This window comes from Dermacentor albipictus, chromosome 4 (assembly GCF_038994185.2).
Source record: "Dermacentor albipictus isolate Rhodes 1998 colony chromosome 4, USDA_Dalb.pri_finalv2, whole genome shotgun sequence".
Lineage (NCBI taxonomy): Eukaryota > Metazoa > Arthropoda > Arachnida > Ixodida > Ixodidae > Dermacentor > Dermacentor albipictus.
In genome coordinates, this window is record NC_091824.1 from 167,836,911 (window position 1) to 167,981,089 (window position 144,179).

Here is a 144,179-nt window from a genome sequence, read left to right on the forward strand (position 1 = left end):
CTCATAAGGTGCGTTTACAGCGCTGCGTAATTTCGAGCATTACTCGTCAATCGCATTTAGTGCTTCTAAAAAATATTTATAATAGTTGTCGCGCACCCTTGACCGATAGAAAATGCCGTTGTGCTCCCTAATGAGTACCTTCCGCCTACAGCATTATTTGTATTGTAACAGCGCCGGAGTATTTGCCTTCCTCGCACTTCCTCCTTTCTCACGGCGGCGGGGCGCCCACTGTGACACGCTCTTCCGGACCGATTTGTAAACGTCGGAAAAACCGTGTCGGAACACTACACGAGCCCCGTCCGCTTTCGCGGCTACGACCACGTGACCTTCCGCAGTGGCGGCAATCTGCGGTGGCACAGGGGAGGCGCAGAACGCAGCAGTTGTCACGCAGCTACTCGAGCTGGAAACGACAGAAACGGTGGAAAATCCAGAAGGAAACAAAAACCCTAACGAAGCGAAATTAATAAGAAAGATATCTCAACGAGCCTAGTGAGCGAACGTTAAGGACACTTCAGGGACATCTACGCAAGTTTATTTAAAAGTGTCGTGTAGACCTCCGGGTAAAACGACTTATAATTGAATACTGGTAAGCACAGTTTCAAAGGCCGGACAAGAGAAGGACACCGACGCACAGGACAAGCGCTAACGTGCACCTCAATTTGATTCTGAAGATTTCGCTCACTTATACACACAGCTTATATATATATATATATATATATATATATATATATATATATATATATATATATATATATATAGCTCGTCCTCTCACCTCCTTGGCCGCTGAGCACATGGTCGCAGATTCAATTACCGGACACGGTAATAGACCCATTTTGATGGGGGCAGAATGCTCGTGCCCTTAGCATTGAGTGCATCACTTTGAACAGCCACAGGTGCTCGGCATTGATAATCCGGAGCCCTCCCTTACGGCGTCTGTCACTGCTGGATAAATGACACATAATAAACAAATGAATAAATCGCCGTTTGGCAGGACCATACCACATATCTTTTGTATGGGCGGGAGTAATTGTGTAAATTATATTTCTCGCAATGTAAATGTCTTTGCTTTCTGTATACCCCACGTAACGGAAGTATTTCCCTCCTGCTAGGACGAAATGGCCTACGGTAGTTTTCGAAATAAATAAACAGAATTAACTAGAACTAGACTAACACACGCCCTTGCGTTCCCTGCGACAAATGATTGAATGAGCGGTTTGCTAAGAAATGTAAAACGCTTGAGCGATGTTGAAAGGCGCGCGCGTGTAAATTGCGATAGCTGAGGACGAGGTCGCGAAGTCGCGGCAGCCGCAGTCACACGAATTTCAGGCGGGGGCGGTACGCTCATAGGCTCGTGTACCGTGCTTCCTTAAAGCACAGTGAAGAGCGCTCAAAACTATTTCGCACATAGCTTTCGCTGCGCTTTCTCTCTGCGGCGAGCTTTGTGATGTTAAACCCTGTCAATCAATGAATAAAACAGTCCACTCACGCGCCGCGTCATAACGCAGTGCAATGCCCCGCGCATGCTCCAACTACGCACGTACCGCTATCGCCGACGCGGAAGCTCGCGGACATCCCGCCGGGGAATTTCGTATTATGCGCTCTCTGCCGACCGGCAGTTGGCGTCCGCACCCATTCATTTCCACCGAGTCGAGCACTGGCGGGTATCTCTTTATCACCGTAAGCGCTGCGGAATATGTGTGTGTGTGTGTGCGTGTGCGTGTGCGTGTGTGTGTGTGTGTGTGTGTGTGTGTGTGTGTGTGTGTGTGTGTGTGTGTGTGTGTGTGTGTGTGTGTGTGTGTGTGTGTGTGTGTGTGTGTGTGTGTGTGTGTGCTGATAAGGTTTACTAGTGCTTTAAACTTGCGGTGACCATTCGATAAGGGAATTCTGCTCATAGTTGTTAGTGGTACGGCATTGCGGTACTAATCGTTTGACTTTGTGTGAGCTTATTCCTACATAGGCGAATCACAGACGCCTTTTATGACAGTCAAATTCTATGGACACGACATCCAGTGCATTTGCTGTTTTGTATGTAACAGATGACTCACCGTCATTGGCATTCACTCTGTGATTCGTTCTTGAAGAAAAGAAAAGGAAAGAAAGGCTGAAAATTGAACACATGGAACACTTTGAATAAAACGGTGCTACCAAGCAAATGGCTTCATGCTCGTCGTAAGGGCTTAACATACTCGTGCGAGTGGCGAAGCACGGCAGTATCTTCGTTTGTCAATTAATGGCTTGATCAATGCTGTCAGAAATAAAAAAAAGATGCATTGAGTAAGTCTTAGCCAGAACTGGTGATTTAGAATTGTCATAAGATTGCGTCGCTTCGAATTTTATTTTAAATTATTCCACCACACACACACAAAAAAAAAAGCTTATAAGCGCCAAGGGCCTCTGTGAAATAAAAAAAGAGGTAAGTATAACATATTTAAAAGAAAGAGGTGAAACGTGTTTAAAATAAATTTATGTTAAGCTTATAACTTCAAACTCGAAATCACTTTGTGGAAAGCTCCGCAGAAGAGGGCTTGAGTGTCACGCCACACTCGGAGCTGTTAGAAAATAAAAATAACTTAAATTTTATTTCTGCAACAAAGATGTACCGTATTATTCGTTTTGAGTTAAAGTGCGACACTCTTTTATGTACATACGAAGTCCTACTAGGGCCAGCATATTGGAACACTTACTTTTTCTAAAAGCTTCCCTCTCGGCTAACGCACGCTGCGTGACTCAAAGAACTGCTCTTCCAAGACATGCTGCCTAGCTTCACAAAAAATGATCCGGTCAAATTCTGGAACCACATTCTAGACACAAAGAAACCTGTTTCGTAGGTCACCGTCGGCAGCGTCAGGATAAAAAAATACGAGCGAAATTGCTGTACATTTTAATACCTGTTTTCATGGCGTGTTTTCAAGCCCCAGTGCCTGTGCGTCCATCGAAGAACCTTGCTACCCTTGCTACCAGAACCCTTGCTACCAGTAAATTTCAGCTCGTATGGTGGAGTGCTTTCCCTTCTACTAAACGTAGAGAGTAAAAAAAAATCTTGCAGCCACTACAATATCACAAACGTGTTCCTGCGGCGTTACGCTGAGTCAATTGCCAAATTCCTTGTAATAACTTTTCGTGTCTCGCTGTCGACTGGCAAACTTCTCGCTGGCTGGAAGACAGCCCGTGCAGTTCCTGTTTTCAAAAAAGGGCACTGTCTAATTCTTAGTAATTACCGCCCAGTTTTATTGTTATCATCATGTTGTAAAGTATTGGAGCACACAGTATCAAAGGAAATAATGAGTTCCTGGACGAGCATTCCTCCCTGACAAAATTACAGCACGAGTTCCGGAAAGGCCGCTCAGCTGTTATCTAGTTAATCACAATTGTCCACACACTAGCATCATCTCTTGATAACAATGTCCAGATGGATATGACCAGCTTAGATTTTAGCAAAGCATTCGACTTTGTGCCTCATGACCGCTTAATATTTAAATTATGAAATTGTGGCTTCTCAGAAACATTAATATCATGATTAGCTAGCTAGACTAACTAGACTACCTAGCTAGACTAGCTAGCTAACTAGAATAACATGACATGTCGAGACGTATTCCTTAACACCGTACTTCGCATGAGGCGATACGTTTAAGAACTCCTTTTTTTCCCAGAACTATAACCGAGAGGAACAGTATAAAATATGTACCAAATATTCACATTGAGTAACCTGCTTGAAATATTATGTATGTGTTCTTTGTGTGGTCTATCCTGCGGCATAGTTGTATTTTCTTTTTTCTTGCCGACCCTGCTTGGGCCCGTTCAAAGCCTGCAGCATGTAATAAATAAGAAAAAATTTAACGAAATAGAGTAGCTGATGGTTTACTTGCGTTCCGAGCAAACCTCACGTCACTTGGAAACCAGAAAGTTAACAGTGAATTAACAAAAAATAGTTAATAAGAGTTAACAAAAAAGCCTTGGGGAAGACAGCTTTTGCCGCAGAACTATTGAAGGTAAATCACATTAACAAGCAAAATATTTGAATAAAATCGTGTCCTCGCAAATCTAGAGAATTCTAGTGATTGTTCGGAAGAAATTCAGGAATGATACGGCATTGGAAGTCAACAACGCTGCTGTACCCATTGGTAATGCTTGGGTATTAAGCACGTGACGTACTTAGTAAATAATAATAATAATAATAATAAACTAATAAAATTGAGGCCTTAGTTGGGCAGAACTTTGTGCTGGCTAAGGAAATTGTAGTCTGATGGCTAAATGAGGGTGGAAACGCTGGACAAATATCTTTTCCCGTGAGAATATGGTAGTCAGGAGTTGAGCGTAGTGTGAGAAAGGCGCATGTATTTTAATCCTCACTCAGCGAGAACGGGTCGTTATGTGGCGCACGGAGTTGTCGCGGCCTCGGATGGCGTTATTGCGACGTGTGTGGCGACGCGAGAGTCCTGCCTCGTTTCGCAGCCTAAGCGCTTCTGCAGATGATCAATCGTGAAAAGAAATAAATGTAAAGTGATTTCCGGTCTGGGGCTAATAAGCGTCATTACGCGGGGAAAGAGCGTCGCGGTTTGAGTGTATTCGTTACTAGAAGGAAATTTTTGTATCGTAAATTGATTCATCTTTTCCGTGTAGCGTCGAGAAACGCCATTCTACATAGGCTTACGGCAGGCTGCTGGCGGCCGTCGTATTTCTCTGCCGCAAGCATTATGTCGCGCGTGCACTCGCGTGGCTGAGATACCAGCCAACGTGTTCGTCGGTGTATACTATGAGGTGCTGCTCAAATAAGATGTAAATTATTGCATCGAGGTTTTGTTAATGCACCGTGAAAGGAAATGATGATGAGTGATTAGAAAGATTTGCTATCCTAATCAGGAACACTACTAATGGTGCGAGGAGAAGAGATGTAGCACCTCATACGGTCTCATTAGGATTGAAGCCTGGGCTATTTAGTTTGGCGTTAGGAACGCTAAACCGACGCGAAATGCACGGACCGGAAGCGAGACGTCCGGTCCATAGATCTCGCTGTTGGGCTTGTTGGTGTTGCATCATAATTAGGCGCCCGTCTTTGCCTACATTGTTCTTTTGTGTCCATGTATTAACTTGCGCTAAATTATCATAATTATAATCTCGCTTTCTGTCCGTTCACTTGCCGTTGCATTACGAGTGCTAACATTCTGGTCGATTTGAGTGTTGATAGAAGCGTACTATGTTAAAAGCCAATGAACGGGCTAAGACGTAAACGGCCTCACAAGCACTCGCATATGCTTGAAAACGAGCTCTCCGAGAAAACGTGTCGGTGCCTTTCTAGAGAGGCCATGTTTGATACGGTCACTTCGAGTTCGCCGGGATAGCCGTGCAGCGTTGATTTTATCTCCATCAATGATTGTTTCCAGCATTCGTTTTCATTCTAAAATTTATATGCAAATATTACCAACAATCATTTAAAGGGCAGTCTTGAGCGACAACATAGCGATGACTGGCCTTAGCATGTGCCTTTTTGCTTTGACACTGGGCTACTCAAGAGAAAGCTCTTAGGCGCCGCCCTAAAAGAAAAAAAAAACACAATTTGACAATTATTTCCAAAAATTGACGTTTTACAGAAGGAAAGCAACGTTCGCTAAAGCCAGATACCGCCGTCACATAAACTGGATCAGCTAGAGCACTTGAAGGGGACAAATGTGATATATAAGTGTACATCGTACGTGAAATTGTTACAAAGCTTACGAGTCTTTTTCAAAAGTCCTGCTCATAAATTAGTGGTATACTTCAGAGCGCAGTTTCCTTGAGATGTCTCAATAGATAAAACTTACAGAAATGTGTTATCATTTTTAGTTGCCGAGTTACAGACTTGTAAAGTGATACTTGAATTTCCTAAGGAATCCTTCAAAAAAAAAAAAGAAGAAGAACAGCTCTGATCAAAAATTTCCCTTCTACAGTCGGTACATTAAAAAAAAATTATAGCAGCAAAGCTCATCCGATCCGGTGCAGTAGGTGCCGAGCAAAACGATTTCTCCGTTCTCACATATTTATTCTGTAGATAAGAGCTTCTCATGGCAAAGCTACCTCTTAATAAACCACAGCAAGACAAAAGCGAAGCGGAAGAGGTGCAGTGTACCCGTGGCTGCCGCGGAGAGAGAGAGAAAAAAGAATGAACTTTTATTTTCTGAAACGGTAATGCGAGTCAGGACCCGTTTCACCCTATAGGTGGGAGGATTCCAGGAACCCTCTGGCTTGGGCCGCCGCCTTGGCCCTGGCGACGAGGCTGCGGTGGTCGTCCAGGTCGTCAGGGGGAAGATTGGCCCGCCACGTTTCAGCGCTGATAAAAGCTTTATTCTTGCAAAAACCTGTAGGGAAGCGTCGGCTCGAGAAACCCCACCTACAGCACCTCGCGATACTATGGTACAAACCTGCGACGTTGTCGGCCCAGAACATCTCGACATATCCATTTAATCACTGTGTCATCACTGCAGTCTGCGGCATAACAGCGTTTCATGGTCTGTGATTATGTATAGCTCCTGAAAGTTGCGCAGATATTCCAGATTTCTAAAGAATCGGTTCGAAGTTCTAATGAGAAATTTGTGCGGCAAGGTTATTCATGTTACTGCACATCGGAAACGTAAACAACAGCGCGCGTGTTTGCTATAGAAGTTCTTGCGCTCGGATCGTTCGTGAGGAGCGAACTTAGACGCTGGACATATTCGCGAAGGCGGCTGGCCGATAGCAAGCATCACTTGCAAACGAACGTCTTTTGACTCTGGCCCGAGATGTTGGAGGAGTTTTTCCTTGCCACATTATTCAGGCAGACGGCCGTCAATGGCGTCTGTGTATTTACGAACATTGGCAAAGAAAAGCTGCCTTTCATGTCAAGGTTGTGGCACAGAGCAGTGATTATGCGCAAAGAGGAAATGCTTGTTTCAACGTGTGGCGTTTGCAGTCGTCACGAAAGCTTTCCACTCTCTACCTTAATGGCTTCCAACTTGGGAAATTCCAGCGCTTCCCTTTTCAGAGGAGGTGCCGATAAGTTGCGCACACCGTCCGCACGTGGACCAAATAGCGCAGCTGCATTATATGGCAGCCAGGCACTCTGCTATGAACACCACGCCTGGCGTGTCTATCTCGTGGCCTAGGTGTGCGTGGCCATTCACTGGTGTCTGTGGGACGGCGCGGCGTAGCTTGAATTGTGCACTGACGCTGCGGTTAGGAACCGCAGCTGTCGCTTTTGTTGTTTACTTTAGAGCGACAGCTGTTGCAGAGTGTGCTGACTCCCTTCCGCATTAAGGGCATGCTTCTTGCGATTCAAGAGAAAACGCAACCGTCAGTATTAGTCGAACACGGTAGCCGAACATCGCAGGAGGGCTAGGAGGCATTTTATTGGTGCCATAAACAGCCTTATCAATGCGAAAATAAGAACTGCTGTGCGCGGTTTTCTAAGTAGGCAAGTTTCTCTTTTCTGGAAAGCAGATGAGTACATACTACATTGCAGTCTAAAGGCAGCACCTCTTGTCACACCTTTGGTATGTGTCACTTCTGGTATCCATCCAGGAATTCTATCATTAAGACAGTTCTCCAAGATGGCCATTCTGCGTGCGCAATGTTTCTTTGAGCCGGATTTGCGACAGACACGCCGAAAAGATGCTTCACCGCAGTATGAGGGTATGGCAATTGACAAATGTGTGCATATGGTGCATAAACAGCACCTAGAGACAAGCGTGACCTAAATATGAAGGGAATAACACGGGACGGCATCAATGGCGTATAGGCATTGAGTCGGTGTACTTGTGATCCGAAGCCTACGCAAGGCGCAGAAAACTACCTACGTCACATGATTTTCCCTTTTCAGAGCAAAGGGCTTCTCAGACAGAAGCACGCGTCCAACTCGTGAAACCCGGGCGTCTTTTACTATGCCCTTTCCTGATAATGTACGAGATCCATACGTGCGTAAGCCTGTTGTGTGCATATCACACAGGGCACACTCCGAAATTCTTATCACCGCGTATTCTCTTTGGATCTCCGTGACGTATCTCCCTCAGCTCGCACTATCTTTGAGTCAATATTGTAGCGATATATCGCACTCAGGTTAACGGTGTACATATCGTACCACTCACCTATCTTGCCCGTTCTCGATTATTTTCTTTTTTTTTATATGGCCATATCAAAGCTCAATTCACTACAGGAGCACTCGTGTCACCACGACGCAGTTTCGCCCCCTGCAAAAAGCTTTCTGCAACGGAAAGTCCACGATTGCGAAGAGCCCGCGATAGTGGGTCTTGGACACATTCTCGCGTGCGCAGAAAAATGCACGACGGAGCTCGAACGGCGAGCCACATGTGCCCTCATCAGCATGTGTTTCCCCGCTAGCACGTTACCGCCTCGTCTGATGGTCGGCTACTGCAGCGTATAACGAAGCGATCGGCTCCTCCACGGACTTTCCATGGGGATTCCGAGAGCCGCGGAGGAAGCGCATTAGGTGTCCCAAAGCATTGCGCTTTCGTGGTTCGCGGTGTTGCCGACCTCTTAAATTGCACGTTTAACAGCTCCTCCTCGCGGACAAAATTGGGAGATGAGACTTAATCATGCATTTGCACTTGCAACTACAAAGGTAATTCTGAGATTTGCAGATCGCTACTGGAACCTAAGTGGAACCACGCGTATTTCATGTGTCCGGTGTTGCCGAAGTAAATAGTTATCAAGCATTCTCAGTGACGTCCATTTTGAAGACTCGCTGTATTGCTTCATTGCTACCTTTGGCTTTAAAGACAATACACCTTTCTAAGTGGAGATGGTGTGGTGCATATACAAGTATACTATATGCGATGGCGTTGTGCCTCCGTGCATATTTCTGCACGTTAAACCTGAAGAATTATACATTTTGTCAGCAGAAAAAAAGCTCAGCAATGATTCGAAAAATTATAGGTTTTGCCATGCATCTCTTCGTTTGATTCAGCGTGATACTAAGGTTTCTCCTGCAAAGCAAGCTCGGCCAAGAAAATCAGCAGACTTCAGCGATTCCTTTGGCGCTAAAATAGTTCGTATAATTGGTCTCAAACGGACATCAAACAAACAACAACGAAGGCAATATCAGTCTTCCTCTGGAAGACTAGCGCTTGTCCTGAACCAGACACTCTATGGATGCTGGTTATACCGTGCATGCTTGTGGTTGTTAATTGGGTAGGCTGCATGCGTCTGCACTATGTAAGCATCACTTACCCTTAGCATGCTAAGCGAATAGCCAAGTAACCATCTCTGTCACCCATTAAAGAATGTATTTCTTTCTTTCTCAAACCGAGTCTGAAAAGTTTGAAAGCAAATAATAAGGCGCACACTACTTCCGAATTTTTGCTTACTGGTTGTTACATGACGTTAAACTCCCCAAAACAACACTCCATGGGACAATGAGAGACGCCGTAATAACCACCAGGAGTTCTCTCACATGCACCTAAATCTAAACGAGCGTTTTTGCATTGCGCGCCTACTGGAATGCGGCCGTTCAGACTGGGAATGGAGATCGCGACCTCGCGCTCAGAAGCAGGACATCATAGCCATTGAGCATCGCGATAGGTGTTTCTGCGTTTGCGAAGACCTTTCTGTGGCTATGCACGTAATGCTATATGAGGGCTCAGCTTCTGCAGCCAACGCCAGGCAGCCCGGGAAATCGACTTCGCGGCCATTGATATCGTTTCGGATTGGTTGCTTCCATCACTATCGTTGCCGAAAAGCAAAGCATTTAGCTAAAGCGATGAGAAATTACTGCTACAAACAAACAAACAAACAAACAAACAAACAAACAAACAAACAAACAAACAAACAAACAAACAAACAAACAAACAAACAAACAAACAAACAAACAAACAAACAAACAAACAAATAAATAAACAAACAAATAAACAAACAAACAAACGAAAACATAAAATAGCCAGATTACATGCAACTTTCTTCTTCGGCCTAGTTTTGAGATTTAAGAGAATCTTAAACATTTGGACATGGCGCCCTCTCGTTCTGACGTCATGTATTCGTAATTGCGTATGCCACTAGGCTCAGGGATGATGAAAGTCACAACGCAGCTTTATAAACAACAGCGTCTTATCAGTCAAACTTTGCCATCCAGGTGATCTTGGAAACAAGCGAAAGCCCTTTGCACCATTCATTGGCTGTGAACGTGACGCCTAGCCACAAAGTGGCAGCCCTTTCACAATTGTGTGCGTTCTGATGATTATTATTATTACAACGCCCGTTTGGCTCTGTCCATATACAAAAACCTCATCACTAATCGAACGCTAATCTAGGTGTGTCTAAAATGTTGCCGTAAAGAGGACTGCATGGGTGCTGCCACGTGCCCTGAGGCTTGTTTATAAGCGTGCCTCGGATTTACGTCAGATGGTGACGCTACCACAAGCGTACGATTTTTGCACAAATACTAAACATGATGAGCTGAAACGAGATCAGGCAGTCACTCCGCGAAACGAGGTTATCATATTTGCCTCTAGGCGTGCTCAGCAGGGCTATTATACGCCCGCTTCGGTCTCAGAAAGTTCTCCGTGATTTGCAGGTGTGCTGCCTTCGCAACATGCCATTGCGGTTTTACCACCGGAGTACAGTCTCAGCCTGTAAACGAACGGGGCGCAGTAACGGATAATACGGCGCTCGAATGCAGCCTTCCTTGCACCGTGCCCCGTTCCGGTATGTCACCCAAGGCGCGCTCGACGTGTGTCAGAAGGCAGGGCACTTAAGCGAACGACGACACGAATCGCTAGCAGGGCGCATTACTTATGCATTCCGGAAGGGCGCCTCGTTGACGCGTTTGTACCGTACTGCCCGAGTAGAATGTGTGTCAAACACGTCGAAAACAGCCTCGGGTTTTCTCACGTGTCGGAAGAGCCGCCAGCCATCCGTTCTCCCCGTGAGCAATCGAGTAGGCGATGTCAAGCGTTTGTGAATGTTGATAGCTTCTCTCTGGGATGTCGCCTTCCCCCCTCCCCCTCCTCCCCTCCTTCCTCGTGCGCACTGCAGTTGACAAACAACGAAGGAACAATTTGTTGCCGATCATATTTTGTGCTCCAAGGTTATTCACGAGTTTAATTTGGCTGGCGCGCAGAAGTGGATGGGAAGCCGATGTTTTACACATCGCGTGGATAGATTCGATATATAGCATATGAGGGAATGAAACGATACAAAGTTGTGATTGTAAGTATGCAGATTTATACAGCGCAGGGAACCGTCATTTACTTTGTGCCACCCTGCGCGTTGCTTTTCGTCATTTTACATTCGTTTCTTCGGTCTCAAAAAGTGCCATATTTTGTCGATATTTTATAAATATATGACATACATCGTCTCATCGGGGAAATTATTAGGCTATGGTGTAGTATAGTTTACCTCTGGAGGCTGTGCTTATAGACTTACCCTTTCTGCAATTTGACGTGAATAGTATTGTCGGTTTTTTCTTTGCTTGAGCGTGTCGCCTGGGCAAGAAAAAAAAATGATAAACAGGGTTCGCCGTTTCCCCCGAGCATCTGGACGCTCTTCTGCTTTAGCCGAGCTGAGTGGTATAGTTGATAATGTGCTCTGCCGAACAACAAAAATGAGGTCAGCGTGGCGTTTCGAGGGCAGATACGTTATCAGTCTCCGCAAACACTGCTTACGCCACAGCCCACTTGACCGCAAACCTGCTTTCCCGAACGCGACTGCCGTATTGTGCACACTTGGCGGAGCTGATACTATATATCCTCTGTAGTATTATTCTCGGTAGCCTTGATTAGCCGAATACTTCTAGTTTCAGCTACCAGCGTCAGAAGCACCATTTAAACCCGCAAAACTTGACCGCCACTTTAACATACGCCAAGGATGGTGAAGGCGAAAACCTGCGCGCTCAAGACATTCATTAAATTACTTGACATTCTCATTAGAATGCGTTGTTACATCTTATTACTTGTTTTCTCCCACCAAATGTCATGGGTTCGAGTGCCTTAATTGACGGTACCTTAATCAACTTACCTTAATTAACTTTGCCCTAATTGACACAAACGGTCGTGCTTTCGACTCCCGCCGAAGGTCGTGAATTCGAGTGCCTAAATTAACTAAATCTTAATTAACTTTGGCTTTTTTTTTTGGCATGGCGAGAGGCATTGAAGCTAGTGGCACAACACGACCAACGCGCGAGCAGTGGCATGAGCGCGTGTCTGCGCGAGGCGTGCTCACATGACTCTCCGTACAGCACGCCGCGTCTTCCAGACCATCGGGGCTATGAGTCAGTTAAGGCTTTCGCCTTAATAAATCGCATGCTTGTGGCCGCACAATGTCAGCGTGAAGATGGAAGTGGCCGAGCGGACATATATGCATGCCGGGATTTCCCGCGATACTGGCGGCGTCGGCCGCAACCTGCCATCGACGGCGCTGGAATGAAATTTATTTTATTTTTTTATTTTTTTATTTCAAAATACTGCCGGCTTCCATTTGGAAGCCCAGGCAGGAGTGGTACAACATCACGTGATTTCAAACTTTTTTCCTCAAGGGGATAAAAAAAATAAAAAGAGTAAAAAAAAACACTCTAATAGGCAAACTAAACATATGCAAATACACAAAAGAAATACAATGATGCCGTCACATTGCTGCCAATAGCAAAGGCATAATAAATGAGTCATCAGAATTTGTAACAAGCAAAGGTACAGTGAATGCATGACATTACAAGCACGTCTGTACTGCAGATAAGAAGGAATCTGGAGTGGCTGAGTTGACCACGCTTTGCGGAAGAGCGTTCCATTCGCGAATTGTCTTGGGCAGGAAGGAATAAAGAAATGCGTTCGTTCTAGCGCGCGGCAATAATATTGTTTGATTGTGCTTACCTCTGGTCAGTCGCGATTTGTTAAATTGCATGTAGTTGTCAAATCTCATTTTAGTGTGGTTGTTAACTATGTTATACATTGCTTGTAGACGGTGCATTTTGCGACGAGTTTCTAGTGTCTGGAGCCCAGATCGCAACCTTAAAGAGGTGACTGAAATGCGCCAATTGTAAGCATTGTAGATAAATCTAAGAGCTTTTTTTGTACTCTTTCGATAATGTCTATACCAGCCTGTGTGTGAGGGTCCCAGACTATATCGGACTACACGGACAGGTCAGCATACCGGAGGTGCACATGCACGGACTGGCGAACGACGAATACTGGCGCCTGTGATAGCGTCTCCTATAAGATGAAGGACTGATGAGTCTGAAACTCGGGCCGTGTTGTCGTTGGGAGGGTCTTTAGTCCTTCACTCAAGGCCGCGGACACCATTGCTTGCTCACATAAGCTGGTGTTGCTGTTGAGTAAGACTCTGGAACGTCGCGGCCCTTTTTAATCGCATGCGGCAGTGCAGTTTGTAGTAGGCTGGAGGAACGTCCTCACGAAATCTCCGACTTCGCGTTGCTCCGTTGGAGCAATGGCGAATCTCGTGGATAAGACAGCGAACACACACAAATTGGCTTCCCGAAACTACTACGGTTTGAAGTACAAATAACTCTTTTGTTCAAAATTCAGTCTGTAGGGGTCTTTGCTCAGTAGCCGCATATAGTGGCCGTATTATGCCGTTTCTTTCAACGTATGTTGTAAATTGGTCAGACATCGGTATAAGAGATGAGCAGCTTCTGAGGGCGCTAGTATGCGCTCGGAGTTTGATATATTCAGCGTAACGTTCTACGTATAAATAGGTTATAACGATTTATAATGCTCACATTCCAATTTTATGCGATAAAAAGTTTAATTTTACGCATACGAACTATAGTGATACGCTGGTCTTCTTCGTGGTCAATTATCTCGTATATCTTAAGTCAATGGTTGATGTCTGCCTCTATTCTTGTGTTTACTCTATTCTGTGCCTTCCGTTACTGGTGCGCGGAACCTTACATACGCTCTTATTCTTCCTATAGTGTTCTCCAGTGCCTTCGTTTTGTTTTTGTTTTCTCCCTGAGACGAAGAGTATCCGGCGCCGGCCTACGCCACCAACGTATCCTTTAAATTGAAGTGGTTAAAAAGGAAATAGTCAATGAACTACACAACAGCTGAACAATTGCCCTTCAACTGCTAAAGAAAGAGAGAGGGGAAAGGCAACGGGGTTAAGCAGATGCGAGCTTTTGGTTTGCTGCTCTGCACTGGGGTGGCGCGAATATTAGTCTAAAGTAGGACCGAGATGGAGAACAAAGAAAATTGTAATAATTAAAAGGGTAACAGGAAGGGGGTTCCAATTGCAGGCGTTCCCACATCCCGGTATCTCGCACCAAGAAGCGCAGTTGCGCCTGCATGCCTGCATGGCCTTCCGATGCGATGTCAAGTCCCGTCGATGTTGTAGAAGAATTCTTTCTCCAGTGAGAAGCTTCACTAGTGAAGGTTATAGTGATTTTATATATATATATATATATATATCCTTCATTAGTGAAGCTTCTCACTAGTCATCCACCATGCATCCATGATTTATTTCTGCTTCATCAGATTATACTTTGCACTTGCACCACTTAAAAGCAGTCAGTCCATGTTTCCGGCAATTGTCAGACACATTTCAAACAGAACGTGTTCTATCCGTGAGATCCTACGCATAATTTACACAGCGCCGTGGCACAGCGGTCACGAATTTTTATTTTACTTGCGCACAAGGTATAAAGGCAGCTGCGTTCCAATGGGGATAGATTGATGTTATGAGACTTCACCTCACTGCGTTATGTCGCTGAATACGAGGTGGCGGGTTCGATTCCCGACCGCAGCGGCGGCTTTCAGGCGTAGGTACAGTGCAAGAACGCTCGCCTACTTGGATTACGTGCACCTTAACCAAAACCTGTCGTCAAAATTGATCCACGAGACCCCTACTGCGGCGTCTTTCAAACCAGCTTCGTCTTTTTGTTGATTTCTGATGTTAGGCTTTGTCAGTCAATTGATGAATAAATCAATAATTCAGTTTCTTGTCCCAACTCCAATCGCCTTTCCTTCCTTTTGTTTTATTTTCCCCGTTCGCCTTCATTAAGGCTTTAAATGTAGTTTTTCCTCCTCGTTCCCGAACTATGTCATCTTCGTTTACTCACTTTTATGTACTGCACTATAATCTCTCCTTGTCTGCTAGATAAAGCTCCCTCTTTCAGCGTTACTTTGCGTTATTATTGTCATTATGCGGATATTATATGATTTTGTTCTGATATTTTTGGATTACAAAGCATTATTTCAAAAAACGTAGCGCAGCTTTTCTGTTTTACATGTCCGACCTCACTCCCCACGATAGCTGCTGTCGACATTATAGATGTCTCGCGCAACAGGAATATCGTCCAGTCCAAATCAACATGGCACCTAATGACAATGTCTCATCTGTTTGAGATCCATTGTTGTTGTTTTTTCTGCCTGTTTCCATATATCCTTCCGTCGTCACGTGGAAACCAAGACAAAGCAAGGGCCGCACGACGCGCCTGTTCGTCGGCGGAGGAATGAGACGACCGAGTAGGCAACCGTGGGCGTCGTCTGCGCGGACGCGACGGCAGCGCATTCCGGACTTGGTGCGTGAAACACGCGGTTTTGGCGGCTCTGCAGTCTACACAGCTCCCGCTGCGGTCGCTGTGGGCTCGCCGCACGGACGTGTTAACCGCGTTACCGCTCGGGCCACCGGGTACGGCCCCGGTGAAGACGAGAATTTTTAGTTCGGGGTTCCCCTCAGGGCTGCACTGGTGGGAAAAGAATGTGGAGGTCCATCCTTATGAGCAAGCGCTGTGGAAATTACCTTTCGCTGTTGGCGACCGTCCCATGAGATACTTCCGTGCAGATATATCCGTGCTGTCGTGGCCATTGCTAATGGGATACGTAATATCCATTCGTGAAAGATGAGGTGTACTTTGTCTTGCAGATAAGATCGTGAAAAACGGAACCTGCGGTGGTTTCAAAAACGCCATCTTTCATCCTTGCCCGCTTTGAATTCGTCCGTGAATGAAATGATCGTCTTTCCTCATGAAGCCTAGCCAAGCGAACCAGTTGAGGTGCCAATGTGAGGTGCCCTACAACGTTGTGATTGATATGTTTGCGATTTAAGCAATAATTAAACGGTTCACTAATTAAAGGTAATTAATTAAGTAATGCTTCGTGATGAAAAAAATACTGGCCGTAGGTACATACGACTACGGCTACTATGCAGTCGGTACGATTTCTCTAGAGCTCTTGGCTATATATTTGTATGTATGTATATATATGTATGTATATGTATGTATGTATATGTATATGTATGTATATATGTATGTATATGTATATATATGTTGCATGTATGTATGTATGTATGTATGTATGTATGTATGTATGTATGTATGTATGTATGTATGTATGGATCCTGTGATTCTATGCTTCAATATATATATATATATATATATACATATATATATATATATATATATATATATATATATATATATATATATATATATATATATATATTGAAGTATAGAATCACAGGATCCGGCGCAGAAATAATCCCAGGGATAGAAGCAAGTAGGAGAAGTAACCAGGACTTTACTGAAATTTCGACCAGGGTCCGGTCTTTATCAAGAGTGCGGCTGCAAGCACACAGAGAGTTCAGTTTCTACATTTTATCAGTACCAAGAAAGAGAAGCGAGCGAGAGGAAACAAAAACGTGAATACAAATTTTACGAACTTGCGTTTGCATTCGTGGGTGTTTTCGTTGACTTCATTTTCACGGTTTTCGCTCACTGACATGAGCCAGTGCACGTGCTGGTATTATTGACACCACTACACTTTTCTTTATTTACATGCGCAAGTTCGTAAAGTTTGTATTCAAGTTAAACAAAATAAATTATAGGGTTTTACGTGCCAAAACAACGATCTGATTCTGAGGCCGCTGTAGTGGGGACTTCGAAAATTTGGACCACCTGAGGTTCTTTAACGTGCACCTAAATCCAAGTACTTACGGGTGTTTCCGCATTTCTCCCCCATCGAAATGCGGCCGCCGTGGCCGGGATGCGTTCTTACAATTACTAGTAGGCACAGCGGGGCATGGTGCGTTTGACGGCGCTCGACGTTTCTGCGCAGGCGCGAGTAAGAGCGGGTGCGAGAGAGAAAATCGGGGGGCCTTTGCTCCTTGAATATGTGACTCTGCCTAGGCACTACGGTGGAGAAGTTGCTTTGCGCGTGTTGAGTGCGTTTGTCCTTAGGCGTGCTGGCATGGCGGAGGGGGGTCGAGTTTGTTTGCGCTCCACCGCTGACTGCCTGCGCGGTGAGGCAGTGGGCACGGACGCCCCTTTTGGTGATCACTGTCTCTGAAGGGGCAAGGTTCTGACTGGTGTTGTATAAGTCGCGGGTCACTTTGTTAATCGCGACGATAGAATGCATTTTTTACAAGCACTGCTCCAGGAGGGCACATGTAAGCGGCAAACGGAGGCCTCAGGAGAGCACTTGAGGCAGGCGGCGCAGTATCTGAGGGGCACCCAAGTGGTAGCGGGGGATCAAGCTGGAAGCAGGGTGGCCCGTGGGTTGGGGCCGCGGAGGCCGAAGCGTACCAGGGGGTGTTCGCATAAAAAATTGGAGGACGCTTAAGCTTCGCCTTCAAGAGTGGAACGCGATAGCGTTATCGCACCCCGTTCGCACCGCCCACTCATTCGCTCGGCATGCTCTTGAGTCACACGAAAACGAAACGTGCGCCTGAGCAAGCGGAACGAACCAAAGAACTCGGTGTCTCGGAGGGAGAAACGATCTACGCGAGCCAAACGTTGTGGTCGGCACGGAAAGCCGGGCCTCGACGCGCCATGAAGGCGGACGCGATCATGGGGCGGACGCCTCAATGGTATCGTCCTCTATGTCGCTTGGGAGCACCACGCAGACGCATGATTCCTCGCCAGCAGCACGGCACACATCGCAGGAGACGCTTTCCCATCAGACGCGCTACGGCGCAGCGATCACGTTAGAGGCGTCCCGCATAGGACGCTGCACCTAGGAATTGCGCTGTGAGCGTAAAGAGGAGCCGCGTCGCCTAAACACGAGGGTTCGAGTGACGCACGCTGGAAGTTCGAAGGGGGGAGAGCGAGAAAACTTATTAAACGCAATGGTATTGGGGCATCCTCGCACCGGTCCCCGCACGGCCCCAATGCGCTCAAACGAGACGAAGGGGAGCCCTTATGAAAATGGTTATGTCCTTTATGTTTACTGTATGTTTCCCGCAGTTCACATGAGGAAATATCCTTTATGTTTCCTCCATGTTGAAATTTGGCCACTGCTTTTATGTTTCCTTCGTGTGTCCTCCCTTTATGTATCCCTTATGTTACCGTACTTTATGTTTCCTCCATGTTGAAATTTGGCCACTGCTTTTATGTTTCCTTCGTGTGTCCTACCTTTATGCATCCTTTATGTGGCCGCAGTGACTAAATCCTGTATTTTACGTAGACATGCATAGATGAAGAGTTCCGTGTACACATTTTATATTTATAAATTTTTCCTGAGTTAAAAAGTTTTGCATTGGTTTTCATTGTAAGGTTACTGTTCCCTACATGATGCAGCGCATGGATTGAAACTCTGCTATGGCATAGAAATTCATGACAATTTGTTCTAAAATTGCAAACTAATTAGCCTTCATAGATTATTTCAGTATAACACTTGGAGAACCACTGTACGTTCCTCACTGCAGTGCTGCTGTTCTAGTTATGTCTTTGTGACTAATATAATATGTAATGTTTGGATGGAAAGATCAGGTTGGATCAGTGCTTGCACTTTTAAAAGAAAGTTTTGACTATACTTTGCAAAAGTTTGTCTGAAACTACGAACAGTTTATTGGACTATCTGAATGTTACTTCAGTTTGCCACGTCTGCTCACAGCAGACCTCTGGAATGTGTTGCTTGGGTGAGAGCTCACAAGGCACCTGAAAAAAAAAACCAAAGCCAATCTTTTTCACTTATTCAAAAATATTCATTTAAGCAAGAACAGCCTGGCCTGTATGCACACAGCGAAGAAACGTGGAGAAGTCAAAAACAGATCATAAAAACATCAGGGCAACACAGAAGCTTTTAACTAATTGTATGAAAGAGACTGAGCTGCCAGTCCACTCAGGTATTAAATTGCTCACAAATTTTTTTAAACATTTCTGCAGCAGCTGCTAAGTAGTACATGACCTATAGGAGTAGGCAACTGGCCAACAAATCTTTGTGTGCCTGCTTGTACAGATGTCTCGTAATTATATCTCAAGTGGTTACACTGTTATATGGTAAAATTCAGGCGGGAATAAAACCAGCCGCAAACATCAGACTACATGGGAAATTATCACCAAAACTTAAAGATCTAGTAAATCAAATGAGCAATCGATTACGAAGGGTCTAAAACCTAGACCGCGATTTTGTAGCGATCCCTTTTCCGATGCTACTCCTTTGCTCATTGATCTGACCGACATTCCGCTATCGTTATTAACTATAACAGCCAGCCGTGAAAGGTGGGTTATAAGAGTGGCAAACATCGAGCGCAAAGCATCGCAAGAAAATCGCATCCCTTATTAGGCAGTGCTACAAACCACTTTCTTTAACAATCGCAGGAACTCACATCCCGTTCTTCGGATGAAAATATTAATGAAAACGAGCGTCTGATTGAGATGCCTCGATTAAAAAGAAATTTCGCTGTTGTAATGTCGGTCTACATTTGCCCTACAATATAGAAGACAAATACACGAGCACGTCGAAGAACACAAACAATGCAGACAAGTTCTCGCGAAGCTGCACTTCAATCTGAACACTATCAATAAAGTAATCTTCACACAAGCTAATACCTGTTCAAGTGTCAAACATCGCAGTCGCGTGCCAACTCGCGATGCCCGTGACACATCGACATGCATTACAAACGTAACTTGCGGAAATTCATATCTACGGAAGAATTTCTTGCCGGGAAACTACCGAGAAAACAGTAACTTTCAGCGTTTACGTAAATATTTGCCCAATAAGTCCCAACAATCGGCGGTGGTAGCACATCACTCCATAAAGCAAGTAAGCGGTAAGAAATGATACATTTCACGGAAACTCCCCTCGTGAAACGCTTTGCTAAATGTGCACAGCAACATGGTCAACGTACGCTCAGAAAGTGTTCTGTTGTCGTTCCACAAAGCTTACTACATGAACCAAAAGCTGCGAGAATGCGCGCAAGCGTCAGATCTGCTTACCTTTAATGTGGTCAGCAAACGGCTTCTTCGTCTCGCAGGCACCACGCGACGACACTCTTTCCAGCGCGAACACTGTTGAATCGCCGATGAACACCAGCGCACGAAAGCACAACTGTCAACAAATTCTTTCACGCACCATAATTCGAAGCCACAGTATCAGGTATTCCACGAGCGAACGCGGAGAGGCGAGAACAAAGGCCGCTCGGACGGGCGCTACACAAGACACTGGCGTATCACACGAAACATAAGGCGAACTAATGGCGTTACACGAGTCCAGAGGTTTCCTGATGGTTAATGCACACGGTACGGATCACAGTTTGTTTAGGCACTTCGAAAATATGATTAAATTACTGTGTAACGAACACTCTCACCGCTCACAGCAAAACAACGTGACCCAGCTCACCGTCAACCGTTACACTGCGGCAGCGCCGCACTGCGGTTAAAACGTGAATTTAGCCTCCGAGATCTACATTTTTCTTTAGGGCGTGCATTTTGGAAAAGCACGGCCTTCGAGATTTAAAAACGTCGTTGCTGGAAGGAAGGCTGGTATTTAAACACAAATTATTGATTTTAAAGTGTCTTGGTGCGCTGCCTTGTTTTTTTAAAGTATATGCAGAGATTTTAGACGAACTATGCGCGAACGCTTGTCCTGTGGTTTGTCGGCGGACACGAGCCAATCAGCGCGCATCATGTGCTGTTCCGTCGCTTGGGATGGCGCACGGTGTGCGGGCAGCCGCGAGAGCTGTGACGCCTACCGATCAGAAATTCGGAATTGCCACACATATACACGCTTCTTATGGTGCCCAGTGGCGTGTTTTTGAGAATGTCAGGCTTTATCTTGCATAGGTGGCACCATATTTGCTCGTAGCGTAAGGAATGAAGGCGACAAAATGTGGCGATAGCTGGCTTGCAGCGGCAGCGGAACTTCGGCCAAAGTGAAACAGGCGTACTGCTTGCATGCTCGCGTAATCAAATACGGCCATACTCCGCACACAACTTTCATACTTAGCCAACTCACAATTATAAATTGTTCAGTTGTACGCCCAAGCAAGCATTTACGGGATCCGCGCTGCCCTGCTTCTACGCGTGCTAATATCGACACAGCAGTTACTCGTACTTGTGGTCAGCGCGAAAGCGACACGGACAAAAGGAAGAAACACAACAAGACGGCGCTGTTTCTTCGGAGTGTTCCTTGTTTCCGCGTTGCTTTTGCGCTGTTGCTAAAAGTACGATGAATCGTAACCAACTCGCGCACTATATGCTCTATGTTACCTACGTGTGTACTGAAGTGCACACCTAGGTAACATCCTGCCGTAAACACAAAGGACACATCCTACAAGAATTATAATAAGGCTTGTTTTCTTGGACCAAATGAAAGCATAAGTCAAGATTTAGTACTTACAATGACTCTGCTGAGTGTATCAATGCCTGTCACACAGTACAGATAGATCTGCCTATATTATATGTAAAGACAGTTGTTATGTGCACTCTATGTTACCTACATGTGCACTCAAGTGTACACTCAGGTAACACATAGTGCACATCCAGTTAACATCCTGCCGTAAACATAAAGGACACATCCTAGAGGCATAATAAAGGTAACTTCCTCGAGGTATACGTTAGGATGAGTAAACACGTAGTACACACAAAGTTCACATCCTGGAGGTCACACAAAGGACAAGGAAACATAAAGGTCACATAGGACACAAGAAGGAAACATAAAGGAAACATAAAGGCAATGGCCATTTTCATAGGGGAGAAGCGGGCGAGTGGCGCACCACTTGTCGGGGCAGTGCCGTACATTGCGAGGAGGGGGTCTTCTGTGTTTGCCACAAGATGGCTCTGCGTCTGCGCCAAGTGCAGAAGAAGTGTTGCGGAAACGTACTTCGCTACTCGTTTAACTGCGACTTCTGTAATTTACATGCTCATCATTACTGATATACACCGCAGTCTAACTTTCTACGGCACATTTCTAAGGCAATAAAGCATTCACTAGAAGCGCTTTTGTCCCAGTTTGAACCATCGAACTCATGACTGAGTGGTAGCGTCTCCGTCTCACACTCTGGAGACCCTGGTTCGATTCCCACCCAGCCCATCCTGCAAGTGGTTTTTATTTATGAATTGCCTTCCGGAATTTTTTGCTCACGGCCGACGACAGCCGCTTTTCTGCGACACGAGCTCCTTAACTCTGTCGCGTGAAAAACTGGCTGTCCGCAATAGCGGACAGCCGATCTTATACTCCCCTGGCACGCGCAGGCCTCTGCGAGCCCCAACCCACGGACCCGTCCGGCTTCTAGCTTTGATGTCCCCGCTGCCGCTTTGGTGTCCTGGAGGCGCCGCCAACAATGCGAAATAGTGACACGTTGTTTTAAATAGCAAACAAGACGATTGAATAAATATAATTGCCTCGAGCCGTCAAATTGCGATGCTAGGCTCAGCACTACCGCGCCCCGCGACTTGTGCCGGCGCGCCTAGGGACAAGCGCATACAACACGCGCTAAGAAACTCCTCCGTAGTGCCTAGCCAGAGTCGTATATTCAAGGAGCAAAAGTCCCCACGTTTCCTCTCGCACCCGCTCTTACTCGCGCATGCACGCAAACGTCCGTCGTCTCCGCAAGTGCCACGCCCCGTTGTATCTACTAGCAACTGGAAATAGGAGGCCGGGATTCGATCCCGCGACATCGTGCTTGGTGGTGGTGGGGGTGGTGAATTGTAGCAACAGGCGGGTTTAGCCTGGCGAACAAGGCCGGCAATTGCTCCGCCCGAGCGTCTCGCACAATACCGCTGATGGGTTTCACCATATGTCCATCAACCCAGTCTCTCTTAAGAATTCGATCAGGAGACGTGAAGTTTCTTTTCGGGCCATCACTGATCCCGCGGGAAATATAAGGTGTTGCAGGCGCGCATGCGGAAGGTCCTTGTTTTGCAGATTCGTGCTTAGCAGCCCAACACCATAGCAAGTATGCAACCACGGCGGTATTCGAGTTAATTGTTATATATATATACGAGAACACCATGAATTCAAAGCGCGCCGCCGTATTGGTGAGCGCCGGTCGCGCCATCTATTCCAAGCACTGCGAATAGCAGGCCTAGGCTGCCAGACCGGGAGATGCGACCCGGCGCAAAAGCGAAACTTGGGCTTTTTAGTTGGGCGGAAGGCGTGTTTCGCGTTTTTTCTAACCTGTCATTTTCGCTGTCTCGATTCAATCAAACTCCAAGACCTCATGCAAGTCCTCAATGGCCACACTGAGCGCCGTGCAGACTGCAGAAGCGAATACATTGGGTAAGTACGCTATTACGTTTGTACAAACCGCGTGCTATATGCTAGAATACGTGTAAGCTGTAATATCTCCATATTTTTGGCACGTAACCTGTGAAGGAATATACAGCACTGTGTTGGTGCTATATATTATTAAAGGTTGCGCGATAAAGCTTTATAAAAGTGATACTTTTCAACATGCATCACGCGGCAAAATTTTGCCCCGGCGTATGCTTTGCGACGAGTTTCGCGGAAAGCGGTGTTTCTCCCATAAGTGCTCAGAAGCATGCGGTAAATTCCTCGTTGGCGTCACCTATTCTCCTTGCATAGGCGCGGTACATCAAACACATTTTCTCGCGCCTGCGGCGCTCGTGCTGTATCAGTCATACCGGATTATACCATTCTCGCGCCTTCCGGTGCTCTAGCTTCAAGATATATCCTCACTGATTTCCCCGGGGGACCAGTAGGGGCCGTTGTAGAGACAGGGCCTGCTCTCCTGGAACAATATCTTCGCTCGTGCCGATCTTTTAGTTTTGCGCTCTCCATGACTTTTCAAAGGCATTTTTTTAATGGTCCCCTTTGAGTTAAACTGTTTTGAAAGCATGCAATTGCCGAGCATCACCTGCGATACTCACTCGTGCATGTTTACTGGGTTGCTAGTTCTTCCTATTCACTGCAGGTATCCACCGGTGGCGCAGCGCATGGCGTTCTTCGTTGCGGATGGAAATCGGTGCAAGCTGAAAACACCACACCGGCACGATTCCTTACGTGTGTTGTGCTCTTTGCAAACAGCGCCAAGTAACCTGCTCCTTTCGCGCTGGTTGTTTTGGCAACAAAACACGACGCAATGCCGCCCAGATGCCTTCTTCTACTTCGGACCCGCGTGAACGGGCACATTTCCGCACTTTGGAGTCCTAGAGCTGGCGCTTGCCACGTCTATTGTCGCCGACGAACACACTTTGGCAGCCCAGTACAATATGGCGCTGGCCGACCGGGCAACCCGGGTGCGAGAGTATGCGTTCGGCTAGTCTGGGTGCGAGGCTATCGTGTTCTGGTCTATATTCATCAGTTTTTTAAAATCCTGCCGGTGGTTTACCACTCAACGGAAAAGAATTTTTTGAGGTTCCGCTTCGTAATGTCGAGTTCATTTTGTGTAGCAGTGCTGTACTTTCACTCGGGAAAAGGCTGGATTAAAGCCGCAGAAACATTTGAAGAGACATCTGTGATTATTTCTGCGAAACAGAACGATTAAATTGTTAACGTAATCGCCGGGTAGGACGCCACTACAGGTTCCAAATATATATAATATGCAGAAGCGCTATGCATGTTGCTATTGATAGGCTTTCTTTCCCGTTCTAAAAAGAAATTTCCATATGTAGGCGCATTTGGAAAGAAACAGAAATAAAGGGAAAGAGAAAGATAAATGAGACACTAAGTTAGTATATATAAATGGCAAAATTCGTATTAAATGAATGTTTTTTTTTTTCTCCAAAGCAATGAAGCTTACCAACTCTGGCGTATTAACCGAAGAGCGGGCTGAATGGAATTACTGGAATAAGAGATGAAATATGATATGTGTTCTGAATTATATTATATAGTGAATAACATCTCAACTAAATGAATACTTATAACCTTCATCAAATATCGTGTCTATACCTTTATGTTCTCTTGTTTTCTCTACTCTGACTTGCATTAAAGAAGTTACCGCCATCACATCGCAGCAACGCAACAGCATACGTGTGATACCTGGACGACAACGTTGGCGACCCAGTTACGGCGGTTGCACGAAATTCGGGAACATGGCCGAGGGGTGCAGAGAACGACCAACATGAGAGAAAGAGGGAGGCGTATTCCGCAGGCGCATGAGACGGGACGGGCGGCAGATCGACGCGTCTCCTTCCTGGATTCGGGTGAAAAGCGGCAGATACGTTTCGATACCCGCAGAAGAAACGAAATCACTAAATGGAAGACCTGCACAGGCGTCGGTGATGCATCACGGGCAGACGCGGCGCTTCGCCAAACATTTCGACAGTACGTACGGGACAGTTTCAGTCGAGCCGAGAAGCGTGTAGGCAGGGTGAAAAAAAGAAAAAACACGCCGCTTGCGCCATCGAGTGGCCGGAAATGTGTATCGACATGTCTTTCTCTTTCTTGCTTTTCTTTTTCTGTTTTTCAATGACTTCGGTTGGGCGGATGAAACAGTCATATTGAAAAAAATGTTTTGGTTTATGTTCGTTTCACCTTGTCTGCTCTTCCAAAGAATTGTGCTGCTATCAGTAAACTCTGGTGGTTGTTTCGTAATGAATAGAGGCCCGCCTGCATAGGCGACTCAGCGGCTATGGCGTCCTGCTGCTGCCGAGAACGAGGTAACGGGTTCACTTACCAGATCAGGCGGCCGACTTTCAATGGGGGCGAAATGGCAAAACGCTCGTGCGCTCAGATTTAAGTGTATGTTGAAGAACCCTAGGCACTCATAATTATTCCGGAGTACTCTCCTATACGGCGCCCGAAGTAAAACATTACGAAGTTTCCAGACGTTAAACTCCACAATTTACTTTAATTTCTAACTTAAAGAAGTTGTGTTGTCCGTTAGAAATACTTTCCTGTGTGCAAGGGCAAGCGATATTTTCTACGCACAGTAAATGCGTATACGTAAACCGTGTAAGAGCGCAAACTTCAGGTGAGCGTAAACACGAATCGGATCCCTCCGGAAATGTACATTCGTAAAATAAGCCCGCGTGGAAACGCCGACTACCACATTCCGCACCGCCACACGTCTGACTCACGGCTTGTTTTCAAACAGCGTGCTGTTTTCAGTGGGAAAGTGCCACCGCAGAGGGAAAGAAGTAATAAGGCGCCCACGATTGTAAACAGCACCGCGGGACATCGGGCCGGGAATGTTGCCAGTCGTATGTAGCAGTTGATAGGCGAGTTGAAGAAAAATGGTGGAGAGTGCTTGACCTTAGAGCCGAGGTATTGTGTTTACATTTCCTTTTTTTTTCTCCTTCGTTCCATCGCCGTGTCATAGGAGTTATAACGGGTGTGACGCTAGACTGGCCATACATTACCACCTAGAATTTGCGACGTATTCTTTGGACCTTGCCGTTCTCACTTTCCGTTTGTGTGCCTGTAGTGCCGCGCCGCTTCTTGCGACAACGTTAGGAAAGCATAAGACCAGCTGCCGCAGACCTTTTTAAATTCGACCTCACGTGCGAATCGGTGCGAAGGTGGTGGAATACTTGCGGAAACTTTCCACAGGGGCGGTGGTGCTCTTCCTAAACTCGGAGAGCGCGGAGACGCCCCGAAGCCTTTCCTTTGTGCTTGTCAAGTGCACCTGTAGTACCGTATTTACTCGATTGTGCGCCCTAGCTAGTCCTAGCTAGTCCGGGAAATTGAAGATTATTTGGCCAGCAGTTTATTGGGATATCACACGTAAATTTAATAGACGTTATGTTATCTCACGCATCAATGAGTAGCACATATTCATAAGAAGGTGGCACGTTATCATCAGCAGCTCATCGTAGCCAGCTGGTGTGAAGAAGTATGCGGCGGACACCTCATTTTACATGCTAAATGTAGATATCTTGTCATGAATATTTGCGATACTTTTCGCATCAATGTTTTAAGACGACAAACGAAGAATGCCACACACGAACAGTGAGGCAGTGACAGAGATGTCTGGCGCAATGTTACACAAAGTGAGATTTGCAGCAATGCATGCACTGTAAGCAGCAGTAAACATTCGCCGTGTCGCGCGAAGTACGTGCTTACCACTGTCAGCCCGGAATCAGCCTTTGTGCAGCCGGCCCATCAGCCATAACGATATTCTGGTCCGTGTGCATAACAAAGTAGGGTTAGTGGTTCGTGCCTGTACCGAGTAAAAGGGCCGGGCCGAGTCGGGGCTGTCTTGTAAATCAGAAATCGTGCAGAGGGGCGCAGTACAGAAGTGAAAATTAATAGTAGCTTCCACGTCATGCAATTTAGGGTCATCTTATTGCGCTGCTGTCTCCCATCCAGAATGACAGTGGAGATTGCGTGTCTATCTCGATGTCGAGGACAGACGCAGCGGGAAAGCTGCGTGCTCTTGCTCGCGAGCTTGTACGTTGGCCCAATGGAATTGGGCAGGTTTTAAAGAACTGCGCCTTTGTTCCCTGGATCCTCATATGAAGCTCTGCTTTCCATATGGCTTACTACGACGACAGGTAACTGTCATTTGACGCCTATGGCTTGGAGTAGTCTTCACTAATGCGTACTCTAACCTCATCGGAATGGCCACAAGTCCAGAATGTGAAGTTTGCGGGTGCAAAGAAGAATAGCGCTCCTTCTGCGTTATTGTTGTTGTTTCAATACACAATGCACAATGCCCTCAGCGCCATGCTCGACAAGCTTAGCAACCGTCCCCTTACGGAAGACAGAATTCTTGGACCCTGGTCCCAGCCGACGTCGGCCCGAACTGCTTTAAAAGCGCCAGTGTGCTTTTTAAAAGAAACGGGACTTATCGAAAAACTATAGTGTGTGCGAACTGATGCTTTTTTTAGTGCTCTTTTGTTTTCTTATGTTTTCTGCCCTCACCGCATCCCCATGTGCAGAGTAGCCAACCGGACACTTAATCTGGTTAAACTCTCTGCCTTTCACCTCTTGTTTTTCCTTTCTCTCAGAGCTGTGTGCTCTATCTTGCTCTATAGTCGTTTGTTCTTGTCACAATGGTTCACTTCGTGCTCCTGACATTTCGAGCTCGTACATCGCAGGGCACGCAGCAACAACTATATACTTTGAGAGCCAATGTCGATGTTAGCACTCGCGCTTCACTGGTTTTCTCTAAGCATGTTCTGGACATATCTTCTCGGTTACCTTTATTGTAAAGCAATGCCTGCGTCTTTGTGACTGCATATATCGTGCGTAGTATTAAAACAAAATCCTTGTGGTAAATTGGTTGGGACGCCAGTTAGCAAAGCGGCAAATTCTATTGGTTCAAAACGGCTTGAGATCAGCTTATTACACTGCTGTGACTCCGCGATTGGAGCTGAAAAGTGTACAGCTGTGGCTGGAAAAGACAGCTATATGCCGAGCCATTTGTGGAGACTGTTCTCATGCACAGTAGTAACATTCACGGACTCGAATCTCTCCGAAAACCTTGATAAATGTTTTTCTCCTTACCGAAGCGGACATAAAATCTAATTTCCTTACCAACTGACAAGTACGCGGAAACGAAAAGTGAGTCATGCTTATAACTCCCATTGTTCATTGTAACAACAAGGCTGAACATCCCTGCTGTGATGCTGTGTCGGCGTACTTGATATATGCAATTGCCAGTTCTACGTAGTCTAGTTCTGTCTGAACGCTAAGATAAAGCCACTGTGTCGAGACGGACGTAAAATGAGCATGCGCACTTAAGCAAATGTTCCAGTCATCTGTAAACAGAGAGAATTTGAGTGCAAAAGCCTTGCCGCACTTCGTCAGACTACTTTGTCGATGTGCGAAATAGCAAGGGTTGTGACGAATTTTCGACACGCACCATACTAAGTGAATATTGAATGAATGAAATAAATAAGAAAAGCAAGTCGCCTCAGCGTAACCGGCAATTAACAAGTGCATTTTCAGTGAAATGTCAAACATTGTGGCATTTCCATGCTGAAGTGCAAGCGCACCAGCTGTACATGCTTGTACAGTCGGTGCACTTCTGCGAAAGTGGCCTTGATGTGTTTTGTGTTGTTGACAACGTCTTTGACCCTGAAACATATATCTGGTTTGTAACTGTTGCAATCGTTGGTGTTATAAGCTCATCCCATTGTCTGTTCGGACTTTCACGCCGCCGTTCTCCGACTTACGCTTGGACGTGTGATGCGCGCGATTACGAGATTGTCGACGCGTTTCCAGAAAATAATGACGCTTTTCTCTAGCGTGTGCATTGTCTTAGCTTGGTGCGATAGCACTCAGCTAACATGAAGGATCGGAGAAGGTTCCATTAATGTGAAAGGCAAACGACCAGAGGCCGACTCGTTTTTCTGTTGTGTCTTCTTCCACGACCAGCGTGTGTGCGCAAGTGTGTGTCATACGTGAGGCAGTCGTACACAAGATGCAGCTAGCAGCGCTACAGGGTTGCCCCCTCTGAGTCACGCCGCTGACGACATCAGTAGTCATGCGACGCTGTTTTGGCAAATGCGGTTTCTGTCGCGAGCACTGTCATAATTAGGCTTCATTGGCGTCTATCTATACATAAATCTTGCTTTGTGAGTTGTTTATTGCATCATCAGTAATAGTTCTCAATGGGAAATACTGGTTTGTTGACCAGTGTTGCCGTTGGCCAGCAAACATGGCGTCAGTTGTGACATGTCAGTTGTATGTGAGTTGTGAGATTGAGCCGCAAATGCTACAACCGTACAGCGCCTTATCAGTGGACGCCTAAGAATTGAAAGCAGGAAATATCAAGGAAGTGTACGTTTTCAGTGGAGCTTGATTTTATGCTGTACGGAACTAATGACTTATAAGGAATGATAAACCGCAATCGCTGACCTAAAAACGAGGGAGTCAGAGAACACGAACGCTGAAAAAAAAAAAACTCGCAATCAGATGGAATACAATAATAATTTTTAACAGCTACATCAAGATAATTAACTGCCACTGTACCACTTCTCTCGATTTATATTTAGGTGCTTTCAGTTTAAAATCACTTTCCTTGATTATATACAGTCGGCCAAAATTGAAACGTCATCGTATCAGCTCGAAGTAACTTGCTCAACGTGAGATCGCTAAGGCCTTAGGCGATGATGACATTTGTGTCGCCTTGTTTTGATCGTAGTAATAAGTAACAAGTCCCTACCAATAATACTGCTGTTGGTCTGTAAACGCGGATTTTGGCACAAAACGAAATGACCTAATGACAGGGCTGCAGGAGCCGCAGGACTCAAAGTCCTTGGGCATATGTGACTTCAGTACTATGATTAGGTAGTTGATTAGCGTCAACCAAGTGTCACTAATCAACCTTCTTCTTTCTGTATTTTTATGCGATTATTATCACTGGCATTGAAGTTATGTCCACCTGGCCATATAACAACACCGTAGATAGACAATCGGCTTACTAGAACGGCCAAACCTGTTAAAGTCCGTTAAATATAAGAAAGAAACATTTGATAGAATTATCTGGTGTGCAGTTACGACTTAACCTTCCTTTCTAATGGCAACTGGTTTGAACGGAGTTGTATCAGTTATTCAAACTGCTGCAAAACCATATTCCGTGTCAAAATATTCTTTAAACCGAAGCTTTGTGTGTCCCTTCCCCCGACTTTGCGCGGACGGCTGTCTGATCGCTAAATTGGGCCGATCCCAGGGACTGTGTAATCAAAGGTGGTGACCTTCATGGGCCGGCACTAGCGCACGTGTACTGTCATTGCAAGAGTTCTAACGTGCTTTGTAACGTTTCCCGGTCATGGAGGGCATGGAATGCCACAGCATCCATGCGTCTCGTTGCATTAACCAACCGGGCTAACCAATATAAGTGTCCCGTGCTGCGTATATTTGCACGTCTACCGCGAGCTCTCGCTTGACCTTGAAAATCATCCTCGGATGGTTCGCACTCAATTTTTTTAGTATGCCCTGACACTCTTGCCGACCTCACGGGTCTGGAACATTATAATTCCTCAAGGACCGAAAACTCTAACGTAGCACATTGACGTGCCTCCCCAAGCAAATCCCAGAAGCACTACGAACTTATCAACGGGCAGCACAATTCGTCGCACCGCCGCATCGAAGTTGATTTATTGACGACGTGCGAAGTCTCAAGCTAACGCGGAGCCTGTGAGAGACGGCGTAATGGAGAGAGGGAAACGGCCTCAGTTTCTTTAGCATGTCAGCACCAAAATCGCATTGGCTGCAATGACGCTGTCGGAATCGTTTGTGCCATGTAGAAGGCCAATTCACTCTATCGTCTACGTCATCTGATGCCTTGACCCCACAACTATCTTCCGTCACCACCATACTTTTTTTTCCCACATGAAGACGTCTTGTCTATTTTGCCCTCTAACTCGTTTATTCTCTTGCAGTACGTTTCACGTTACTGTTTAGTCGTGTGAAGTAGAGGATGAAATAAAAAGAAAAGTAAACGTAAGCAAATAAATTTATTTATAAATAAACACACAAATTTATTTATTTTCATAAATAATTAAACACGAAAATGTGCATGGCGTCACCTCGCACGTGTTGTCACTCGACAGTGTGATGCAGCATTTATGCATTGGGTTTCTAGACATTCAATGCACCAATACATAGCACTCGAGCTTGAATCCTGCCAGTGTCGCGCTGGAGACGACGCAGTTTATTCTGAATTCTTATCGTTTTAGTTTATGCCGGTAGATTATAACTTCCACATCGCTGTTTCTGTTAATTGTTGCGCAACATGGAAGACCATATTGCTGTAGAGGACCACGCGCAGTGTAGCTACGTTTCTCGTACATCACGCCAATTCTAACACGAGTGCCCTTCCACGGAAAAAGGTTGCCGACCACCAGAGGTGCCCAGGCATTAAGTTTTATGTATCGTACTGAGCACACTGTCTTGAAAGTCCCTTTCGTAAGTACAATATAGGTTTGTTTCGTTACACAACACATTTTCCGAACCAATGTAAGAAGTGCGAAACCGCGTGTACATAAGGTGTACGCGTTGTCATCTTGCAAGTCGCATGCGTGTTCGATAAATCGCCTGTTCCGTCATCGCGTTTGCAAAATGTGTGGTCAGAAAGCTGCCCTTAGAATAAGATGCAGAAGGCCTATCGAGGCTTAATGTCTGCACTCGCATCAGCGATCCCTGCTCACCCGCGAACCTCAGTAGGCCGAAATTCACTCCGAGCTTGCGACAAAATAATTGTTTTTCAGCGCCCGCGTCTCATAAATTCTAATAGTCTGTACGAGCATTGTAGAAAGTCGAACACTTTCGGCATCACTTCTGTTGCCGATTGCTGACGGGAAATTGGATTAATTGTAAATTCGATTGCGATTCGGCGAGGTAGCGAAGTTCGGCCTTTTTCTTTTTTCTCTTCTAGTTTGCTTACACAAAGTTAACCAGCTGGTTAGAACATCAGAAGTGTTACTGTGAAAGGTTATCGGTCGAAATTCCCACTCCAAACCTCATTGTTACACGACTGTCAGTCCGCGTCTCGCGTGATATTCCCCAAGCTTCCTCTGCACCAAGCTGTGGTCGACGGATTCCCGCGCTTTTTGACAGAATTAAAAAAAAAGGCTAGGGTCATTCGCTCTTTGACGCCATTGATGAGCCTTGTCTATATCAACAGTCAAAGGCGCCTGGTTACTCAATTGCGATGATTTAGGCATGATTTTGGTCTGATTCGCACAGCCGTCAAACGTCCCATCCGTCACCGTCATGGCACCGACGTTCATCATGAGAAAACGTGTCATCACCGGTTTCTCCCCGAAAATGGCACGCAGACGACGTTGACAGGTGCCCTTAACGTCGCCGGCGTCCCATCTTTCCATCAGGAACGGCGAGGAAACGCTGGCTCATTACGGACGGTGGTGCCATGAGGGTGACAGGATGGCCCGTTTGACGGCTGTGGGGATCAGACCATTGCCTGCGAGGAGACGAGCTTCACAATGCGCCACATGAAATATGATACAGTAAAGATGTTTGAATATAAAGTGACATTGCGACTGCATTCAGTCAAACCCGAAGTGAGAACCATCGTCTACGGTACGCAGCGTCACTTTTCTCACTGATCGTCGACTAGAAGAGCAATATATGCCACCTAGAACGTAATCCTGAAAGTATCTAACATAACACGTTCATCGTCATTCAACTCCGAATTTGGTGCTTATATTACTGTGAATGTTTCTGCGCATTAGGAAAGAATGGCCTCCGTCACGTATATGTGATTGAGAGTAACCACTGCTCTACATGTCGTGGCTGTTTCATCTACTATAGCCGTTGCGTGTCTCGAAGGAAGCCATGCTGTCCGTGGCTGGCTGCCGTGCAGAGGCGGCGGCCATGGCGAGCTGCCGCTGCGCCTGCTGGCACTGGGCGAGGGACGGGATAGAGTTCTTCTTGGGGCGGCCTTTGGGCTTCGTCGGCGGCACCGCACACCCGCCCTGCATCACCTGCGCGCAGGAAGAGCTCACATTGCGGCGCCTCACTCCGCAAACATCGGGGCCGTGGTCGACAACAGAACGGCAACAGCATGCCGTTAGCGCCTTCAAACAATTCCTTCCTCAAGGTGTGCGCGAGCACATTAGGCATATATATATATATATATATATATATAGTTGAAGAAACGGAGCACACTTACGTTTTTCGTTTTTGTATAATTATATTCCTTATTGTACCAATTTCACTATGTATTTATGTGCCTATTTACTTGTTTTCATGACTATGAATGCTGTCACTTTTCTGCCTTGTATTGCTGGGATGTGCGGCCACTCAAGCTGCGTTTATGTCGCAGCTTTTTTCCCGCATTCCGCACCACACATTGTATCTTTGCCTCGTGTATGAATATGTAAACATTGAAACACTGTGGTGAAATAAACTCCAACTCCAACTCCAACTTCAAAAAATTGCATTTTTAATGGTTTAACGTTTCGGCCGTGCCACGGCCTAAACGTTAAACCATTAAAAATGCAATTTTCGGAAGTGTGCTCCGTTTCTTCAACTACCTATGCACCGGACCTACAGAACTGTTTGTTCCGTGTATTTTATATATATATATATATATATATATATATATATATATATATATATATATATATATATATATATATATATATATATATATATATATATATATATATATATATATATATATATATATATATATATATATATATATATATATATATATATAAAACTCACGGAAGCCTAGCCATAAACAGCTTCGCTGTAAAAAAATGCGGTTTGCTTCTTGGAGAGAGACAGACCATGCACAGTACTATGTTGGGCGAGTTGGAGCATAGGAAATCTGAGGTACTGTGGCGAAAAGTATAAAACCCGTCAAGAAAGGAGGAGACTGAAAAGAACGCCAAGGAACGGCGTTTTTTTTTTCTTTCGCCTTCTTTTGTCCCTGGTTTTATATTTTGCGCCGCAGTACGTCGAATTTCCTATGCCCATGATCACAAGGCCGTGATGGCGTAGCCATGCCTTCCGCTCGATTCTATACCCTTATCGTTCACCATTCAGTACCGACTGATTTCATCGATAACGCAGGTGGAGCGTCGCTCTAACCACTGATGAAACGCGAAAAGTGCGAGAAAGAAGAGGACCGGAAAAGGAATCGCTACAATATCGTGACCTAGCTGTTAATTGAAAGCTCAAGATAACAATCAAAACTAGCGAGTGCTAAAATCGCTTGTGCAGGTTTGTTGTCCTTCTAATTGTAATAGTGCATCCGTAACCCTGTTACATAGTGCGACGTCTTGTGAGGTCAGTATTTCAATATGATCTACTCTGACAATTGCTGCGAATTATTACAGAGCGATGCGCGCTGCGTATGTTCTGCGTGCATTGTGTTTACGTGCATGCTCCTTTGATGCAATGTTGCTTACTTGAACTGAAAGTGAACTGACAGTGACCTGTGCTTCAATATAATTTTTATTTAACCTCGGTTTTTGCAACTGCCATTGCTTGCTGCATAATTTGTATTTGTTGTGAGGTACAATTCGCCTGCTTGAGCTTTCTGCGAGCTATATCCTTGAGCGCGATCCAAACTTTTCTTTAAATTTTATTTTACTGTTCTTTGTTTTATTTTTATTTTTGTCGTCTTCATATTTAAACGTTTCTTTAATTTTTTCTGTCATCATGAAAACTCGACGACTTTTACTGACAGAAGCTACTACAGTGCCTGGAACTGACGCTGACCAACGATGATGGCAAACTGCTACAAATGCTGCTGAAGAGTCCTGTAATATCAGTCACTGTTAAATGACACAGTGCGGTTAAACGTGGCAGCGTGAGCACTGTCCATGCGCTGCACGTTCTGCACCAGAAATCGCCTCTGAACCTACCAGAACGTCGGTAATGAGGGAGCACGAAAAGGTGCTTGACAAATACTTTATGAACAGTCTCTTGCGTGCGGAAAAAAGTGCATCTGCCGCTTCTTCAGTCTGCATACGCAGCTCAAGTTACGTCATTATATCGTCAAACCACTGCATTGCCTCTGCATTCATCGCTGTGCGGGTGTACGCGAGGAATCTCTCGTATATATGCTCGGCCGTCTGGGTTTCCTGACAGATGGGGCTGCATACACTAATTGAATTCGGGGTTTTTCGTAGGAAAAGAGGAGCTGCACCCGGTACTCTTTTTCTCCGGCCTTCGGGGAGGCGAGGTAGAGTTATGTAGTTTTGACAGTGGATCTGCGGCAAACACGGCCGCGGCGCTGAGCGCAAGGTGCGGAGGGGCTCGCTCAATCTCTGAAATTTGCAGCCGCGCCCGCCCTGTGACCTTGGGTGACGTACAGCGCGGGAGGATATGTCGTCACAGATTTGCGCATACTTTCGCGCCACGATTATTAAGCAAGATTTCTCAAGCTGACCCGCGCCCGTCCTTTCGCGCGTCCTCAGCTGCCATCAGGGTCACTTCCTTCCTCGAACGCAGAGGAGGCCTAAAGGTCGCTCATCCAGAAAACAGAACCGTGCTGTCGCCTATCGAGACCCGGCTTCGTGCGCTCTGGCGGGGCGGAGTCAATTACGCGACGTTGGCGTTGACTCCTGAGCTCCGTGTGTTGACCATGCGGCCGGAGCACGCGTACGCATGCCTGGCCTTCCATGTGGCCTCAGATGAAAAACCCACGGCTCCTATAGAGCGAGCTTGGCTAATAGAGCGGTCGTGCCATGCACGGTCGAGGCTCGGTAGTCGCTCGAGGGTGAGTCCTCGTTTGTAAACAAACCCGCGGGAAACGCGGAAACTTGACCCCTTCGACCGACTGCGATGTCGTACGCATACCTACGACCCTTGCGTGGTGTGGTTGCCGCGCGGTGCATAATGGCATTACGTGGCTAAGTCGGCATACGTGCGCGAACTTGGAGATAGGTGACTCATGAGGATTGGATAAGACGCGCGCTGTTCTTTTTTACCGCGAGCTGAACTGTCCGTGTTGGGAGTATCTCTTCCTGTTGCTCAATGTTTTCCTATGCGCGATTGCGCTAGCGGTAATTCTGCCGGCTGTAGTTTTCTTATTTGTGCTGTTATTCTCTTTGTGTGACTCACGCAGTGTCTTGGAGCATCACAATACTTGGAGTGATGCCGTCTTACTCGCTGCGTAGGGGCGAACACACGTGATCAAATGACCGTCCGCGGAACATTTCGTAATGCTCGTGAACGGTGAACTGATATTCCATTGCGAGGGAACGGAATACCCCCTTTTTTAATTGTGGGGTTTTACGTGCCAAAACCACTTTCTGATTATGAGGCACGCCGTAGCGGAGGACTACGGAAATTTCGACCACCTGGGGTTCTTTAACGTGCACCTGAATCTAAGTACACGGTTGCTTTTTGCATTTCGCCCCCATCGAAATGCGGCCGCCGTGGCCGGGATTCAATCCCGTGACCTCGTGCTCAGCAGCCCGACACATTTCAAATGTGTTGGGCTCATTTGAATCATTTGGACATCATTTGAAATTAATTATGCGTAGAACTTATAAACTTGCACCTCTCTGGTAGAGGCACCTTAACATGCATGCTACTGTTCTAAGAATATTCTACATTGCTTTATTTGCACGTTGCAATCGTTTATAACGTTTGTGAAAAGTTGTTGTGCATCACCGAATGCAAAAAACAGGGAAGCCTGACAAGACGAATTAATAAAACCTGCCTACGCAAGAGGGGCAAGGGTAGTACAGTTAGTAAAGTGACCTATTGTCGTTATAACAACATGTTTACGCCCTATCGAAAAAAAGGCCTTCCTGTGAGACTCGTCATGGTTATCAAACTATCTCGCAGTTTCGTGTGACCGGTTGTAGTTTTCGCGTATTTAATGGTCTATGTGCACACATTCAACTTACTTGTCTTTCCTTTCTTCCCTCGTGCTACCCTCCTTTGGCAGGCTTTCACCCATTGTGGAATGAGTATACCTGGAAACTACTTAACTTATATCCTGCAAAGGGGGAGTGCAGCAAGAGTTGTGAAGAGAACGGAGATCAAGGCAGGAAAGACGCTCGCTTGCAGCTGAGTTTATTGTGAGAGACAGGGACGTTATTGCGCATGCGTTGACATATAATATTCTGAACAAAAACTAAAATTTAAAAAGATCTCCTGACACACGAGCAGACATCACTACATAGAAAATGGCAAACTAGTGTGGGTTACAGCTTCATCGGGAAGTGCACATGGCTCGAAAGAAACCATTCCAAAAGAACTTAGGAGCGTTATTGCATAAGCAATAATGTACCTGGTGGCCTGTTTCTCAAGATAAACGCTGTTGCAAGTGAGCACCTTTCCTGTCTTGGTCCCCTTTCTTCCTCAACACGTCTGAGCTCCCGTTTGCTGGATATAATGTCAAACCAACTAACCCAGCTAGCCCTACAAATTACTGTCGTAATACTTAACCACTCCTTAATTTCAGCCTACATAACCAAAGCACAACGCTTAACGCTCGCATGAGCGGCTAGCATGCCACAGAAGCTCTGATTGATCGGTTACGCGTCCACAACCGGACACAGTGAAAATGATTACCCTAGACGAAAACACTGAAGTATTTAAAAATTGAAGTGCAGAGAAACCCTTATGCTAGCTTTTCCGCCAGGCATGCAGTACGCGGGCGAAGCCGTGCGTTTTTAATACAAACACGCTTGAGGGGAGTGACTGCGGAGTGACTGAGCGCTGTAGCCTAGGCAAAACATGTAAGCTGCATCGCTGAGAGGCCTTCGCGAAACAGGCTCGGTTATGCGCCATAAACTGGTGACATATAACGTTTCCTGGTGCACACGCAAATATGTCTCTGCTTTCAGAATATTTCGCCGCACGCATGAACGCAGGTACGCATTCATGAAATATACAAGCATAAACAAGCGCACACGTGCAGACAAATGCAGACATAGTCCTACCAAGCACATACAGAAATGAACTATTTCGAAGGTGCACATGGGATTGTCGTTCACGCTTATCTGGGTGCTACGATTGCATTATTATAGTCATCGTGTGCGTCAGGGCTTAAAGTCTCCCTGCATAGGAGGGGGCGCCCTCATAGGGCGGCGACTATAGTGCCGCGATGTCCTCCACACACACACACACACACACACACACACACACACACACACACACACACACACACACACACACACACACACACACACACACGCACACACACACATATATATATATATATATATATATATATATATATATATATATATATATATATATATATATATATATATATATATATATATATATATACACAGTGAAGTAGACGCGCGTATGATGCGGTTTATTGACGTTTCGGCCGGGGTCCGGGTATATATATATATATATAAAGAAGATTGGGCCACGTCTGAAGAAAAGATTAAGAAGTTTTGCGAAGAAAAACTCGAACTTCCCACAACCAGTATGCAGTACGAGAGGGTTCATCGCCTAGGAAAATATTCTACTGAAAAAAAAAACGGCCCATAATCGCAAAACTGTGTTCATTTAAGGACAAGCAAAGTATCCTGTCCGCAGAACGTAAACTTAGGGGGACAACATTTTCAAATGGTGAAGACTTCGCGCCATCAACACGTGTTGCTAGAAGAAAGCTGGTAGATTTTGCTAGGCCACTTGAAAAGCCTTTTAAGTTGGTGCTCGATAAGCTATATATAGACAAACAAGTATATGTCTACGACACCGCTAGTGACTCAGTAATACAATCTGCCAGATAGCTAGACACAAGCCCAAGCTCGCCAAATGATCAGCTGCCTTTCTTGCCGCAAGCCGCTCTCTCGCTCTCAGTGGCCTACACTAACGTCCGAAGTTTGCTACCTAAACGCGATACACTTTGTGGTTTTTTAGACGATAGTGCCTGTGACATAATAGTACTAACTGAGACATGGTTGAATCCAGATATCAACGACAATGAGATCCTGCCAACAAATAATCTTTACAAAATTTATAGAAACGACCGCATCAATAGGCGCGGTGGGGGTGTACTTATCGCCATTAAGAAAGCCCTTCATTCATATTTTATCGATTCAGGGTCATCTCTCGAGATTGTGTGGGCTGCTTTTTATGTGTCCTCCAGTGCTGTACTTATTGGCGCCTGTTACCGGGCCCCAGATTGCAACCATTCCTTTTCCAATGACTTGCGGGACAGTGTCACTAAAGCGCTCCAGCTGTGTCCATCCAACCACGTTTATCTTCTTGGTGATTTCAATTTTCCGCTTATCGACTGGGAACATATGTCATCTTCATGTCACGCGTCTCTGGAACTAATCAATCTAACGTTAGATTTTAACCTGTTCCAAATAGTGAAGGCCCCTACACGCTCTTCCAATATCCTGGACTTGGTTTTCACAAACGCCCCTGACACTATTACTTCCATTTCAAATATGAGCGGCTTTAGTGATCATAACCTCATCCAACTAGCTGTTAGCATCCCGAAGCCCGTGTCTGGCACAACAACTAAACAAATTCGCGATTATAACAGAGCAAATTACGATGAGATTAACTCCCAACTAGAAGAATTCTTTTGCCAAGTGCTACTACCTTCATTTCATTGTCGATCCGTAAACGACAACTGGGTGCTCTTCAGGGACAAATTAACGGCATTAGTAGACCGTTACGTCCCGATAATCTCCATAACTAACGACAAATCCAGCCCTTGGTTCAACAAGTCTCTTCGCAAGCTAAAGAATAGAAAGAAGCGTTCTTATAACAGGGCTAAACGCGTACGCACTGCTGAGGCTTGGCAGGCATACAAAGACATTTTAAACAATTACTGCTCAGCGATATCTTCCGCCAAAGATAAATATTACTCTCAAGACCTACCATCGCTGCTAACTTCCAATCCTAAAAAATTTTGGCAAACCATATCTCCGACAAGAGATACTAACACCATAAATTTGCTCGGAACAGAAAACATACCTATTTCTAGCGCCGATTGCCCCACCGTATTCAACACGTTTTTTTCATCTGTTTTCACTCAGGAGGACGTTTCCAATGTTCCAACTTTTCCTGAACTTGATGCCGCATACATGGAACCAATCGATATCACAGTTGAAGGCGTTAAATTACTCATTAGTAACCTCAAGATATCTACTTCCGCCGGTATTGACAACATTAATTCTAAGATTTTAAAGAACACCATCACTACCTCAAGCAAGATCTTATGCCATATTTTTCAACAATCCCTAGCATCTGGAAAGTTACCCACCGATTGGTTAATAGGAAAAATAATACCAATTCACAAATCTGGAGATGTTCATACACCTGACAACTATCGGCCCATATCTTTAACCTGCATATGTTGCAAAATGCTCGAGCACATAATCACTTCCCACGTGTATAGCCACCTAGAAGCTCACAATTTCTTTTTCTCTAATCAGCATGGTTTTAGGAAGGGATTTTCTTGTGAGACGCAATTGTTCGAACTAACGACTGACTTGCACTTTAACATGGACTGCAACCTTCAAACTGACTGTATCTTTCTTGACTTTTCTAAAGCTTTTGACCGAGTGCCCCACTGTCGCCTAATTTCTAAATTATCTGCCTTACGACTTGACTCTTTAACATTATCCTGGATTCGTAATTTTCTTTCTTTTCGAGAACAGTTTACTGTTGTTAACAATTTCTCTTCCCCGCCTTCTCTTGTTAGCTCTGGTGTGCCACAAGGCAGCGTCCTCGGCCCCTTACCCTTCTTAATCTACATTAACGACTTACCCACCCAGATTACTTCCTGCATGCGCCTTTTTGCCGATGACTGTATAATCTACCGTCCTATTCACACGACTGACGATCACTTGAAACTTCAAGCAGATCTTAACCTTATCGCTAACTGGTGTAACAAATGGCTCATGACACTAAACTTTACAAAGTGCGAGGTGGTGTGCTTCAGCCGAAAATGTGTAAATTCTAAATATTCGTATCATCTTAATAACACTATGCTTTCTCACACTTCATCATATAAGTACCTTGGTGTTGTTCTTACAGAGAATCTTTCATGGGCCCCACACATCACTTCAACATGCGCCAAAGCATCACGTTCTCTGGGCTATATACGACGCAATCTGCGAAATGCCCCGCCAAACATTCGAAAACTCGCTTTCCAAACATTCATTTTGCCACAGTTAGAATTCGCCTCCCCAATTTGGTCCCCTCATCAAAATTACCTAATAAATATGACGGAAAGCATACAAAACAGAGCAGCCCGGTTCATATCGCGTAACTACAGCATAAACTCGAGCATTACACAAATTAAACTAGACTTACTGTTGCCGCCATTAGATATCCGCCGTAACATCGCTCTTCTGTGCTTATTTCACAAATATATTTACACTAATAAACGAACCCGGTTGCAACTACAAATACCGCACTCTTTTTCACGCAGATTACATAATCAGTTCAGTTTCATGCGCATATACGGTAAAACAAATGCATTTAATTCATCAGCACTACCACGTGCCATCCGTCTCTGGAATGACCTCCCTGATACCATAGCCTCCATATCTAATCCCGACACGTTCCGCTCTCAGTTACTCATGCTTTTCCCATTTAATACCGTTCACGAGTGACCAATCTAGTGTATGTTATCGTGCATTTTTGCCATGTTGTGTATCATTTTCATAAACGGTATTCCTTTGCTCTGTTAACAGTAACAAGTGTTCGTGTGCCTTCAGATATTGCTTTGTATTCCTAGTGCCTTCAATATTGTGTAACATGGTAATCTTTTTAAAGCTTCGTTCCTATTAGAAATTTGTACTTTTTATACCTTTTACTATTTAATGTGCCCCCCTTACTTTATGCCCTTCCATAGGGCCTGTAAGGTTCTTTTGAATAAATAAATAAATAAATATATACGAAGCATTTTTTCTATATGTTTCTATTGCTTGACCTGTTTCACTGCCGGATCCTGTGATTCACCGCTTAACTGATATACAACTGCATATATATATTTCAGTTAAGAATATAACTATGTAGGACAAATACCTTATTGGCACTGAAGAAGCCAACTTCAGGCAGAACGTAGTGAGCTTTCTCTGGAAGTCAACAATATGGACATGTGTACTTGTTTGTCTTTATCGGGCGACACGCTTCACTTCCGCTGTCTGTGACCGAACCTTGTGTAATCTGATCGGGTGTGTGCGGTAAGCGAACAGTGCGGCACTTTGTGGAAGGCACGCGGGTCCCAGCGATTACTCTGGAAACATTCGACGACTGTTGTATAAAAGCCGACGCGCTTGACCCGCTGATCAGGTTTTCGACGATCACCGACCGTGTTCGCCGCTATCGTTGTGCTATAATTGTAGCCTGTTTTGTGGGCACAGGTTCACCCAATAAAATATACTTTTGTCGTTCACAGTATTCCTACTGTGTTCTTCAACGTCACCACCACGTGACAATATTTTATGGGTGTTCTGCAAATAAATATATTACACTGAGTGTATTTGGGTATTTATTTAATGTGCCGATTCAGTCAAGCTCTTACAAAAAAAATGACATTTTGGAAATGGTTCATTCTTTTTCAAACTCAGGAGTTAAAAGGGTAAATATATGCGAACTCAAAGCAAAGAAATCTAGCTGCAATACAGATGATTCGTTGCCTTGCTTCATGGACAACCTCAGGCACTTCAACAATATATATTATGGTTTCACGCCTACTTACCTATAAAGGTGGACAAAATGCACGCTTCTTAGGTATAACACAGCACTCATAGTGCACAACTAAACGAATGAAAATTAACTGGTAATCTAGAGAAATCCAGGTGAACTTTCACTAATTCACGAGCATGTATCTTAACGTTCAGATGACTCATGAAACATGCAAAGAATCTGTGCTGTGCAAAGAATCTTAGTCGAAGAAGGGTGGTGGCCCTCATGTGCAGTGCCTTGGAGAAACGCGTGCAGCAGCACGACAATATATATTTTCCTGTTTTTGCTAATGCCACATCATAATCGGGATTAAATCATTAATAGGAAAATTGTAAAGTTAGAATTGCCCCACGCAAAGGCACTACTGGTAATAAGACCACTTCCAGGGCAGGTCCAATAGGTGCCGCATTGCTACAGTTGACCTGCCGAGAGGGGAGGGGTGAGCCCCTCCTGAAAAAAAAAAATGTAGGGGGGGGGGGGGGATCGGGCTTCCCGGAAGCCTATGAATTTAAGCACTTGTGTGCGTACTCGTTGTTTACAACATCTTCGAATAGTCGTTCTAGAGCGCCCCGCAGAGCCATTAATTCGTTTGAGACCACATACAAGCTCTATTGCGATGATAAGTGAGCTCTGAATTTATTGATAACCAGGCTTCGTTATCTATGCTGAAGCCAGGTTGTTCTTGTACCAGAGCTTTGCAGTCGCTTTGCGCGATATCGGTATTCTCTAGACGCTTCTGAAGAAGTTGCGAAGTTCAACGAGAGTTACTAACTCCAATAGTTGCTAACTCCAACCGCCACGTCAGCACTCCTAAAGTGGTCTGCTTATGCGGACACCGCAACCTAAATGTCGCCAGCAATGAAACATGCTTACATTTAATTTCATCTTAAAGCTTAGGTGGCATGGCAATCCATGCGGATAAAAAATGAACGAAACTGGTACTCGCAATGTTGAGGACAACAGCGGATGACGGTTGGGCAGCTTCGTACTACGTTACCGAGGAATTTCTGCGAGAGGACATCGATAATGGGGGGCCTGCTAGAACTGAATTACGCAATGATGAGTGTTGAGTATGCTGTCACCCAGTCAGAACTTGACATACGGCTGCAGAGCAGGATGGCGCAGCGGGAAGCGTATGCGGTGGCGCAACCGCCTTTTGACTGAGTGGGTAAGGCACGCACTTGGCCAACGCCGACACGTATTATTAACGGTGGCGCTCAGTTTGTCGGTGGTTTGCTTGTAACAAGGATGATTTTCTTGAGCTGCGCCCACAAGGCTTCTTTTAAATATTTCGTGGCAGGTGGACTTAACCACCACTTATCAGCCGTTCAGTGGTTACTCTCTACTTAAACAGAAAACTTTCCTCTCGCGCGATCGGCGAGTGGCATTGGCGCAATCAAGCGGCTCCAGGCCACCACTCTTGAGATCGGCATAGCGCGTTGCTCTATCGAGTTGATCATTCGGTAAGTATAAAAAAGACGTTCTGATTGGACAACCAGCTATTGCGTGTGATGGTGAAATCGGCGAACCACAGATGCCCTGTACTCACGAAAGGAGCGCAGACTACACAATAGTAAACTGACAGCGAATAGACAGATACATGCGGAGCCGGACGCTGCTGTGAGCAGTGCCGAAAATACGGCTACGATAAATACCCAGTTGCAAAAGTGCGCGCGAGTTCTGAAAAAAAAAAAATGCTTGTTCTCAGGGTCAAGCAATTATGCAATTTTATTGAAAATCCTGGGAGCACCCACTGCGGTAGCCCGTGCAGTGCTTACGGAAGTCGCGCTGCTGAGCTCAAGGTCGCGCGGTTCGATCCCGGCCATGGCGGCCGCATTTCGATGGGGGGCAAATTACGTACAAAAAAGGCTCGCGCACTTACATTTCGATGCACGTTAAAGGATACCAGGTGGTCAAATTAATCCGGAGCTCTCCACTGCGGCGTGCCTCATGATCAGAGGGTGGTTTTGGCTCGCAAAACCGCGGAAATTGATTTTAATCCTGCAAGAATGATTGCCTAACATTTGATTGACCTGCAGGCTACGCTTGGTCATAATTTGGGATTGCACTGTCGCTATTCCTGTTAATGCTGCATTCCCTAGCATCCTTCTTCGGCATGTGGAATATTTTATCACTGCCTAAATAGAGGCAAGCCCATCACGGTGTCCGCAAATTGAGTGAGCTACGTGAAAACTTCGTCAACGAATGCATTCGGTGACACACAAAAGGACTTAATTAGGCATGAGTAGCTGAAGACTGACCTTTACAATACTTATTGCAAATGAGGAGGAGGTGCTTGAATTATTCACAATGAAGAAAAAAAGAAGGTTACGCAGCAAAATGATCAACATATAAGCATAAGCCGTATAAAGAATATGGTTCTTACGATGTGGCGCATTATAGAAGCCTACGCGTGGTGCAGGTCATAATGATGCTGGATTTCCGGACCAGATGTACACGCATACGTGCGGCTAGGGGCAGTTGTTACATGAGGGGGGAGCGCCTCGTTTCACTGTCGTACCTTGCATCAGTATACTGGTTCCACAGTCTCTGAATTTTCGTTCTTTTGAATCTTTGTCATTTCAATTCAATAATTAGCAATAATTAACATCATTTTTTCTTCTCATAAGCTACCTATATTACCGAGAAATGTAAGGAAATAGAGTTTCGAAATAATACTTTATCGCTATAAGCTGATCCGCCACGGGGCTGGATTACCGAAAGGGACTGATGTAGCTCGCGGGCAATAATCGATAATCAGGGTTTGAGCTAACCAATTTGGTGGGGCTCTTTTTTATATTGCTGTAGTATATAAAGATATGGTACATATTGAAACTGCGATATTGAAGCTAGTGCTCGAGGAAAGTCTAGAAGAGTTGCTATGCTCGCACAGATATACCAATATATCAGTATACGCACGCGTAGAAAACGTAAGAGAGTGAAAGGAAAGGAAGGAGACGCCATCTCAAGGCACGGCTAAGGCAGGCGCAAAAGAGTTGTCTCTTCAAATGTTGTACCGCCTCGCGCAGGAGTAGCCAGAGAAGCGCGCCTATCAGTGCACTGGCTGTACATGCAGTAGGGCGGTAGTCGTCATGCTGTTTCCTTGCAGTCACTGCCGGAGGCAAGTGCTTTGCCTGGGCCGGTATTTTGTAGCGATGCCTTTTTCGATTCTATGCTTTTTCAGACTTTTCGCGCTTGGCCACTGGTCAGAGCGACGGTCTGCCCACATTATCAAAGCGATCAGGCGGCCGCGTGTGGTGGATGATAAGAATAGCATAGAATAACGCATAAGGCATCGCTACAAAATAGCGGCCCTGAACGCCACCGTACAGAACACAGAGCGCACAACCACTCATCGATGTGCTCGCATGCACGAGGAAATCCTCCTCTCTCAGACTCGTCTCTTTCTCTCCGCATTGAAACACTGGCATCGGTAATATCGGTAATTTCCACTGTAACAAGGTAACGCCACTCTAGCACTTTCAACACCTCTCCCTGGAATTGGTCTGGGGACGTACAAGGCTGCTTTGTCGGCGAATCGCGCGGTTCCGCCTCTGGAGCTCTTGATGGCGCTTATTCTGGGGGATGACTTGGTCAGGCACCTGAGAGTTTGTGGCGAATGAATTTCATTTACCTCAACCACTCACGCCTTTTGAGGAACATATTTCCTGGCACTGTGCTCATTAAATACTGAATCTTAAATGAATGTTTTTTTTATGTATGAAGTCCTCTGCGCGTATGATATTAAATTATGGGCTAATACAGTGTCTATAGCTCTGGTGTGTAGAGATTTATACAGCACCAGTGGCACCCACGACGATAATGGAAGAGAAAATAGTCTAGAGGAATTCGAAATCCCACAGGTAACGCCGGAAGAAGTAAAGAAAGCCTTGGGAGCTATGCAAAGGGGGAAGGCAGCTGGGGAGGATCAGGTAACAGCAGATTTGTTGAAGGATGGTGGGCAGATTGTTCTAGAGAAACTGGCCACCCTGTATACGCAATGCCTCATGACGTCGAGCGTACCGGAATCTTGGAAAAACGCTACATAATCCTAATCCATAAGAAAGGGGACGCCAAAGACTTGAAAAATTATAGACCGATCAGCTTACTGTCCGTTGCCTACAAACTATTTACTAAGGTAATCGCAAATAGGATCAGGAACACCTTAGACTTCTGTCAAGCAAAGGACCAGGCAGGATTCCGTAAAGGTTACTCAACAATAGATCATATTCACACTATTAATCAGGTGATAGCGAAATGTGCGGAATATAATCAACCCTTATTCATTCATTGATTACGAGAAAGCGTTTGATTCTGTCGTAACCTCAGCAGTCATGGAGGCATTACGGAACCAGGGTGTAGATGAGCCGTATGTTAAAATACTGGAAGATATCTATAGCGGCTCCACAGCCACCGTAGTCCTCCACAAAAAAAGCAACAAAATCCCAATAAAGAAAGGCGTCAGACAGGGAGATACGACCTCTTCAATGTTATTCACAGCATGTTTACAGGAGGTATTCAGAGACCTGGATTGGGAAGAATTGGGGATAAAAGTTAATGAGGAATACCTTAGTAACTTGCGATTCGCTGATGATATTGCCTTGCTTAGTAACTCAGGGGACCAAGTGCAATGCATGCTCAATGACCTGGTGAGGCAAAGCAGAAGAGTGGGTCTAAAAATTAATCTGCAGAAAACTAAAGTAATGTTTAACAGTCTCGGAAGAGAACAGCAATTTACAATAGGTAGCGAGGCACTGGAAGTGGTAAGGGAATACATCTACTTAGGGCAGGTAGTGACGGCGGATCCGGATCATGAGACGGAAATAATCAGAAGAATAAGAATGGGCTGGGGTGCGTTTGGCAGGCATTCTCAGATCATGAACAGCAGGTTGCCATTATCCCTCAAGATAAAAGTGTATAATAGCTGTGTCTTACCAGTACTCACCTACGGGGCAGAAACCTGGAGGCTTACGAAAAGGGTTCTACTCAAATTGAGGACGACGCAACGAGCTATGGAAAGTAGAATGATAGGTGTAACGTTAAGGGATAAGAAAAGAGCAGATTGGGTGAGGGAACAAACGCGAGTTAATGACATCTTAGTTGAAATCAAGAAAAAAGAAATGGGCATGGGCAGGACATGTAATCAGGAGGGAAGATAACCGATGGTCATTAAGGGTTACGGACTGGATTCCAAGGGAAGGGAAGCGTAGCAGGGGGCGGCAGAAAGTTAGGTGGGCGGATGAGATTAAGAAGTTTGCAGGGACGGCATGGCCACAATTAGTACATGACCGGGGTTGTTGGAGAAATATGGGAGAGGCCTTTGCCCTGCAGTGGGCGTAACCAGGCTGATGATGATGATGATGAGCTCTGGTTTTATAAAGCATATGAAGGTCATATAAGGCTCGCCATGGTGGCGTAGTGGATTTGGTGCTGCGTTGCTGAGCTCGAGGGCGCAGGATCAAACTCCAGCCGTGACTGCCTCATTTCGGTGGGGGGCGAAATGGAATAACGCCCGTGTATCATGCATTGGGTGAACGTCAACGAACCCCAGTTGGTCAAAATTAATCCGGAGTCCACCACTACGGTGCGCCTCATAGTCAGATCGTCGTTTTGGTCCCATCGTGAGCGGAGCTACCGACTTGATCTTGAGGAGCCCCAAGATCAAGTCGGTAGCTCCGCCCACGATGGGACCGGGAGACGAAGTCCCGCCGCAATGTCGTAGGCGCTCGGGACAGCTTGGAGTTGAATGCGGAGATTGATGCTCTTGAGGGACTCCTCCCATTGTTCTTTCGTGATGGGTGGAGAGGCGTTAAGGGCTGGGCACAGCTAAAGCCCCTCCATCCACGCGTCGACGCCGCTAGGCACAGCCAGAGCGTATGTTCAAAAGAGCATGAGTCATGACCACATGTGGGGCATGACTGTGAGTGGTCAGGGACCGAGGAGTGGGATACGAACGGGTTTGCAGAAGTCTGAGTGTGCTAGCCTGAGGGTTGTTCAATTTGGGGTGGGAGGGTGGAAATGTCCTTCTGCCCAGTCGATAATGGGAAACAATTTCGTGCAAAGCACATAATGGATCTTTGTGGATGTTAACCTCGTTCAAAGCCTGGCTACCCGCGACAGCGCGGTACGCGAAATCGCGCGCTCTCCGGTATGCCTGCTTGTTGGGATTACATCCGAGCGGGTTAACTGAGCCATCTAGACGGGCTGGGAACCACGAGATGTAGTATCCTCCTTCGCTGATATCCCGCGTTCTTTGAAGTGCTTTGTTCACAATACTGTTCGCCTGTTCAGACACGAGGGTGGACTAGAAGGATCTAACCGCCGTGCGCGAGTCCGAGAAGACGATAGGGGAAACTTTTGAGCTGTGAAAAGCCAGAGCGATTGCCGCTTCCTCCGCCGCATGGGCAAACTTCGTATAGACAGAGGCTGCATTAACCAGGTTGCCCCCGCGAATCTTCTCTCGCGAATCTTCTACCCTCGTTATGCACTGGGTGGATGTTTCACGGGACGCGAGGTCAACCATGATGCGAGTTCTTGTTTCCCGGGTCAAGCTAACTTTGGTCGCCGGTTCATGCCTAGGTTAGATACCCGCTTCTTCTAAAATTTTTATCCCTGGCTTAGTGGATGATAGTCTCATTATTTGAGTCGCTGTGTGAGCTTCTATTAGCTCATCAATGGTGTTCTTGACTCCTAGCTCTAGCAGCTTCTCCGTGCTCGTGGACTGTGGAATGTCGAGCAGGCGCTTGAGACCGGTTATGATTACGAAGTCGAGTTTGACCTTTTCCGCCTGACCCCATTAAGGTACGGTGCGATGTAGATAAGATGGCTCAGGAAGAATGCCTGATAAGCTCTAAACAGATTGTCCTCTTTGAGACCACCTCTTCGATTTGAGACGCAGGCTGCAAGTCTTAGGACATTACTAGTCTGTCCAGTGAGCCTGTGGAGGGCCGTCGAGTTACAGCCCTTGACATCAATGAGGAGACCTAGAATCTTGACCGAATCCATCCTCGGTATGGGATGTCTATTCTTAGCTCAAATTTTTATCGGCAGAGTTTCGAGAGGCGCAAGGTTTCTGACCCCTTGTCCGGACTGTCGGTATAACAGTAACTCTGATTTAGCAAGGGAGAGTTCAAGGCCCGTGTTTGAAAGAAAGTCTTCTGTAGCCTCCAACGCGTTTTGTAACGAGAGTTCGAGCATGGCTAGCGAGCCTCCCGGCGCCCAGATTTGATGTCCGCATAAACGTCGTGACTTACGTTCGGTATTGCAGCGAGGCGAGTGGAGAGCCTGTGCATGGCTATATTGAATAAGAATGGGTAGAGGACCGATCCCTGCTGGGTGCCGCAGGTGCCTAGCTCGTAGGGTCCTCCCGAGACCGTGCTTAGTCGGAGGTGTGCCTTGTGATCCGCGAGGAAAGAGTTGGTGTAGCCATGAAAACGCTGACCGAGGTTAAGAGAGGAAATCTCCGTCAGGGTGTGTTTATGCGCGATCCTGTCGAACGCCTTGGAGAGGTCCAGTGCGAAGAGCCCTCTCACGTCGCGAGTAGGGTTATCAAAGATTACTTTCTTAAGCAAAAGCATAGCGTCATGTGTGGACAACGCCTGTCTAAAGCCGATTAGGTTGTATTTAAGAAGTCCTTATTTTCAACATGTTCAGTGATCTTGTTACGTATCGCGTGCTCCGCAACCTTCGCGATGTACGGTGTAAGGGAAATAGGCCACAGTTTATTTATATGCGGGGGTTTTCCTGGTTTGGTTACGAGTGCCACTTTTGCAGTACGCCAGTCTACCGGGACCTGTCCAGTTTTCCACACCTCATTGATTTCGACCCTGACTATCTCGATTGCCCTATCGTCTATCCAGTTTTCCATACCTCATTGATTTCGACCCTGATTATCTCGATTGCCCTATCGTCTAGGTTCCTGAGGAGTTTGTTCATGGCCCCGTCGGTTCCCGGGGCTGATCTTACATTTAGACTGAAGAGAACACGTCTGATCTCTGACACGCTGAAGGGTTCGTCTAGATCAGGTGCCAAGAGTCCCATGTAGTTTACAAGCTCTGCCAGGCGATCCCCATCTTTGGTGAGGGGGAGATAAGTATGTGCAAAGTTATTGGCTAATTCCCTTTTGGTAAGGTCGATTGTGATTTGCTTCTTTATGAGCCTGTTCGTCGCAAGGCTAAGGGTGCCATTAGGCTGTTTATCGTTGAGGAGACTTATCAATAAGCTCCATTTGCTACCGCTTCGCATATGTCCGTCCGTTTCAATACACGTCTCATCCCATTGCTGCCGGGCGAGCTGGGCCGAATAGTGCTCAATCTCCTTGTTATGAAGCGCATTGAAAATGAATGAATTTTCGCTCTGAGTCTACGATTAAGCTTCTGGGTCTTCTACCTGGTGTGGAGGGCGTGTTTTGCCTCCATCGGGTGAGCGAGTCTCGAGTCCATCTTAGGAACCTCCAGATCCGTAATGATTTCTTTGGTTGCTCCTTTAACTGCCATGTTGAGATTCTCTAGCAGATCTGCATACGTCTCGCCTGGCGGTACTGTTTCATTTCTGATTTTTCTCAAAAGGTCCCAGTCCACATACTCATATCTAGCGGGCCATCTGGGTTTGACAGGCAACAGAATTTCGAGTATGCGATATTCATTGCCTAGCCCCTCTTGTCCCACCTGTCTTCGATACCTCGGAGGAAGGTGAGATCGGGGTTCGTATCTCGACTGACCGAATTACCGGATCTGGTGGGGAACCTTTGGTCTGTGACAAGTATGAAGCCGAGCTCTGCAGCGTTGAAGGCCAAGTTCGTCCCTTTTGCACTTTTGTAACCGAACCCCCATTCCGTGTTGAGGCCGTTAAAGCCACTCGCAACAACGACAGGCGTGTTTTCTCGCCGCCCTAGATGCGGTGCCTATTAATGTTTTGAAATCTATTTTCCTATTCGATGGTGCGCTGTACACGTTAAGAATGAAAATGTTAGAATTGGTTGTTCTGTTGGGTATGATCTCTATTAGCTGGGCCTCCAGGCCCGCTTTGTACGTGGGGACCACGTGCTCAAGGAAAGAGATGTTCTTTCTAATTAGGGTAGCGACATACCTCTGCCCTTTTCTCGACTGTATGCTACCGTGCGGTACTCCGAGAGAGAAATTTCTGCTCTAAATAGCGTTTATTGTAACAATATAACTTGCCTAGAAGTTATTTCTTTTTAAGGGCCAAATATGAAGGCTGGTGCCAGAGTGTCTGTCTACATATTTCTCAATTTCTTGCTCTTCAATTCGCTTTATGACTGCATGGCAGTACTAGGTGTTCGTGACAACAAGGTGCTAACACATTTAACGAACAATAGCCTCCTTATTCAGAAATGCAACTTAACTTGAAGCTCATGCTTGACTTGATATAAATGACGCTTCGTGCGAGCGCGCCGAAGGCGCTCATTGCGTTTCTTTTGGTGCATTGACGACAGGCGTCGTTTAAATCAAGTCAAGCATGGGCTTCTAATTAAGATCCATTTCTTAATACGGGGGTAAATGTGTATAAGGGGATGTTGCCGCCTCTTATAGGGACAGGCTATACTCTGCCCCGACGCTTGACAATAAGAAAAGAAACGGGTAGCGAACAATAAAATCAACGCGGCATAAGTTGTCATCGCTTTAGCCGCAGATCTTCGCTGTTTGCTCCTTCATTATTTGATAATTTTGGCAGTTTCTTGATTTGCGGCATTAGCTCTCAGTACGGTGGTGTGTAGGCTTACGCAGAAACCCCTGCCCCCTCTTTTTTTTTTTGTTTCTTTTCTCCCTTGGAGTTCCTTTTTTCTGTGTGCGTGCCTGCGTGCGTGCTATTGCTGGATAACTTGTGGAAAAGCCTGCGACAAAGTAGTTGCCCGCATGTATTTCCAAATACATCTAAATAAATAATTCATTAACCGCTACTTTTTTCGAACGTGCACAGAGTGGTAAGAGACCTGCACCTATCAGACCGAGCAGCGATCCCCGCGGTATGAAGTTTGTAAACTTGGCTCAAGCGTGACTCTGCAGTCCAGAAGGCCGCATTTCTGGTTCTTGCTCTTCGTTTTTCATTCTTTTAGTAGACCTGTGTTAAGTGAAATTCTTTCACCGGCATGTTATCGAACTGCCTCCGGTTTGCCGTCTGCACCGTGGCAGTACCACGCAATATGATCCCACGAGCGAATAACAGCCTGTTTTTCTCGAACAGGCACTGGTTTCTCGGAAAGGCTAGCTGTTTGAGCGATAGCGGTCACGCTTCGCGTTGTGCGACGACCCGGCGCTGCAGAAGAGGGTGTTTTTTTTGGAAAGCACAGCCCCGACAGGTCGTGTCTCGGCGCTCGGTCATGTGGTGAGGGCGGCCGGAGGACCGGAGAAGGAAGCAGAAGCCGAGGCAAATGAAAACCGTGTTTTCAAGTGGGACCTCGGCTTAGCGGCCGCATGCGGAAAAGAGAATGAAATGGGGAAAGGGGGGCACACACGCCAGATGCTGTAGGAAAACCAGCTATTCGCCCAATCTCTCTTCTCACTTTTGTCAGTTTGCGCGCAACGTTAAGCCGCAGCTATGTGTGGGAGGATCTCTGTGCATTTCTGGACATATCTTGTGTGCTCACGGCTATGAAGTAAACACGGTTGCGCGTTTTTATGGGCGAAATTCCCGGCACTGCACAAAACCGTTATACTAAAAATAACAAAAAAAACATTAACGATGCTAAAATATGTGTTTCATAGCGACGGAGTCATGAGTCATATTTATGACAGAGAGTTCCCTCTAGCGAACTCAAAGCAATAATATTCAAACTAACCGCATTAAATTTAAGCGCAAGCTATCGAAGTTTTCTCCTGTCCTGCAAGAACGTCAGCAGCGCTTTAGTAGCGCGTAACGCACAGGTGGTGCTTTGCCAAGCGCCGAGAATTTGTAAATATCTCTACAGCGTATATAAGTGTGCGTGTGTGACTGTATGCGCTTCTAAGTGTTTATCACTGTATATATCATAATCATCACCCAGCATCTGGAGTAGCATGTCAGACGAAACGCCAGGCTAACATCTCCAGCGTCTCATTAAAGCCTCTTTCTCTCTCTATTGAAGTTTGCCGCTGGTTTAACAGGATTCCATTACAGGCGTTTAGTGTTATGTGAGCTTAGTGGGCTGCAGCTAAGTATATATATAGCCTGACCCTGTACTAATCATCCAGACTCTGAAACGATCGAGATATTGTACATACATAAAACTGCGTTATACATTGCTAGTAAACTACGACAGCATTTTTGCTTTTGTTAGTCTGTCACTGCCTAGTTTCATTCATTTTTCCTCACTATACGCTCGGCTGATTCGTAGATCTTAGGTTTAGGTATCAGATTTAGATGAAGCAGGCCCTATAGTGGCAAGTGTGCCATATTTTTGCAGGTAATGAACAGCGACATCACCAGAAGCAGGTTCAGCAGCCTGACTTCTGCTACAAACAAAGTAAGTCAAGAGCGAACTGACACATTCTCCGTAATACCTGGCCCGGTATTTCTAGAAACGAAAAGGCGGATGAAGCTGCCTTAAATGAACATCAGTACTGAAATTATACAACAATAATTTTTTTACAAAAGTTGACACTTCGAACATGGCAAAAAGTGCCCATGAAGAAAGGGATAGACTCTGGAGTCTACTGCTACACCAAAATAACTTCCTACAATCCGTTGACCCGCGAGTAAGATCAAGAATTCCACGGCTGCTTCCTCATCAATCAGAAGCATTATACCATTGGCTTCCACTGAACGTTGCATTCACGGACAGCTCTGTGTCGCATAGAGTGTACCTCCGATTCCTACTATAGTAACTTTGGCAGCTCAGAGATAGTGGAACACATATAACTTTTTTAATGCTGGCCTCTCACCATGAGGGATCTTATTTTGAACGCCAAATGTACATGATTTGTTACGCTCCGCTAACGTAACTTGGCACCTTATATAAGTCCCATGCTCGGCCTTACAAAACAGCGGCAGGCTTTGGAGTTATTGTTCCGGTACCTTTCAAAAATTGGCCTCTTGGAAAGCTTTAAAAAAGGTTTGCTTTATGATATAGACAGGCTTAAGGATATAAATAATAAACTTGTAAATATAATCATGTTTACTCGCTCATTTTATATTTTCTTTTTTTCCACTCTGAAATCTTCTAATTCCGTTCCCTTTCCATATGCAGAGTAGCATGTCAGTGGTCCTATGCACACCGGCTAAAATCTCTGCCTTCGAATACGGAGCCTCTCTCCCTCTCTCTCCGCGATAACGCTGTGGAGGTGCGCGTATTCGATTACTTCTTTCCAACCGAAGCTCCACGGTTGTTGCCATGGGGCCCTCTGGACTGTCGTGAACCAGCATGCACCTAGCTCAAGAGCGCTGCAGAAACAGCATAGCAGTGTCCCTTGTGCGCACGCACAGCAGTCTCGAGAGGAGATGCTCTTTTCCGTCATAGAATGGTCCACATTCAAGACAGCGATGACCCTGCCCAAACACGTTTAGGAAACCACCTGGACTATAACTCTTCCACTATGTGATATCGGTGCATAATGCAATGGTTCATTCACCTCAGATCCAATAACAGCCAATTCGCCAGCTTGTCTAGAGCTCTATCTCCGTCGTAATCGCTATCAAACTGCCGTCTGGTTTCTGCTTTGAGGAAGTCGATGGCCCCAGTTCGGGCCAATCAGAGGAGACAACATTCAACAGCATCCAGAACAGCACTCCGTAGTTCCATAATAGTGCTTTGTAATTCTGGCTTCATAGCTGTTCTCTGCACACTTGGACTGCAGCTCCAACTGTCGATGTTATCTAGGTTAAGAACGGCGCCGATACTGACGTTTCACATACAAGCTGCTGTTTATATAAAGAGCCGAGGACTTCCGAGTTGCGTTGGTCTCGCAGCTCCTTCGCAATACAGTTGGTAAAAACAAGAAAAATACAGAAATGAGAGGCACGTACTCAATTCTAGGAAGGCTCGCAAGGGTCCGAAAACAAGGAAAACGGCCTTGTGGAGATTATTGAATACGAAGCACCACTTTCATGGTCGTCGAACTAAAGCGAGCTTGCCTGGTCAGCTTCCTTCTCTTTAAAACTATTTTCTCGTGTCTTTATTTTTACTATGTTAACGTTTTGAATATGCGAACACCACGTGGATCAGGTGTCGCAAACTACCTAGCGTTTCGCAAATTAAGATGTTCGCAACAGTGATGTGATGGTTTTAGGCTTTTCCTACGTGCCAGAATTTGCCTAGTCGCAAGGACGTGTTATATGCGAATTCTGAAACCTCCAGAACCATCATTTGTCGGTTTCATTTCTATCCTTCAACAAATTAAGAGCTCATGGCGACTTACTGTATGTAAAATTGATTATGTGGTGTGATTTAACACTATATAATAAGGGACATGGTGTAGTTGAACGTATTGTACCATTGGTTTGGTACTTGTACACTTACGAAAAGAATGAGAACCATTCCACTCTGAAGATGGAATGGCAGCGAATGCACTTTTCTTTTGAGAGCTTTGGCTGTCGTCAGCTTTCGCTGCGAGTCTGGCGTCGTATATGAACAACACAATATGAACAACACAATCAAACCCCGGCCCTCAGTCAGAAGCTGCGAAGCAACTGACCACGGCGGTGGTCAGACCTGCGACGCAGCAGAGGGTGCTAAGAATCACTGGCTCCGGACAGGCCGCCATTGGAATATGAACCTGGCAACGTTTAACGCTAGAATTTTATCTAGTGAGGCGAGTCTAGCAGTGCTATTGGAGGAATTAGAGGGCAGTAAATGGGATATAATAGGGCTCAGTGAAGTTAGGAGGCCAAAAGAAGCATATACAGTGCTAAAAAGCGGGCACGTCCTGTGCTACCGGGGCTTAGCAGAGAGAAGGGAACTAGGCGTCGGATTCCTGATTAATAAGAATATAGCTGGTAACATACAGGAATTCTATAGCGTTAACGAGAGGGTGGCAGGTCTTGTTGTGAAACTTAATAAGAGGTACAAAATGAAGATTGTACAGGTCTACGCCCCAACATCCAGTCATGATGACCAGGAAGTCGAAAGCTTCTATGAAGACGTGGAATCGGCGATGGGTAGAGTGAAAACTAAATACACTATACTAATGGGTGACTTTAATGCCAAGGTAGGCAAAAAGCAGGCTGGAGACAAGGCAGTGGGGGAATATGGCATAGGCACTAGGAATATCAGGGGGGAGTTATTGGTAGAGTTTGCGGAACAGAATAATATGCGGATAATGAATACCTTCTTCCGCAAACGGGATAGCCGAAAGTGGACGTGGAGTGGCCCGAATGGCGAGACTAGAAATGAAATAGACTTCATACTCTGCGCTAACCCTGGCATCATAAAAGATGTGGACGTGCTCGGCAAGGTGCGCTGCAGTGACCACAGGATGGTAAGAACTCGAATTAGCCTAGACCTGAGAAGGGAACGGAAGAAACTGGTACATAAGAAGCCGATCAATGAGTTAGCGGTTAGGGGGAAAATAGAGCAATTCCAGATCAAGCTACAGAACAGGTATTCGGCTTTAACTCAGGAAGAGGACCTTAGTGTTGAAGCAATGAACGACAATCTTGTGGACATCATTAAGGAGTGTGCAATGGAAGTCGGTGGTAACTCCGTTATGCAGGATACCAGCAAACTATCGCAGGAGACGAAAGATCTGATCAAGAAACGCCAATGTATGAAAGCATCTAACCCTACAGCTAGAATAGAACTGGCAGAACTTTCGAAGTTAATCAACAAGCGTAAGACAGCTGACATAAGGAAGTATAATACGGATAGAATTGAACATGCTCTCAGGAACGGAGGAAGCCTAAAAACAGTGAAGAAGAAACAAGGAATTGGCAAGAATCAGATGTATGCGCTAAGAGACAAAGCCGGCAATATCATTACTAATATGGATGAGATAATACAAGTGGCTGAGGAGTTCTATAGAGATTTATACAGTACCAGTGGCACCCACGACGATAATGGAAGAGAAAATAGCTTAGAGGAATTCGAAATCCCACAGGTAACGCCGGAAGAAGTAAAGAAAACCTTGGGAGATATGCAAAGGGGGAAGGCAGCTGGGGAGGATCAGGTAACAGCAGATTTGTTGAAGGATGGTGGGCAGATTGTTCTAGAGAAACTGGCCACCCTGTATACGCAATGCCTTATAACGTCGAGCGTACCGGAATCTTGGAAAAACGCTAACATAATCCTAATCCATAAGAAAGGAGACGCCAAAGACTTGAAAAATTATAGACTGATCAGCTTACTGTCCGTTGCCTACAAACTATTTACTAAGGTAACCGCAAATAGAATCAGGAACACCTTAGACTTCTGTCAAGCAAAGGACCAGGCAGGATGCCGTAAAGGCTACTCAACAATAGATCATATTCACACTATCAATCAGGTGATAGAGAAATGTGCGGAATATAACCAACCCTTATATATAGCTTTCATTGATTACGAGAAAGCATTTGATTTTGTCGAAACCTCAGCAGTCATGGAGGCATTACGGAATCAGGGTGTAGACGAGCCGTATGCAAAAATACTGAAAGATATCTATAGCGGCTCCACAGCCACCGTAGTCCTCCATAGAGAAAGCAACAAAATCCCAATAAAGAAAGGCGTCAGGCAGGGAGATACAATCTCTCCAATGCTATTCACAGCGTGTTTACAGGAGCTATTCTGAGACCTGGATTGGGAAGAAATGGGGATAAAAGTGAATGGAGAATACTTTAGTAACTTGCGATTCGCTGATGATATTGCCTTGCTTAGTAACTCAGGGGACCAACTGCAATGCATGCTCACTGACCTGGAGAGGCAAAGCAGAAGAGTGGGCCTAAAAATTAATCTGCAGAAAACTAAAGTAATGTTTAACAGTCTCGGAAGAGAACAGCAATTTACAATAGGTAGCGAGGCACTGGAAGCCGTAAGGGAATACATCTACTTAGGGCAGGTAGTGACTGCAGATCCGGATCATGAGACGGAAATAATCAGAAGAATAAGAATGGGCTGGGGTGCGTTTGGCAGGCATTCTCAGATCATGAACAGCAGGTTGCCATTATCCCTCAAGAGAAAAGTGTATAATAGCTGTGTCTTACCAGTACTCACCTACGGGGCAGAAACTTGGAGGCTTACGAAAAGGGTTCTACTCAAATTGAGGACGACTCAACGAGCTATGGAAAGAAGAATGATGGGTGTAACGTTAAGGGATAAGAAAAGAGCAGATTGGGTGAGGGAGCAAACGCGAGTTAATGACATCTTAGTTGAAATCAAGAAAAAGAAATGGGCATGGGCAGGACATGTAATGAGGGGGGAAGATAACCGATGGTCATTAAGGGTTACGGACTGGATTCCAAGGGAAGGGAAGCGTAGCAGGGGACGGCAGAAAGTTAGGTTGGCGGATGATATCAAGAAGTTTGCACGGACGGCATGTCCACAATTAGTACATGACAGGGGTTGTTGGAGAAATATGGGAGAGGCCTTTGCCCTGCAGTGGGCGTAACCAGGCTGATCATGATGATGAAGACAGTAGCCCGGCACGTATCCTCTGCGTGAGGTTCAGCCCACCGTGGACACAGTAACGAGTTTGGACAGACCTCGTCGACATGTCCAAGCCTAACGCACTAATGAGATTGAAGAGGCTTTTGTACGAAGGGCCGAACAGGGTGTCGGAAGTGAGCGACTTTGACGTGAGGTTGAAAATAAGTCTCCCTTGAAAAATCAGTTTGACGCAACGCGAAGTTCCCAGGCGGCTCACACGCGTGATAACAACACCCTCACTTGCTGGTTTGACGAGGATAGGCAAGTCCGCGTTGGGAATGGTTGGGAAAATTACACCTGCTGTGGATGAATTATCCATCGGGATATAGGAACGCACTTCGATGCACCCTAGCTCCGAGATTTTCTTCAGTTGTTCGAGCGCACCCCCGTTGGAAACATCGATTGCGGGGACATTTTTTCGTGTATTTATCCGAATGTCCTTAATTTCACTTGGCACGACCCCTTCCAAGAAAACAGATAGTTCTTGCCTGTTCAGCAGTCGGGGTTGCTTGAGGGTTCCTCGGGTACGAACACGAAGGAGTGAAGCCGGCGTTCAGGCCTTGACTTCAGAGTCTCCCTGTTCGCTTGCGTTGGCGTATTCGCGTTGATAGTCCTCCTTGTGGCCCTCTTTCTGCGGACAGTGATGAAGCTATCATCCGACACGGAGTACAGCTCAGTGTCCTCGGTGTCACTGAACACGCTTCCTCTCTTCCTCGTGAAGGACGGCCTTGATGACCTCTGGGCAGGAGGGCCTCTGGAAGGCTCCGCGTCCATGGCCAAAAGACCGGGAGCCGACGCACCAGGAAATTCCGAAGATTTCGCCAGAAACCATAGAACACAGAAAGAAGAGTTCTACCAAGAATACACTTCGTCGTCCTTCCTCGGTTTTGAATGCGTATTCCACTGTAAGCTTCACAGCAGAGGGAGACGAAGGCGCTTATGCACTTCTGAAGGTGAACTGGCTTTAGCATCAAGCTATTATCGATAGACTTGTGTTGACGTCTCTGCATGTGCATCGTGTGTTTATCCTTCTACGTACTCTTCCTTCGAATTTTGTGTAACGTAGGACTGAGGTATTTCTAGTGCCTGCATTTTCTTTTTCAAGTCTATTTCTGTCTCTCACCCAGATCAACTTTATTCTCGTTTTTGTGACATTTATGATGTAACTAGCCCAGTCGCCAAACGATGGTGTTGATTGGGGTTAGTAACGTGTCCCCAATACTGAAGGTATGTCCCGAGCACCGAGCCAGGCGCATTTATCCTATAACTAAAAATATTATATTAGTTACACTTAGGCGATTACAAACAGAGTCTTATTATTCACCTGCACAAATAAATTAATGGTATGACATTGCAGACATGAATATTATATGCAAAGCATGCAAAAAGATATGCACGCTTGAGCATCTGCTTTGGGAGTGTGGGTCGGTCGGCCCTGGCATTTCCCGGAATCGGTTTTTAGGAATGATCAGATCTAAAGATCATATCCCTCAAGTCCTGGCTGTCCAGTACGCCCGTGATAGGGCTAGGAGGCTTGACCTCCCGGTCCCAACATGGGACTAGCCAGGCAGGTGGCAACACCTTGTACAGGACAAGAATAAAGTTTCCTCCTCCTCCTCCTCCTCCTCCTTCTTCTTCTTCTTCTTCTTCTTCTCCTCCAGTACGCGTCCTGCCAATCTGGCGAACTAAACACAGAACTTGTGGTTTTGCGAGAAAAAGCTTCAAATATTCTCTCACACCTTTGTGTTTGCAACGCAACCTACCACGTTGACTCAGGGACATGATCTAAACGTTTGCATAGTTGAGGGTTCCGATTATAGGCCCCGAAATCAACAAGTTAACTTCAAGCGAAGCTGTTCGTAGAAGTATAAAAGTGGTATGCCTCTTTGTCCACTCCATTCCGTGCAGTTTGATTTTTTTCCATCATAGTTGTGACATGAGCTTCAAACATGTTTTCCTGTTTTGGTCCTGTGCAACAGGTGTTGTCCTTTTTCCCCCCTTTTCTTCTTCGTCTTTATACTTCTTGCTATATTTGGTCATCCGGTGCGCACTTTGGAACGGAAGGCAACATGTGAAGCGGACTTTATTGACCTTGCAGGCGTAGGTATAGCAGGCGCGCGAAGGGTGCTGTCTGCAATTGGGCAGTAGACTTTCGCATCTAGGCCCTCACCGTATATACAGCTAGTGCTAGTATTTGCTTCGTTATAACTACTCGTTTCTGCTCCACTTTAATGTGTGAGCGCCTTCGCCGCGTAACAAGTATTTTTTGCAGCGAATTAGTACTTTTCAAGTTCCACTCTCGTACAGGGGCCCACACCAACGTGACTTTTATTATCTGCCTGTCCGTGTCTTTTCTTTTTTTAGGTGAGCTGCAATAATAATTTTTGTTAGCTTATTTAGAGGGAAAATTTGAAATCTTTGGATTACCATAAAAAAGGCAATTTTTAAGATGATCCTTGAAATGGAATTCGCATACTTCTTCGGACATTGAACATTGCTTCGATGCTTTCGCCAACTGCCGAGAAGTTGCTCAGGCGTTTCTGTGAGGTCAAGTGTTTCTGTGTGTCCTGCGTGCTTAAAATATTATTTTTGTGCTTGGTACTGCAAAACTCGTATTGTTAAAATCGCATTGCGTTAGTGGTAATGCATTTATAGCGTATGTAATCGCATAGAATAGTATACCCACACACATATTTCATGTCATAAAATAATAAACACCCGCTCCTAGAGTATTATCCCGACAAGAAGAATCCATTTAGTTTAATGAATATTGCAGTTACAATACCCATGCATTTCAAATGCAGTGCGCTCGAAGATATTATCAAAACGTAGTATTAAACACCATGCTTTGTTTTGACATTTTTATTTCTTGCTGAGCAAGGTCGTGCACGTGTAATGGCAGCCAAATTAATTACCATTCGAGTCAGCTTAGTGACAGTTCTTGCTGTTGTTGAGTTTGTTTTTTGTTTGTTTGTTTTGTTTGTCACATATGTTCCTAGCAGGACGCTGCTTAGTTTTAACTAAGCACCGTATTTGTGTTTCGTTCTTTTACCCTCGTATGTCTCTACATGCATAAGAAAGTACTTTAGCTTGAATGAGCATCTTCTGTTGTGCATTCCGTTGTATAACGGTTATATTGATACCGCCTTCAAAGTTTTATTTATTATGCTAAGGTTGTAGCATACAAAAATAAGCACATATCTGACAGCGGCAGCGAAGAAAAACAATATAATTTCGTGCTTATATACAGTTGACTGAAAATTAAGTACGATCAAGCAGCGGGCGACCAGAAGGATGGCATGCGCTGCTTTTGGACCGTCGATGTGATTTTGTTCATGATTCTGCGGGTCCATTACGTTTATGTTCTATGGAATTTTTAAAAATCGGCCATTGCAGATAATATAATTCTAATACTTGAGCTGGATAAATTGAGAGAGGCGACATTACTTGCATGAGAAATATAAAAAGAACATATTAAACAAATTAACAAAATGTCACCAATGAACTTAGTTACCTTACGGCACATATTGCAATTTACGAATTGTAGGTGGTGTGTTTACAAAGCGTACCCACTTTGAATTAATTCCAAGAATGACACCAGCTTCGAGATATGTGCAATAAAACTCGTCGTAAATATGCACTGTTCCATTTAGATTTTTCAAACAAACCGCTATTTTATGCATTGAAGCACGAAAATAACTGGAACGCCCATGTATTTCGTCCCATATCTTAGAAAAGAACATCTAGAAACTGGCGTCATCCTGGAAATTCAAGTGGGTACTTCTTGCAAACTCACCGGCTACAATTTCTAAATTGCAATATGTGCTGCAATGTAATTATTGATGAAGAAATTAATGTTTTTGTTAATTAGTTGAATATGTGTTTCGATTTCTCGTGCTAGCAATGTCCACTTTTTCGGATAATTCAACTTAAGAACAATAATTATGCTTGCAATTAGAAATGCCACAAGCGATTTCTAAAAATTCCGTAAACTTGTTGTTTGTTATTCAATACTGCAAACCTTGTACAGGTCCGAGCAAGGTGGGTTAAATGGAAACAAAACAATAATAACAATATTAAGAACGTCAATGTCTGGCGAAAGGCAAGTAAGAATCATTCCAGTCGGTTACAGTGCGAAGAAAAAATGAAAACTTGAATAAATCTGTTCGCGCAAGATACGGCGTCAAGGAATTAGGACGATGGTGGTGGGTATGCCTCGAAGTTGAAGGCGACAGATATGGAGAAGGGTTAATAGCTAGATCTTGATTCCAACGCAAGAAAAGAAATTGCAAACGTAACTTTTTTCTTCGTTGTTCAAGACATTGGATACCGTTAATCTGCATTAATTCAGAGGGTGAGTCATACGGGGAAAATTTAGAGTAAATAAACCGGTCTTTTCTGCACCTTTTCTAGGCTGGTGATATTGTGTTTATTAAACGGGTCCCAGACGCCGCATGCATATTCAAGTTTCGGTCTAATTAGTGAATTGTAAGCACGTAATTTCACGCTAGGGGGAGAATTTCTAAGCTTATGTATTAAAAAGTATAGTTTACGGAATGCGGAAGAGCAGATGTTATCTATATGTAAATTCCATGATAAAGTTTTAGTAAGTGTGACACCCAAATGCTTATATTTAGTCTCTTCCAGCAACGGTGACGAACCTAGCCTGTAATTAAAAGAAAGCAGAGCTCTTTTGCGAGAGAAGCGGATAAAGACAGTCTTATCAGTGTTAAGTTTCATGTCCCACGTTTCACACCATTCAAAAATCTTAGCAAGAGAGGAGTTAAGATGGATTTGGTCGTTAATTAAAGTTATTTCTTGAAAAAGCACACAATCATCCGCAAACAACCTGATTTGGACATTCGGATCAAGTTCAGTAGTAATGTCATTAATATGTAATAAAAACAATAATGGCCCCAGCAAACTTCTTTGGGGCACGCCAGAGCCGACCAAAAGGCAACCTGATTGTTGCTCATTAACTGCTACAAATTGGTAGCGATTGGTTAAATAGTTTGGTATTCATATGATTAAAATTTCCGGGAGGCCAATGCGTCTGAGTTTTAATATTAGTTTGTCATAGGGAACTCTATCGAAAGCTTTACTGAAGTCAAGAAATATTGCATCGATCTGACCGTTCTTATCAAGACAAGCGAGTGAATGGGTTACTGTCACTAGTTGTGTAATTGTTGAGTATCCTTTTCTAAACCCGTGCTGGAAATTAGAGAGGACTGCGTGTGAATCTAAAAATGAATTAATCTGGTCGGCGGTAATATGTTCAATTAGTTTACAACATGATGATTTAAGTGATATTGCATGGTAATTTTGTAATAATGTGCGGCCACCTTTCTTGTGTATTAGCACAAACCTGGCTATCTTCCAGTCACTCGGTAATTGTACATGAAGTAATGAAATGCGAAATAGAATAACTAGAAACTTTGCAACATATTCAGCATATCGCTTCAGAAACACGTCAGGAAGGTTGTCGGGACCACATGATGATTTAGTTTTTAAATTTGGTAACATAGAAACTACGCCAGGGTATGAAATAAAATTTACATCATAGGGTTCACCCCGTATAAAGCACAGCAGGAGGCTCAGGGCCCGTATTCACACACAGAAAAATTTATTACGCTGAAACTGTATACTTAGAATGGCTGCGAGCCAGTCGTGATTCATGTTATTAGCATAGGCAGCTGGTCGATAAGAAACAGTTGTTACGAGCGAATTTTTTTTGTAAATTCGACCTTACGTGTTGACATGTTGACATCATAATCGCGTGGACACACGGCAGCGCATACTGTGCGAACCGCCAACACGCCGCAATGACTCTGTCTCATTTTCGACTATCTACTTAGCCAAAGCAAGCATTTGTGCAGCGAAATAAGGACGCTCGTCTACGTTCGGGAAAAAACGCCGGTTGGCATCGAGCTAGCCCTGTTCATACATTTGTAGGGTCTGGGTGTGAGCCACTGGTACGGGTCATTAATTTTAAGCAGGCCAAAAAACACACGAAGGAAGAGCGCAGGACCAGCGCTGCCCATTGCAATTCAGAAATTGAATGACAATAAAACAGTAACTCTGTTTTCACTGGCTTAGATTTACTGAGCCTTGCTGGCATGGATTCACATCCAAAGATATGCCCTGTTGCTGCCTTTCAGGTCACTTCCTCTAGGCATTCTAATCGACATCCCTGGAAATGCGTCCGGCTTCCGTCGGGCCGTCGTATCGCAGGCTTTGGGGAAAACCCAGCCACTCCTCGTCGAGCATGCACGTGAGGCTTGCAGCAGCCTCAATCATCGCCACGCTCTCAAATGTAGTACCCGTCGCGTCCGCACGTTCTATGATGCCAGCGATCCGATCAAAGCGAAGAAAAAAAATTGCAGGTATTTTTGGTTGATGATATTTTGCAATAAAACACAACGAGGCGGCAGCAAAATGGAGAGGGCTCATCCTCCGTGTCGTGCTCTTCGATAATCCGTCCATCAAAATGCAGCAAAAGAATTCACTGGAGAAGTGGCGTTAAAAGTACACATCAGTAAATAGCTGAACAAGACCGAGAATCACATAAAGATATAATTTTGAAGTCATTCAGTTTCCCATAGAAAACTCACCAGAGGACTGGCACTCTGGCGCTAGTGCATGCGAGAGTTGCAAGCACGACGGTTGAGCCAGCACGGGAATGATGGGTGGGGTGCCATTTTGGGCATTGTCGAATTGCGCCATACTGTTGAACTCTACATGCATGTCAGCTCTGATTGGTCCAGAGGGCTGGCCTATGTGAATGGCTTGAACTGGTGCCATTGCATAATTGGACAACGTGACTGGTTTCGACTATGTCCAAAATAGTGCCCCTGGTTAGTACATGACTTTGCCTAAACGTCTTCCTTCTGGCTTCAAGCGGCTGTGAGTCTTCGTGAACTGGCCATCGTCAACGAAATGTTGCGTTATAAATGCAACAATCTGCGTTGAATACACATGTGCGCAGAGTCTTACTGCCTTTTGTATTTACAAAAATGAGAGTACTTTGAAATTTAGGCCAGTAAAGACAGACGAAGCGGGATAAATAAAGCTACAGGAGCATCTGAAGCCGCAAGCACGAAGATCAGACAAATCCATGTACTGACTATCATTCCCATGTCAGCTGAACGAAGTGCCAGAGTTCTCTGTGCCAGTTTGGCGGGAACCTGAATGTTTGAAGTGGTAACCTGTGTGGTTTTACAAGGGACGTCAAAACGTTATCTCCAGTGGCATTCCATGTTTGATAACTATTGGGCATCGTAAACAGTGACGCTTGAAAATGAACGCTCGGCATCAATCTAGCGCGCCAGCAGGGTGGCACTGTTTGTGGGTTAACGTTTAGGCATGGTAGCAATATTTTCGCCCATCTTATCACAGCGTACAGACAGAATAAGCGTTGTGTTTTGTCTTTTACCTTTCTTTTCGGAACACTGTATTTTCTAGATCTCATGACAACAACCTAAACGTTCCCTTCACCACTATGGCTTCTAGTTTTAGTTTTTCTTGTGAGCCAAGGAATAACCCTGCCCTGTCTCTTAAGTGTCGGCATCTTGTTTAGTGACGGCAATAAAAAAATAGACCTCTAAGAGTGCTCTAATGTTATGCTAAATAAATTGGAGGGTGCCTAAGCTTCACCTTTAACGCGTTAGCATACCGAGATCCGTGACTGCTTCTCACGCTTGCCGGCAACTGCAGCTTATGTAACCTTAATCCTTACCGGGAAACGCTGGCGACGAACGCTGTGCACGAAAGCGAGCTTTCTGGTAAAAAAGCGCCCCCCCCCCCCCCCTTGTGTGGTCTGATTCCGCAGCTGAGTGCATAGCCGCGCCAAAAAAATTACGCAATTTTCTGATTTCTGCTATTGTTTCGCACTTCTTTCATGACATTTGTTTGTGGGCTGTCATTCTAAAAATTCCGAGAAATAACTTTGTCAAGGATGTAAGACAAGGTATGAGCGACTTCAGTGATAGAATGGTGTGGAAGTATAGCCCGCGTATACCGCATGTGATATAGCAAGGTCATATACAGATACCTAAATATATACGGGAAGTTTCGCTCAGAGGGACGCCGGCTCCGGATGCCGACGCCGACATGGCGACACGGGGCCCTCAACGCTATCGCGTTAATACAGGGTGTACGCTTGCACGAGCAACTTCCACGAGTGCACGCACGCACACGCACGCACTGTGGGTACGTGTTCGCATATGTCCTGCCCCATGTTCTCTCACACTGCCTCATTGAGTTGAGCGACATTCACCCGCTATCGCCATGCACAAGCAAGAATTTCTAGTGCGTAACCTGCCATATAGATGCAGGTCCATGGACATGAATTTTGTGCTGCAATTCTGGACTTAATCATAAGTCCAAGTTTGAATTTTCGGCCAATTCCAATTGTGCTATTCGAATTCAAGTAGAACACAGAAGTTGTCTTCCTGAGCAATAAATGGCACACACGAAGAATACTTTAGGTATGATGGGTAAATACGCACAGCGGATAATAGAAAGCTCACCATGCTTGAGAGGAGGCTTTAAAACCGAGAAACGCGCCATAACGAAAGAAGAGCGGTGACGGCACCTTTAAGTTTCCACACTTGCTACCGCTGACGTCATAAATTTTGACAGCGCCTGGACTATTCAATTGCTTATCGATAACGAAGGATTGCATTGCATCGTCAACTATTGAGGACTCGACCTAGCAAGTTCTGAAGCCTTTTTCAACACCGAAAGTGACGCAAACATAGGGAAATGCTTCTAAACCTGCGATGGTGCTCTGGCGTAGCGGTGCTGCAGTTTTGAACGCAAAATTTAACAATGTAGACGTGGATAGTCATCTTCTCCACCAATAATCACATAACATTCAGCCAAATATATGGAAGTGAAACATCTGAAGTATTGATTCACCCGTTTCCATCTATTCGATGATTTCCTTAAGGGCACAACACTGCTTCAGAGCGGCGCTCATGCGAGTGTTTCGCAGCACGGGTTCAGCCTACCCGTCACGCCTAAAGGTCACAACCGACGAAGGGTGACGGGCCGCGCTTCGGCCGCAGCGATATAAACGACCGGTGCGCGCACCTGTTTCTTCCACTTCATGCGCCTGTTCTGGTACCAGGTCTTGACCTGCAGTTGCGTGAGTCCCAGCACCCGCGCCAAGTCGGCGCGGTCCGGGGTGGACAGGTACTTCTGCGAGTCGAAGCGCCGCTCGAGGCCCATCAGCTGGCCCTCGGTGAACACGGTGCGGTTGCGCCGCGCCTTGCGCAGCTCGCGGCCCGCGTGCAGGGCGTCGCTGGCCACCGAGGGGCTCAGGGCGGCCGCCGAGTGCGGCTGCTGCGCGCCGAAAGCAGGGCCGGCCAGGGCGTCCACCGAAGACGCCGCCGGGCTGAGCGGGAACGCGGACGAAGGCCACGAGGCGCCCCCGCCCGACAGGTACGCGGCGCTCACGTCTGGGTAGCCGGCTGCAAGAAAGGCACAGATCCGTTGTAGTGGAGGGTGCGAACAGTAGTTTTGGAGTCCGAATCGAATACTACAGGTGGAATAGTTACAGAAGCCAACGGAATCGAATAGTGTCAGAAGTGAATCGAATATCGAGTAGCGAATACTGTGTAGTTGTCTCACACCGTTAATATCCAACAATTTCCACGTCCGAGTATTCACAACCTCAGAAAGTTTCGCTGTGTACACTGCACAATATAAAGCATGCTTTATTTAAAGTACAAAGGGAGCACTGGGAACACTTAGTTCAAAAATAACATCTTCGTTTTCAGCAATGAAATATCCAACAACTTACCACAGTCACATAAACAATCATCATATTTGAATACATTCAAACATGAAATATTATATCTTTTGTATATAGTTCAATGCCTATAATATGTTATGCTGTGTAGCTATGCCTTTTGATATGTGTACTACTTTGCTTATTGTCACTTACCAATATATTGCATATCGCGCGTTCAATTGTTTTTCCTGTCCTTTTTAAAACTGTGCTGCGTTAACCAACGTATTGTGTACATTTTCAACGCGAATAAAATATATGCTCCATTAAGCGAAAATCCGGCGTTGTAGTCGGCGACGTGATTGATTGGTAATACCAAAAGTGGCCGACGGCAAAGAATAAAATCATATCAGAAAATACTCGAATCGACGTCAAATTGCTCAGGGAGGTTTCTTTAAAAAATTGTTGGGTGCTTGAGCTCATGGGCGCTTGAGGTCAGTTGCCAACGGCAGTGGAAGCGGCACCGTTCGACCGACGATCATCATCATCATCTGCGATCTTCCCCTCCTGTTAACTGCGTGGTGCGATGCGGTGTCGTCTTGCGCGGTGGAATGCAGCGAGCGAGGCTGCTACTTCTGGTGACCTGCTGCGTGCACTCGTCAGAACGAGGTCGAAGGAAGACCGGAGCAGGTGTGCATCCGGGAATGGTTTAGGGCCTTCTGATTCCTGCAAGACTTCGACAACTCGGAGGTTCCACCATCTGATCTGCCGTATCTTCGCGAAGCGTATAGCGTATGTCCGGGAAGCCAGCCAGGTTTAGGGCCTTCGGAATCCTGGAAGACCTTGGTGACTTAGACGTTGCGTGCTCCGCCGATCCTCGTTGGGTGCAGCAGTCTGCAAGGTTTGCCTGCCGCCTGGGGTGCGGTACCGTCACTGTAAGCCACCGTGGGCCAGTGCCATCATCGCCTTCGCAGAGGTAGCGGCAGTATGGAAGCTGCGGCATTGGAGCCAGCCGTCGAAGAAGTGCAGGAAAGTCGCTTGTGGGCGCGAAAGGTGGTTCGAGGCTTGGCTGCACGCTCTTAGGCGCGGCAGGCCAGGACTGGGGTCTGCTGGCGTGGACTTTCGCGCAGCGGTTGCGCAGTTCCCACAATATGCGAGCCTCTGCTCGGGTAGCTCGTTTAGCAGCAGCGCCAGACGAAGCACTTTCACCGTTTACGTCGCTCATTGTTCCGAAAGAAAATGTGATCACAAGGACGCGTCGCTCACGCGGCGCGCATTCTCTAGCGGCGGCGACGCATGCGAAGTTATGCATAGTGGGTCGATCAGAAGCCCACAGCAGCGCTTTGTTTCCATATACGGTATAAATGGACGCAATAGCCGCATGGTTTGGTAATGACTTTATCGGTGACCAAGTAACCGCGCACGCTACTATGGCACCATCTCGTAGCTGGTCGCCGCCGCGGAGCCCGTTTCGTACGGAACTCCGGTTTCCTCCTCACCCTTTCGCCATACTTTCCTCCGCATTCCTCGTCATGCTTCCACTGTGCCCTCCTCCTCCACTTTTCTCCGCGCGCTATCGTCGCTATCGCTCTCTTTCATCCTCCGCTAGCCGCTGAGTCGTGCTCCCTAAAGGGCTGAAATAGCGCCTCTTGCTCTTCACACTCGTGCTCTCTCTCTCCCTCCGCTGCGCTCCGCGTTTGCTCTTCTTTTATTATTCGGGGGTGGAGAACGTCTCGTGCGGCACTCCGCTTTCTTCCTTACCAGTTCGCCATACACGCCAACTTCCGCCTCATGCTTCCGCTGAACCCTCCTCCTATGCTTTTCTCCTCATGCTTCCACTGTACCCTCCGCCCCTTTCCTCCTCGTGCTCTCTTCGCTATCGCCGTCTTTCAACTTCCGCCGCTCTCCGTGCTCACTCTTTTTTCATCCTTCGGTAGGTTCTTTTGTTCTGCCGGTTACGCCGACGCCGAGGACGACCCTCCACGCACGAACGGAGGCCTAAGAGCTGCGGTCTGAAAAAGGAAAACGAAATGACTCGTTGAAGAGCACGGCGTTAGGGGTCGGACTCAAAGCTTTTCGTTCGTAAGTGGTCTTCGACATTTGCCGGCGGCATTCACTGATAATATGCCCCGCAGGTGCTCTTGCGAACAGCTCTAGCGTAAGTACTTTTTTATGAATTCAGGCCTTGAGGATCATCTTCAAGAGTTGTCTCACTTTGATCACCCGCAGACAGCGTAATACTGCTGAAGCTTGTGTCGAAGGCTCGCCGAATCGCTTTATCCTCCAACGCATGTGGCGTCGACAACTAGGTCACGTCAGATTCTGCGCCGTGTTCTCGATCGGCGGCTGTGAAAAGAACCGCTGTGCAGGTCACAACAGAGGTTGCCTTTGTAAACTATTTCATCGCATCACAGCTACTCATTTACCATTGCAAGGGGACAAAATCTAGTTATCGCGTTAATTAAAATTTTAAAAAATTTCGATTGCAACCCGGAGACATTATGCATGGCTTCCACTATCGCGTGGGAAAATAAATCAACAACTATCTCAAAAAGGCCGCTATTTCGCCCTAAAGGAGAAGCATTGATAGCGATGCAGCAAGGTATTACAGAGCTGTAGGAAATAGGATACCTAGTTTTATTTATTTATTTATTTATTTACTTATTTATTTATTTATTTATTTATTTATTTATTTATTTATTCATTTACTTACTTACTTATTCAATGTACCCTACAGGCTCGCAGGAGCATAGGGTAGGGGGAGAGGTTATAGAGAAATGACAATAATAAAGGCAAAAAAAGGAACTGCATAATAAATAGGAGAAACAAATAAATTTGTACATTGGAAGCTAGGAAAAAAGGAACACTGGTAAACATAGAAAAAAATAAAAACAAAATCAAGGGAACACGATACAATACAAAGTCGTAAAACGATACAAAGGCGAATACAATACAGAGTCTTAAAACATAGTCAGACATAGTCATAAACATAGCTATGGTATGGTATGATGAACCTTATTAATGTCCTGAAGATCAACCCTTAGGCTGACGCAGGCGGCTCCCATGTCGGGGCAGTAAGGTTTAACCTTACCGCCGTAATCGTGGGCCTACTGGACGGCCTGTACTTGATCGAAAGGAATTGTTCACGAAATTAGGCGGGTCTTTTAACGAAACAATATGATTTGGCAGGCTATACCGTAGTGCGATGGCGCCCGGCAATGCAGAGTTATTGAATGACTGTGTGCGTCCAAAAATGCGCCTGAAACTGAGATAATTATGAAGTCGAGTAGATGTGCGAGAAGGAATTTCAAGCGACAAATGGCTGGACTACGAGTTATAGTAGTATTTATTTAAAAAAAGAAAGGCATAGAAGGGCAACAGAGCGGCAGGAATCGAAGTCAGGAAGGGGAACATCGCGTTTAAATTGGGTAATACTAGAGTGACGAGTGTATTTGGAAGTTATAAAGCGGGCAGCACGATTTTCGATGGATTTAATTTGTCTATGAGGTATTGTTGATGAGGAGACTAGATCGATGAAGCATATTCTAGTAGAGGGCGTACAAATCTTTGCTGAGCCTGTTGATGGATCATAGCTGGGGAACGGTGCAGATGACGACGTAATCACCCTAAAGTTCTGTTAGCTTTAGCGCATATGCTCTCGATGTGAGAGCTCCAGGCAAGATTAATAGAAAAATAAACACCAACATATTTATAAGCAGAGCCACGAGGAACTTCAGCCGAACAGATTTTGTAAGGAAACTTAAGAGCTGATTTAGTACGAGTGAAGGAAAGTACGCAGCAATTAGATGTGTCAAGGGTATTTGCCAACGGTTGCACCACTGATTAATTAGGTGAAGGTCATTTTGTAAAGTAAGATGGCCATCATGACAGTTAATCGTTCTGTAGATTACGCAATCATCCACGAAAGGAAGTATGCAGGAGGAAATGTTGCTGGGCATATCATTGATAAAAATTAGGAAAAGAAAAGGGCCTAATACACTACGCTGGGGTACACCTGACCATAGGCGCCGACTACGGGTGGGGGGGGGGGGGGCAGAGCCGCCGCCCGGCGATGCCGGAGCAACCCTCCCCCCCCCCCCCCCCCCCACTCACACACCTAAAGTGTCATTACCAGAGCTTTGTCACCCTCATAATTTGAGGTTTAATTTGAATTTCCTCGATCTTTTCACTTGAAATTTTATTGGGGCTAATAGCTTACTGCATCATTGTTGGCGCGAACGCGCACGGCTTCTAATTCATACTTTCGCCTTACTTTTGCAAATTATGAGAATAGGAGGACAAGCGCATTAGAAGCACTAGCGGCGGCTGCCTCATCCGTATTTTCTCACTTCAACATTGTTTAAGATTTCCACTGCAAACACCATGCACATACACAATATATTTAAATATACACTCAGGACAAAGTTGATGATATTTTTGAAAGAGATGGAGATACCCGATTAACTGTTACTTCTAAAGGTGTGGATAGCCCGTACCTAGAGAATGAATATGTTGCTGTATGCTCACCTCGCTTCAAATAGATTACCATGCTTTTTTGACAATGAAAAAAATCTATAGACTTCAGTGACCCTTTCGACAGAGTCTTTTACCAATGGCGTGTGAAATCCACTTGAATGATATATGTGTCTCAGTATCGCTTCTCTTTCCAGTAAGCAAAGCTAACGACTCATTAAAAAACACTTCTAATAATTTGCAACATCTATTAGAAATGGAAACATGGTCACTTGCATGTAAAGGTTATAAATATATACAGGGTGTACCAGCTAACTATCATGCACCAAGGTTTAAAGAAGAGCAATACATTACACGAAGAAAATCTAGTGCATATTGTTTCCAGTACTGTGGAGTAGCTGCCAGGAATTTTTTCGTTACTGATATTTAATTTGGTAATTGTAATTAATTATCTAACTCGAGACATGCTATCCTAATTATCAAAGTATCGAGGTAGCGCACTCGCGTCGTATTTTTCCTATTTCCTGAGGTTTCCTTGCCAGTCGCAAAAGATTGTACGCAATTAGTACGTCGCTGAAAACACCGCAGTTAGATGTCATTTGTGGATGCCTACAAATGCTTAATTGACACTTTGAAAATTAGGACATTACTTCTCGAGTTAGATAATTGATTGCAATTACTGAATTAAATCTCAGTAACGAAATAATTACTCGCGACTACTCCACTGTATTGGAAACAATATGCGCTAGGTTTTCTTCGAGTAACGCAGCTGCTCTTTTTTAACTCTTGGCGCACGATAGTTGGGAAACACTATATATATAGTTCACTCAGTAACCGAAATGAGGCCAAACTTGCCGAAGGTGGGAACTAAACCCAGAACCTTCGCATTTCGCTTAAGGTTGTGGGTCCGGTTTCCACCTGCGGCAAGTTGTTTCTTCATCCACTTTAATTTCCATTAATTTATCATTTCCTTATTTCATTTATTAAGCACAAGTAATTTCCCCTATGTTGTCCTTGGTGTCAGTGCGTTTATATATATATATATATATACATATATATATATATATATATATATATATATATATATATATATATATATATATATATATATATATATATATATATATATATATATATATATGGGGTTCGGAAAGAGCTGGTCGGGCCCCAGCGCCCCCTCCTCCCTCCCCTCCGGAAGAATGACAACTCTCCGCCTAAGCACCTGACCGGACAACTGATTTGGAGGAGCTAAAGTTGTTCACAGATATGAACTGCTACCGATAAGATAAGAAATTGCAAAGCCAGGAAAATGTTAATGAGTCAATCCTAAAAGCAGTTAATTTAGCTATTAGGGCGACAGTGAGCACCTCTGTCAAAGGCTTTTGCATAGTCAAGAAAGACGCAGTCAATAAATTTGCTACTATTCATAGTTGAGTGTCACAAGACAACGCTTTACGGAAGCCATGTTGATTTTGAAAGAAAAAGTTATTAGATTCAAGTTGGATAGATATATGGGAGGCAATGATGTGCTCGAGAAGCTTACAACAAATGCATCTTATCGAAATGGGACGGTAGTTACCAGGTGAGTGTCTGTTTCTATCTTTGAATAGCGCAAAAACTTTGGCTATCTTCCGGTCTTCAGGAAGAAGACTAGTTATAAAGACTGCTGAAAAATGTTGTACAAAATCTGACTGGACATAGCTGACGTGCTTTTTTTAGAATTTTAGAATTATTATTGTCAATGCAACGCGATGTAGACACCTTTACATCGCGTATTAGTTTTGAAATACCTTCAGCACCAATATTTATAGGGGACATGAAGCTATAATCAAAGTCGGAGACACAGGCCGTATAATCTGTCGTGTAATTGCAGTAAATATTTGCTTGATAATTTGCATGCGTGGTGTCACGCACGGATAGGCAAACGCGAAGAAACCTCACTCAATGACTGCGAACGCACGTTGTCACAACGATGGGGTGATGACAAGTGCAGGCAAAGAGAAGCGAACGCTTCTTTTTCCTCTCCCATTCACGCGTCTCTGAAACTTGACATTAAGCGACCTCAAAAATCAGGTGCGCGCGAAGACAGCACACGTGCACCTTTCAACCACCTCGACTCGCCCAGACTTTGCGCCCACCGAAGATTACCTTCCAAACAGGGCGCCGGCGGTGCCCGTCGGCGCTGATGGCTAATTTACCAAGGCCAGTCAAGCAGCTATTCCTAACGTGTATCAAAACTCTTTGTGAGTTCGGTGACCGATTATCGTACGGTACCATTCCAAGATGTGCGGCACAGTGTTAATTGGACGATTGGGTTGGTTTGACCGAGGTAACCAGTACCTAATGAGCATTGCCTTTCCGATAAGACGCCGTTCTCGGAACCCATTCTACACGTATCCTTTGCCATCCCTCTCGCGCCAAAATATGCACGAAAAAATGATAGAGAGAGAGAGAAAGAAAGAGGAGGCTTGCTGCATGCTTAGTACAGTGAGTACTAAAGTTCGAGCACTGCCCCAATTTGGCGATCATTGAAACCACGATCAAGCCACTTTGAGCAGTTGTTATCAGATTAGTCTGCGCTTTCCCTGGGTGCAATAGAAGCCTAAAGAGAGTAGTTGGAGTGGTTGACGTCAACATGCATACTACTTTTTCTTGCTTCTTCTTTTAATTAGTGTGTAATGGACATGTTAGCGACATTAAGTGACGCCGACAGCTTTTCTTTCTGCACAAGATAAATTAGCAAAGCGTAACGCCGTAAGTTCTTACTTCCGTTAACACCGGCGTTAATTTTGCACTTGATGTCTCGACACAATAGCTGGAACAAAGGACAATACTTAACGTACAGGTTACATGTGTTGCTTTCTTACAAAAGTTCTGTAATTTCTTTTATATATGACAAAGAAAAAAGCGGCTTTGGGGAAAATACGGCGCGCGTTTGCCATCATGGATCGCTCTTGCTTTTAAAGCGAAGCTTTCTTTTTGACAAAGTCGGATGGATTTTAATGATGCGGTTTGTATGACTGTGCAGAAGAGTAATGCGGATAATACGGATATAGTGACGGTCCAGCGCACATTCTAGTTCACGTTCCTGCCAGGCCGTCCACTACAAAATAATATGCACAAATGTATACGTGCCAATCCGAGCAACTCATACATCCAAGATAGCGAAGCTGTGCAACACGGGTTTCTCGCACGCTTCGGAAGTATACAACCGTTCGGCTCCCATTGTCCGAAATCTACCCAATACTTTGCAAACGCTCTATGCACGGTGCAATTCCGTAGTTATACCCGAGCCTTTCCGAGTGGTTCGCTATATCAAAAGTTTCGTACTTCGGCCCCTCGCAACATATAAGGCAACATATAACACCCGAACTCTCTCTCTCTCTCTCGAGTGCGGCTAGCTTCGCAGGACTCTTTTAGGAGCTATCAGGCGTTGTTTTGGATATCATTGGCCTTAGTGAAGTTAGAAGAACTCGTGAGGCTTATACAGTGCTGACAAATGGTTACATCCTCTACTATAGAGGGTTCCCAGATAAAAAGCAATGTGGGGTAGGACTCCTAATCCATAAGGAAATAGCGGGCAACACTGACGTATTATACAGCATTAATGAGCGGGTAGGGTAATAAAACTTAATAAGAGGTATAGAATAAAGGTAGTAGAAGCTTACGCTCCAACCTCCAGCCACGATTATGATGAAATAGATCAGTTTTATTAAGATGTTCAATTAGAAAAGTGCAAACTGAGTATACTGTGGTCATGGGCAGCTTCAATGCAAAAGTGGGGGAAAAGCAGGCTGGCAACTACGGCGTCGGTTCTAGGAACACTAGAGAAGAGCTGCTGGTAGATTTTACGGAAAGGAATAAGCTGCGAATAATGAACAGCTTCTACGGAAAGCGTAGCTACAGAAAGTGGACCCGGAAAAGCTCTAATGGTGAAGCAAGAAATGAAATAGATTTCATAATTTCTGCTGATCCCAGCATAGTGCAGGATGTAGAAGTGTTAGGTTGGGTAAAGTACAGTGATCATATGTTAGCGAGGTCTAGGATTCACCTCAATTTGACGAGAGAAAGAGTAAAATTGGTCAGGAAGAGACAGCCCAACCTAGACGCAGTGAGGGTACAAGGAGACCAGTTCAGGCTGGTACTTCCCAACAAATATGAAGCTTTTGGAATAGAAAGATGAAGATGACATAGAGCTAATGAATGAAACCGTAGCTTAGCTAGCTTCAGAAGCAGCAATTGAAGGGGGAGGTAATAATAATAATATTTGGGGTTTTACGTGCCAAAACCACTTTCTGATTATGAGGCACGCCGTAGTGGAGGAATTTCGACCACCTGGGGTTCTTTAACGTGCACCTAAATCTAAGCACACGGGTGTTTTCGCATTTCGCCCCCATCGAAATGCGGCCGCCGTGGCCGGGATTTGATCCCGCGACCTCGTGCTCAGCAGCCCAACACCATAGCCACTGAGCAACCACGGCGGGTATTGAAGGGGGAGGTAAGGCACCAAGGCAAACAGTAGGTAAGCCCTATCAAGTAACAAAGGACCTAATACAGAAATGACAAAGAATGAAAGTGTCCAACTCAAGAGATAAAGTAAAATTCGCGGAACTGTCAAAACTGATCAACAAAGCGAAAAATAAGTGATATTAGAAATTATAACGTGAGAACGACTGAAGAAGAAGTGGACGCAGCATGAAATCAGTGAGAAGGAAACTCGGCATAGGACTAGCCAAGATGTATGCACTGAAAGATAAGCTGGGTTACATCATCAGCAATCTTGAAGATATAATAAAAGCAGCGGAATAATTCTATATTGACCTGCACAGTGCCCAGGGCAGCCACGATACCTACATTCAAAGTAGTAATTAACAGGTCACAAATGCTCTTTCTGTTACTAGCGATCAAGTTAGAAGGTCCTTGCAAGACATGATACGGGGAAAGGCGGCAGAAGTTGGAATCGCAGTTGACTTAATCAAAGATGGAAGAGACATAATACTTGAAAAACTGGCGGCCCTTTATATGAACTGTCTGTCGATTTCAAGGGTCCCAGAGAACTAGAGGAATGGCAACATTATACTAATCCACAAAAAGGGAGTCGTTAAAAAATTGAGAAATTATAGGCCCATGAGCTTACTCCCAGTATGATATAAAATGTTCGCCAAGATAATTTCGAATAGAGTAAGGGTAACGCTGGACTTTAGACAACCAAGGGAACAGACGGGCTTCACGAAGGAATACTGTACAATGGATCACATCCATGTCTTCAATCAGGTAATCGAGAAATCCGCAGAGTACAATCAGCCTCTGTATATGGCTTTCATAGATTACGAAAAGGCATTTGATTCAGTAGAGACACCAGCAGTCATAGAGCCATTGTGTAATAAAGGAGTACAGGAGGCTTACGCAAATATCTTGGAAAATGTCTACCGAAATTCCACAGCTACCTTAATCCTCCACAAGAAAAGTAGGAAGATACCTACCAAGAAAGTGGTCAGGCAATGAAACACAATCTCTCAAATGTTATTCACTGCATGACTTGGAAGTATTCAAGCTGAGAAGGTTTAGGGGTGAGGATCAACGGTGACTGTCTAAGCAACCTTTGGTTGACAGATGACATTGTCCTGTTGAGAAACACTGGAGATTAATTGCAACGTATGATTGAGGAATTTAACCGAGAAAGTCTAAGAGTAGGGTTGTAGATTAGTATGCAGTAGACAAAGACAATGGTCGATAGTCTGACAAGGGAGCCAGTGTTCAAGGTCACCAGTAAGCCTGTAAAGTTTCCGTAGGAGCACGTTTACCTAGATCAGTTACTCACGGGGGAGCCTGATCATGAGAAGGAAACTTGCAGAAGAATAAAAAGGGGTTGGAGCGCAAATGGCAGGCACTACAGCGCGACTGGCCACTCGAGGCACTTTGCGTGTATTCGAGGGCTTCTTCCACTTTCGCAAAAACACTTCTATGTATAGTAGGTATCGAGCTACAGAAATCTGTATCGGGAGCTTTTCATGTTGCTGCACAATATTCCAATTGACACATTTAATCTAATTCTAACATTTGAGAAGTCGAATAATTAATTAAGAATAACTATGTAATTATGCACTATGCAAAAAATAATCTGAGTATCTTCAAGCGACGGGAAACAACATTATCGTGATTTTGTCCGGTTGCGTAGCGTTTGCATATTTTTAATGTTTGGCTACAGTTACGGGGGACAATATACATATATATATATATATATATATATATATATATATATATATATATATATATATATATATATAGTAGGACGCTGTTGATATAAAACGAATTGCAAGAACGTTGTAAATGAAAATGCCGCTATTTCTCCAAGCTTGAGATGAGATCAACAGCTTCCTGCGAGTTCTTCCTCGATCGATGTGTCGGCATCGCGACAGCATGGAAGCGCAAGAGCGGTGGCTCCCTTGTTCGCGGCAACCGCGCAGAGACCTCCCGCCTTGACCCCGCCCGAGTGGTCTTTTCAGGGCGGTCATCGATCTTCCTGGGGCCATCGCGATCCTTGAACCCGGTTGCATACCGCAGTCCGGCTTTTCCCGGCTGAAGAGCGCACCCCTGTTCGGCGCCTGCAGATCCAAGTCACTCCAGAGGAAAGGCGCCGCAGCGCCCCTCGGCGGCACAGGTAACACGTGTGCGCGTCGAACGCTGCGTGGCTTTAAGAAGAAATAAGACAGGGGGGAGACCAGAAAGTGGCTTCGAGGAGCTAAGAGCCGAGCGTCGCTTGGCTGTGCGCGAAGGGGACGTCCGTTTTAACTCGAAGAAGCGTGACTATTGGGCGGTGATTGGTATCTCAGACGGAGCGTGCGACCGTGGACAAGTACACACAGCTTGCGCAGCGTTCGGGAAGCAGGTGGTAAAACTATGATGAAAGCGCTTGACGACTGGAGGTATAGCGAGGTTTGCTGCATGCACCGTCAGCCGCAATCGCGTAAAGGGGATCCCCCGTGCCAGGCAGGCGCTTACGCGAGGTCCGTGATTCTCGGGACCACCTCCCGGCCACTGCCAAAGCACGCGGACAGAGCTCGAAAGAGTTTAACACGAAGGGGCCAGAGTGTAGTGTTTGCTTTTCGAGGGTAATCGCACGGGACGTCACGCGAAGGCCATGGTCGGGAAGGGACCGGTCAGCGGACGACGGTGCGCGGACGTGCTGGCCTAGCGTCTTCCTGGTAGACGAGTGACACCGCAAAATCTGCCTCCTGTGGACAGCCTCTTCTCTAAAGGCATTGACGTCATGATGACTCTATAGGCGCCTGCTTCTGACGCGCTATAGCTGTTGGCGCGTTGCGACACCAAGGGAGTCCACCGGGTCGGCCATTAGTGGACGTGCACGCGTGTTTCAGCGATGCGTAAGCTCCCAGAAACTCAGGTAGTGCTCCGAATAATTTAAATATAACGTTCCTCCGTTGGCTGGTGTGTTCGACCAAGTGTTCGAATTAATATACACCGACAGATTTCATTAAACTCTCTTTGTGTCGCTCTTTGTAAGTATGCACATCGACGTATATCCTTAACATCTACACACTTTTAGAACGTAGATATATATTGCATTCGTATATTGTATGCCGGGTGTACCACGTAAATTGAGCCAAACGTTAAAAAGATGCAAATGCCACGTAGCCGGACCGAACCAAGGTGAAGTCAGATTATTATTTTTTCATTCCGCCTAATTATATAATTAATCCTAACTTATTGATGAACTTCTTATTTATTCTAATTAGATGAAAATAGTAACTGAGAAAATTGTACAGTAATATGAAAAACTCCCTATACAGCTTTCTGTAGCTCCGCACGTGCAACAAAGAGTGTTTTCCGAGTGTGAAAGAAGCCCGCTAATACATGCAGAGTGCCTCGAGCGGCCAGTCGCGCGGCAGTCTTGATGCCTGGCAACGATGACCACACAAGTAACCCGCGAGAACTCATAGCCCCTATGGGCGATATGGATGACGTCGTTATCAGCACGCGTGGCATAGAACTGGTGCTGCTAAAGGCGGAGGACCCGATGGCTTAACTTGTAGCGCATTATTACGTGCCACAATAGTCCGGTCGCACAAAGACGACGACGACACGCCTAGCAGGCGGACTGTGCGGGAGCAGTTTAATCGGCGGAATTAGGCTGACTGAACGGGCTCGGCTAAAATGTAATTTGGGGGCACCAGGGACCAGCGTTTGTCTGGTTTCTTTTTTTACTGAGGAATTGATGACTCCGGACTTCCGGACCCCAACCAGTAAGCGGCATCGACTTGGCCGCGAACTATCGCTCATGCTTGACGTATGCGCTCGGTCACCCGCCGCAGGCGCTTGCCTTCTTCCGAGAAAACGGTGGTGCGCCGGCGCGCGCATTTTTTTTTTAAGTATGTTACAAATATGAGCACAAAGCTCGGTCGGGGACCTGTACGTTGATCTACAGCCGATAAGCCGAGCGAAGCGCCTGCTTGAACGCATCCGTGTATGCATCTATTCTCGCTTCTTTTCCGCTGGGCTCGTATATTCGCTTTGTTCTCTGTGATTTCCACTCGTCGTTGAGCAACGGCGTTGCCGTCTTTGCCAGCCGTTGTTCTGCACGTGCGTGCCGAGATTTATTCCCCTCTCAGGAAAACCCTGAGTGGCGCCACCGCTGCCGGGCTGCATTGCTGCTGGTCCCTACAACCATCCGCTGATTCTCGCGTGAGCTACGTACAATTACACGCGCGATTTAAACGCGAAAACGTAATACCCGCGGTAGAACGAGCGTACACACGCAAGCTTGACGGGGGGAAAAGAAGCTGCTCTTTTTCCGCGCGCATTTTCTGTTTCTTTGCTGCTGTAAAGTCCCGACTCTTGAGTGAAGAGCTTCTTTGTAGACTAATATCACTGCTTCACTCGCACAACGAACTTGAACCAAGCGCAAAATTTGGCCTTCACATTACCTTGGGCGACGTTCCCGTTTGCGATTGCACGAAAGCCTTGCGGAGTGTGAGACAGGGCTACAAATCAGGGGGTATGCTGTGCGCCTGCGATTATCTTACCATTAGCGTGATAAATGTAACCAAACTGCGCTGGTATAATGTAACGATGCTATTCTGATCATTTATTTTTCGTGCTGCGCTATGTGTATACGTTATCACCAGGGTCGGTTCGCGGTGGATAATGCAAAATGAATAGAATCAAAATGAAGGAACCCTTGCAATAATCTGGAACCGAACAAAGCGTGCTACGCTTAGCTAAGGATTGTGTCGAAGACATAGTGTAAAAATTATTTAAATAAAGATAAGAGGCTGCTTGGGATGGTTGGTGAAATATTAATTTAGACAAGGAAAGAATCCCTTTTTGATTTGCACCCTAATATTCTAGCATGGATTAAAGAATTTCTAGCTAACCGCTCTCAGTTCGTTTCTATCAACAATCACAGCTCCAGCGCAGGTTTAAAGACACAGGTATCAGTATTTGCGAAGAATTTACGAAGGCACCATGTGGCTTTGGCCAGGACCAAGTCTGCGCCTTTTTTCCGTCTGATATAAAACGCTGCACATGGGACCGAAACAGTACATTTTTGACCAAAAAACACGTTCGGTCATAGAAATCGCCTAGGAATCGTTTCGCCGTCAGAACACGCGCAAGCAGCCGCGGTCTAACCGTCGAGTTAATCTTTCTTTTTCCATAAGTGCCAATGTACGCAGTTTCGTTCCTAAGCGCGAAGACTTGTCTAATCTCCTCGCGTCGTCTGGCAGCAACATAATCTTAACTGAAACGTGGCTAACAAGCGACATATATCAGATAATGAGGTTTTGCATGACTTACCGAATTTTACCGCTTACCGTAATGATCGTCAAGGCACATGTGGGAGAGCTGTTCTTATTGCTATTAGCAAGAAATTTCATGTTCATTTGTTATCATTATTTCGTACCTAGAAATATTATGGTTAAAATGCAGCGCCCCACTGGAAGCCGTTCTTTTTGGCGTCTGCTACAGGGCTTCTAACAGTAACCCAAAAATTCGCGCATAAACTTAACGACGCACTCCTCCAGATTACTGGCAAACACCCCAATGCTCAAATTCTTTTCTAGGGAGATTTTACCTACCCAGTATAAGCTAGCAAACTGCAGGCCCTCTAACTGCTGGTAACTCTGAAGCAAGGGACTTTGTTGACGTGTGTTTAAACTTTAAACTGAGGCAAATGGTGCTCGAACCAACTCGCGTTATGCACGGATCATCAAACACTCTGGATTTAATTCTAACCAACAACCCCGAAAGTTTGTCATCGGTTACTTGCCTGCGTGAAATAGCGATCATAAGGTTATTCATGCCATCTTCAAGTTTACCCCACTACCTGCCAAACGTTCAAGAAAACCATCCGCATGTACGACAGAGGAAATTGCGAAGAAACTAACAACGAAGAAGAAGCTTTTCTGCCGCCTTTTCAATCTACATTTCATCACCGGTCTGTCATTGATAATTGGGCAGTTTTCAAAAACAAGGTAAATGAACTAACAAGCAAATTTATTCCCTGTGTAAGTTTTCGTGCAAACCTCCAAAACCATTGTTCTCAGACAATCCGAAAAGACTAGAAAAAGAAAAAAAAAACGTCTTTACAATGCAGCAAGAAAGAACCCATGCGTAGATATATGGGATAAATACAATGGAGCCAAGGATTCGCATTATGGTGCAATTCGCTGCTCCAAACACGCTTTCTTTCAAACTGACCTACCAAAAATCCTAATGAATACCCCAGGAGGTTTAGGGAAATAATAAACCTGCAGGAAGAATGTGCCATCGCTCTCACGAACACCGCAGGCGATGAAGCCACTGATAGCGAATGTGCAAACATATTTAGCCATGCATTGTTTCCCTTTTCACAGACGAAACTGACTCATCATTGCCCACTCGTCCTAGCGTAACACTTTCGGCAATGATATCAATCGAATTCACTGCACAAGGCATCATGAACCTTATAGACAGAATTAAACTCTCATCAGCCGCTGGAGTCGACGAAATCAACTAAAAATATTAAAAAACACAAAACATATTTAATCCATATACATTTCATTACTGTTTTCTCAGTCGCTTTCAACAGGAGCCATACCGGACGACTGGAAGGTGGGGAGGGTCATTCCGGCTCACAAATCAGGTATAAAAGATTATCCGTTTAACTATCGTCCCATCTCCTTAACCAGCGTGCCTTGCAAACTATAATGTAAAATGTCATTTATTCACATATCATCACTTTTCTAGATTTCAACAATCCCTTCATCCGACTCAGCACGGGCGTCCTTGATGAATCTCCTGCGAAACACAAATGGCAATCTTCACCTTCGACCTACATTCTAACCTTGACCGTAACCGGCAGACCGATGCATTGTTTTTAGATTTTGCGAAAGCATTTGACAAGGTACCACAGCAACCCCTATTACTAAAACTCGCCGGTTTAAGGTTGCACCCTAATATTCTAGCATGGAATAAAGAATTCCCAACTAACCGCTTTTTCGATTCGTTTCTATCAACAATCACAGCTCCAGCACTTTGCCTGTAACATCGGGCGTATACCGCAGGCATCTCTTCCCGGCTCGCTTTTGTTCCTCATATATTTGAATGATCTAGCACTCCAAGTATCGTGTAAAATCCGTACTTCTGATAAAGCTACCCTTCAAGACGACCTTAACCGCCTACATGAATAATGTGGCCTCTGGTTAATGACGCTGAGCGCTAACAAATGCAAACTGGTCTCACTCCATTGTGAACACAACCCCTTTATTTTTTCCTATGCAGTTGCGAACTCACATATAGAAAGCACCCATTCATTCAAGTATAGTATCTTGGTATCAATCTCTGCAGTGACCTTTCTTGGCGAACAGACATTATAACCGCAATCATCCATCTGCCAACAGATCTCTAGGATTCATAAAACGTCATCTTCGTCATGCGCCTCAACACGTGACACTGCTGGCATACAAAACCCTGATCAGACCTAAACTTGAGTATGCCCGTTCGATCTGGAACCCGCACCAAATATACCTAAAAAAACGCACTCGAATCTGTTCAAAACCGCGCTATTCGCTTCATCCATTCTTCATATTGGTATAAGATCAGCGCTTCATCCCTGAAGACAAACTCCGGTTTGGAAAGCCTCGAAGCTCGCAGCCGCATCGACAGCCTTTGTTTGCTACACAATCACGATAGCACTCTAAATCTCTAAACCTTACATTACTCATCCGACCCGCATATCTCACCGCACTGCACATCCGTTTCAGATTGCCCGGCCTCTTTCTCGAACTACGACTTTTTCAGGTTGCTTTTTTTCCTGCACTGTTGTGGACTGTAACGCCCTCCTCGCCGACGTCGTCGCCATTGCGTGCCCACTGTCACACACAAGTGACGCAACCGCTTATATTATAAGGCTGTGACTTGTATTTATTTGTTGAATATATTAACCCACCCCTTATGTAATAACCCCCCCCCCCCTCCCGAGGGGCTCTTTAAGGTGAATAAAGTGAAGTGGAAATGCGGAAGGAAAGAAGAATACAACAGGATAGAGCGTACTGTCCGTCTAGAAAAATGTCTGACTGTCCTGTCGCCTTCGAACTTCCTTCCATGTCTTGCGCGCTAAAAAGGATTTTTCCTTGTCTAAAGTAAACAAAAGGGATGTGGATTGGTACTTCAGGCTATAGCCCCTGAGAAAATTGGCCTGAGCCCACTCACACGCTTTCACGCTTAGCTTCCACAGCGTTGCGCGCAGAATATAATCACACAAGGCAACAACGTCGCGTTGCAAGACGCTAACGGATAAAAAAAAAAAAGCCTCGCCATCCTGGCCCTGCTAATGTGGATGTCCAGCGAAACTGTTAAAACCACCACTGCAACTGCTGAGGAGAGTACCAATGCTTTATGGCTTTAGAGTAATGTTTAGTAGTAGTACTGTAGAGTACTAGTAGCAATGGCGATAATGGTAATTTTGACAGCACGCCGCCTTCCACAGCGGTGCTGTAACGACATTGAAATCAGTTGCTGGTAATTTTACATACGAAAGGGTGGGGACGTCACACCCCACGTCGCAAGCTGACACCACCGCGACAGTGTGCGCAACGCTGAGCTTAATTATCTTTTGGGGTTTTACGCGCCAAAACCACGACGTGATTATGAGGTACGCCGTAGTGGGGGGCTCCGGACCACCTGGGGTTCTTTAAAGTGCTCCTAAACCTAAGTACACGGGTGTTTTCGCATTTCGCACCCATCGAAATGCGGCCACCGTGGCAAGGATTCGATTCTGCGACCTCATGCTTAGAAGCCCAACACCATAGCCACTAAGCAACTACGGCGGGTCACAGTAATCTTTACCGGGAAACGTATGCGGAGAATACTATGTGCTTCGCATTGCTATCACGAATGCTTTATCATCAATTTGTGGTTCGGAAGCTTGTTTTGAGCTTGTTATTTACTGAAATGTATGATGGCGCGCTCGGAGATTGTTGTTCGAAACGCAGGACCGCAATCTTGTACGCGTTCGAAAAGCCGACATTAGGCTTCGTCTCACACTATTGTCCTATAGGCCGTGCCCATATCGTGGCCCAGGACAGTCTAGGCCACTCGCGTGAGGCGTAACTGAACGCAAACTGAACGTGCGTTTCGAACAACGATCTCCGATCGCGCTCCTGTGCGGCATGTTGTATATGTGATTCCAAAGAATGTATGTACTGTTCGTTTCACTTTGCTGAGTGTTTGTAGACTCTACCTTACAGGGGTATGAGCCATTGCATTTGTTGCTTGCTTAGGGAAGTATGAATGCTTAGCTCTTACGAGGATATGAACCATTGTTGATGATAGTTTTCTGTCGATGGACACCAAAAAATGCCAGGATCCTAGGCGCATACAGCCTCGCTGCAAAAAGAAATGAATTCTAATAAACTCTATAAACTTACGTAGTACGCAAGCATGATCACATTAAGTGATCAGTTGTGATCACTTCAGCTCGTGTGTGATTAAGTGATCATTAAGTTCATTTTTGTTTGTGAAAGTTATCGATGCTGTGTTATTGAAATGAATTTTCATCTTTCAAGCATTGCTCTAAAATGAAAGAAAGAAAGCATTGTCTAGTACTCGCTCGTCACCTGTGTCAGAATCGTCTCATTAGAGAACGTAGTCGTCGGAATGAAAGCGGTGTTGAGTATGCTACGATTTTATCAATATTACAAACAAAACATAAAAGTGCCCCTAAAACAATCCCTGTGCTACAGTTGACGTTCGCTGAACATGTGGTGACAACGAATGGTTAATTGTGACGGCTGTAGTTTGAAAAAAGGACATGGAGGGCATGCTGGTAGGCGGGAAGCAGAAAGCATATGCAGACGCTATCGGCAAAAAGAAAAGTCTGTGAATCGAAAAGTCTGTGAAGTAGCTGGCGACAAAATTGCCCGCATTTCTCAATGAACATCGAAATAAGTCAATCAAAAAAGGCTTGTAGTTTGCTTGTGTATGCTTCTGGGAAGTCTGCTGAACAAAATTGCGTTCAGAGGATTTGTTTCTTTGGTAGAAAGCATGTGAAGTGTCTTCAATATTGTTTCAACTACTGAACTGGACATAGTCAACCAGAAGACAAATGTAACAGCCAAGGTGACGCGCACAACGGAAGCACGTTCGTACTGTGCAATAGAAGCGGTGTGTGAACGTCAGTTTTGCAAAATGCCGAATATATTCGGGGAACTGAATATACCGAACGTATTTGGGCAGTTCAGTTCGTATTTTTATACGCAAAACAGAAGAGTTACGATCAACATCACTGTGTATATTTGTAGCTCTGCTGGTACAGAGAGATAAGTAAAATAGTACACGTGTATGACAGATACGATAAGATAGATGCTGTATAAAAAAAAAGGAGAGAGAGAAGTGATAAGGAGCACAAGATAAACAAAAGTAAATAAGTAGACAGAGAAATAAATGGAATGAATAAAAAGAAGAGACGTAGAGATACAGAAGGAGGGAAGGAAAAAGAGTGTGTCGTGGAAGGTTTTTGGCGAGTTCAATGTTAATCGTCCGGGAAACGGTCTTGACGCCTCGTATGAACTGTGATTATTCCTGTAGGAGACGTATCCTCGGAAGCAAGTGCTACAAATACTCAGACACACGAGAGAGAGTGAAAGAAAAAAGTAAGGAGAAGCGCTAGCAGGTCCACCGAAGCGGTTGTATCACACCATAAGGAAAACGGGGAATCACCTTTGGTCTCGGTATGAACCTTCGCGTCTGGCTCGTTCAAAGCCGATTGCGCCTTCCTTCGCTCACCGTTGTGATGAGCGGAGCGTCCGGACAGGGAGGGTATCCCCGCGAAGGGGGCCACTCGTGGGGCATATATACGTGGCGAGTGCGCTTTCCTTTTGTTGCTCTTCTCGACTTCATCTTTGCCGGAGGCTTCCTCGTCGCCTGTTACATGAAAATGCGGCGTTTCTTTCACGTCTGCACTTGGATACTACGTATATAGAAAAAGGAACTGCCTCGCAATTACCTTCGGGATACCCCGCGCTGGTAACGCGTGCGGGCAGCATCTGCGCAGACGAGTGTATGCAATGCAGTAAATGGAAGTGGTGACGCGGTCAAGGGCACACTCACGGGATATTCTCAGTTGCCACGCGAATACTAGGGCAAAATAAAAAAAAATTATTGTACGTAAGGACGTCTCCTCATTGGCCGGTGCTCGAGCACGCGTCATTCAATATAGCGACCGGCGGGATAGCGATGTCTTCGCAGTGACGGCCAATGGCCGACGTGTCTTATGGAATAGACGTTTTCTAGGCTTCTGAGGCAAAAGGAACCTTGTGATTCAGAGAGAGAGAAAAGAGATAAAAATGAAGTTACCCTGAGTAGCTGTCCCATCTGCTACTCTACAATGGGGGAAAGAGAAAGGCTAGAAAAGTTGAGGAGAAAAAAATGAAAAGGATGTGTCCCGACAAACACAGTGGAAGAGACTGACGATGATTACAGTCTTTTATATAGAAAGTGTTTACCTGAGCCCGGCATAAACAGCTATAGCCGACTTGTCGGGCTGATGTTCACCTCTCGCAGTTTTTCTTAATGTACGGTCGGCATCCGTCGTACACCATCGACACAATTCTACCATATCGGCCGGATACATCTAAATGTTAGCCCATTTCTGCCACGGAAAGACATGCTGAAGAGTACCGCGATCTCGCACGGGTTTTTGCCTCCTATGACCAAGAGCACCAGAAGAGCACTCGCGGCGACACTATACTTCTGCGCCCATGTTCCTTCCCAGAGCGCTTGTGTGGCTCTCAGTTATTTCCACTGCACCTGGTCTCTCTTCAAAGCTGCTGCCCGAGTACAAAGGGCCCTACCATATCGTCGAGCACGCATCCCCCGTCAACTACGTGATCGAACTTGTTGAACCAACTTCGGGCATGCGCCGTCGCGGACGAGACATTGCCAACGTCGAGCGCCTGAAGCCGTACTATGATGCACTCATAGTGAGGAGCTGTTATATTCCCTTTATATTCCGGCATGGGGGTAATTGTAGCAAAGAAGTAGAGTGAGCCTCCTCTCCAGTGCTTTCTAGTGAGTCAATCTCTCCAGCCCTTTTACTCGGGGAATGCCACTCATGCTGAGAGTGCGTGCCTTGCTCTGAGGGTCGACTCAAACGCTGGTGACTAATAAACACCTTTACATGTGTTACTTATGTCTTCACAGTTGTCTAATCTGTGAAATAAAATGCTCTTCACTCATTAATACAGTCTTCACTTACAATATGGTCGCATGAATTTATCTCGCCACTTTGCACGCCAGTTTTCAACGTACGATAGTCATTCTACATATAGAATACATGCCCCAACAGGAGGTATCCTGATAGTTTATAGTTTATACTTTGGAAGCTCCTTCTGTGTTACGTAATACTCAGTGCGTTCCGTGCAACAGAATAGTACTTGAATAAACTTGAACAGTCGCAAATACGCGTACTCCGCGCAACCAATGGCGTTGCAAGGAGAAAGCAGATTCGCGATTGCTTGCGCAACCTGTGTTGCGACCACCACATGCATGGAGGAATGAAGACAGTCAGGGCCGCGCTGCGTTCATGCATTGTGTCACTTGACATTCAAGCACGGACACGGGCACAGTGACAAATGAATACACAACGGGTTTCTTTGCACACGCGAGTTGTTTCGTCACTACTTCAGTCAACTCGTTCGGGCTGCCTCTTGCGGGAGGAAAGTTCTGCCTCTCTAGCTATACACTTGCGACTCTCTTCGCCCTCAGACGCGGCGCTCGGTTGCCATCCTCTATCGGTGAGGCACGCTAACCTTAAAGGACCAAAGGGGGTAGGGGGGGGGGGGGATGCTGCGGGGGGCCCCGCCGCTTGACAATTCTGTTGACAATACTCCTACTAAATCTGTGCGGCTGTAGGGAGGCGCTGATAACGACGACATTGCGGTACGCGACGTCGGCGCTGGAGTACAGTTGCTTCCACGCAAAGGGATTCTTACGCCGCTGGGACAAGAAAGAAAAATCGAAAGGCAACGAAAGGCCTCAATAGGGGCGCATCGCTTGTGCCACATGACACCGCGCTGCACTGAGGCTTGTATTACGCGCCATACGTTTTCTTTTTTTGCTGTGCTTTTTGCCGTCGTTCATTAGCTTAAGTGGCTGCGTGACAGCGCCCCTAACCTTGCACGTGCCTGAAAGACGTAAGCGGGGAAGGGAACTAGTGCTTTGCGGCCTATATTAGCTCTATTGTTCGGAAAATGCAAGAGGAGTAATTGCCCTGTCCAACTCGACGGCACAAACGAGGGACGGAGACAAGTCCTTCGAGTCAAGAACAGCCCGTTATTAATTTCCTGGTTCGTCGGGCAGATGTGCCGGCTATAAGACGCCTATTAATCCGCCTCAGCAAGAAGGATGCGTTGTTGATAAATCAAGCTTCAGGCTTTGGTTGCTTCCTCGTTCTGCTTGATGTGGCACGTGTACTAAGGAGCTAAGACGTCGGCAGACGTTTGTCGTGCTTATCTATATATGCCTCAACAACGCACAGCCTTCATTGATGAAATTTGTTACATTCTGCCACTAGATGAAGTACTTATTACGCCGCATAGTTCCATACACATTGTAAGCTATATTGCCAGCTAAATGAAACTCTGGAACTTGTTGTCTTTTCCCACTGGTTTTAAGCAGTGATGCTTATTAACATTCTACTGCTTGTGTGGACGCACTATATTTTTCTTGTACTTTCTCGAAAGTGTTTTCTTTCTTTCATTCTCTGTTTTTATCGTTCGTTCTTTCTTTCTTTCTTTCTTTCTTTCTTTCTTTCTTTCTTTCTTTCTTTCTTTCTTTCTTTCTTTCTTTCTTTCTTTCTTTCTTTCTTTCTTTCTTTCTTTCTTTCTTTCACTGTTAACAGAATGGAAAGTAAACACTGTGCTCAGACAGATGAAGGCTATGTAATAATTACCAAACTTTGTTTATTATTGCGTTCATTGTTCTTTCTTTCTTTCTTTCCTTCTTTCTTTCTTCCTTTCTTTCTTTCTTTCTTTCTTTCTTTCTTTCTTTCTTTCCTTCTTTCTTTCTTCCTTTCTTTCTTTCTTTCTTAACAGAATGGAAAGTAAACACTGTGCTCAGACAGATGAACGCTATGTAGTATATACCAAACTTCGTTTATTATTGCATTCATTGTACTTGTCTGCGTTAGCCACTAGAACCATGCAGGTGCGAATGTGGTGATACTACTGCGGAACATCGGCTATGGCAACGGCACAGGGAGCTCTACTCCCGAGAAAACGACATGTTATTAAAATATCTTCAGTTGCCGGGTCGAAAATCAGCTTTCTTGTCTGAGGTAGCCACGATGTTCAAGTATCGGGGCTCATATTTAAAAAGAAGTTCATCCGCTTGAGCAGCTCAACATGCCCCCACCCATCGTTCTTGCGAACTTATGGCTGCGAAGTAATCAGCCAGCAACATTTCAACCATACGGAGGAAAATAAATGTTGTGAACTCGACCTCAGTTTTCGGAGTCACTTATTAGCAATGCTTAAGCAAGAAGCGATGCATATACAAGCTGGAAAGCACATTTGTTTCATAACAAGAAAGTTGTTTGTTTCGTCGATATACGAAGCAAGGACGTGATAGCTGGCTCAATATTTTGTGTATGCATTACGTTTTGCACTGTTTACTGCGGGAACAGTGAGAGTAACCATTTGAAAATGTGCACGAGCAATTTCTTTTCAAGAAAAAGAAGAAAACTGGTCACTGATGTTAGCGATGGTCCGAGTCGTCTTCATTTCTGTGGGTGGCTCTCACCGGTGCAGAAGCGGAGGGGCACGACTCTTGCCATCCCTTGTTTCCCTGTCGTGCCTTTCAATTTTTGCCCACCTGCTTCGTTTATATTATTTCACCTTGGCGCTGATTTTTGAATAAGCCGCAGAGCATGCACGGAGTCAGCCCGTCATTGTAATGAGCGCTCAAGAGGCCAGGAACAGTAGGCTTCAGGCGCACTGTTCTTTACTGCACCATCGGCAGGTTTTGTCTGAGAGGTAAAAGTTCTGACTGAGGGGCGCTCTGTGGGTCCAGAGTTCCGGTCTTCACAGGGCCCGGTGCGAGTTTTATTGCGAAGCTTTCTTTGCCTGCCATCTCATGGTTTCGGTTGGGCCGGGTTCTTGGCAACTGAAGACAGAAAGGCAATACACAACACATGTCGAGATCTCCTGGAATGCCACCTGGGGGAAGGCTAGCAATGCCCGACCACACAGGGCAAGCTCGGCCGCGAACAGGCTACCACCTGGCGCCGCTTACAGACCAACACGTACCACCACGACCCTCTACTATACGCAATATATCGCGGAGTCTACCAAGCGGCAGTGTCTACATTGTCTAGATCAGCCGAATACATTTTGGCTCGTGGTACTGAACGCTTCTCACACGCCCAGACCAGTGTCTTTCCCTCTACCATATCAACTCTACCACCCTGGTAGGTCTTGCTGTCCAAACCGACCCTGTAGGTACAGCTCTGGCGGACCATCAGGCTGGTGAGGGTATCTGACAACTACGACATCCTGGAATGATAAAGTCCGCCAGATCAAACGCAATAACTGCTTCAATAAAGATTTATTCAATCAATCAAGCACGTTCGGAGGCGGGATTCAAACTCAAGCTCCTAGTGCGGCAGCACTATGCTCTGACCATTGTGCCACAACCGCACATACACTTCTCTTATGCCAGTGCCAACTTGCTCCTTGCGATGATCGCCCATACCATGGCACATGCCCACAGCGGGTAATCGGCATAGGAGCGTGTCCGCGTGTTGATAATGATTACGACAATGATTTTCATGCAATGGCACATGCCCACAACGGGAGATTGGCCAAGAAGCGGGAGGTACGAAGAAATCAAGAAACGCAAGCATATAGAACGTTTGTCACATTACGTAGCACTGGTACACGAAAGCACATGCACGTGCAGGTCTCCTTTACGCCAAAAACACAGGAACACAATGGGCAAATCCATAGCGTTTCGTCAACCGCTGCACGAAAGCTTCACTACACATAGTTTCCAACATGTGCGTTGGATCTGCACATGTTGCGGCATCGGCGGCGGACATCAAGACAACGAGGAGGGTCAGCTCATAGCAGTGATCACCGTACAAGGGAATGCATTCCCAGGCTCGTGACTCTCGAAATCACTTGGCCTCAGGAACTCAATTGCACGGCCACGGATGGGAGTGCGAAAAAAGGTGGTAAGTGTGTACCTCCTTGATAGGATTATGTCTCTTCAGCCATACCGTCTTCTGTATTTCGCGCACCACGACCACCGAATCTTTCCTCGTGACCATGGGGCAGGAATACACTCCCCAGTTGTCCGAGCCCTTTTGCGATTGTAGAGCGGAAGGTTCTTGGAAAAAGGTCGGCGCAGGCCTCCTACCTGTGTAGGTGTTGCACGGAGATAATCCGCAGTAAGTGTAGACGAACAAACATGGTCCCTCTTAGAATTGTTTCACACTTCGCACCGCGTAACAGTATACCCAAGTGTGTAATAATAATAATAATAATAATAATAATAATAATAATAATAATAATAATAATAATAATAATAATAATAATAATAATAATAATAATAATATTAATATCACTAGTAGTGGTAGTAGTATTAGTAGTAGTAATGTGTCCTGGGGTGCTATAACGTAAAACTATTCAAAACTTTTCTATTCCAATTCTGCAATCAGCCTTCCGCGATTGGTCAAAATTTTTTTGAACCATCCCCACTTCACCTGTCTGTCATGTGACGTCACGAAAACCCTGATCGCTCCCCATCTGATATGTCATGTACACACTGATTATGCATGGTTTGACTGAACAAAAGAAAAACAGTCATTTCTGATTCGACGCCTTTTCGCCATTAGCCCTCGGCTATTAGTCAAAAGCTCTCGGGCTGCACCCACTTCACTTGCCTGTCACGCGATGTCACAAAACCACTAAAACTCACCGCGTCATAGTGACGTGTACGCGTTAAAGATGCACTAATATGCCGAACAAAACTGGAATTTTTTCTAAATAGCCGCAGGCTTCCCCGTTCCCAAAGGAATGAAAGATGGCTGCCGCCGATCGCTCAGGTACAAGCTACTCGCACCTGCCGGATAGCATGGGTTTCTTTGCGTATAATAAAACTTTTTGCGCGGCCATGTAACGTTTTCGAGCACTTTTGGCACGTTTGCTACCTCCTTCTGCCAACTCTTCTTTGCTGCGGATTCGTTTCAGCGTCATTCTTAAGCTTCCGTTGCACGTCGCCGTGATTTTCGACCAGTAACCGCAAGCTAAGTAACTGAAAGTGGACCGATCGCAGGCGCCGGCACCGCCCTCTTCATCCGGTTATCGATTTTCAGTACAGTGGCGAGGCCCATCGAATCCCTCTCCACTTGAGCGTGCTCCTCACCTCTTGTCAGCCAATTAGTTAAGTCAAGCCGCTCAGTGTAGGCAATGTTATTCGTTTTTCAAGCCAACAAAAGTTACCTCCCATGAACGAGGAGAGCGTTTGATTGGTCTGTTCAGGCAACCCTGCGCGTGATCGTCCGATGCTTGTGTCGATGGTTACACAAGTTTGACATCAGCAGATTGGAATAAAAACATATTGGAATAGTTTTACGTTATAGGGCCCCTGTTTCAAACTGTCTGTTTCTCATTGTCGACTGGTCATACCAAGTTTGGTTAGCGCGCTGTGATGGAGTTTGCGAAGGTCGGGCGCCCGGCCCCGAAACTACTGCGATAAGTTATGAGAATGCTTTGACGCGTAGATACATTCGTTAAATTGTATCAATGGCGCAAGCTTTCAGTTCTCACACTTGAAATGAAACCCTGGCGCTTCGCGCAGAGCAGCAGGTTGAATCTGACAAATAGCTAGTTCCATCGAAACGGCCAAAAACATCCTTCCTTCACTACTTCTGCCGCAACCGATCATCAAGGTCTTGTCAGCGCAAAATTTCGTAACGTGCATAATTTGTATGGCAGGAGGAAGATAAGAAACAATGAGCCATGCAATAAGCACTCGTGAGCAAGGAAGCGCCAAATGACGTTCACGGCATGCTTCTCCTAGACGTACGGTTCATCCGTATAAAGCCGAGTTATTTTGGTGCCGTGGCCTCTTCTTGGCAAAGATTCTACTTTATCATGCTGCACCATGCAATTGAAACCTGTGTACGAGCGTTTTCAGAATGCGTAATGTCACGGGAAACAGGCAGCCGAGTGCACTTTGCGAAGCGAGCGCCCAAGTAAGTGCAGCGTCTATGCGTGTTCTACTCTTCACAAAATTTTAGGCATCAATTTTTTCAAAGTGCATGAACCGGTAGTTTAGAGCCACGTGGACGCACAATATCGTGAATCTCTTAAAGTTTCATCAGGCACCTCTAGTCACCGGTTACTAGGTAGCAAAACAAAGCACATGCAATTCTAAGGAAAAAGAACATTATCGAACCGTCAACTGAAAGCAGAGATCCCGAGACCAGCGTTCTGTGGGTCAAGTATGAGCATCGAGTACCAACTGTCAGCCCATCGCTGGTCACAATAAAAAAGGGGGCGCTATACCGTAAAGCTGTTCCTAACCTTTCTATTCAACTTCTGCAATCAGCCCTCCGCAATTAGTCAAAAACTTTTTTTTGAGCAGCCTTATTTAGCTTGTCTGCCACGCTACGTCACGAAAACCACGCTAGTTCCTTATCTGATATGACGTGCACACATTTATTATGTATCATCGGACCAAACAAATAAAAATAGTTATTTCTCATTCAACGCATTCTTGCTATTAGCCCCCGCTTATTGGTCAAAAGTTTTCGGGCTGCACCCACTTCACCTGCCTGTCACGCGACTTCACAAAACTGCGAAAACTCACCGCGTCAAAGTGACGTGTAAGCGTTAAAGATGCATTAATATGCCGAACAAAACTTTCTTTGTTCTGAATAGCGGCAGGCTGCCCCGTTCCGAAAGGAATAAAACATGACTGCCGCCGATCGCTCAGGCACTGGCTACTCGCGCCTGCCGGTGAGCGTGACATTATTTGCGTATAATAAAACTTTTTGAGGGGCCTTGTAAAGTTTTCGAGCACTTTCTGTACGTTTACGACCTCACTATGCCAACTCTTCCGTGCTGAAGATCCGTTTTAGCAGCATTCTTAAGCTTCCGTTGCACGCCACCGCGATTTTCGACCAGCCACCGCAAGCTAAGTAAGGGAAAGCGGACCAATCGCAAACGCCGGCACCACCCTCTTCATCCAGTTATCGATTTTCAGTGCAGTGGCTTGGCCCCAGCGAAACCCTCTCCACTTGAGCGTGCTCCTCGCCTCCTGGCAACCAATTACAAACCAAAAACAGCTTAATGTAGGTAATGTTATTTGTTTTGGAAGCAAAGTAAGGTCCTATAAACTAAGAGAGCGTTTGATTGGGCTGTTCAGGCAATGCTATGATTCACCGCCCTATGCTTGCGTCGATGGTTACGCAAATTTGACGGCAGGAGATTGGAATAAAATTATATTGGAATAGTTTTACGTTATAAGGCTTAGGGTTGAGAACAAGACAGCACTAGTTAGTTACGAATCAGCACCACCTACAGATCAGCTTACCATGGCCAATGAACTATAACCGAAGCATGTCTCCACATCTTCGCTCGAAATGCTTTTTTTAAGGGCGGTGTGTGTGTGTGTGTGTGTGTGTGTGTGTGTGTGTGTCTTCGTGTGTGTGTTTGTGTGTGTGCATGTGGGTGTGTTTGTGTGGGTGTATTACTATTTCCCCCAACAACCGAGAGAAAGCGCTCGTCTGTCGAGCAGTACGATAGAAGAATAGCGGGAAATACGGTAATGATGATCGCAACGTGGCATGCTGGATATAAGAATTGGATGACACCTGTTCCGCAGCAGCGTGCAAGAGACGATCATAACAGCGATGAGCTTTGTAATTCATGGTTGTTGTGCAAGAGAGGCTAGCACAAGTGGCTGAGGACAGATATTGCAATACATGGCGGACAGGTCATAAACACGTCGATAACGAGAGTGCCGGGCCGTTCCCAACTCTTCAGCTGTAATTATGATAGGTAGTTATCATTTTGCCTTCTGCATTAGAAAGCCGGCCATTCGTCATAAGGAGAGAAAAAAAAGATAATTCCTGGAAGACTGAAGATTGAAACTGCAGAGTATATTCTCGTCCTCTACATGTTCTTGACCTGCAGCTGGCGTTATTTATTTATTTATTTATTTATTTATTTATTTATTTATTTATTTATTTATTTATTTATTTCGATAAGCAACCCATTACTACTATTATATAATATCGCAGTTCCTGCTCCTCACAAGTGCTAATCTCATTTTACTCTGCAGCCACAACAGCAGCAGTAACAGCAAAAAACTACATTTTATAGGTCACGTAACAGGGTTGATAATAAAGGAACAAGATGTACACGTGGTTGCGCGATCATGGTTTTCATAGCAAAACAAATAGAACATTGACAAAATTAGTGACTTGGAAGGATTCCTGCTGTGCGGTTCCTCTGCTTCTCCCCCTCGCACACGTTTCTGCCGTGGGGGGCGTTTTGCGCACTGCTAAATCAAGTAGGTCGCGTGTGGTGGCTAAGCCGCACGCATAGCATCCACCATTGCGCATGCAAGGCGGAAGCACAACGCGACAGACGACTTTTAACAGTCGGCCTGTTGTGTACATACAAGCGCGTAGACTTCGGCTTAGCCGATGTGCGCAACTCCCTAGCATAGTGAAACGAGACATGTGAGGGTTGTTCATTCCGGCTCGGAAGAAAGACTTCGAGAGCTGGCTAATCTCTAGGCCATACTGCCGCACGGCACTGCAATGAAATTGCCGAATTTGCTAATTTTAACTTTTCCTTAAAGTTTTCTGCCCTTAACTTGAAAATTAGGTTCCCTTGACAGCGAACTAAATACTCTTCTGTTATAACATGCATGCACTCTAAACCTTGCTTGCAACTGTGCGACGTCTTCCGATCGCTGAGAAGGAGCAGGAAAAAGGAAATAGAAAAGGCAGATATTTGGACCAGAAAAGCGTGTAGTTTGCTTCCCTATGCGCTGGGGAAGGGAACAGGAAAACAGAAAGATGAGAGAGAGAGAGAGAGAGAGAGACTCCGAGGAAAGCGGAAAGAGGAAGAAAACAAATTGCTGTGCGTGACACCAGCGCGTAGCTGAGACGAGGTACACAACTGACGAGGAAATCTGTAGCGTGGCTTTAGAAACAGCACGCAGCGAAGATTGAAAATACTGGCGCACATAAACGGCAGTCAGTTTCGGTGTCCTTTCCTTAGCATAGAGGGCGTGTAAATTGTCATCTGTTATTTCGCCTAGGCACCACGTTCCTCGTGTGAGGACGTAATTGCGTACGGTATGTGGAAATCCGAGAATGGTTAAGGCCCTGCTTTGCCTGTATCGCAAGGAGGCTCTCGAGCTCTTCTCATTACCTTTTCTTTCTTTCGGGAACAGAAGTTGTAAAGTACGCAAAAACAAATTCACTTCGGCTCTCCAGCAGCTTACTATACGTGCTCCACCACAGGTGCCAGGTCTCAGCCATCTGTTCTTTGTCTGCACCGCCGCTTGCTGCGGTTGAACTGGCACTCGTGGCGTTGCGTCAGCATTGGTCATGGGAAACCCTGAGGCACGGATCTCAAATATAAAACGTTAGACCGCTGCTGGCACAGCTTGCAGCTAAAGCACAAAATCAAACGAAACATTATACACAATAAAACACAATACTTGTCTGCACAATAAAAAGAACACAATAGACTTGTCTCATTAAAGTTCATTGTCTGTCTGTCTGATAGACTTGTCTGCACCACCTGTTTCATTCCATTGGCGCAACGCTAAGGTGCAATTCTATACCTTGTGTTTCCCTTGTGGACTTGGATTTCTGAAGAAGCAACGAAAAGAAGCGTCGTCTCCAAAACGTACAAATCTGCTATTTTCACTCAAGCCAAGCACTATACGCGACAGCACTGAAGCCACATATACGCTATAACCAATTCTCCGTTGTTTCGTTTTATCTCAATGCCTATAGGTTTGCATTTTAAGGCATTCACTCCAGCTTAGACTAACTCCTGTAATGTAAAGCTTATAGGATTTATTTTTTTCCGCGGAGCGTTCATGCTAAATGTGTCGAATGAACATAAACGCACATCTATAAAAGCAGCGCAATACATTCGTCACACGTCTTGAGCGTTGTTCGAACGCTCCGATGCATGATGCATACACCATGCACCTTCTGCATGATGTATAGCATCGCTAGCACCCGCGGTCTCGACGTATAGGTCGGCCCGTCCCGTCTCTTTTCGTCAAGCGGAAGGCGAGGAGAGTGTCTGTCCTGTGAGTGCTTCGGGAAACACGGAGGTCGAGAACGCGCTTATCCCTTTGTCTGCGCGCGCACCCGTGAACATCGCAACGAGAACGTGGCGAAGCCACTCTTCGCTTGTTTCTTTGTTTTGAAATGCAGCGGAGAGCCCTGGACATGGACGCCTCTCTGCTCCCCCGCGTACACCCTCGCGACCTGTGATTGGCTCCTGCGGACATTAAGCAGAACAATAATAATGAGAAAAATGAAACCAACAAGAGTGTGATCCCAGCTGGCCGCGGGCGCGTCGTTTTGTGCGGGCTCGCCTGAAGTGCGAGCGTATAGCGGCGGCCTCCAGCACATTTGGGAATCCCAGTAGTCGGCTATTCTCGACCGTCGCAACGCATGGACACGGCTCTTGCGTCACCCTCGTCTCTGCGCAGCCGCCCTGAGCGACGTGCACGTGAATACGTTCGCTTATTCACCTTCGGGATACCTAAAAGGGTGTTATTAAAGTCCAGCGCGTGCGACGAGCAGGTGTAACGCAATTATGTCATTTGATAGCTCCTTGAGCTACTAGCTGTTCTGTACGCATAATTTTCGCACCTTTTTTTTCTATATAGCTAGATGGCCAAACAGCGACCCTGACGTGCCGGCCCGAAATCGTAGCGTTGTTAGTATGAATGTTATGCCAAAACAGAGTGTTGCAACACACCGCGCCTACCCAAAACTGCGCTTCTGAGCTCCGCGTTTCGTTAGCTGCATGGTTAGCTGCGTTAGCTGCATGTGCCCTCACTTCATTGCTATACGCACTTTTTCTGCATTCCGGGCGCCAAGCCCAGGCACGCTTGTACGCACGCCGCACACTCCCGCGCCCAAACACATATACACTGACATATGTGTAGGTACAGGCGCGCACTAGGTAGGTGTAAATCACTGGACATATAAATTTGCGTTCTTTGAAATGCAGCAGCAAGGCAGAACGGGCAGCGTGATACAGCGTGGTCCCAAGTTTTTTTTCCGCATTAATATGCCATTCTCTTGAAGCAAGACCATCAAAGCTTAAACATCTAGCTTCTACAATCCGTGCGCGTCACGTGACACTCATAGCGCAGGCCATTTGATTTATGACTATTATTGCGTACGTGCTTTCTCTGCGTGCTCAATTGTTGTCGCAAATGCTCAAACAGAAACGCGGCATTTACCATCTGTACCCCTTCCGATCACTACCGCGAATGCTGCACCGCCCGAGTAGAAACTCACCCTCTTGCGTGGGTTGATCCCGGAGGTCGTGCATAGCCGCGCAAAAAGTAATTACATCATTTTGAAGTTTCTGTTATTGCTTCGCACTTTTAATACCTAAGTCTGCGAAGATTTAACGTAAACGGCATGCGCTGTCGGTGTTTTGTTTCGTGACATTCGTTTGTGGGCTGTAATTCTCAAAATTCTGAGCAATAAGTTTGGCAAAAATCCAGGGAAAACACGGGTGTACTGTAGTCCGGAGATGGAAATTCAAGACGATGAGCAAAACTACAGCAAGGTAAAAGCGAGAGCCAACATTGGACATTTTTCAAGGCCTTGAAAAAGACAAGTTCACTTGCCAAAACGTTGGCTCCCACTTTTACCGTATTCTCGTTTTGCTCACCATTTTGTCAAGAATGTAGGGCAAGGTATGAGAAACTAAAGGGATAGAATGGTCTGGCAATGTCATATATAGCAAGTCATATCGCGTATCATATAGCAAGGAGTGACATATACATATACGTAAATATATAGGGCAATTTCCTCGCACGGACAACTCCGCCCGCGCCGGCGCCGGATTTTCTGCGACACGGGGCCCTAAACGCTATCGCGTTGAAACCGCAGGAATGCAGTAGTAGCATTGCTTCCAAACGAAATAATAATTGTGGAGTACAAGAGCACATGAAAGACAAGGCGCTAATTTTTCTTGATGACAATCGCTGACCCTTGTGGCGCAACATTGAATGTGAGAACAGTCCACCGTGCGCGCGAGAATGAACCGCTTCAAGCGGAATCGTGCTTCATGAAGCCTCCTCACGTATGAGAGGATTCGAATGCTTCAGCTTTGTGATAGCTTGGTGTCAACTAAGCACATTACGCACGCGGTTTGAATTGCGCATCCGTATACTGTGACTCTTCCATTGGACAACACTAAACAAAATGATACCACGGATGAGCTGCGGTAGGATGCGCGTGCTCATCTTTTTTTTTTTTGTATATAACTTGCCAAGATTAACCTGAACACCTGCTTAGGCAATGACATTTCATAACTAAAATAATAATAAATACCATCGTATGCATGACGATGACTGTTTCTAGACTATGTTCGTTTATATATTACTTTCGCCAATGGCTTTTCGAAACAGGGTTGGCTTTTCACAAGGATTAATGTTACAATATGCCTGAACATGCAGAGAAGCAGGCCGTGTAGCCGAAGTGTGCAATGACGCGTAAATTGCGCCATCACGCTTTGCTGAGGACATCGTTTGCATGGCACGAGCTCGTGCGCGCCGCAAAGTTTTGAAGACTCAAATGAAAAACAGCCACTCGTGATGGGAGGTCTGCGTGACTCTCAAAATGGAAGGACCTCGCATGGTCCACCCGGAAGGTCGTCAGACGCAAACGTAGTGCGTAATAACCCGTCCCGCCGCACCTGTCGCACTTGCGGTGCGAGTCGAATAGTCCCGAGGACTTCTCCCATTGTGCCCGTTCCTCGTGCGGCTGTTTATTTCTACGCTACTTTCGACCTTGTTACCTCACCTGCATTTTCCTGTCATTGTGCTGGGCTCTCTTAGCTGAGAGTTTGTTTCATTGTTGTTGTTTTTGAGGCTTTATCTCTCCCTCTCTCCATTACATTTACCTGAGCGCAAAAGATATCGCGCCTGAAACCACCCGGCCGCAGGTTTCCGGACGCGAGTTTTCTGGTTCTTTTCTATTTGTATTTTCCTTCTTTTTAACGAACAGCACAGTAACTTCCTCTTATCAATTTGTGTTTTCCGTGTCGTCTGTCGTGCGTGTTGCTGGGGTGCAATCGATTTCGGCGTGCGACGAGAAAACGAGTCTTGCCAATCAAGGACACGCGCCGAGGAAGAAGGAAGGAAAGCTCCGCACACGTGTTCGTGCCTGGCATCACGCTTCGCTGGACGCGAGGCTCATGCCTCAGGCTCTGGCGCTCACTCGAACACGTCACTGATCTTGGCTTTCTACCTTTACCTTTCTTTCTTTCTTTTTCTTTTTTCATTGCTGCTGCTGTGATAATAGGGTGAGTTTGACGAGAAGAAGCTCCGCAAGGCGATAAAGTTTCACAATTCGATACAGCACGTGTTATGTCGAAATCATCGGTTAGCTTAGCTATATTTCCTTTCTTAATTTTTTTATACGCTGTCGCGGATAAAGCACGTCGTTGTAGATTCCGTTCTCGTACTTATACGCGCATTTATTTGGAGGGAATTTTCACTGCGCACATCAGGACAATTTATTTCATTTCTACGAACGAGAAGGGAAGATGCCAACGACAACATAGGGGAAGTTACTTGTACTTATTCATTGAATTAAACAAATGATAAATTAATGGAAATGAAAGTGGATGAGAAGACAACTAGCCAGTTGGTTTTTTTTTAAATCCCACCTGCGGCCAGTTGCTTCTTTCATCCATTTTCATTTCCATTAATTTATCATTTCTCCTATTCAATTACTAAGTACAAGTAATTTCCTCTATGTTGTCCTTGGTGTCTTTGGTCGTTGGCTTCTCATGATTTGATTTCTACGAGACACTTATAGTTACGATTGCGTCAATTTCGAAAGTATTTTGAAAGATAAATGCAAACGGCTAAGCTCAAGCCTCGGCGCAATCTGTCGTCGCGATCGGATTTGTGAGAAGTTTTCTCCGGAGACCAATGCACGACTGCTTTGTCAGGCGCGCTCCTTTTCGATTCGCGTTTGTAAGGGATAAAAAGAAACTCTCAAAACCAAAATGAAAAGACGTAACAATGTCAACACATACAAAGGGGAGATTACGCAGTGCCCAGGAGTCTCCTCGCCTACAGAGGCCGCGTTCATCCAGGGCTTGACGGGCTCTGCTACCTTTAACTTGGCAATCTGTGGAAGCTTCGGGTACGTGTTACGTGTTATTATCTACAAGTCCTTCCATATCAGGGGCGTCGCGAGACAGGAAACTGAAAAGGATACGTAAAGCTTGTCAGGCATTGTGCGCCCCATCGTATGGAAGCCCTTCAAATACGACACATAGATAGGATAAATCCACGCGGTGGTCAGCGTGTTTTGCCGCAATTCTAAAAAGGCTTTCGGAGCATATATGTGACTTAAACACTAAGCATTAACTAGACTCCCGCCGTCACAATTGGTTCCGTATTTCTGAGATTGAGAGAACTGACAGACAGACAAAGAACTTTAATGAGGTCCTGAGAAGCGCCGCACTTATAGCAGCACCGTGGGCCGCTCCCACGTGGGGACGGGAAGGCCTAGCCTCACCGCCACATCGTGAGCTCTCTGGACAGCCCGGAGTTGGGGGAGAGAGAAACATAAAAACATTTACTGAAACATTTAGAGTGCAGAGAAGCGTAAATTGGCACGTCAATGAGTGCACCAGCAAAATGGGACATGTTCTGTTTGACTATTGTTTCTCATTAATTTACACACATGAGATGTTTTGGTCGAAACAGCGAGGGAAAATATCAGCAGACTTCAGTGCAATTCCTCTGGCACAGAACTCACTCACTGCGACAGCAGCAGGTGGTGGTGGTAACAACTTTATTGAGATTCTGCTCAGTTATGTTCTGGCAGGCCCGAGTCCTAGGATGACCCCTCACGAGGAGCGACCCTTTCGGCCCAGGCAACGAGGGCTTTTTGTACTTTTTCATCCGGCGTTCTGAGCAACTCTTCCCACGTCTGTTGTGAGGGAGCTGGCAGGAGCGACCTAGGAGGGGGTAAGCCCTCGCACCCCCAAAGAATGTGATTTTGGGTAGCCAATGTTTGATTTGTGCAATTTTGACATATTGGGTTCCATTACCCGTTGGTCATTATGGCTAGCCAATGTGGGCTGGGGAACGATTTAGTTTGGATTTGACGCAAGATCGAGGCTTGCGCTCGCATGAGGCTTGCGTTTGGAGGCAGGTAGATTCGCCTTTTTTGCTTGTAATAATTTGTTATATCGTGGTATGTCGTTGGTGCCTCATCCTTGGGATCCGAGTCTGAGGGGCACATCTCCCGGTTGATTAGACCTCGGGCTACCCAGTGCGCCTCCTCATTCCCTTGATTCCCCGAATGGGCAGGAACCCATACGAGTTCAACAGTGTTTTCATTATTAAAGTCCTGTAGGACTCGCGCTGCAGATTCTCACAGCGCACACTGCCATCTTCTGTGTGTACTGTGTTGCCTTGCTCCACTGTGACCTCCGAAATTGACGCACCTACGCCGCCACTCACTATAGTCCACCTGGCCCCGCAAGCTCCGAAAGCTGTATGTTAGTAAGTATGGTGCCTGGCGGCTCCATACTTGACATCGGAGGAGAGGCACGAGTTCGATACCTGTTGGTGGTGATAACTATTTTGTTTTTCTTCGCCAGCTAGCTGCCATGCGCGAAGCAGAGGACGAGTGCCTACACGGTGACGTCGATGACGAGGGCGGGACGGACGGACACGTAGCAAACTCACTTTCAAACTTTTGACTGTCGTCGCAATACATATTCACAATGCTCAGTCATGTCTCTGATCCCGCTGCCTATAGAGTGGAACCCATTAACAAGCTGCAATGGTCGCTCAGAAAGAGCTTTCACAATTAGTAGCCCAAGTTACCCACCCAAGAATTTGATTAAAAGAGTTTCGGCACTTGCTTGATGTGAGTGTTTCTCTGTTTCGCGTGCGTGTGAAAATCGTACGCAAACGAACTATTGATGGTTCCTCTATATACGTCTGTAACGCTCATATAGTGCGCGTTCGCTCTATGAACAAAGGACACGTTACAGAACCTCGAAGCGAACAGGTATATTGACTGCTACTCGTATAACCACTGCCGTGACAAGAAGAAGAAGAAGAAGTCCCTCCGAGTGGCCGCTGCTTCTTCGGTGAGATATTATTTTCTGTTTTCTTCGAAGAATCAGTGCTGTGTTGAGACTTAACTGTTGTCCAGGGAGAACAGACATCCCGTGGGATTCCTGTGTGCTACAGATCACGCACAATATCGCGTGGTTTGGCTGCGCTCCGCAGCGCATCTACGCCTACCACGGCGGTAGGCAGCAAAGAACACCGGCACGAGCCATATGTCCGACAGCGCGTTCCTAGGCGCATGAGTGCCGCAGAATCGACGCCGCATTCGGAAGTGCCACAACAAGCGCCCAATGTCATCAAGCCGGCGACGCTAGTTTTCAACGGCACCCTACCTACCAGCGCACCTTCAGTGAATATGGCTGAGACCAGCGAAAGTGAAGCCAAGAAACCACGGGTTGACGACGATAGAACATCTACCTATGATCTAAGTGACGATGAAGATATTGACTGCGATGAAACGCCGTTCTCCTTGGTAACGTATAAAAAGAAGCGGCCTGAGGGAATTCCAGTTGTTTTTCGACCATCACAGGAAGGACGCAACTTCTGGCAAGTGAATCCAAACCGCGCTGCGTCGGAAATTGTCTCTGTGGCAAAAGAAAAAGTGCAGTCTTTCCGCGTGAATAGAGATGGAAGTTTCTCTGTCAACGTCACTTCAGTCTCATCTGCAAGACATCTACTGTCGATGAGCGAAGTTGCTGGTTTGGAAGTCAAGCCATTCATTCCGGCGTCTTATACCAAGAATGTTGGCAAGATACGCCATGTGCCAATTGAGTATACGGAAGAACAACTGGTTGACTTCCTGAAGGATTTTGGAGTAACATCTGCCCGTCGTCAGGCGCGCTACAATCGCCAAGAAGACGGAGCGGTAGAATCACGCCCTCTGAGAACCGTCATCCTCCATTTCAGAGAAGACAAACCAATGCCGCAACGAGTGCATTTAGGTTTCACGAGCCACCCCGTAGAAGAATATCATGGCCCTGCTCTAAGATGCTACAACTGCCAGAGATTTGGACATCTATCGAAGAACTGCCGCAGTCAGCGTCGCTGCAAGATATGCTCAGAAGACCACAACCATTCAGAGTGCAAGTCTGTGTGTCAGCCAAAGTGTGCCAACTGTGGCGGAAACCATACAGCTTCCTACTCCGGGTGCCCTCAGAGCAGAGCTGCCTCAAGGTTACGCAGACATGAGTTAAAATATGGAAGGCTGCCTCCTCGTAATGCGCCCCCACCCAACCTTGATGCTGTAAGATGTGCGCCTCCAACTCGTAACAAAGAAAAAGAGCAAGGGGTCCATATGAGCTATTCTGCAGCCCTAAAGCACTCAGGTCGACAACGTTCTGACAGCGAGCGGCATGATCCACCTTCAGGGAATGCTACTCACCTTGCCCAGGCTTCGAGTGAAATTCGCCGACCTTCTCAGCAACGCCCTCAGCCATCGACACAGCAACCTCAGTTAACATCTGAGCGACTACCTCAGCATTCGCCTCAACCACAACAGCCATCCCAGCGACCATCTCAGTCAATTCTTCAGCGACCTGCTTCGAGCGCGCATGGAGCTTCAGCGTCGTTTGGTGATTACGCGTCTTTACCCGTAGCCCAGATGATCCTGCCCATGCTATTCACAGCTCTGCGTGCAATTCTAAGTGCCATTCCACAAGCAAACAACCTACCAGAGGTAAAAGCACTGCTTTCTATGGAATCGTTGGTGCTTCCACAACCACCAACAGCCCCACGGCAGGCTTACGATGAATAATCGTTACAACAATGTTTTCGTATTTCAGTGGAATGCTAATAGCCTTCGAAACAAGTCAGCTGATTTTCGCAAACTACTTGCTCAGCATAACTTTCCTGTTTTATGTATACAGGAGGCAGGCGTAAGAGATGACTTTCGTCTTTCAAACTATGTTATATATAAATCATCGCGCATCGCTGGAAATAGCAGAGCGATGTTATGTGTGAGAAAGGACCTGCCGTCCTATTTAATACAGTCGAGCGATTTAAACATACCGGAGTTCGTAGCATGCAAGATATCTTTCAGAAATACAAGTGTCACGGTGATCAGTCTTTATCTACAATGTGCTAGCAAAATATCAGTAGACAGCTTGGTGAATGTGTTTGGTATCGCAAACTCACATGTGCTGGTTTGTGGGGACTTCAACGCACATAACGTCATCTGGGGCAGTGAATATAACGATTCCCGTGGAAGCATAATAGAGTCTGCCACAGAAAAAAGTAATCTTATCGTGTTAAATGACAACTCTCCAACGTTCTTGCGGGGGTTTCGTTACTCAAGCTGTATAGACGTCACGCTCTGCTCACAAGACCTTCTTGATGGCGTTGAATGGTCAACGGACATAGAAACGCACGGTAGTGATCATTTTCCGATCCTGGTAAAACATCGCCTCATACGGATGGAGGGGACCCGGCGCTACTCAAAATATACTAATTGGCAAAGTTTTCGTCACCACTTGAGTAACTCATTGGGCGAAAATCCAAGCTTTCAAAGTTTTGCAAATATCTTGTGTGAGTCTTACGAGATCTGCACAAAGCAAGTCATTGTTCCAAATGAATACGCTGCAGTCGACGGGGAATATGAATATCTAAGAGCAATTAGAAGACGAGCAGAACGGGCTTACCGCCGCAGTGGAAAGCTGGATGACTACAAGATGGCACAGAAAGTTCGGTCAACTTCACGCAGACGCTTACAAAAATTAGGTACGAGAAGGTGGCGAGAATACTGCGCGTCGTTGTCTCCCTTTACTCCAGTTCCCAGAATATGGTCAGTTGTCCGATCTTTTACTGGTTCAGTTACCCAGAGCCATCCCTTCCGAGCCCTTGCCGTAGCTCGAAGCACTCCGGAAACATCTGTTGCTGACGAATTCTGCCAACTTATATCCAGACCAGGAATTCCGTTCACTTGCCTACAATTTACAAGTTCGATAACACTAGCAGAACAGAAAGTTCGTGCGTGCTTTATGTCACAACATCCTCAACTTGACTGTGAGTTTAGTCTAAATGAATTGACATGTGCTCTTTCGTCATGCCGTACAAAGACAACCGCAGGCCCAGATGGTGTCACGTATACGATGTTAAAGAACCTAGGTCCTGTAGGAAGAATGGCTCTTTTGGAGATATTTAATGACATCTGGATAAGAGAGACTCTGCCAGATTCATGGAAATTAGCCCGGGTAATTCCAGTACTAAAACCAGGAAAGACTCCCCTTAGTCTTGACTCCTACCGACCCGTCAGCCTCACAAGCTGTTTTTCCAAACTAATGGAGAAGATGATAGACTGTCGACTGCAGTGGTGGTGTGAACACACAAATATGTTTTCCAATTACATGACCGGTTTTCGACAAAATCGGTGTACAATGGATTCAGTATTAGACATTGCCACATGCGTCGAACATGAACGAAGTTGCGGAAATGTGACAGTAGCAGTATTTTTAGACATTCAAAGAGCATTCGACAGTGTAAGTCACATACACATCCTTGCTGGTATGTTAGAGCTTGGCCTACACGGTCGAGCACTACGATGGGTATCAAATTTCTTGAAAGACAGAAAAATATTTATGGAAACATTCGAAGGCGCGAGTAATTATCACAGCATCACACAGGGCGTTCCGCAGGGCAGTGTCCTCAGTCCGTTTTTATTCAACTGCGTCATGGCAGCCTTGCCACTAAAGCTCCCGTCTGGTCTACAGTATTCGCTGTACGCAGATGACATCTGCATATGGGCCTCTGGATCTCATATACAAGACATTCAAACAACGCTGCAGGAGGGACTTGACATTATCGACACCTTTTTAAAAGAAAGAGGCATGAGTCTTTCATACGCAAAGACAGCCGTACTTCCTTTTACTAGACGACAGCTGAATAATTTCCAACTTACGCTTAATGGACAAACTTTGATGTGCGTGAAAGAGCATAAATTTCTTGGAATTATTCTTGACCGCCAGCTAACATGGGCTTCACACATCCGCGCAATTGAAAAGCAGACCAATGCAGTAATAAACGTACTTCGGCGACTCACAGGTACAACGTGGGGGGGATCAGTCTCTTCGCTACTACAAGTTCATAACGCACTCATGAAACAAAAAATTGCTTACTCGGCTCCTATTCTCCACGGTTTATCGCAATCTTCTGAGGAACGCCTTCAACGTTTACTGGCAAGAGGGCTGCGAGTGTGTCTTGGGGTTCCGCAGGCTACCTCGTGTTCTTTAGTAATTGCTGAAGCTCGTCACCCACCATTTCCAGTCATACGAACGGTTGAAACATGCCGACATATTTATCGCATCTTAACCCAACACGAGAATCATCCATTAAACCTCGCGCTTACCGAAAGAAACAAAAGCAAAATTCACGATGTTGTTCGAGAACATAAAGCATTATTACCAAGGTTTGAAATATGCAAAGTGGATGTTTGTTACCCTCCCTGGATGTTAACATGTCCTAAAATAGAATTATCGGTTGACGGGATTATATCTAAGAGAGACATGTTCATAGTAGCCGCCCAACAACTGGCAATCTTCCAAATTTACTCCTTATATCCCCATTACATACACGTTTATACAGATGGTTCGTGTCATAAACATTCCTCGACTTCAGCATTCGTCATTCCACATTTAGCGCTAGAGCAAACATTTAAATTATCCCGAGAGACATCTTCCACCGTGGCAGAACTGTTTGCAATCCTGTGTGCTTTGCGGTTCATAGCATCAAAAGAACATTCGCAAAAATGGGTTATCTTTAGCGATTCGCAAGCCGCTCTCACATTACTACAGAGCAATAAGAAAAATTCTTTGAACACTTTGCTATTGTATGAGACACTCAAAGAACTTACAAAAGCAAGCGCACTGAACCACGTAATTGCATTCCAGTGGATACCTGGGCACTGCAATATTCCTGGAAATACTGCAGCGGACGCAGCTGCGAATCGGGCGCACAATAACGTGGAGACAACCAATCTTCCTCTATTGCGTAGTGAAGTCCGTCTGCTCCTGAGACAGATTTCTTGTCGCCTCAGCAAAACTACCTGGTTTGATCAGCAAACTAAAAACTCTGAGTTATACTTTATAGACCCATGTATAAACTTAACAATGCCGGGAAATCTAAGACACAACAGAAAATTTGAAACAATGGTACACCGCCTGCGTCTTGGTACTGCATTCACTAAACACTTCCTGTACAGGATAAAACGTGTCTCTAGTCCACAGTGTTCTTGTGGCCATACAGACGAAGATGTGCATCATCTTCTCCTCGAGTGCACTAAATACAATCCACAAAGAAGGGTACTGCAAGCAAATTTGTTGATATTAGACAGAAGACCTTTCACTCTTAAAAAAAATACTTGGCCCATGGCCAACTGCGGGCCTTCAAAAAAGAGCGCTTCTTGCTCTGAAAAAGTTTTTAGGGGAGACCAACATTTTGGGAAAATATTAGGCATCAGATGATCCGAATGCGCTAAATGAGTAACATAGACGTTGTTCGTGATTCATAATTGGTTTATGAGGCGATCGCAACTTTTATGCAATATGTATAATTCTGTTCTGTACTTGCAGTGCATTACATGTGTTGAGTGTTATGACTGTTCTAAATATCTGAGTTTATATATGCGTACGTGGACTGGACTTATGCACAGAACTTTGCGACTCATATACTGTTGGACTGTATATTTTTTATTCATCCAGTGTTCTACTGAGTGCCATCTTTCGTGTCGCTATTCTCCCTTTTTACGCAAACTTGTTTTCCTTTGCCAAGTGACAAGGAGTAGCCGGTGCCACCATAAAGGCGCCAACCTCTCCTAATATTCATCTCAATAAAAAAAAAAAACCACTGCCGTCTGACACGTATTGTGGACTGTCAGTCTCACGAGTATTCACTAGCTCTCCGCGAACGTGGCTCTATTCTTCACCGTCGCGGATGAGCTGAGAAGCTTGGCTTTCTCGGCGCCGCTGGGGGCCAGTCATGTGCACGCGCGCACATCTTGCCTTGCTTGAGACGCTTATTCGAACGCTGGGCTATGCGAATTTGCTCATTTTGACGCTGTCTGACTATCAAGGAGTGGTTCCCTTCAACTCCTTGCACTTATCCCATCATTTACACGCCGAATTAGTGCCAGAACAAGCACAGGAGTATCGGGTCTTTGGCTCTATGTGACAGTATATTTACACGCTGTCGGAATTAGCGCATTCCATCTCTTACCACCTCGGTCCCCCATACCATCGGCTGTCGCTGCCGCGCTATGGGGCTGGTGATGTTAAGGTACCTGGATAACTTCAGCGCGTCCGACGCTTTGTCATTTCCTCACCTGCATTCCACGAAGACGTTGCGCAGCTCAGGCAGGGAACCGTGACACAACCCAGAAGGAAGCCTCCGCAGCAAGATGGTGGTTGTTCGACCTGTGGCTCAGCGGTTCTAGCGACCGAGGTCCAGCTGGGTCCAGCTGCCGCGCCGCGGAGAGCCACCAGGGCTGCGATTCCCGCCGCAGTCGCAGCGCTGGCCGCGTCTGTACCGCCCGCTGCCGTGGACGTCGTGCAGTCGAAAAGCGAGTTGTGCGTCGTCGTCGTGGAATTTGAGCCGGCTCCCAGAATGTCGCGTATGAGGAAGGACGTTTTGCTGGGAGCCATCAAGTTCATCCGCGGAGAGGCGTACATGAGGTCTTCCTTTGAGAACATGATGTCTACATTTCCCGTGTCATTCGTCATTCTTCGAGATGGATCGGACGTGGACCATTATGTGCGCCACGCGAGAGCTGGCTATGAGTGTCCGACTAGTTCAGTTTGACGGGATGTACCGCGGGCCTCGAAAGACGCGCGGGCAGCGAGTGTACTTCGAGCGCATCCACTTGCTGTCGAGCCTCGAAAGCTTCTTGGTGAAATCAGATTGAAACCGACCCGAACAAGAACGCCAAGCGCGGGCATGTTCTTGTTCCTGCTCAGCACCAATCCTTAGTCAAGCTCGCGTAACTTCTCACGCATGATCGCCACTCAAAGCGCTGCTCGGCGTGCGGAGTCATACAGTCCTCGACTGATGTCTGCTATGTTCAAGCTAACACACTGCTTGACATCATATCTAGGAACGTTGAAGACATTTGGTTCTTCCGATTCTATTCGCGCTAGCTTTAAGTACTGTTACTGCGGAACGCTTTACTAATATTTTCTTAACTGGCACTCTCGGGGAGTAGGCCTCACATCGAATGTAAGCCTGCTACTCGTAGGGAACTCGGAGAACCGACCAATCCCGTTCGCGAATACTTCTCGTCACTCCCTCCTCTAAAGGGGGCGTTGACTAGAGAGTCATTTTTCCATTCAGCAGGGCCAAATGAGTACCAGTGGCCCATATCTCCTTTTCGGTAGACCGTTTTATTCAATAGTTCATGCCACTACACCGGAGAAATCAGTTCCTTTTTGCACAAATATTTCCGTTCCCCTCAGCTTTGGAACCATAGTGTAAAGGAGGGTTTTCCAAGTCGTCAAAGGCGGCGCTCAGCGACATTTTATTCTTCCGGAGTCAAAGTCTTCATTTCAAGGACGCAACAAACAAACACAAACTTCTTGCGTATAAAAAAGCAAAAGAAACTCCTCAGCGATCAATGTATGCGGACTATAGACAGCCCTCCGCCCACATTTATCGCGTTTTCAAAGAGGCTTTCATCGTTCCAAATGTGGTCGAAATCTAAAAAGAGGCGGGGTATATATTTTTTTTAAAAGCGACGAAAATGTCGAGATTCCGTGGAAGTGCGAGATCAATAGTCGTAAGTGTCACGAGATGATGACGGTGGGGTGCCCGTGGTTATTCGTGTGGGGCGCGCGCATGCAAGGTTTCCCAGATAGTACACGCATATACCGTGGCGCCTTAAGCACGCGTTATGCGACCTAGATGATGACATTACGGAGCCTGTTGCTAAGACGAACAAGGAGACGGCCAGGACATGCGATAGGACTTAGAGAACTTTGGTTGTTCTGAACGCCCCTTTCTCCTTCTCCTCACGACATACACTACCCCTTACTCCTCTCGCAAATGTAGCTGAAGGCACCGGGGACAGCTCGGGAGTGTCTCTCCGTCGCTTCGGTACACACACCGGCGCCTATAGATTGCGTGTAGGGGCAAACATTAACGTCCAAACGAACGATAGAAAAATATGGTTCACACAATAGATTTCCGCGTTTCCTTTTCGTTTTAACGATTTTCTTTTTTCTGTATCGTTCTTGAATGTTCAGAAATGGACGGAAATCGAGGTCTCGTGGTGCATACAGCGCTTTTGGGGGGAAGCTTAGAGATGAAGGGATGCGCGAGGTTTTATCAACAACGTCCACCGCGCGTCGCGTGAACTGCACCGCTTCGCGCGCTGCGAATGCATTATTGATTAAGTATCAATTCGTCATCAATGAGCACCCGCTGAAAGGAGGCGGTGCCCTGTCCGCACCGTCGTCCCGATAGTATTGGAACCTGGCACAAAGAGCAGCGCGGTGCACGGAGCTCATTTACCACCTCCCGGGCCAGTTTCCACCGCGCGCGACGCCGCTCTCGGCAGCCACCCACCCACCGGCGACCGCGAGCCGTTCTGGTTGGCTGCCCCGATTCCCGCCTAAATGCCACCTCCAAACGATGCGCGTTCTTGTTGTGCGCACGTTATATAAATTCTTCGGCGGGGATATTTTAAAGCACTTTCCTCCAAAAATAATAAAAAGCGCGACGGAGTAGATGGCGCTGAAAGTCGTGCGCGCTATCGCATGCTTCAGGAAAGTTGCCTGCGTCGACATATTTTTGTCTTAGTTTTTTTAAATTTTTTTTGTGACCGCTTTGGGGTGAAAAGAAGTTGTCGCTTCGGGGAGTGGTTTCATTTCACATGTTATTTGTTTGTTTGCCGTTGGCCCGGCCGAAAAACACGAGTTTCTAAAACGTTTGCATCACTGAGCGTGCACCGACTCTGACCCCCGACTCTGATAGCGGGTTGCAATGAAAGGAGCCAACCGGAAGAACCAACAATAGGATAACCGTCTAAACTGAGCAATAATATCATTGTAAGTTTTCGCTTTTGTTTACCCGAGTCCCTGTTTAGGCTAGAAGGTCGTTATCATGAAAGAAAAAAAAATCTTTGAACGCTAAGCTAGTATTTAGGCATAGTGAGTTGGGTTATTGTGGGTGGAGAGAGAAATGCGGAGGGCATGCAGATGAAGGACGGCTGCGCGTCGTCGCCGTATCTTCGCGTAATGCAGCGTACATTTTCAGGTCATTCGGATGACTCCGCAGCGCTCTCTGAGCTCATTTCATGGTACCCCTAAACGCGAACATCGAGTCAAAATTTTTGTTTGATTTCTCTCGTTTTGTTTCTCGCGAATGTATCGTCCTGCAGCCGTTCAATTCGGAGAATTATTTCTCTGCCAACGTCCTGCATTGTCGTTCGGTCGCATCTGATAAACACAAACCCACGTAAATGTCGCGGGGAGTGTATATTCCGCATCTGAATATTGCTGTCGTTCCGGGTCGGTAACACCCCTTAAATTTGAGGGTTTCGCTGATGTGCTTGTGCAAAGCGTCGTAAAGCTTAGGGCCAGACAATGAAATCTTCCTTACCTCAGTAAGGAAGCCTTCATTGCAGTGAGGCTACCTTATGTCACTCTGAAAGGTTCCTTACTGAGGCGCCCTCGGTGAAGGCTTCCTTGGTGCTTCCTTGGTACTTCCTCAGCATAAGAAGCCAAACAATGAAACCTTCCTTACCTCACTAAGGAAGCCTTCATTGGGGTGAGGCTACCTTATGTCACTCTGAAAGCTTCCTTACTGAGGGGCCCTCGGTGAAGGCTTCCTTGGTGCTTCCTCAGCTTCCTTCCAAAGCTACCTTGATGCGTCCTTACGCCGCTCCTGGCCCTGAACGAGCGCTTCACCTCATTGCTTAACCACATGGCATTCGCTTGCACATGCGCACTGTCGCCCACCTGCGGAGAAGCGCGAGCACGGTACGTCTTGCCAGGCATGTTCGTTTCAGTCACGCGTGCGACATGCAAGCATTGCTAGGCGTTGCTAGGCGTTGCAAGACGCCGGCGTGCCAGCGTTGCTGGAGCACATCAAGTTTTGCACTGTAATGCGCAACTTTTTTTTAACTTTAGTAAACGAAACTAGAAGAAAGCGTCCACGCTTCTCTATATTAGCGATTCAATTTAAAGATTGTGCGACGATACAACATTTTTTAATAGAATAATGGTGTTCGCGGAAAGATTTGAAGAGATAATCTCGAACCCAGGCACGCGGCAACCGCTCCTTAGGTGAGGACGGGTGAAGGGAGCTTTCAGAGTATGCTTGCTTCCTCCATCGGTCCTTCGCTGTAAGGAGGCCTCACGTAAGGTTAGGAAGCGCTCGAAGGAAAGGAACTAGGGGTGTGCGAATATTCGGAATTTCGAATACGAATCGAATATTTTCCATATTCGAAGCGTATTCCATTCGAGAAATGCATGTTCGGAAATTCACGAATATCCGAGGACGGCCGAATAACGGTGGAAACGGCGAATATTCGGATAGACTGCGAATAATTGAGCAATTAACCAATTGTATGCTTGCTCCGCATTCTCCTAAGAACATGTTTATTAACTGAGAACTTCGCATGATCCGCTCATTATCTGTATGCTCTGTTTAAGTCTATCTGCTTCAGGCATTTGAGACATGATCAGTTTCGGTTTCTTTTTCACCAAGCTTTATAATTCCAATTATTTTGGAATGCCCCATTGCCTTGAAGGTTGCAAAGGCAACCCAGGGTTTGCTAACATTGATTCAAAATGTATCAAGGCTCTTTGTGCGGAGTGGAAATTTGATGAAGTGGCCAGCCTAGGCATGTTTCTTGATCCGCGCTTTATGGCCACAGTTCATCAGGCATCTGTTCAGATGATCTGGCTGAAAAACCTTGGGACAAGGGAGCTCCAGGAAGCCGTCGTGGAACACCGTGGGGACACCGCCGTGCCATCGTCGACTTCGTGTCCACTGGTGGCATCGAGTGTATGGAATGCTTTTGACGATCTAGTGATTAACAAAGAGAAGACACATTTGGCATCTGCCCCTGAGGGGGAAGTTACAGACTACGCGCAAAAGCCTCTTCTGGAAAGGGGCATGAATACTTGTGAGTGGTGGCAGTCCATTGGCCGCTTCAGGTACCCGCTTTTAAGTGCACTCGCCCGGAAGTACTTGGCGATCCCTGCCACTTCAGTTCCTAGTGAAAGAGTCTTTTCTACCGGTAGAAATGTGACAGTGCATAGAGAGCGTTTACTTTCTGGCCATATTGAGCAGTTAATTTTCCTTCACTACAATCTGTAACAAGCGTTTTACCTGACTGAGGGCATTACCTGAGTCCATTATCTATAATTGAGTACCTCTTTAATTTGAAGCAACCTTGTAAAATGCAATCTTATTTTTAAAAGGGTAATAAAGCTATTGTTACCTCTCTTGCAATTTTTTAATACTACACATGTATTCGATATTCGATTCGATATTCGAAGAGAGTTCTTCGCCTTATTCGTATTCGATTCGTAATCGAAAATTTCAATATTCGCACACACCTAAAAGGAACGTTTTATTGTTTGGACCAAGCTACCTTCATGCGTCCTTACGCCGCTCCTGGCCCTGAACGAGCGCTTCGCCTCACTGCTTAACCACGTGACGTTTGCTTGCGCGTGCGTGCTGTCGCCCACCTTCGGAGAAGCGCGAGCACGGTACGTTTTGCCAGGCACGTTCGTTTCAGTCACGCGTGCGGCATGGAAGCGTTGCTAGGCGTTGCACGACGCCGGTGTACCAGCGTTGCTGGATCACATCAAGTTTTGCACCGTAATACGCTACTTCTTTAGGTTTAATAAACAAAACTAGAAAAAAGCGTCCACGCTTCTCTATATTAGCTCATCAACTTAAAGATTGTGTGACGATACAACCTTTTTTATTGAATAGTGGTGTTCTGGTGTTCGCCTAAAGCTTTTAAGAGATAATCTCGAACCCAGGCATGGCGGCAACCGCTCCTTACGTGAGGACGGGTGAAGGGAGCTTTCAGAGTATGCTTGCTTCCTCCATCGGTCCTTCGCTGTAAGGAGGCCTCACGTAAGGTTAGGAAGCGCTCGAAGGAAAGGAACGTTTCATTGTTTGGGCCTTAATGTTGCATCGCACTGCGTAATCTGTCTTCTTTCGTTTGGAAAGCTGTGACTGCGAGATTTGCACCGATTCGTGTCCGTGGTTGGTCTAATGGCCGGCATTTAGTCCAGTGAAATTCAATGCTGATTTTTTTTTCCCTTCATCCATTGTTTCTTTTCATTCATCTGTACATTGGATCATCCATTCAGTCGGTCATAGCCACATGATTAATGAGATAATGAGCTGGAAAAGGAACCGAATATTTTCGACGATTTACTTTCAAGATGACGTCCTGTCCTCGAAAAAAGTCACAGGCCTGCGCGGCACAGGCAACACATTCACAGCGTAAGCTGGAGGAGCGGCTCCGTGGGTGTTCCATGTTCGGCAGTACGCACTACAGCTAGGCTCTTCGCGGCGAATTCGCGTTGCATTCACGAGAACGATCTGAACTGTCCGCCCGGCGTCGACGGCGAGCGGCGGCTTGTGCTGTTCTCTGCACTGTGATCTACTGAGCCCGACGTTGCCTGGTTGCAGCCGCGCACAGCTCTACCATTCGCTTCTTCAGCAATGGTTCGTACCATGCGAGGAGGCGCCATAACGTGTACTGAAGAGCAAACAGAGGTATCGAAACTACGCGGCGCACATGTCGCATCCCTTGACCCGTGACACGACACGGTGCTAGTTGTTGATGTTGATGATGATGATAGTTTATTGGCATCCCCTTGCAAACAGAGCAGTGACAAGTAGATATCTAGCCTGCTTGAGTTAATCAGGCATGCTATTCACGTTTCTTATTCTAGCGTTTTTGTGTGCATCTCCTTAATCTTCTTTTTCTTCCTTGGACCTTTTCTATCTTCGTTGTACTACTACCTATGCAACTGCTACATGGCGCGCCACCTGGTGTAATAATATGCAACTGCAATGCAAAGTGTACACGTATCGATGCTATGCGGCGCGCACCTCACATCGCAGGACAAGTGGCACGATACGATGATAATGAGGATGATTTGTTGGTATCCCCTTTGAAACGAGGCGGTGACATAGTCACCTAGCCGCCATGATTTAATGAAGTGTGCATACATGTTCGTTTATATTTTTTTCATTCTAGCATTTTTCATGCAACTCCAATCCAAAGTGTGCACGTATCGACGCTACGCGGCGCGCATGTGACATCGCGTGTACAGCCCTTTAAACTTCGTAAAGTAGCGACACTCTCCTCCTCCGCCTTCACTCCTCCTTGTTTCTCCTCTCTTTCGCGCTCCCTCCTCGACCGTGGCGCCACCTACACTGCTCGAGCGTAGCAACGGCGCCAGCATACGCTCTTCGCCACTCCGTAGTTGCTTCTCGAGCAAAAATTGCGCTGATGCATGGCGCGAGGGTCCACGTGATTATATTAGGCCAATAGCGACGCGGCGTCGGCCTCGTCCAGAGCGCGCGAGGAGGAGGCGGCATTCTTCATAGCGTGGCGCTATTTTACGAAGTTTAAGGGGTTTTAATCTCGTGCCTCCCCACGCACTAGGACGAATTTATAGGGCATGCTTCCGCTGCACGCCAGCAAGCGCTGGTGTGGCTCAGTGGCTGAGTATAGCTGACTCCCGCGCAGCTGGCCCGGGTTCGATCCCGGCATGAACTGGGTATTCTTTTTCTCAATCCCGGCGATAGCTACGACTGACACAGGCGACGGCGGCGGATTGCATCGCCAATCGAAACAGCTATTGGAATGAGCACGTAACAGCTTACCCTCTAAATGACAACATGGATTTTCAAGACTCCACTGCTCACAACCTCACGACACTAAAAGGACCCAGCGACCAGAACGCCGGGACAGAGAGCCAAAGTCAAACACATGGGGATTGGCAGACGGTCCTCACACTTCGGCAGAGAAAAAAACAACGCCAAAGAGAAGACCAGAGCACTGGAATATTCGGATGCCTCGAAGAATCAACAAGTTTCCGCTGGTCAAGCAACCGGAAAATCTAAACACAAACCAGCATACAGGCGGTTACCCCACTGCCGAAGGACGATTTCAAGATAGTGGTGCGACCGCATCAAGGACTACCGATCAAGAACCTGACTAGTCCACTACTGGCAGATGCCATGATTGCAGCATGCAACGGGCAAATATCAAGTGAGCAATTCCTGCTCAGAATCAAGCCGCGCTCCAACATTCTCATCGTGTCCACGCCACACCAGATAGTGGCGGACTGCGTTAGGCGTATTACAATGCTCAACATCAACGGCCGGCCTCACTCGGTCAACGCCTACGTAGCGACAAGTGACGGGACAACCAAGGGTGTCATTCACGGCTTGGACCCGCACACGACGCCTGAAGCGCTAAAAGCGAATCTAAGCATATGCACGCAAGTGATTGAAATTCTGCGAGCGCGCATGTTTCGTAACACTAAAACGGCCGTTATCACCTTTTTTGGAGGTGTTACGCCGCGGTACGTCTACTACAACGGCGTAGAACGTGCTTGCTATCCCTACAAGGTTACCACTCAGGTGTGCAAAGTGTGTCACCAAATGGGTCACCGATCGGACATCTGTCCCCAGCCGGACACTCCAGTATGTCGTACATGTGGACAACGGGACCATGTAGCCGGACACGAGTGCGCACCCAAGTGTGCAGCCTGTGGGGAGGGTCACATGACAGGAGACCGAAGCTGTAAGAAACGTCTCAAACCCCAAAGCAAAAGAACGCCGAGGACTGGCGTTCAACGGACTATCCAGAAGGACAGCTCAACGAAGCCACCTCAACGCCTACGTTGGTTCAGTTCCGATGATGGAGAATCCGCATCAGACCCTTCGCCGGAGGTATCAGGGACTCGCCGTCTATCCAGGTCAAGATCGCGGATCCGAAAGAACTCCAATGCCAAAACCCCACCTCATTTCCAATCAGCAAAGTCGACTAAATTGGGGGCTCTCGGCAGTGTGTCCAGGCAAGTGCCACAAGATATGACGGTAAGCTGGGCACAAGTCGTTTCTTCTACTGCTCCTGTAACAGAAAATCCCGAGTATCAGAAGATCATTAAGGAAAACAAGCTTCTCCGCGAGAGCTTGGCAGAAATTAAGTGAGAGTTGGCCTCCCTCAAAGCTAGTCGCTGTACCGAGCCGAACAAAACAGCGCATACTAAAGCAGCAGGCACGCCTCTCGAGGTTATAAAAACACCGAATTCCATGTAGGCCACACTCCAACAAGTTGTGCATCAATTACAAACTATACAAAATTTTCAGCAGCAGATGTACGAAGAATTTCAAAGTCTAAAAACTTACGTCGATGAATCCGTGGCCAGTGTAAAGAGCGCGGTTCGTAAGGGAACCAGCATTAGCCCCAGTGCTCAATCTAACCGCCGTCCGCGACCTATACCGACCTCGGACAACGAAAGCACTATTCATGGCGAATAGAACGCGAGCACATCGCGAATATCTCGAAATATGGCAATGGAACTGCCGCACCTTCCACAAACGGGCGGCAGCTCTGCAACAGTACATTAACGCGGTGCCAGTCAAACCTGATGTTATTTGTTTGCAAGAGATCGGTAACAAGCCCGTCAGATTCACTGGCTACTACACGATATCCCACCCAAACTACACTAAGGTCGCGACGATGGTGCTCGGACATAGCAACCAGTAAAGATTATCTGGCGACTAGCAGCATCAACCACCAAATCAAAACAATACTGCCGCAGAAGCGTAGCAAGGCAAAAACCGTAGTCACGAACGTGTATAGCCCACCTAAAGAAAGGAGGGCCGATTTTGAGGCCCTCATTCGGTACGTCATGTGTCACTCCGGCACCCAGGATAGACTACTGCTTCTTGGGGACTTCAATGCCCCTCACACCAGCTGGGGTTACCGAACAGACACCCCCAAAGGCCGGGAGCTCGAGCGAGCGGCCGAAGCATATGGTCTCCAACTCATCATTCTCCCTCAAGACCCGACGAGATTAGGTAACAGCGACAGTGCAGACACCTTTCCAGATCTCACATTCACAAATAATGTCGACGAGGTATTCTGGACCAATCTAGGAGAGAATCTAGGCAGTGACCATTTCATCATCAGCGTGTCGGTAAGCTCCCCGAAAATTCGCCGACCCTGTGGCCAGGTGGTAATCACGAACTAGGTAAATTATCGCAAAATCCCCATGCCGGAGATACCACCTGAGAACGCTGAAGAGTGGGCAACGCACATACGAGACACTCATAAAGCAACATCCAAGCGGCTAGCGCTCATAGTGGAAGCGCCGGTAGTTGACAACCATCTGCTACATATGTGGGAGGCCAGAAGGGAGCTGGCTAAACGATGGAAAAAACAGTGACTTAATCGCAAACTGCGCCGCAGAATTGGTGAAATATCCGAGCGCACAAACGCGCACAGCAGTTAGAGACAGCGAGTTGGGCGAGCTTTTGCGACTCACTTCGCGAAACGTTACACACCTCCAAGACATGGGCGATACTTCGCAGCATAATGGAACCAGGAAAAACCAAAACGGCGAATAACCGCACCCTTCAAAAACTTGCCGGAGAATATTCAGGAACAGATCAGGCCCTCCTCACTAAGCCTAAAGAGAAGTGCGTAGGAGCAGTAATCACTCCCCCATGCACCTTGCCATACCAAGGGCAAGAAAACGCGGTGCTAGACGCCCCGATATAACTAAGGCAGAAATCTTCGCGGCAGCGCAAGATGCGCAGAGAAATACTGCTCTAGGACCAGATAAGCTTACAAATGCTATGATCCGGAACCTGAGCGACGAGCACATAGTGCAGCTTACACGGTATTTTAATGAACAGATATGGGAGAGGGGCGTAGTTCCACAACAGTGGAAGGAGGCCAAAATCGTGCTTATTCCGAAAGCAGGAAAACCTCATAATCTACAATATCTCAGACCGATATCACTAACCTCCTGTCTTGGCAAATTATTTGTCAAGGTGATTCACACACGTCTCACGTCTTACATTGAAGACCGCAACCTATTTTCCACAAACATATTCGGCTTTCGCCAACATTTGTCGACACAAAATGTTTTTCTGCTACTTCGAGAAGTTATTTGCAACACCACGGTTGGTGCAGAACATCTCGTCCTTGCTCTTGATTTGAAAAGCACATTCGACACTATTTCACATGAACTTATCTGAGCTAAATGAAATCGGTTGTGGACAAAGAAGCTATGACTACGCCCGCTCTTTCCTGAACTCTCGCATCGTTACAATAGGCATCGGCAATACTCCCCCCCCCCTTCTTTTCAATATCGGCAGGAGACGCTTAGCCAAAACGCTCGACGTCATACTCCGCCTGGGGTAAGCGTTATATGCAGATGATATTACCCTATGGGCAACCAGCGGCTCGTTAGGACAAAAAGAACAAGTCCTGCAAGAAGCAGCGACCGTTGTTGAAACCTTCGCTCGCAGCAGCGGAATGAGCTGCGCTCCCGATAAATCAGGATTTATCAAGGTCCGAGGTTGAGGCCGTCAAACTCGCGAGCCGGTCAACCTCTTTCTAGGAGACAGCCAGATAAGGAAGGTCCAGAAAATGTGAGTCCTCGGACTGTGGCTGCAAAGCAACAAACGAGTAGACCACACCATTAAAACCCTTAGGACCACGGTGAAACAGATCTCCCGTATGATCCGTAGAGTAACTTATCACTGAAAAGGTTTCAAGGAAACAGAGACGATCCGGCTCGTTCAGGCTTTTGTGCTAAGTCGTCTCACATATAGCCTCCTTTTCCAGGACCCCACGAAAACAGAACTGAAGGCCCTAGATGCGTTGATCAGAACGTCGTACAAAGCGGCTCTCGGACTACCACAGGGAACCTTTACTGAACGCCTGCTGGTCCTCGGGATTCACAATAACTACGAGGAGCTACGGGCAGCGACGCTCATATCTCAACGGGAGAGGCCTAGCTTAACCTCCTCTGACAGAAAATGACTTTGCCGCGTAGGTTACCCTACCCGTCCACAGTACGCGGGAGAAGAACTTGAATCTCTGCCCAAAGTCCTTCGTTAAAAGATCGTAGTAACCACAATCCCTAAGAACATGAGTCCGAAATACCACTGGGGTCGCAGAAGTGCTCGAGCACGAAAGTTAATGCAGCAATTCGGTGGAAACCCGGATGCAGTATACGCAGATGTCGCTCGATGTGGTGCTTACAAGTACGCCCTCGCAGTAGTAGGAGCTGCCGCAGATCAAGGGTTTCTGACTTGCGCCACGGCTTGAGTTGCATCTGCGAATACCACAGAAGCTTCAGCCATCGCGCTAGCTATTAAAGCAAAGGACGCTCTGGGACAATCGTCGATAACTCTTACAGATTCACAAGTCGTATGTAGACTCTTCCTCACCAGGAGGCTACCACACGGCACCACTCACGTATTAGGATCCAACCTAACGCAGCAACGCATGATCATCTGGTGCCCGGGTCTCGCAGGACTCGAGGGCAATGAGAGAGCGGACGGCGCAGCTCGTGCTTTTGTCAACCGAGCGGCCAACCACTCTGACGAAAACCCCTTCTTACCACGAGACATCCTTGAGCACCAACGGCACGAGCGAAGAAAGTACAGTCCACCACACGCTGACCTATCCAGGCGGGACTCTTATGGCTGGCGCCGAATATAGACGCACACATTTCCAAACCTTTATTTGAAACATGCCATTCACCCAACGCTGTACAGCGCTCGCTGTCCTTGGTGAGGAGGCCGGCCAACTCTCGCCCACATTACGTGGGATTGCCAGAACAGGCCACCCAAAATTAATACACCAATAATCACCGGCAAACTTTCCGGAAGGGAGCAGTGGGAGACGTGGCTCGCCAGCGAGGATCGAGAGATGCAACTAGCGCTTCTCGACCAGGCACGGCGAATCGCTCAAGCCCGTGGAGCCCTGGACTAGGGGCTCCACCCACTCGCTTTCTGCACCTTTTTTTTCCAATAAGCGTTTTGCTATATATACCCTCCAAAACAAGCGCAGTATACAACTATCGCCCCTCGCGACGCCGCTATGCCCGAGGCAGTCTTCAACGAGCGACTAGATAAAATTAGTTTAAACAATAAGCTACCATCAATGGCCAGGCGGTCAGGCAGACGGGTGGATGGATGGATGGATGGATGGATGGATGGATGGATGGATGGATGGATGGATGGATGGATGGATGGATGGATGGATGGATGGATGGATGGATGGATGGATGGATGGATGGATGGATGGATGGATGGATGGATGGATGGATGGATGGATGGATGGATGCTATGAGCGTCCCCATTGGAAGGGGGGGGGCGGTGGTTAGCCCCACCAAGCTCTTATTACTATATTGTCTATAATAATTTGCACCGCTAGGAGTTATTTAAAGTGCACCTAAATCTAGGTAGACGGGTGCTTTCGAATTTCGCCCCCATCGAAATGCGGCCGCCATGGCCAGGATTTGATGCCGCAACATCGTGCTTAGCAACTAAACACCATAGCCACTAAGCAACTGTCACAGGTCGCCAAGTGTTTGTCACAACAAAGCAAGAACGCTTACGATGTCGAACTCAAAGTAAGTTAACAAATCCTTATTTATGCCACTTAAGTGAGCAAATACGGCTGTAGACGTTTTTCAACTGTCATTTGCTTCATTACTTGGATCGTGTCTTGCCCCTCACAACTGTAGAGGTTTTGGCGAATTGGCAAATAAGTGCTTTTTTTCTCCGTTGACAAAGTGCCTCGAGCACATTCTCATATTCTAGTATTGTCGTTCGGACTCGAATGTGAGAGGCCATCACCGCTGAAACAGAGAGAAATCAGCTGAGACTAAACAACGTTAAGACTGAACAAATGTGCGCTAGCATGCGCGAGAGATATGCCAAGTTGCGAATACTCGACGTCTGCTGCGGTGCACTCCAACCTTAGTTCTGTTGTTCTAAGCTCGAGAAAATATCGGCATGAATGAGCTCGGTTCCAACAAGCGCGTCTTGGTCTTGGCACAGGAAGAAGCTGGCCGTTGGCTCATAAGTACACAACAAAAAGCACAGTGCGTACAAAGCTCTAGCAGGGAGCGCTTACAAAGCTAGGTTTGACACGTAACAACCACTGCGCGTTTGTTTTGGAGTGAGACTAGCTAAACAATTATCTAAACCAATTCACAACAGTGGGAATCAGTTCACATGATGTTATGGAGTTGTCGCTTTATTGTGTGTTATTACGAATGCCGCTACTGGTTCCTTTTTTTTTGCATTTACCTCTTATGTATTTTAACAAACATTCGCAAGAGCGACACGAACCGCGACGATCCACTTCCACCGCCTGGTCGCTTCCCACGGTTTTGAAGGGAATCAGTACAATTTGATGCCGACCTTCGCGGTTGTTACAATCCTTAACGCAGCAGTATCTGCGCTTCTTTTTGTTCACTTCTCAGGGAGGAGCTGCCGGAAGGCCGTGGTGAATCCATTGCAAAATTGGAAAAGGAGGCTTTCAGGCGGGCCTGAGCACAGTGCGAGCAATGGTGAATGGTGGTGAGGGCCTAGTCGTGGGTGCTCACCGTCGCTGCTATAGGGGCGCGACATGTATAGCCAAACAAGAGTTACTGTATACATGCAGTAACTCTAGGCCAAACTTCATGGCACGGTGCCTATACCGGCGCCTATTCGTTGTCTATGATGATGGTGGAAAACATTCCCTAACGAAGAAAGAAGAGAAGAAAAAAATTGCCAGTTTTGCCCGAAGGTAGTAAGGTCTAGCGTTGCGCTGAAGACGTTTCAGAAAGCTGGCGTGGTGAGGACTACCATCAACTATACCAAACCTCAACCATCAAACCAAACCAAACCATCAACCAAACCTTTTTGCAGCGACAGGGAGTGTGCATTGGGTCGTGCGTAGCACCAGTTTTATGCAATATCTTTTTATCGAGTATTGACCGCACCTTGTTTGGTGTACTTGACAAAGACAAAGTAGCACACGTTTTCAGGTATGTTGACGATTTTCTTGTGCTGCTGAAAGTACAAAATGATTTTATGTATGACGATGCCATTGCAGACATTTTAAATCTCTTTGAGAATAATGCCTTAGGTCTAGCCTTTACACATGAGCTCCCTGTCAATAATGTTCTGCAGTTCCTTGACCTCAAACTTACCTTTGGAAAAGAGCACGTTTGTAGTTGTTTCTGCCCTCGCACACAAAAACAACTATTACCATATGATTCAGCTCACTCTAAAATCACCAAAAGGCCATTGCTAAACAGATTATTGAGCAATCTTTGAAGAAGTCATGTACGCATGCCATGCAGGCTAGCTTCGACATGCAAATTTCTAGGCTGAAAGAGGCTGGCTTCCCTGATGTGGTTGTGCTGGCAGTGGTTGAAACGCTCGAAAAGGGGCTAAAAGCGCCCCAAAAAGAAAACTCTGATGTTGCCAACAAAGCTTCAAAGCCAGTTGTAATTCCATATGTCTGAAGAAGATAGCAACCAAGCATGGTGTCCCACTCGTTTTCTCGGCTCCCTGCAAGCTTAGTCACCTTTGCGCCCGCATTGGGAGACTTCACGCCAGAAAGAAGCAAGGCGGCTGCGGCGTGAAACACAAGAACCCCTATGTAGATTGCCAAGTTGGCGTTGTTTATCAGATTCCCCTGACATGCGGCAAAACCTACATAGGCCAGACGGGCCGCTGTTTGAACGTGCGAATCCGAGAACACGAAAGATCAATTATAAACCGGGAGCAACGTCATTTACCCATGCATTGCTTAGACCATAAATGCAGGCCTCTGCTCAACAAGGTTAAGATCCTGCGCAAGTGCAATAATGAAAAAGCACGGGAACTTCTTGAGTCATATTATATAAAAAAGAAGGGACAAACTTGCATCAGTGACACATCGGTTATACTTTACAATAGGGAGGCACGTTTTCTAGATAGTATGTTTAGGTGAGCCACGCCATTCGCTTTTTTCTGATTTTGGGTTTTTCTTCTTTTTTATGCTGCTGATACCCTGAAGCGCCTGCGCTGGCTTGGTCTGATATTTAAGTGTTTTTTCTCGAATAAACCTCAGTTGTTAGTTTTCGCCTGTCCTGTCTTCCTTCCTTGTGATTGTCTAAAAAGCGCAACCCATGTCTCCAATTACAATGAGCCAACTTGCCCAACAACGCATTCTGCTAAACTATATATATATGCTTTGCAGGCGTTGCCGTCTCGATGGTGGTGGACGAGATGAGACCGAAGGGCATTCGTCGGCGCCCAAGGGAAGGGTCATATAGATTTCACTTGACGTTGTATGCACCACCATGTAGTTGGCGCACAGCTGTTCAGCAGGAAAGCTAATGTGTGTGTTGTGTGTGTGTGTGTGTGTGTGTGTGTGTGTGTGTGTGTGTGTGTGTGTGTGTGTGTGTGTGTGTGTGTGTGTGTGTGTGTGTGTGTGTGCGTGTGTGTGTGCGTGCGCGTGTGCGCGTGTGCGCGCGTGTGTGTGTGTGTGTGTGTGTGTGTGTGTGTGTGTGTGTGTGTGTGTGTGTGTGTGTGTGTGTGTGTGTGTGTGTGTGTGTGTGTGGCTTTTTAGCTCGAAGCCATTTATGACTAGGGTTCCGTGCATTTTTGTTCTGCGCGAGCAAAAATGTGGATCGATCCTGGTGATAGTGCAGAAAGGGTCCAAGCGCAATCACACTTACCTCTGTGTACTCCGGGTAGTGAGCTCCGGGACCTGTAACAGGCCCTTGAACTATATATCCTTGTCACATCTGAAACAGGTCCCAGTTTAATATCTTGGGTCCAATGACAATCCGTATCAGATATTAAGCTGATAAGAACAGATACTATTGACGCGCGTCGGAAATGTCTACGTTCACACGCCCCTTTCCCTCTCGGCGTTCCAAGCGCTCGCGTATCTGCTTTCCTTTCCTTCCGCTCTCTTGTGGTGCTGGTCCCGTCGAAACGTCACGCGTGTCTAGTTTCCTCCGGCTCCTCGGGGTGGCGGTCCCGTCGTGCACGGGACTGTATATAATAATCACGGTAAATGAGTTCCTACCTTTCTACAAGCTTGCGTGTCACCTCTCTGTCGTATGCTAAACAACTTCGCTGGTCATCCACCTTTACAGGGTGAAATTGTTCATGATATATTTTTGTTCCCCTTTGTGATTCCATGCAACGTGTTTTTGACAGCTGAGAAGAAATATCGCAGAGTGATCGCTCGACCTTTACGCGCAGGTCGTTCAGCAATATGAACTTTCTAGAACGCCATGACATAATAGTCACACGTCTCATGCAACCCATGTCCGACTTGCATAGAGCATGCATCAAGTGCACAGCAATTGTAGTTCTAACTTGCGCGAGTGCTTTCGATGCATAATTTTCCACGAGGATGGAGTTTTGCTTTCCGCTTCGGCAGAAAGCTATGAGCCGAGATGACTCGGCAGACCCCGCCGCATTGCATATAGCTCATGGTTCGACCGCTTTAAGCTAGTGCAATCGAGGCTATAGTACAACTCGGCGTCGTGTTTTTGTCTGTATGCTCATATTCGAGAGCGCATATGTAGGTTGAGTCCCAAAATCGCTTCGCTTTTGTTTCTGGCGCCGATGGTTTTTCCAGCGGATGGCTGTATAGGAGAGCCCCACGCGCGCGTGTGTGTGTGCACAGGTGTGACGAATTCCTGGCAAGCCATGCTAGCTGCAGCGTCGTCCAACACGCGGCTACGCACACGTCGCGCAGCGAGGGGGAGTGTGCTTCCCACGCGCCGACGGAATGACCCACATCGAGCACTGCGTCGACCCCGCCTGCAGCGTGCTCCTTCCTGTCTCAAGCGGTGGGTCACCTGACCCCTAGCGTGAATGATCAGGTCGGACGCGCCTTTTCGATGACACAATCAGCATCGCAGCAATTTGATTGATTGATTGATTGATTGATTGATTGATTGATTGATTGATTGATTGATTGATTGATTGATTGATTGATTGATTGATTCGATCGATCGATCGATCGAGTGAGTGAGTGAGTGAGTGAGTGAGTGAGTGAGTGAGTGAGTGAGTGAGTGAGTGAGTGAGTGAGTGAGTGAGTGAGTGAGTGAGTGAGTGAGTGAGTGAGTGAGTGAGTGAGTGAGTGAGTGTCTTACGTCTAAAAATTAAGTTCAAGGTGTTTACGTGCCAAAACAACGATCCGATAAAAAGGCACGCTGCAATACGGGGTACTCTTAAATAGCTTTTATCACCCCTGAGTTCTTTAATGTGCACCAAATGCACTGCACACGAGCGTTTTTGCATTCCGCCCGCGTGAATTCCGCCATCGCGGCCGGCGTCAAAACGGTAACCTCGCGACGTCGCGATGGCCACTGAGCTAATGAGGCGGGCTACGTCTAAAAGTAACAATTGGGTTATTATATATTACTGAGCGTCTTCGAATTGCATTTGACTGCGTTTTGGTTTATATCGTGTACCCAGGACTGAAATCGCAGTAGACGCTTTGTTCTTGCGTATAGCGCCGATGTCGCGAAGCCGTCGCCAAAAGTTCGCATCTTATACTCGGCATCGCGCATGCTCACTAGGAGAATCGTATAACCATTGTCGTTTGTTCCCACATATATAACGAATAGCCTCCGCTGAGGGTGTCTGAGATACACATGAATGTACTATACACAAGAAAGTCTTGTAAATCTGGTAGCCGGCAAGTTTTGATAGCGAACTACATAAAACGCCATCGTCGGCCGATAAAGAAATTCGCCTGGAGTGTCCACATAATTGTCATCAAAATAAAAAGAAAACTTCATATTAATGATGATCATGATCATGTATCTAGCATTTTATAATAAGGTATTGCGTTATCTAAGGGGCCACGAGGTCGATTACTGGACACGGTTGCTGAAGCAAACAGGGCCGAAATTAATTAATTAGTTAGTTAATTAATTAGCTAATTAATTAATTAATTAATTAATTAATATAGCCATATTTTGGGAGTCCGTTGAAGAACCCCAGTGAGGCTGGCGACTTATCCAGCACCCTCACCGACGTCCTGGCCCAAGTGCCCGGTCAAATCTCAGTCAAATCTCTCGTTGTGCCTTGACAACGGCGTCAGCTTTAACCGCAACAGCCGCACTAACTCCTACCTGACCTCCAACGTGTAATGGGACGTGAGTATAACTGACGGGTTACTAGCTGAAAAAAAAAATCATGCATTTAAGTTTTTCGTTCCACAGAGGCAAAGGCACAGCCGTGTTACCGCGTTTGGCGTTGTAGTGAATTCGTTACAAATATGCGAAATGCGAAAACACCCGTGTACTTAGATTTAGGTGCACGTTAAAGAACCCCAGGTGGTCAAAATTTCCGGAGTCCCACTACGGCGTGCCTCATAATCAGAAAGTGGTTTTGGCACGTAAAACCCCATATATTATTATTATTCGTTACAAATATGGAACAAGTGTTATCCTGTAATATATGCAAGGTAACCGGGTAACAACAATGATGAATTTTTAATAGGCAATGAAGTGTACAAAGGTCAAAGAAGTAGCTAACAAATTCAATAAGCATTTTACTACGCTAGTTGAAAGTGTATATGATGACGACGCTCTCAACCAACTACCTTCTCCCATAAGGAATTCTTTATTCACTGTACCAACAGATCAACACGACGTAATCAATATGTTTAGACACTTTAAGTTGAACAAGAGTGAATTAAATTCCCTTCACTTCACTACATTTCAATTCAATTCAATTCACTCTTGTTCAACCTAAAGTGTCTAAACATATTGATTACGCCGTGTTCATCCTTCACTTCACTTCACTTCACTTCACTTCAATTCAATTCAATTGAATTAAACTGAATTCTGAGTTTTACGTGCCGAAAAGCAAGATTGATTATGAGGAACGCTGCAGTGGGGGACTCCGGACTAATTTTCACAGCCAGGGAATCTTTAACGAGCCCCCAATGCACGGGAAACGGGCGTTTTTGAACAAGACTGAGGACATCGACGGCCTAAAACTAGTCTATTTTTCTTATCGACCCTCTATGTCCAGCTGCGCTATCTCTCTGAAGTTGCATCGTGCGAATGGCAGATTCCAAGCGTTCGATCCCATGCTGGTGAGGTATATCTTATGTGAAAACCCCGGATGACGAAAGCTTGCCTGCATTTCGCCTCCGTATAATGTATAGGCGATAACACTGCATGGCGCCATACAGACAAGCATGTACAATTTCCCCAGTACAGCTCGGTAAGGTAAAGATATCAGTAAGAGACTTTGGCCGTCACGCGGTGTGCTATCACTGGCGTTTGCCGGTGTTGGTTTGCTTTCCGTATCTGTAAGTATGGAGAATAAAAGTCATCGTGGCAGCAGAAAAAAATTCTGCGGATAAAGCGAAGTGTGAGCGGTCTGAGAAATGCGGCAGAACGCAAGACAGGCAAACAGAAGAGCAAAGAGTCTTCTCTGATGCATCCACCCGCTGCCAAACTAGGCTACCGAAAAAGGAAGCCGTTTACAACAAACACAACCGCAATATCGTTTTGTTTTCCCCTTTTTGTGACTTTTCGCGTTTATTAAATGTAAGCAATTGTTCAAGGCTCCTGTATGCTTCAGTAACTCGCCCAGAGATTACTTTCTGTTCACAGGGTCTACCCACGATACTTACCCAGGATCATATTACTTTTTTTTCGTCATTATTATAACTATATACATGAATATACCGTGACTGTTTGATGCAAATTGCTTTGTGATGATATAAACATAAATCGTCAACATGCGCATTTCATGCCTTGGAAGATTTGTCGTAAACAAAGTTTGCATGAAACAAAATTTACCGGCATTGTCACCACGCATGATTGCATAATATTTTATATCATCTATTCCGTTACGCTACGTCTATCGACAAATAAGACCGGTTTAGTAAGGCACGTACGCCACAGCGAACCAAAACGGGGCCAGATGTCAGGAGCGATGCGGCAATGAAGTCGCTGCGCGCTCTTGCTTCAATTTCCGGTATAAGCGTACGCAAACTGGGAGTATCCGCGCACAGCGCCCGTGTGCTCTCGCACCCAGGAAAGGAGCGCAGGACGCGTGTGCACGCAGGGGGCGGCCCTCGTCTTGCGTGCTCGGATTGACGTCGGCTGTAAAAGCCCGCGGCTCGGTCCCGCGTCGAGAAACGTGCCATTGTATTTCGTATTGTGTGGAGTGCGCGTGGCACAAAATGAACGAATATTACTCTGAATATGACAGCACAACCGTGAAAAAGAAAGGAGAAAGAAACGAAGGAAAAAAATAACAGGTGGAGAATCATGCAGTAACGAAAAGAAAGCATAACGCACATAGGCAAGAATAACAAACAGACAGTTTGCTATTCTAGCAGAGGCATTTTCTGTGGCTGTTGAGGGTACATGTCCCCCAGTGTTCAGGCGACTGCTGCAGGCACCATCACTGTACATTTATGATCCCTACATTCTTTGGCAGAAGGCCCGAAGAAGGCCTCATAAAATAAAAGCGTCCTTCCCAAGTTATTATTCTTTCTTTATGCCTTTTCTTTTTCTTTGTATTTTTTTTCTTTTTTGCGAGACATATACTACACAGTACCACGCATTAACCGACAAATCATCGCTGCATCCGCGTTGAATGCCATGAAGCCATGTGAGATTGTGCTTGCACTTAAGAAGAAAACGTTATCAATTACGGAAATAAAAGAAAGTTGCCCACGTAATCTGTCTTTTGTCATGGCATTTAACAGGAAAGATTCAAGAAAGTTTCGCTCAACGCAGATTCCAACAAGTGCATTGAATGTTTTTGCTTTCGTAATAGCACTCGAGTATTGCTCTATCCTCCTCAGTGGCTTTTCGCTTTCGAGAAAATCATTATCCTCATCGGTGCATGATCCCCGCCGCGGCTTCTGCGGAGCGGTTTGAATTTCCTCAACGTTAGAGGGCCGCAGTTCAGTCGCCGTCTCGCCACCGTCATCATCGTCACATACCATGCAGCTACCGACGTTTGTATTGCACTTGGAGCTTTTCCCTTTAAATATAACCCGCTGTAATTTATAAAGCGAAGTCTGCTTTGTTTTCTCGTCCAAGAGTTTGGCATGTCGTGTGTTTCCAAGTGGGTAGATCCTGGAAGCGGTGTAATGAAAACTGGATCGGTCGTGGGGACTTGTGTAATCGAATTATCAGGTGCTGATTTGGCTGGTCGATCCCGACACGAAGCACGATAAGTGTGCTCGCAAGGGCTTTAATGTGGTTTGTAAAGCGGGCTGGTCATGTAAGCACTGCAATCAAAGCCATAGTTGGGCCGATCCTGATAATGCTATCGATGTCGTCCATCCAGATTTGGCGTCGGTGCCTCGCTGAGTTGACATACAGCGGGTGTCTCCCGCGCAGTTGAACTGCGAGCACGGACAGCACGAAGAACAGCAGTGGCGTCGTCGTAGGGGAGTTTCGAAAGGAAACATCAGCGTACATACAGGGCGTCTCTTTTTTTAGCTGCATCAAATTTTTTAAAGATTGCCTATGGTAGACAGCACAATTCTAACCCTTGATCTAAATTACTCGATGAGGCGGCCATTACTACTAAGAGAAATCAAAATGTTCCATAGAATAGTTAACGTAATTACGATAATTACATTTTTAAATTGATTAGTTTACGCTACACATTTCAATCTACGAATTATAGCCGCTGAGTTCGCGCGGCGTATCCACTTGGAACGAATTCTCTGGATATCACAAGTTCCGACAGACTAATTTTCAATGTGTCCGTTGAATTGCATTGGTGTTCCAGTTACTCTTGTGCTTCAATGCATAAAACAGCGGTTTCCCAAGAAAGTAACTGGAACGCCAGTGCATTTCGTCGGATACATTGAAAATTAATATCTCGGAACTGGTGCTGTCCAGAGAATTCGTTTCAGGTGGATATGCCGTGCGAAATCAGTGGCTATAACTCGTAGATTGAAATATGTGGCGTAAACTAATTAATTAAGAAAGTTAGTTAACGTAATTACGGTAATTAATCAATTGAATATTTAGATTTTTTCGTAGAAGTAATGACCGATTCGTCCAGTAATTTAGATCAATGGTTAGAATTGTGCTGTCTACCATAGGCAATCTTTAAAAAAATTGGTGCAGCTAAAAAAGAAAGACACCCTGTATAGTTCCCCTGGTTTATGCGTCCCAAAGAGTGTCTGTGTAGTCCAGTGCGACCATAAAGGACATTTACCCAGACCTCCATTGGGACGTGTAATTGATCCTCTCTTTGCGAGGGGGTGTAAAGGCGTTAAATATCAAGAGCTATGTTTCGTACTTCTCAGTACATGCACCTGTACATGTAATTCTACCCGCATCGTTTGATTATTGAGAACGTAACGGAAACCGTCGATTCCCACAGTGTGTGGGGAGCCACATAATATTTTACCGCTATAGTTTTTATAGGCTCATTCCCCTATAGTCATTTTGAGGTTCGCAGCTGACGCCGGTGTCTGCCAGGGTCCGTCGCGGTGATTCGAAATTGCTTTGTGAGTTTATAAAGAAATTTCGAAATAAATGTGCATTGCCTAGAGTGTACTCGAACCCCAGTCCCACAGTAGCAGTTGGAGCTTTTATTTCAGTCACACCACCTTTTCTTTTTCTTTATTTCTTTCATAGTATTGATAACAATAAGTAAAATGGGTGTACGTAAAGAAACTGTGTACGATATTGCGAGCAACCGATAACAGGAAAGAGAGCAGAAGGGAAAGAGAGAGAGAGAAACACAAACGAGGTAACCGCGTACGCTATGCAGTGGCAGCGGGCGGCGCTCTTAAACTATATCATAAAGGCCCCTATACAGACCTCAGGAACTTGCGTGTAGCGTGAATAAAGCCCTGTGCGCGGAGTTTCTTCGGAAGCATTGGCCTAGCACCTTTTGTTCTGATGGTGGGCGATTGTCCAGTCTATCCAGCACTGTGTAGATCACTTTGCTCTCGGCATTATAGCGCAGGCAGACACAGATAATGTGTGCGAGTGTCTTGTCAGAGCTGCGTGTGTCGCACGTGGGGCTGTCAGCCATTCCAATGAGGAAGGCATAAGTGTTAGCAAATGCCACGCCGAGCCATAAACGGTACAACATGGTCTGTTCGCTTCGGGGTAGTAACCCACGCGGTAGATGCAGCTGTACATCTGTGGACAATGAACTTGAATGACACATGCTGAGAACATGGTGAAAAGAAGGTTAACATCACACAAAGCAACGCTTGATCACACCAAGAACTGTAGACAGGAGAAGCTAAAGGCCTGATCAAAAGGAGTTACCAATCCGGCTGACAGTCATCTTGACCGTAAATGTCCTTCAAGTGCTAGGTGGTCAAAATTAACCCGTAGTACCGACTATGGCCTATCTTGTGAATAGAGCGGGATTTTTTAACTTCAACCCCAATATTAAATCTTTATTCTTTAGGTACATAATCATTTTAGTGGAATGTACTTTTGAGTAAACTACTGCTCATACATTTCTGTCTTGCATACATGTTTCTTTTTTTTTTACAAGCAATGTAGCACTATGAATAAAAACATGTCTATTGGTGCGTCATCACACGGTGCAAATCGTACCAAAACTGTGAGTGTTTCAATCAAACTCTATCTGGAAACATCTATAGAGAGCAGAAAATAAAATAACATCTTTACCATTAACAAAACTGTGTTCGGTAATTTCAGGCACACATCATAGGCGGCAGTTAATAGATGAAACTAAAGTACCCTTTTCACGAAGTAATCTTCTAACTCCTAAAGACTAAATGCGAAGATTGTGGGTTCGATCCCGACTGGCGTCCACTTTCCGTCCACTTTCATTTCCCTTTTTCTTTATTATTTTCTACATTTGAATTTCAATCACATCTAATTACCTCTATGCATTCCTCGGCTTGATTGCCTGTTGGCTTCATATAGTAGTAAGTTCCAGTGTATAAGTTGAAAAATAAATTTGTTGAAGAAGAGGAAACCGACATTTCACGAACTCTTGCAAGTATATCATGTCATGGTATAATTCCGATGTACCATATTGAGCAATAAAACGGCGGCGTGAAGAGCGTCTATGTTAAATTGTTGTAAATAATTTTTGGCGGCACGAAGCACTAGTAGTATTTGGAAGAACGCACTGTGAGAAGGGCTACTCAAAAGTAAACGTCAAGCTTGGACCTCCACAAACAATGTCGAGAAAAGAAATTCGAAGACATCAAACCTGGCAAGACATTGACCGTGTTGGCCGGCGAGAAGGCTCGCCATGCCGGAAGATGCTCTCGCGTCTCACGTACCGCGGAGCGACGACGGTGCGCGCTGTGCCTGCGCCGTCGAGCGGAAACACACGAAAATAGCGAGGGGCGGGAACGCGTCTCGAGCGCCCATTTAATCGACATAAAAACAACAATCGTCTTCTCGAAAGCAGGCGGCTCACGCGCGCGCTAGAAATGTTTACTGGAACAAAAGCCAGACCAAAGAGCACAATATTTCAGGCCTAAGGTACGCTAGTTTTACCGAGGGACCTTATTACGGCATTTAAAATAGCACCAGCTATCGCATTACCGCGCCGCGTTATGGGCGAAACTGCAGTTTTCTGAATATATATGCTTGTTATGGTCATCATTTACAATTCATTTGTCCCTTTTTTATGATGTTGACATGTTCGTTGAGCGGCAAAATCTATGGCAGCTTGTATGCGTGTCCACGTTTCCTTTCGACACAATTTTTACCTTTTTGAAGCGAAAAATTGATATAGACTCCATTGGCGCATATGCGTATTTAACCCCTCGCCTCACTTCTTAAAGCGGGCACTGCCGACTGCCCACTAGAAAATCCAAAACAACAGCTGAGGCCAAAGTTTCTTTCTGAATATAGTGGCCACGTGAGCGCAGTGCTTTGCTTTATTACGTATCCTCTGCGTTGGCAGCGAGGATTGTATTTAGTTCCTCGCCGCAACTCGCTGCGTAGCAGTCGACGCACTGGACGCGTCATGCATGCCTGTGGTTTGCGGAGTAGGTTGGCTCTAGGCAGTTCCCGTCATAAAAAGTTTCAGCTTGCACCGCTTGCATCATCCTGAGTTCTTTTGTGGAACACAAAATATATTTGCAAGCATAAAATTAGCGTTGCTATATTTAACCTAAGGTCGAACTACTGAAATAATATGATCAGCCACGCCCAACTGTTGCGTGCCGCAAGGCATGCAATCGTTATATTAATGATACCAGAACTATTGAATCTTTGTCTAGAGATATTCGACATTGCGTTGCAGTCTCAGTCTCCCATCACCTTCAAGAGAGAGAGAGAGAGAGAGAATGAAGAGGGAAGGCAGGGAGGTTAACCAGATATGAGTCTCCGGTTTGCTACCCTACACTGGGGATGGGGGATAGGGGTTACAAAGATGACAGAGAGGAAAACGCTAAAAAAAGGAAAAAAACAAAAAAAAAACACGCACACATGGAGGTACACACACAAAAGGCGTTCCAGTTAAAGGCGGTCACACAAGCCGCTAACGCAAAAAGCGCAATAGCGCTTGCACAGCCTTCTTCTGTGACGGTAGGTCGTTTCGATGTTGCAGAATTCTTTTTTCGGATAGCGGTTGGTTGTCCAGTTGGTCAAATTCCTGGCTGAGGCATGCCCTCTGTGGACTGTACTGCGGGCAGGTGCACAAAATATGGCCAATTGATTCTTCATGGCCGCAGTGGTCACAGGTTGGGCTGTCAGTCATCCCTATGCGGAATGCATAGGCTTTAGTAAAGGCAACGCCCAACCAAAGTCGATATAAAAGCGTGGCGTCTCTACGGCGAAGTTGTGATGGCGCTCGAAGACTTAGTGTTGGGTCAAGTGAGTACAGTCGCGTGTTTCTTAAATGTGGCTCATTCCATTGCGACGTGGTGCACTGCCGAGCAAGTAGGCGGAGCTTCCGTGCTGCGTCAGTTCTAGAATGAGGAATTGGGACGTGGCGCTCCTCAGTATGGGCTGAGCGGGCAGCGTGATCCGCCCGTTCATTGCCGATAATCCCGCAGTGACTTGGAAGCCACTGAAAAGTTATCTCATGGCCTGCTTCACTTATATGTTGCAACGTCTCTGTAATATGGAATATTAGTTGTTCGTGTGGTCCGCGTCGTAAAGGTGACAGGAGAGACTGCGGTGCCGCCTTCGAATCGCAGAATATTGTCCATTTATGTGGTGGTTCATCACCAATTTCATCAAGGGCAGTAAAGAGCGCCGCGAGCTCTGCTGCCGTCGATGTTGTCGCGTGGGTCGTCTTAAATTTAATTGTTGTAGCTTTCGCTGGTATGACGATTGCCGCCGCGGAGCTACATGGAAGGACAGATCCATCAGTGTAAATATGCGTAGAATCACGGTAGTTCTCGTACAAATGTAGTAGCGTGAGCTGTCTAAGGGCTGGCGATGATAGATCAGCTTTTTTCGAGATACCAGGTATTGTGAGGTTGATTTTTGGCTGAGCGAGGCACCATGGTGGAATCGAAGGTCTCGCAGCCGGGGTGAAACAAGCTGGCAATGATTCATCATATGCCGTTATCGTCCGGCTGAAAGATGTGTGTGGTCTCTCCGCTGTTAGGGAGGCCAAGTGGTGACGAGGAGTCCTGGTCAGATGCCTTATATGGGTCCTGAGTACTTCAATTTCAATGTGGGTCCTGACAAGGTGATCTCCAGCCCCTTCAAAAATCAATACCTTCAAAAATCTAATAAAACCTCTTAGGTCCGACCTTCAATTTCGATGGTGTAATCACGACGTATTCTAGATATGTTGGTGAAAACGGTAAGGGTGATGATGTGAGCGTGTGGATACACATTGGCTATAGGTAGTTGAGCGCAAGGAAACACGAGCACAAAAGAAGTCACGTTGAACACGCAGGCGCTACTAAGGACAATAGTGTTTATTCCCACCGTTGCCCGCACTAGAGTACCTTCGGTAAACGACGTCGGAGATCACGTCGACTACATCATAATCAAAAACCCAAAAATGAAGCAGACATAGCGCCAAATTACCTCAGAAAAGACAAACCATCAAGTTATGCGCAGTAAATTAAGTTCTTTGCCGGTCAACGTTAAATAAGCTTTACTGATGCATGCGTCGCCATAGTAGTCAATACGCTCAGCTTCAGTTATTAGGTGAGTGCCTTCGCATTTATTTGGGCCTCTATGATAACTCTCTTATCGAAAAGGGGCTCGCACTCACGCATGGCCCACATCTATGGCAGTGTGGCGCAAGAAAGTCACAAGTGGCGTTTGCTTAGCCTTGCCGCCACAATCATCATCTTCATCAAAGTTATGCGGCTATACAGAGCCGTTCATTTATGCAACGTTCCTGTTCGCCCGACCTAACATCGGTTACAGCGGTTAAGGGTAGCGGAATACGATATCTGACACACATTTTGCACTCAACGAATTTATTTCTCTGCTTTTCTATGGTATCCGCCCTTCACATTCTTTCCAGGCTCTGTTTTTTACACAACCTGCACAGTCTTCTGGGCGATGAAAAAACAACTTGTACGTTCCTTCGTGCAGCTAGTTTCCTTCAGTTGTGAATCACCTGGAGGATGTAGGGAATTATTGCTACATTCCTCTTCACAAGTAGGGCAAGATTCTGTGTTATACACACTATGACTTACATTTACTCGCCGGAGTAACTTTTATGCTTCAGGAATCATATGGTGGGATGGATAGCCCACTTTTAGGAGCCGCGAAACTTGTTGCTTGAATCTTAACTCCATTAAATGTTGCCAGGACTTATTAAGCACATTGTTGAACCATATCTTAGTGATGTCCCTTTAAGGAACATTGAATGGTCAGAATGAAAAGTTAGAAGTGCCTGATTTCTAGGTTCGTAACACCAACCAGTAAAACGGGTGACCAGTGAATAGTACAAATTAAACTTCTAGGAGTCTATTGGCTCCATCTACTGGAATTTAAACTGTCAATACGAGGAGACAGATACAATTGCGTATGATCGATGCGATGTCATCACGTTCATATTAAAAATAATAAAATGTAACATTCATGAACACAACAAAATGGTCTACATACACAAGAATTTGTTGCGCACTAATTATGTTCCTTTATAGGCGCTGAGGCATATGTTGGTCAATGTTGGCTAAAAGCAAATTGCTTAAAATTGTAGCCAGACGGGAGCCTATACACATACCTTTCTTTCGTAAAAGCAGAATGTTGTTCCTTTGAATAAACGTCGGAAGATAGGGGAAGACTAATTCTAAAAAAAAAAAAACTTCAAGGGAGACACCTACTTCGAAAGAAAATTGACAGTCCCGAATTAAATCTGGCTTGATCAGCTAGTTGTACACGTTTCTTCACCTGAGTGGAGGCAACGTACGGTTCAAACACACCGTGCAACTACACGCTGAGGTAAGTCCGGAGCAAGCGAGTTTGGCGCTACCACTTTGAACATAATATTGCCGGCCTTGTACGAAGCCCACCAACAACGGTCGACGAATTCATCAAGGAAGTGACTGTCATCGAGAGGACACTTCAGCAGCGTTGCCTCCACTTTGACGATTAACCCAACAGCACACCAACAAGCTCCGCAGCTCAGATTGTTGACAAGACTTCTTTACGGGACATGATTCGAGACATCCTGCAGAGCTGCAAGCCCTCGGCGTTCCTTCTACGGCGTCGCCACGAAGTCGTGCGCCGGGAGTGGCGGCGCGACACTCACCAGCCCCATATCTCAGCAGCCCCATGTCCAGAGACACGTCCGCTGACCTATGGTCCGACATGGTCCGACGTCCTCCCCCTTCACTACCGGTCGCCATTTCAGCCACGGCCCGTTCCCGTGCCGTGGTGACAACGGGAGTCTGTGAGACGACTTACAATACCGCTCGACAAGAAACTACTCGAATGACACCGTTCAGCTTAGTCCGCGTTAGCGAAGCCGCGACAACGTTGGATGCCGTGCTGCCGCACGAATCTCACGACATACCCATCGACGTTGAAGAATTTACTCAGCGGGCCGAAGAAGCTAGACAGCTTGCCCGCGTACGTATCTGCCTTCACCAAGACCGAGATGCAAAACGATACGATCTTCGACACAGGTCCATTTTCTGCACTCCCGTCGACAAAGTATTGGTCTGGATTCCCATGCGCCATCGTGGACTTTCCAAAAAACTGCTGAGACGGTGCTTTGGGCCGTACAGAGTGATACGTCTCCTGAGCGACGTGAATTACAAGGTCGTTTCTGACAGTGACAAAAGCTCCAGTCGTCGCAAGCACTTACCCGAAGTGGTGCATGTGGTGCGGATGAAGCCCTACCTGTCGAACTAACTCTTTCTTCTTCGGTGTATTGCTTCGCCCCATTTTACACCGCCAACATACGCTTAAATTGCGCGTCGGAACGATGCTTCCTTCGGAGGGACGCAAATGCCGCGCCGGTACTCCCATGATGAAGAGGACAATGCGAGTATGCATGAACATTTTTAAGACGCAGTGAAGAAGTCGCGGTTGCGCTCAGTATTAAAAAGGCGACCTGTAATTCAACCCTATTCAATGCTATTCCCATAGATATTAGGAAATTTATGCTCTATATTATTTTGGAATAATCCATCCATTTCTTGGCCAATCCCCCATCGTGGGTAGGAGCCACACGTGCCACAGGCTACAACAACAACAACAACAACAACAACAACAACAACAACAACGACCTGCCGCTGTGCCTCCTGAATAGTCCTCTACGACTCCTGTTTTTGACGTTGTGACAATACCTTAAAAATTATTCTGCCGTGTTCAATGGACGAATAAAACCACCAAAAAGGGCTGTAACAGTTTTTTTTTTAGTTTCTCTATTAGGCATTATACAGGATAATGGCCGCGAAGCAGGACAAATGGAGGTGGTTAGCCTCCTGACTCGGTCCTGACACCACCGCGCACAGCTGCAACAGCAGTGACACAAAGTATACACGTCAAGATTAACACTAAGTATCAAGAAATTCTAGGAAATTAGTAAATTCACTAAATATTGTGGAAATCCTAATTGTGCAAATACAGTAAGCATAATGGCAAAACTCATGTGAGCATTACTGATACTAAGAGAACCGTAACGGTGTACAGGTTGAACACCTTTGCTAATACGAAAAGCTCGGAGACCGTGCTCTGCAAACGACGGGGTTGATGAAGGCGACTGTTCGGCTAAGGTCTCAGAAAACATTGATAATCCCTGCGGCATGATCAAAACAATACTCCCTGTCGCGTGATCAAAATAACACTCCCTTCGGCATGATTAATTGTTACGCTTTATTGAGTAATGTGTAGATGAATTTGGCCCTGTCAAGTTTTCTTGTGAAGGTGTCTCCGTTGAAGTTTCTTTAGAATTACTTAGTTTTTTACCTATCTTCAACGTT

The 144,179-nt window shown here is 46.0% G+C and overlaps 1 protein-coding gene across 1 annotated transcript; it reads right to left on the reverse strand.

Moving 5' to 3' along the window:
- Positions 1 to 33,025: 33,025 nt before the first annotated feature.
- On the reverse strand, positions 33,026 to 113,517 carry LOC135910041 (homeobox protein Nkx-2.4-like). The gene is made up of 3 exons (XM_065441996.1): positions 113,121 to 113,517; positions 68,797 to 69,176; positions 33,026 to 33,487 (listed from the first exon to the last, which is right to left on the reverse strand). The coding sequence occupies exons 1-3, from the start codon at positions 113,515 to 113,517 to the stop codon at positions 33,302 to 33,304; spliced, it is 963 nt and encodes a 320-aa protein (XP_065298068.1). The 3' UTR covers positions 33,026 to 33,301.
- Between the last annotated feature and the right edge of the window lie 30,662 nt (positions 113,518 to 144,179).

Excerpts from the sequence above, each read along its gene's own strand:
- LOC135910041 (XM_065441996.1), bottom strand. The coding sequence starts at position 113,517 with ATGACGAATGACACGGGAAATGTAGACATCATGTTCTCAAAGGAAGAC. Across the intron at positions 69,177-113,120 it reads AACGTCTTCGTGGAATGCAG|CCGGCTACCCAGACGTGAGC; the intron begins GTGAGGAAATGA and ends CCTTTCTTGCAG. Across the intron at positions 33,488-68,796 it reads GCATGAAGTGGAAGAAACAG|GTGATGCAGGGCGGGTGTGC; the intron begins GTGCGCGCACCG and ends TCCTGCGCGCAG.